Source organism: Uloborus diversus, chromosome 1 (assembly GCF_026930045.1).
Source record: "Uloborus diversus isolate 005 chromosome 1, Udiv.v.3.1, whole genome shotgun sequence".
In the NCBI taxonomy this organism is placed as follows: domain Eukaryota; kingdom Metazoa; phylum Arthropoda; class Arachnida; order Araneae; family Uloboridae; genus Uloborus; species Uloborus diversus.
In genome coordinates, this window is record NC_072731.1 from 96,283,125 (window position 1) to 96,424,607 (window position 141,483).

General features: G+C 31.9%; 2 protein-coding genes across 2 annotated transcripts; one reads left to right on the forward strand and one right to left on the reverse strand.

The window, feature by feature from the left end:
* Window positions 1-4,804: 4,804 nt before the first annotated feature.
* LOC129231148 (uncharacterized) lies at window positions 4,805-98,543 on the reverse strand. The gene is made up of 4 exons (XM_054865399.1): window positions 98,436-98,543; window positions 14,408-15,169; window positions 13,121-13,249; window positions 4,805-6,285 (listed from the first exon to the last, which is right to left on the reverse strand). The coding sequence occupies exons 2-4, from the start codon at window positions 14,579-14,581 to the stop codon at window positions 6,190-6,192; spliced, it is 399 nt and encodes a 132-aa protein (XP_054721374.1). The 5' UTR covers window positions 14,582-15,169; window positions 98,436-98,543; the 3' UTR covers window positions 4,805-6,189.
* LOC129231138 (uncharacterized) lies at window positions 64,051-89,615 on the forward strand. Its single transcript, XM_054865389.1, has 5 exons — window positions 64,051-64,937; window positions 77,756-77,951; window positions 82,960-83,088; window positions 84,988-85,062; window positions 88,633-89,615. The coding sequence occupies exons 1-4, from the start codon at window positions 64,210-64,212 to the stop codon at window positions 85,009-85,011; spliced, it is 1,077 nt and encodes a 358-aa protein (XP_054721364.1). The 5' UTR covers window positions 64,051-64,209; the 3' UTR covers window positions 85,012-85,062; window positions 88,633-89,615.
* Window positions 98,544-141,483: the final 42,940 nt, after the last annotated feature.

Sequence of the window (141,483 nt, forward strand, 5' to 3'; positions counted from 1 at the left end):
GAGTTGCGAATTGCTTAAAAGTGAGCGTTCAATGAGAAAGTTAGGATAAGTACTGCTTGAAAGGATAACTCTACGCTTGGATCAGTGTAACATGGGTTCCACTAACGTACAATTTAAAAATTAGTCATCTGTGAAAATTTCTTTCTTTCTTTTTTTTCTTTTCTTTCCCTTTTTTTGTGCAATAGTTTAACACAGCAACATGCCTTATGTTACATTACTAAACCGCTTTATGTTTATGGTAATGTATGGGTTTTTGAACGCAAAAATATGAAAATCACTTTACACTCATACAACAAAAATATTTATTATTCACATCATAACAAAAATAACACGCATTTTCAAGTACTGGTTGGACATCAACAGCTGACTGCTGATCATCATATTGCAAAGAAATTGAGCAGTCGTAAATATTTTTTGTACATCTATGGATGAAAAGGTATAACAAAATTTTACTTATTGTGCAATTAATTTAGATACAGAGCAAACAATATAGTTTTTCTTACTGCTCTGTACTTTTTTTGAAGAAAATCGAGTTATTCAAGAGTATACATTAATGTAATATAGTGTACAATATTTTTAATACTGTTTTTAGTTTATTATTATTATTACTTATTATTATTATTTATTATTATTATTATTATTATTATTATTTTATTTATTTATTTATTATTTTTTTTGCAGCACACTGGTATGCTGTGCTTGTTGCTTTATAACAGCTTGTTCCCTTTCTCTAACTAGTTTTAGATTTAACATTTCATGTTCCGTAAAAGCATATGTTTTGAAGAAAATCAAGATATTGGAGATTTCGCGAGCAGAAAAGTTCGCGAATTTTATCTGAACATAACCAAGAGTTGAAAAATCCACAGCGAAGAAATATTTTATTACGACAGGTTTGCGAATATCGCGAAAATAAGTGCTTTGACAGTACTAGATTTTTAATGAAAAATCACCTTATATTAATGTTTGTGTGGTATTATTTGCATTGTTTTGTTTTATGTAGGGGAACATGGGGCAAAGCGAACTAGCGGGGCAAAGTGAAATGGTGAAATATTTACTCTGCTTTTAGCTCCACCTATCTGGTATTAGTTTAACTATATAGTACCATATGTAGTCTATTCCAGTTAGGAAAAAAAAATACTGTCGAAAATTAAAGCATTCGGTAATACAAGCAATTTTTAAAAACTGATACTCATATTGTAATATTTTGTTGTAAGTCAAAAATTATTTTTGTTACTATAAAATGATAAACTTCTTATTATTAACATTTTAAATATTAATTGAGACATTCTAATATTCATTGCAGTATTAATTTAGTTAATATTAAGCTTATTTGTATTTCATATTAATTGTACAATTATACAATTAGTCAAGTACATAGGATATATAGGATATAGAGGATGGGGCAAAGTGAAATAGTCTGTTTCATTTACTCACTCAATAATTTAATATAAATCATTTCCAGTTTCATTTATTAATTAATTCATTTACATTCATTTATTTATTAATTCATTATTTATTCCTTCATTCACTTATTTTCTAATTCATTCATTCTTTTACTCGCTCATTTATTTTTCTTTATATATTAATTGTTATATTCATTTAATTGTTCGTTTATTATTTCATTATGTTTTCATTTGTTCTTTAAACCTTTTATTTACTGATATTTTGATCAAAAATATGTTTCATAATCAAATAGAAAATATTTCATTTGAAAAATATTTTGTTTTTCACTTTGCTCCATGAAAAAAAAGTTAAAAATTTCCACTTTTTTTTTTGAAGGCACAAATTTACTGCCAAAAATAAAAAGTACTGTTTCAACACAAGTTTTATTACAAAATACAATGTGCTTTCTTTATGTACTGTAATGTTCAAAACAAATTTCAGATTTGTTAATTTTGAAAAATCTCAATCATCTTAATCACTTTGCCTATTTTTCTTCAAAGCAGGTCTTTTTGCGTACAGAGTTTTAAATTTGAAATGTGCTGATGACTGAATTCCACTTAGTAGCAAGTAGCCATTTTAATAAAACTTGCTTGAGTTTAGATCCCAGCCTTCACAAAAAAAGTAAATAAATAAATAAATAAAAATAAAAATCACATAATATAACCCACTGCTAAAAGTTAAGCGCGAAAGGAAAAATGTTAATTGTCGGAAACGAATCGAAACAGATCATGCTTCGGACCCCTTTGAAGTTTTGTGAATTTTACATTAAAAATAAGTTTTATTTCCCTTCTCTCATATCGGACCCCTTTACGCCCGGCCCCTGATGCTGTACCCCGTAGCCTCTCCCACGTGAAGACATGGGGCTCCAAGAAAAAAAAGAAAAGAATTGCAATGGCCCCTAACCCTCTGAATCTTCTGATGGAGAAGCTGCAATTTGCTGCAGTGGTAGAATGAGCGATATATTATACTTACCGATCCGTGCTTAACTTTTGGAGGTGATGATTATATACATATTTAAATAATATGCATTCTAATGAATCTCAAATGATATGCATTCAATAAGATGAAGTCATTCGGGATAACTCTGATAGACAATTTCTATTTTTAGCTTCTTTACTCATATTTTAAATGCCTTGTAGAATCTAGTGGCATAAAACTGAGAAAAAACTCCTAAAATATTGAATAATTTTTCCAAAATTTCAAAAATAATAATTGTAAAAACAATTTTCAATGAAATACTAACCAGTTCAAAGTTATAAGGTAACTTTGGACCATATGAGTGAATGCTAAAAGATATTTGAATAAAAATAGTGCAACTTTGAGCCGGGAAACTCAAACTTCTCAACTTTCCAAAACTCCCCTTATTTCATATATATATATATATATATATATATATATATATATATATATATATATATATATATATATATATATATATATATATATATATATATATATATATATATATATATATATATATATAAGCATTCAAGAGTACAGAGGTGTGAAAATAATTAGAATGATTGTGATTTTTTTCAGTTTTTCGTGAATAATTTCATGTACACGTGCAATAAATTATGAAGAGTACTCTATTTTCTAGTTCGAATAAATATTTCACTTCTTTAGAGTAGTTTTGAGGACATAGTTTTGTTTAATGTTGGCATTTTAAGAAAGAAAAACATTTGATGCAAAGTAAGGAATTGTATTGCATAAAGAATGTGTTCGATTAAAACCAAATTTTAAAGTCATCTGCTTGCTGTGTTAGTATTTTATTTTCTTTCCTTGAATTGGTATCAGTATCATTTTATCCTTAAAGCAAATCTTTTCGCAGCTTTGATTAGTTTATAATCGGTAGATTTTTTTTTCTTTTGTTAAGGGATTATTGCGTGATCATGAGTGAAGCAGTGATATTTTTCCTAGAAAACTAGCTGCCATAAAATGCTTCATCCGAAGAAATCATAATAACAAGAAATCGCTAAAAGGCCAAAAATTTTACAAGCATTTGTGTGTAGAATAAAAAGATCTTTGGATTTCAAATGTGAAAATATAAATTCTAGAGTATGGAAACTCAGTTGGAAAAAGTAAATTTACTGCAAGGACAGAAGGGATATTAATTTATAATGCTAAAGTCAACAGACAAACAGCTGATCATGTACTAAAAATATCTCTATAAGCGTATAGGGCCAAATGTATAATTTTTGTATCAGTAGAAAGCTCATTTCAGTTGAACTCGGTGTTCGTTGACCTCGAAAAAAGCGCTAACATCACAGTTGCTTTGGCAAAAATACTTGTTTGGGAAAAAATTGTGCATGAACAATTTGTAAGTAATTGGAGCAACGTGAGAAATTCTAATTTTCTTATAACTATTCAGTTGAGTTCAAGTTGCTCATTCCTTTTCCTGAAATCAAATTTATTGCATACTGACTAGATTCAGAACTGTCTAAAAATGCGGCTAAAAGTTTTTTAAGAGAATTTTTCTCAACAAATTACATGCATTAAGGTATTTTTTTACCTTTTAGGTATAGTTTTCTGATGAATAAATGTTTAAAATATCAAAAGAAAGCACTCAGTGTGCCAGGAGAAGTACCAGTAAAGAATTTCCCCCGCATTGCATAGCACAAACGGTTAAACATCCTACCCAAATTCTGTGTTGGAGTGTAATTTCCGCTCAGGGTGCTGGATGTTTATACATTGTAGAAGGCTTTATGGCCTAGCATCAGCATAAAAAAAAAGGATTGAGTAAAGGCTTCACAATAAAAAGATTTGTTTCTAAGTGTATCATATGCATGTATGATGGAGCTCTGTGTCTTGAAGATGTATCTGTGACCAAAGCGATGAATAAAAAAAATATAAAACACTTACACGACGTGGAAAAGGTTCAGATATGATCCCAATACAGAATTTTTGAACTATTTAAAAAATAAAATCAAAGAAATCGAATTTGACAAACAAGAATTGCCTGACAGAAGGATTCATCCAAATTTGGCACCATAACGGGGAAATAAATAAAATTCCAAAAACTTATAAAAAGTATGACAAGGTGTCTTAAATCTGTAACAAAAAAAGTGGAGGATGCACCCTCAGTATTAAATGTATCGATAGTTTTTTAAAAAGTATTATTTCCTAAACATAACAGAATTAACTGTAATTTTCACAATTGTTTTAATAATTTTGACACCTCTATAGATTCCACGCAGGAAGACCATTCTCAGTCAGGATTAGTGGGTTATAAAATGAGCTGCGCACAATGACCCCAAATTACTTTGCAGAATAAAAGGTGGAGACTGATATTACCGGGTGTTTATAAAGTCTTGCATTCAGAAAGAAAATTAATTTGAAAAACTTCGTAAGATTTAACATATTTTTTTTTTACTTAAGCCTTAACTGAGTTTTATTTTTTGAGCAATCACAATTGTTTATTGTTCTCACTTGACAGTTTTGAATTCCTATGATTTTATTTTTCTTCCGCCTCTCTCTGCAGCGCCACCACTGTTGGCCGGCCGCCTCGCGATGCTGCTCCTCTAGCGAAAACTAAACGCAGTCTCCAGGTTGCGTCACTTACTTGCCTACACATACACACACGCATGCATACAGACATCTACACATATACACACAAACACATACACACACCTACACATACACACACAACTACCCACACATACACATACCTCACACAAACACATACACACACCTACACATACACACATCTATCCACACATACACATACCCAACACACTTACACACAACCACCCACACACACACGTGCCTACACACATACACATAACCCCCACACACAAACATACCCCCGCCCCACACCAACACTCGTGATTGCGAAAAACATAATTTAAATTAAAGATGTCAAAGTTCAAATTAGTTTTTTTTTTTTTTTTTTTGCCGCCTTAATACACTTCTACGTGTACACCTTTCGTAGTCATGAGAAGGTTTTCAACTTCGCACCAGTCACTAGCGCAGTCAGAGTTTACCTTCTGTGGGGTCCGTTAACCGTGATAAATGTCCGTTCAAGGATTTAAACTCATGTTAAAATTGGCAATATGTGTTAAAAACAAATATTTTGGATGGATGATCCTCAAAAACCTTCTCGTGGTGCAACTGGAAATTTTTCCTTGCATAGACGCCATTTAAAAATTTTTCATTTTAGCGCCAGCTACATACCCTTTGCTAATATGGTACCAATGGGAAGAAAACTTGTTGAGACAAAAGAATTAAAAAAAGTGTTTTAATTTTAAATAGTTTTTTTTTTTTAAATAAACTTTCTTTATCAGTGCTAGACTTTTTCAGAACCTGTATAGTGTATAACCGTGACAAAAGAGCACAGACTTTCTACGGTTTTTTAAAAATATACTGAGAAATAGAAAACTGTGCAAAGTTAACGCACGTGGTATAAATAAAGTAACTCTAAATGACTGTAGTGTTTTTTCCCATGCACAGTTCTTAACGAGTCGCTTTATATATTGTTTAATAAATGGGTTTATTTTATCGGTTTAAAATGAGCTGGTCTTTACGAAACACAACATTCTTCACTTAGCACAATTGATACCTCGGACAATGCAATATGAAATGAATATTCACAGATAAATAAAAATGCTTGGTTTTCTTGTATGATTCTCATCGTCACGAATTTCAAGAAATTCACATTGTAATGAAAATAGGAATAGGATAAATAAATGGTCGAATGGAATATACATTAGTTCTCGAATGCTTAAATAAATATTCCGTCCATAGACACTAATTTGCAACTGTAACGTCGGAGTTTTCAGAGCTACTTGTGTCCTTGGAATGTCCATTTGATGATAGGGGACCAATCAGTTTGACTCTTTCGTGCTGAAAAACAAAATATACGGTTACTTGGTTTAGCCTTTCAACAATTTCCTTAAAATTCATTTAACTTGACCCATGTTGGGTATAGTTTACACTTCGAAAAGATTATTTGAAGATTTATTATATGACAAAAATTATGTAAACAAAGGTGTTGCAGCCATTATTTGATAGGAAAAAGGAAAATAGTAAATGACACGAAATTTTATGTTGTTACGTAATATTAATAACCAAAATTAAAAAAATCAAAATGTAAAAGTGTATGAACCGAACCTGGTCTGCTCTTTTATTACTAGACAAGAGTCATAATTATTTCTTTTACTTGCTCGGTTTTTTTGTATTTATTTTTCTTAAAATTGTATAAAGCTTGTATAACTTTAAGGATTTTCTTTTGAATTGATAATTCAATGTGAGAGTATGCGATATCAATATTCAAGAGAAATTATAAGATATTCATTGAAAATTATTTAGTTAAATTCATTACGGATGGTATTGACAAATCTTCTCTAACATGTTACAGTGATTAAATTTAGTTTGGGAAATTAGGAAAAAGCTAAATAGCACGGAATATAATAAAGAAACAACCCTTAAAACAACAACCCCCTTGAAACAATAGATATTTTAATTGCCCAAAACATTTTTGCAAGTTAAAAATATACTTCGCAAAACTCGGGTGGGGAGGGAGTAAAATTGAAGAAAAGGAGGACAACAAAAATAAAGAAGAAAAAATTAGAGCAATAAATAAATAAAGAAAAGAAAAGAAAAAGAGCCAAAATAAAAAAAAGGGGAAAAGAAAGACATGGGAAGGGGGAGGGGGAGACTATACTAGTTCGTTACTGATATATTTTTTTAAAAAGTTTTCATTACATCTTTAAAATGTGTCATGCTGTTCAAAAACATTTTCGAAAGTTATTCGTGGAGAACTATGTGAGAAATTTAGGTTAGTTTTTCTTCTTTACATCTCATTTTCCACTTGTAAGATTCCTTGTTGCAAAAGTTCTTTGTTTCTTTTTATGTGTCTTAACAGTTGGCTCAGAGACAACGAAACATTTTCCTTTATTTTAAAAGTTCCTTCAACTCAAAGAATGCTTTTGTGCGTACCCAAAGTATTTGTATTTACTGCAAAAAAAAGAAGTCAGAAACTTTTGGGGTTTTTTTAACCAGTGCAAACACAAAAAGTTTTAAAAGTAGCACATATTTTTTTGTAATTGGAGTTGTATTTTAAAATATTTATTTATGGTTGAAAAATAAATATTGAAATGTCATTTCCCATGTTTCAATAAACGTGACTTGGTGAAATTCATCTTTATCCTATTAGAGATTTTTCTTTCATTTATTCTGCGTATTCTCTTGACAATACCAATTACCATATTTTTAATGAATGTTTGTAGTTTATGCAAAATATTTTCCGAAATGTGTTCACTCTGGAGATTTTACATTTATTCTAAAAGTAAAAGTTGTAATTTAAAGAGAAAGAATATTTCAGCGCTGTAAATACAGTGGTTGGAAAATAAAATAATCAGCGAGAAAACCACCATTATTGTAGCACAAATCAGAATTTTTTTTCCAGATAGGTTTGGTTGGAGGAAGTGGGTCACTGCGGTAAGTGGTTCACCCCCCCCCCTAAAACTGAAATATGGATAAAGTTTTCAAATATTTTTGCACTGATCATGTTAGATTTAATAAATGATTGCTTTTGCACATATTTGGGCTTCGTGGAATTTTTTTCTAGGTCATAGTACTTATAGTCCAGTCATATTAGATATTAAAATCGCAAAACACGATGTAGTTCTTATTTTTCAATATGTTGTTTGGGTCAATTAGGGTAGTGTAAATTTAAGTTTGCAGTTTTTGAAAGCTCGTGCTCGCTGCGTAATTCGCGAAAAACTGCGAAATTTTCGGGCTTCTTTTAGTTTTTCCTGTATAACTCCGAAACTATTCAACTTTTGATACTAAATGGGAAGGAGATATCGTACTTCAAAAATTAGCCATTTTTGGCGATAAGTGAAAAAATTATGCTTCGATCACATTCCACATCAAATATAAACATGAATTCCAACTTTAATTGAAAAAACTGGATATATTGTTACAGTACATTTAATTGACTTTCATTTAACCCAAAAACGAAGTCTGTAGATTCAATAGTTCTTTTACAATCGCAAGACAGACAAGTAATCGGAAAATTCGATTTTTGAAGAAATGAGACAAAACACTTTTCAAGACAATATAGATGATTCTATACTAAAAAGGGGGGAAAAGGTGGAAGCATTTTGGTTAATGTTTCTAGGTGCATCCCTATTTTCCACACTTTCTGTTTGAATGATTTTTCAATAAGTATAAACATCCGACAATATTGCACTTAAGGTGTACAGGGGGTACATTTTTTTCATTCTAGGTTTCCCGCTAAAGCTTTACATTTGATACGATGAACCTGGACAGTTTCATTTGCTTTTGCAAAAAGAATGAGTGCACTTTCATTTTCATTCATTCTTTGTTTCTCTGCTCATCCGTCTTAGGATAATTAAATCTGATTAAAAATTTGTCTGGTACCAAAATTATTCTCCATTCAAAATAAAACTCGGTAGGGAACTTTCCAGTTGAAAAATGAAATACGGTCGAAAATTCAACGATGTTAAAGGCACAGATACGTAGAGGAAGGAATGCTTGCTTTACTTGCATAGAGCTGTCGATTATTGAACTATTTAAGTTTTCTATGACCTCCGTGTTTTGCCAGCACACATACTTATATAAACACGCAATAGACCCTTATTTTATCATTCGTTGCCCCCATTTTTTAGAATAGGATCTTCCATATTGTCTTGAAAAGTGTTTTGTCTTATTTCTTCAAAAATTGAATTTTCCGATTATTTGTTTGTTTTGCGATTGTAAATAAACTATTTATTCTACAGACTTCGTTTTTGGCTTAAATGAAAACCAATTAAATGTACTGTAACAGTAAATCCAGTTTTTTTTTTTTCAATTAGAGTGTGAATTCATGTTCATTTTTGGCATGGAATGTGATCAAAGAATATTTTTTTCATTTTTCGCCAAAAATGGCCAATTTTTGAAGTACGATATCTCCTAAACTATTGGTCATTGAGCTTACATTGTTCAAAATTTAATGTGCTTTTCCCATTTAGTGTCAAAAGTTGAATAGTTTCGGAGTTATAAAGGAAAAACTTAAAGAAGTCCGAAAATTTCGCAGTTTTTCGCAAATTACGCAGTGAACACAGGTTTTTGAAAACTGAAAACTTAAATTTACACTACCCAAATTGACCCAAACAACATATTAAAAAATCAGAACTACATCGTGTTTTGCGATTTTAGCCTTTTTTTTTGTATAATATAAATGAACTATTAGTCAAAAAATAATTTTGAAAAAAATTTTTTTTTTGCAAGTCAAGCAACATTTTTCAAAGAAGTGTTTCCATGTTGGTTTTTATTGTTTTTTTATGATAATTAATTTTTCACGTCACGTAACTTGAAGGTCATACAACAAGATTTTTTGCATAAAATATTAGTAATGAGTGTTTAAGAGGAGGTGTCCCACTTACCCCGTTCATTTTTGATTTTTTGCTATAAGGGGTAAGCGGGTCTCCTCACTATGGAGTAAGTGGGTCTCCTCACTATGGGGTAAGTGGGTCCCCCTATAATAATGGGGATATCAGAATCAAAAGAACTCTGATTAAATATTTGTATTAGTGAAATACAAGACAACTATGATGACTTAGTAGGAATTGATAGGTCAGCTACAAAAACTGCTAAAGCTGTTGATTATGTATTTGTGAAACATACATGAAAGAAAATCATAAAGATTTAAGTATATCTAACGTTGGAAGTTGATGACACAAATTAAAATATAGTGTTGAATTTGCAAGAAAGAACAGAAAAAGTGACCCTTTTTATTGGCACAGTGCAGATTATGTTGGAATAGTTACTGAGGATGAAGCAATAATGGTTTTTCCTTAGCCAACTTAACATAGATGTAGTCATTTAGTGTTTCCAATTTCTTTTTCAACTTTACGTTCATTAAACACACATCTTTATATGTAAAAGTAAAACATATACCTATAGGCTTTCAATAAGTTTCACAAATGAAATTGTTTTGTTTTTCGTTTTAAAATTTTCCGTGATGCAGATTTAAAATACAGTAAATATCTCATAAATGGATGCATTTACAAAAAAATAATTCACACTAAAAATTTACAAACTTTATCATCTAAGACCCCCCTTTCCCCCTTTTTTAGATATGCTTGATTGAAATTGAAATAAAAGGGGGTGACCCACTTACCCCTTACTATAGGGTAAGTGGGACACCAGTCCAATTTTTTAAAACATATAATCGTTAAGAATATTTAAAGCATTATTTTAGAAAATAATGATTAACTTTTGTTTATTAATAATGTCCAAGATAAAATAAGACAATAAGTTTAATTTTTTTTGTTTTTAAACTTTTGTATAAGGTTTTGAAACCGAACTATTCTCAAACGGCTTACCCCAACCAACCCTACATATTTCAAAGTCTCTTGGAAATCCTAAATTCGAAAACACATTTTACACTGTTATTTAGCGATTAGTGCTGGAATAACGTTGGCTTGTTCACTGATACAAAAATTTATTTTTGACCAAAAATAACGCTTTTTAATTTTTGACTCATAGTATCCATTGGATTATTTTCTTCCCTATATGTTACAACTGAAAAAAAGCATGCTTTGACAAAAAAATAATAAAAAATAAAATAAAATAATAGTAAGCGCTTGTCAGCTGATTTTAAAAAATAATAAAATTGGACAAATAGGCGTCCTTTGAATTGAATCGAGCAGAAAAGTATTCCATATGACAAAATTAACTTTGTTATAATTTCGAAAGTAATTGTAGATTTGCTATAACATTAGCATCAATTTAGCAAACGATTTGACCTTTTTCTATAAAGTACTTATGCATTTATCAATCTTTAAATATTTAAAATCTGTTGATAGTTGTGAATAGAATTATCTATCGTTCGTAATCAAGAGAGAGGTATGTGCAACTCAACACGCGAGTTAAGAGGAACTCTGTTAGAAGGGTATTGGAATAGATCTGATTTATTTATTATTATTACAAATACTAGAAAATTGCCCGTCAAGACATGACGGGTGAAAATTGCTTCTACATTTGAACGAAGCCAATGCCTGTTTGGTAATACTTTGATTGACGAAATTTTAACCCAAACTCCAGTGGATTAACCCTAAACTCCAGTAGATAGCGTTCATAGTTGACCGCTTTTTCGTTTCTTCATTCCCCTGAAATGACACAGTCTTACCAGTAAAACAGTTAAGTTATCGGATTCAGTTCAGCTTTGTCACAATAAAGCCTTTCCCTGCATGTTAAACATTACCAAAACATATTATCGAATTAGTATGCTGTATTGCGAGTTTCATTGTTGATGACGTCAGGAACGTTACTCGATCACTGACTATTATATATATGATGATAGAATTTTTCGGATTGATTTTGACCATGAAAGAGTAGGTGTACTTTTTTGTGACTCGAAATCGAATATTCTTTCGACGCCACAAGAACATAGTACAAGTATTACAACGTTTAAATATTTAACTATTTTAATATTTTACGGCTAAATAATGCATTTACTGTAGGATATTTTTTACTTACAGTAAATTCGTAAATTTTGCGATAGCTAACATTTAGCGTGCTAATAACTGAATGGTACTAATGAAAAAGGAATTTAAGAAAATGCTTGCGAACTCATTGAGATCTAAAACGTTGAATGTACTGGGCAACCATTTTTTTTTTCAAATTAATTTTCGTGATTTGTCTTTTGTTGCATTCGCATTAGGGGCTGTCCATAAAGGATGTCACACTTTTTTTCAGCATATTCAAAGCCCTCCTTCTTTTGCCACAAAGTGCCACGCTTCACCTTACCCCATCTCCTTGTCACACGTCAAAAAAATTACATAAATATATTGTTATAAAAATTGTTATACTTCAACCAAAATGTGTGATGTCACACATTTTTTACTCCCTCCTGTCCCCGTGTCACAAACTGTCACAATTTCACGAACCCCCTCCTCTTCATAGGGTTACATCAGTTATGGACAGCCCCTTAGCGTAACAATTACGCAAAAATTTGGAATCAAAATTAACATATAGCAATTTCTCCGAAAAAATTAAATTTTTGAATTCCCCTAGATTTTCTTGTTGGTTAATTCAGCTCTTAGCGTGCAACTTATTTCGTAAAAAAAATATTAAAGTCGTCGTAGAAAAGGTATTACTTACTAAACTGAATTTCAATAAATTTTACGTTGATAAATTTAACTACACATTTCCAAGTGGTAAAAAATATGAGAGAAAAATTAAATAATTAAACAACTGTCTTATAAGTTAAGAGAATACTATTATTGTTAAGCTCTCGTTTAAAATTGAAATAATGTATCTTCCATTTATTTCAATACTTGGTGTTAAAGTCTATCACATACCCATTAGTACTTAGGGGGGAAGCGAAGAATGTTGATTCTTTTATTAAAGTCCTTCTTTGTACGGAAGGATTGTCGATAATGTATATTTATTTTTTTTAAACTATAATTACATGATTTTAAATTTTTCTATTTCAGTTTTAGTTTTATTAAAGAAGAACTTTAAAGAATTCAATGCAAACGTGTAGCATTAAAGATATGATAGATTTTTTAATAATATTCTCTTAAATAACTGGGGTTATGGAATATATGACATCAAAATAAAGTGGATTATCGAATGTAGGACACTAAAATGAAGTAAGTACATGGCACAAAAAGAAGATAGTTAGTAAAATGTAGGACACATAATAGGTTAATTAAGAACTTACTTGAGCTAAAGTCCCAACGCATAAAGGTTCTAAGAGATCTATCGTCTCTGCTTGGTGTCCTGCTGTATAAACCGCAACTGTAGCATCTCGTCCAGCTTGTTCCATAATCACATCAAACCCACCAGGATGCTGTAAAATTCAGAACTCTTAGAAGTTCAAAATTTATTCAACAAAATATATATTAATCGACTGTTAACATTTTTGCTAATTGTCTTATCGACCCCCTAAAAACAAGACTTTTTGTTACTTTATTTAGGTGATTTGTTTTGTTTTTGAAAATCTAATTTAATCATGATATCAATGCAAAGGAGGTGGGTACTTCACAATGCCTGTAAGGTTAGCAATAGTTGTTTCGAAATAAGTTTGTTCTCTACATTCAATTAATTCTCGATTTTGTTAAAATGCAATTAACAAGATTGAAGCCAGACTCAATTATAGGAGCTTGAGGATGTATAAAAAAGGGGAATGCTGCATAACTAAATCTTTGCATAATCTATTTTTATCCTAATTTTTATCATAGTTCAGTTATTAAAAATTTAATTCGCTTATACTGTGGCACTCAAAACTAAAAACATATTCCGACCAAAAATCATATTCATAGCGTTTGCTGTTATAAATTATTGATTGAATGGAATTGGTATTGATAAACCCCTAATCGCCACACTTCCAAGATGAATTATATGATATCAACCCCCCATAGGCTCATACCGACCAATTTAATGATCTTGGCCCAAAGTAAAATGATTCTGCAGCAAAATAAACGAGTGAAAGCATTTCTTTCTATAATTTGAAAATACAACTACACAGTGCGCGGTCAGTAAAAATATCAAATTGTTGGATCTTTTACATTTGAAAAAATAGATAATAATATCGGTTCGTTGGAGGATAGGAAAATATTACAGACATGATGTAACCCATCGTGTCATGCCTACTTACATTTTAATAAACTTTACTTCCGTGATCAGCGCAAAAGTCGTATCTGCAGTCGAGTTCAAAATGAGAAATTGCCATTTAAAATTTTCCCCTTCATGTGATTTAGATGGAACTTCAGAATTTTTTGAAAAGTATTTCCCATTGACAAATGACCACAAGACATTACATTTAGGTGAAATATGTGACAATGAACCAACTGGTGATCATTACTTAGTTTTGATAAAAAGTTAATCTGCTACTTTTATGCTTAGCGAGGCAGTATAAGTGTAGCTAATCAGCAATTTACAAATTTGTTTTTTGAATTTAAACTTCATAAAAATACAGTGATTATAGCTGAATGAAAAATTTCTTTACCTCATGCAAAAATGATGTAACATCGTACACATAATCACAGACCACAATCCAACAATCATTGGGATGACAATGAGCAGATACGTCAGCCAAAGTATATATTTTTTCAGATCGTTGGCGTCTTTGGAACAGTCTTTGAAGGACAGTCGAAAGTACTTCTGGAACCTTGGTATTCATTGATATGCTTAAAGAAGTGAGTCAGTTCAATGGTGATCGTCTATTTACACTTTTGTCGAAGATTACAAACTGATGATTTATCAGAAAAAATCCCAAGTGCAACAATAGCAAGCAGATAGTTCAATAAAGATAAATTGATTGCACTTTACTTGATGATTGCAAATAGTAGACTTGAATGAAAAATTCTATGAGCTGCATCATGAAAAATTCTATGACTGTAATAAACTCTGTCAGGTAGTTTAATAAATAGTCTGATTATACTTTTGTTGTTGATCTCAAAAATGAATCCTTGTGAGAAATATGCAAAAATACGTGGTTCAATTCTTCAACACGTGCAAAATGTCGGTAGGCAGATCAATAGTTATTTTTTGAATGGTTGCGAGATGAAGCTTGCCTGAGTAGATGAAAAATTCTATGATAAACTTCTGAGGTGTAATGAGGTAGCGAATGCACTTTAGTTGTCGCAAACTGAGGACTTGTAAAAAGTATTAAAAAAAGTTGCAGTGAAGATTAATCAACAGTTACTTTAAGATTGTAGATCTGGAGCTACTAGACAAAGTAAATGACTGTGTAATTTGTCAAAAAAACCTAGGGGAAAGAAAATGAGATAGTTAGTAATGTATGTTTACTGACACATTTTATAATGTACAATAAGTACAAAAAACAGACTAGAATAGAATACACTAATTCTTAATGATAGGGGAAAATTTCGCAAAAATACCGCAGTATATAAATATAAATAATAAATATATATATATATATATATATATATATATATATATTAGGGTTTCGACCGATGGCATTTTTTGGCCGATGGGCCGATGCCGATTGTTGGCCGATTGTTCAAAGATGGCCGATGGCCGATTGTTTTTCTCCAAATGGCCGATTGCCGATGGCCGATGCCGTGGGCCGATGGCAAAAAAAAAAAAAAATAACAGAAATAAATTGCTAAGATTGTCAGGGATTTAAAGGATCATTTATACATTTCACTTTACTTCCTTTCTACGAATAGGGGATTGTAATCACAAAAAAAAAAAAAAAAAAAAAAAAATCAGATTTCGACCGAAATTTCTATTTTACGATCACCCAATTTAAACTTCACAAGTTTTTTCGGCACATCTGTACATGTATATGTACCTAAGAACAAATAGATGACCGAAATATCCTCTTATGATATCTTCATGCGCATAAACTTGCGTCTCTCAAAAACGTTGTGAAATAGTAAGTTGAAAACTCATACGTACGTAGTATGATCTAAAAGTTCGAGGACAAGCTGTATAACCTTACCCTGAATAGTTCACATTACCGAAGCACATTTATCTACAAAATAGTCACCTTGAACGACTATGCACTTCTGCCAATGTTCGTATAGCTTTTAGAAGCACTCCTGGCAGCCATTTTTCGTAACCTCCTGTAAGGTCTCTTGCGCTGCTGCTTTTAACTTCATCGTGGGGATGAAGGCGACTTTCATGTTAAGGATGCACGGTTCAATTGGTCAATACTCTGATATGACTAACAAATAACATAACGTTTCGTCAGACTTAGCTCCGTGTGACTTTTACCTGTTCCCAGCAAAAAAAAAAAAAAAAAAAAAAAAACCATTAAAATGGCTTCCAGGAGTGTTTCCAAAAGTTATATGAACATTGGCAGAAGTACATAGTCCCTCAAGGTGACCCTTTGAAGGTGGATGTTTCGGTAATGTGACCTATTCCTGGGCAGGGTTTTATGCATCTTGTCCCCGAACTTTTGGATCGTACTACGTACAATCTTTATAGGGTGTAGTTTTGCTTCTCCTTTTTTGACTGCTGTATGATAAAAGAGAAAAAAAGCAACAGCAAAAAAAAAAAAAAAAGAAAGAAAGATAACCAATTAATTAATTTTTTAAAATTAACTACGATTTCAGTAATAATGTAATAATGGATGGATTTAGGTACACTATACATAGTTAAAAAAAACTAAATTATGTTGTTTAATCATTCAAAATATATATATATATATATATATGAAATCGCAACAAATTACGCAATTAAAGTGGAAAGATTGCACGTAGACATTTTTTAGTCATCAAATTAAACAAAAAGGGTAATAGAGAAATTACAATATTAAATCATAATAGGAATATTTTTATACTTATTTAAAATTTATGAATAGAAAAATTTGTATTTTTCATAAAAGCTGTAACAGTGACATAATTTTTTTGCTGAAAAAAGAAATAGCCATGGAAAAAACGAGGTTCTTAATACGCAGCTACAATAAACAAACTCGATATTTATGCCAAGTTAATAATTGAATACATAATACTACTTGATCTGATGTTTGCACACATAATATTGAATAATTTGATTGTTTAATCTTTTGTGAAGCTCTATAAAAATGTTCTAATTAATTTTTTCAATTTAACAATAATTTTCTGAAGTTTAAAAAAATGCATAATAGAAAATCCTTGAAACTTTTCGATAACATATTATTAAAAATATGATGAAAAAAAAAATTATTTGTTGATTTTATAAAAATACAGAAAAATAGTAACTTACAATAGAAAAAACTCGATCGCTATAAATGATGCAAAAAAAAATAGCGCATTACGAAATATAGGTGAAACAAGTATGAGAAATACAGCGCAAAATGACATTTCTTGAGCAAAATAAATAATCGCTAAATATCTAAGAAATTCTTGAAACGACGAGGGAGGGGGGGGGGGGAATCACCCTCTGATTTTGGAGAGACTCGCAACATTAAATATCGGCCCCCCCACACACAACTTCGGCCATATTTTTTAAGTACAGAACCGCTACCACCAACGCGTCGGAAGGGTTTTTTAACCTACTACAACACCTTCCGAAGAAAAAATTCAGAAGATTCTTTGATTTCCGAATTATGTCACCATTCAAAACGTCTTTAATCAGTTTCTTACATTAATGTTCAAAAATTTTCTTAAGTTTTTAAAAAAAAATTCTAATTTTATGAATGGTCAAAAAAGTTCAATTTCAGAAATAGGAGGAAGAGGAGGGGGGGGGGGGGCACGCAAGTGTTCTCGGAAATACAAAAAATACTCGTAAAAAATTGAGTTCAAAATAATCATAAGTATTGAGCGGAAAAACCCTTTTAAAGCTTGCACCTGAGTTTGTTTTGACGTGCAGTGGCGGCTTTAAAATATAGCAAATGTTGCAATTGCGCGAGAAGCCCCATAACCATAGGGGCACCGTAGGAGTTACAAAAATGCTTATGATAAATGTTTTACAACTTCCGTGATAGAGAAATAGGGCTCCGAAACGTATTTCGACTGGCCCCAAACTTGTAACTCCGCAGAAGCGATACAGAAAAGACTGCATTACTGTGATTCATATTACAAATATCGAAAATTAAACATTACCGTCGGTTCAACGGGAATCTAACAAAATGACACAAAAACGGTTTCGCCATCTCACATTTGTTTCCAAGTTGGTCTCCAATCCAGCAAAAATATATCACCAAATGATCGCAAAGTCTGAGACGCTATATTAGTTTTGCATTGAAATAAATAATTAATAGCCACAAAAAATGAGTAAATAGGCTTTTTAGAACACCCGACCGAAAACAAAAAGGGAAATGCACAACTGGAACGTACGCAGACCCCCCATCCATGCGAAATTTAACCTTCTACAGCTTACCATTTTTGAGTTATGACTTATGAGAGATACATACGTACATCCAGGCGCAAAAAAAAAAAAAAAAAAAAAAAAAAAAAACGCAATAATTAACTTGTTTGGTACCTGAATGCAGAATTAAAAACTCTTTCAGGGGTAACTAAAATAGAAATTCATACTGAAATTTAAGTAAACAATTTTATATAAAAAACAATAACTCCCATTACTTTGTATTAAAAGTAAAACAGCAAAGGTCCTTTTTTTCGAAAACATCGGCCAATTCCATCGGCTTTTCGATGTTTTTAGGGCCGATGGGCCGATGTTTCCTGCAAGTTAGCATCGGCCGCCGATGCCGATGCCGATGGCTAAATTGTTGAACCATCGGCACCGATGCATCGGCCAGACCGATGCATCGGTCGAGTCCTAATATATATATATATATATATATATATATATATATATATATATATATATATATATATATATATATATATATATATATATATATATATATATATATATATATATATATATATACAAACTGCATCTGTGTTGCATTACTGCAAAGTGATTTTTTAGCATATTATTATTGTTATTTTTTTTTCGATAATTTTGTTTATTATTTTCCCTGACCCAAATCCCTACAGTTTATTCCTTAAAGCACATCAAACGATAGATCATGTACTTTTAACGTTCCATTACTGTATTTTACCTTTGTAACTCTTTATTTAGTAAATAATTACTGTTGGTAGTATTTAACATAAATAATAAGTTAAAACGTTTTTAACTTTTTCCTCCTGATCAATTTCTCGTGTAATATATGGATCGTAAACAAAAATGGAAAAAAATGGTTCTTTTTAACTAAGGTAAAACCAACAGTAGTTGACGCTGCACACAATTGGCACCTATAAAGAAGAAAAAACACAAGAGAAAAGCTAGTGTCCAAAATTCTTCCTGCATCGTAAAAACTAAAAATGAGTAGTAAATCTCATAAAATAATTTATTTGTAATGTGTTAGTATTTTACTGGTCTTCTCGGTAATAGCAAAAGTATTCATGAATATGCAAGCAAGTTTTTTTTTCAATCAAAGAAATGTATTCTTTTTTGCGTGTTTTTGACTTACAACTCGCAGAGTTAGCTATGAAATTTCACCCAGATTACTGAGAACATAAAAAAAAGAGAAACTATGAAATAGAAAAAAACAATTACGAAATGGCATGTAATGAATTTAAAGAAATTAGTTTTTTACTGAGCATTGCAGGGGAAATATATAAAATTTTAAAATTCATAATTTTGTGTACATGACACATGGAACCTTTTAAAAACTCTTGTAGAATATCGTGAAAATTTCCAAAGATATTGACAATCAAACGAGTTGCATTCTAGGAATAATTCGAAAGAAGATGGGTCTTTATTGTGGAGAACGCTTTTCAGTTTTTGACAATAAAATACAGTCAAAAACTGAATTGAACATTCAGTTTTTGAAAATTGTTTGAATTTGTTTGAATATTGTTTGAATTGTTGGTTTTGGAAATTGTCCAAATTGAACATTCAGACAATTTCCTAATCGAAATTAATCTATGAGTTTCTGAAATAATTTTATGGTATCTTAATTTTTTTGGGGGGGTGCATTTAGTGGTATCGAAATGAAAATTCAATATGTCAGTGCATTAGTTACTAGGAAAATCAAAATTGCAGCAAGAAATAGTGTGAAATATTAGTATCAGCAAAATCTAAACGTCGCAGAAGGAATTATTTTTCATAAAAAATAAGTGAATTCAATTCTCAATTTAGACATAATTCTAATGTCTTCCATAATAAATATTTTTTGCTTAGAAATATTCTTAGTGGTTATACTTTTCCTTAAAGTTAAACAAGTACAGTGCAAACAATAGCCATTCTGCTAAAAGTTGAAAAAAAATACCAATTCTATATGATTTAGGATAACTTAGTAACTAAATCTGACTGCTAATTAAATACTCATACACTTCGGCAATCGTGGTTTCAAAAAAAAAAAAAAAAATTATTGACGAAATGGATTTTTAGTTGATGAAATAATTGTTGAAGTTGAACTATAAATATGATTAAAACAGTAATTATTTTTTTCTTCAACATTACATGAATTTTATATTTATTTTAGAGATATCTCTCATTTATATAACTTTCAATATAAAAGAGATTGCTTCTCGGCAACAATTTCATTTGATACATTATATTTCTTCGTATACCATATACTATTTGAACAGGCTAGAATGGTAATTGTGTTAAAATTTTTACAATTTGAGTTTTTGCCCATAGAAGCAGCTGATTGGACCAGCAACTAGAGTTCTTTTCTAATTTTTAATTTATACCAGTCCTTGCGTTTGTAGTACTCGACTTTCTTTCAGCAAAACCCAACGTGAATGTATAATGACTGTGGTGTATAATTCATTCAGAGTTTCTTTAAAACAAATTAAAATTAATCTTTGATAAAAATAAATTTATTATAAAAAAGGTACATACAAACTCTGTTCTTAAAGTAAAAATTTTCTCCGTCTTGATTTATCTGTTTTCTCTCTCTCTTTCTTGCAGATATTTTTAAAAACTCTCATTTACTCAAAACTAGTAAAATGACTTACACCACTCTCCTTTTAGCTACGATTATTTGGCAACTAGAATAGAATACACTAGTTCTTAATGTTAGGGGAAATTTTCGCAAAAGAAAAAAAACAAACAAACAAACCGCAGTATATATATATATATATATATATATATATATATATATATATATATATATATATATATATATATATATATATATATATATATATATATATATATACAGTCGACTCCCGCTGCAACGCGATCCGACTTACGCGAAATGGCTATAACGCGAGTTTTTCAGGAGCAACGAATTTTAGAGCCAAAGCGAATTTCTCTCTCTCAACACGAAACTATCTGGAAAGGAATTGTGATGTTAAGTTGCAGTTTTGTTATTGACTACTAAACATTGACTTCGTGAATGTACTTTCATCCTTTCAGTATCACTGACTGCGCAAACTACCACGTACCGCACTATAAAAAAGCATTGTTAGTGTGTATGTATCACCACTCCTCATTTATCATTTATTTATTCTAAATCTAAAAGGTGATGAAATATTGTGGCACCTAGGCACGCTGTTTCATGTAAAGTTTGAAGATGAAAACAAAAAGCGAAAGTTTGCGACAATTTAAGAAAAGGTAAAGGTTCTTGATACTCTTGTACAACTGGAAAGTGGGTCGAAGGTAGCACGACAATTAGGTATGAGTGAATCTTTCATACGTATAATTAAAAGTCAAGAGAAAGGCAATCCGTATAAGTCCAGACCTTAGTTTTAATATGAAGCTCGCAGAGTAGTGTTTAAGCAAAATGCAAACACTATAAAGCTGGAATCTGCTCTTGTATTGTAGATTATTAAGATCCTGAAAGAGGGGTCTTACCATAGATGTAAATGTTATAAAAGTAAATGCGAAGCTGCTGTATTTAAAAATATATTAGAATAACAATCAGATTGCGCAGCATAAATAATCATCTTCAATTTTTAAGTTATAAATGTAACTTATCTTATCCATTGTATAGTACTCATACAATGCAATGCTTTATTATTACTACATACTGTGCGTACCATACTGTTTCATTTTTATGTCTCTGTCTCCCATTGATCAGTGATTTTATGCATCGTAAGAGTATTTTATGTTGAATAATGCAACTTTTTTAAAAATACGATAAAAATTCAGCTCTTTATATCAGAAACGGTAATATAAACAAGTTAAAAAATGGTCAAAAACAGTTTAAAAGGTGTTCAAATGTCTATAATGACTGGGTATGTTAATAAAAAAAATCATATACACAACACTTTTCCACAACGCGAAATTTCGACTTACGCGAGGAGTCTCGGAACGCATCCCTCGCGTAAATCGGGATTCGACTGTATATATATAAACTACATCTGTGTTGCATTACTGCAAAGTGATTTTTTAGCATATTATTATTATTATTATTATTATTATTATTATTATTATTATTATAGCAACATTCGTTTCCAGATGTGATCTTCAGGGGCGTCCCGAACTTAAATTTTTGGGTGGGCGGAGTCTCAATTTGCCAAATGGCTCGGCTCCGAATTTTGCCGAATGAAGGTAATTTTGTCGAATGGAACTCTAAATTTCGCAGATTGAGGATAATTTTGCCGAATGGAACTCCAAATTTTTCCGAATCGTCAGGCAAAATTTGACAAATGAGAAAATTTTCGTTGATCACAGTGACCTCCCGTCGGGGAACCCCTGATGATCTTTCTTTATATACAGATAGAATTTGTACGTTTTTTATACGAGTAGTTCAAAAGCAATGAATACGTTTTCACGGAATGATTCATATTTTCCAACTAGTGCTTATTTAAATAACATTTAGCAGAAATAAGAATGAACTGAAATGTCGAACGGAAACTATTTCGAGATGACCTTCTTTTTAGAGAATATCTATACTAATCAACTGCTAAATGAAACACAAAAAGGAAAATTACCCGTGATTCAGTATTGCCAGAAATATTTTAGATTATCTCTTTATGCAAAGTAGATTGTTCAAGTCATGTTATTTTCAACGAAAACACTAGACACTAGGAAAGGTTATTTCCTGTTTGAAAATATATTTTTCAGAACTAGCCTCTGAATGCCAAATTTATCTACAAAGTAATTAACATATTTAGGGAAACTTTTGTTAAAACTTGAACGAACTAATGCACACTTTTCTGGGAACTTTCAAGTGAATTTTCATCATGAACGTTTTGTACACGAACTTGATTTTTTTAATGTAAGTAACATTGTAATTTCAAGTTAGAACATAAATTTCTCTTCCTAAAACAGTAGGATGAATAAAGAAAAGAATAGGGGAAATTTATATTATGAAAACGATATCTAAATGGATTAGTAGAAAAGAACGAAACCACAATGCACAAGTGAATCAAATTAATCAGAACATTGAAGTACATACATAAATGAGTACATAGAATAAACCCTTTCCACCATTTCCGAACATTGCCTGTTATTCGTATACTCGTTTTGCGTGAATGAAAATTGCAAAAATAGAATTTGAACATCATTAAAAGTTATAAGCTCACACTTACAATTGTTTGTAGTTTTAATTTACTGCGTTGAAAGAGTCCTGTAAAAATTAACATGCAAATGAAAAGGTCATGTGCAATAGATACAGAAAGCAGGATCCGATTTTACACAGCCTATAGTGTTCCAGTTACTGAATTGAAAGAGACTCCAAAATCACTTCCAATAAAGCTATTAAAAGATATTTTTTAGTTTTTTTTTTTTTTTTTTGAAGAATAGCGTAAAAGCAATTTTTAACTAATCTCTGAAAATCTTTATTACTAATAATAAAGCTGAAAGTCTCTCTGTCCGGAGGATGTCTGTAGGATGTCTGTGACGCGCATAGCGCCTAGACCGTTGGGCCGATTTTCATGAAATTTGGCATTAGTTTGTAGCATGGGGGTGTGCACCTCGAAGCGATTTTTCGAAAATTCGATGTGGTTCTTTTTCTATTCCAATTTTAAGAAAAAAACTATGATAAATTACGAAATTATCATGACGTGGAACCGTAACATGGGCACAAGCCAATTGACGAGATACGAAATTATCATAACGTGGAACTGTAACGTGGGTACAAGCCAACTGGCGAGAAAATTCACCATACATTATTTGTAAATATACAAGCGAACCAAAAGACCTTTTAATTTTTCTATTACGGGAAAAGCCGCCGTGCGGGTGCCACTAGTACTAAATAAATAAAGAACGGAAAGTCTAATGAACCGAAACTAGACATTGGTATGTCTGCATTGGTCAAAATGTCCCTGAACAGAGCCCAATAATTTTGATTCAGAGGTCAAAACGTATAGCATTTTATAAGGAAAAATTACGATACTTTGTTTTTTTAGTCAATCAAAGTTCTGACATCAATAGTTACGTTATCAAAATGAAATAAAAAGAGGGAAGCTATATCATTTAGAGTCATAAGAAACTTATTTTTCTTACTCTTTATCTTTTCGTGAAAGATGATTTTTTTTTTTTTTTTTGCGAAAACATCCTCTTAATATTTGCTAATATGATTTGAGTTATATAAATACGGGTGCACAAGCCATATTGTCGAGAAAATGAACAGCACAAATTATTCTTCAGCTCATAAAGCATGGATGAAAGTTGCCTTTGTATAAGTACAACAAAAATGTAAGCTAAATTCTCTTCACACCGTTGGGACGGGACTTGAACACCGTATTCTTTCAAAAAAGTGTTACATCAATTTCAATGTAAATCAGTTCAAAGATGACACTGTCTTTGTAACTATATGGCAGTCCAACTCTTTTTGAATGACGCAAAGCTGTCTGGCATGACGGGGTGATGATGTCCCACTAACTTTTAGACTTCCACGAATTACCAAAAATAGAGGTCACCGCAACCTCGGAGATCAAGTCAGTGGAACAGAAATATAACAACTGCTCTATCGCATTTTGGGACGCGTGCCAGGGCTGCTAAGGAGGCACAATTCAAGTGTCAAGTGGCTTTTTGAGCGAGAAGAACAATGCAGTTCGAGGGAATCGTTCCAGAAATCGGAAAATGCCGCACGGAAATAGAAAGAGCGCAAAAACCTACTATAAAGGTTTAAAGTTAGACGGAAAGGCATTCAGGGCTCCAGATCAGTTTGTTGTTTTCGTGGGAACAAATGGTGAATATCTTGTTTCAGAAGCGGAACAGAATGTTTGGGTGGGTGCAGTTTCAAGGCTCTAATCGGAAACAAAGTGAAATGCTGATGATCCACGATGTAAATACATAACATGCCATGGAAATATAAAGTTTATTCATTTCGGTAGGATATAAAGCTATTTAAAACGTTTCAAAAACTTTAGCGATGGTGTGGTTAGGATTGTAAACATCCGCCTTGCTCGAACTGATATAACCACAGAAACCATTTTAAGAATTATATCTCTATGGATGTAAGTAATGGGTTGTGATCACTACGAAACTTTTCTCACATGTTTTTCATGAAAAAAAAAAATATAGACTACAATATTTAAGGCGACAAATTTTACTTTTGTACAAGTTTTCACAATTGTTCAAAGGAAAATGTCATATTTTTTCTAACTTCACGTCTTTCTTTTATCCTCAAACAATGTTTTTTTTTCCTTCATAACATAAAAGTAAACAATTTTCCAAGTGCAATTAGTAAAAGAATCTTTAAATAAATAGGTCTGACGGCGATAAATGAGCTTTAAGCTGCATTTTTGGTGCACCGCTTTCCGCAGCCAACCTTTGTGCGGCAGTTGAGTGGTTCGAAAAAGTAGCAAAGTTTGAATTGGGGGCAGTTCACCTACTTCTCTGCTCTTATCTGCTAACACACTTCTGAACTCTTTAATCGGAAGGATTATTAATTATTCTTCCCGCTCAAATCGCATACCCTCTCGTCTCGACCGTTTCGTTTGCAGTGTCCATTTCAACAACGATTGTAGATTTGGATAATAATATTAAATTTTCGTCTATAGCCGTGTCTTATTTTTTTTCCTTTTTGAAAGTCAGTTACGAAACTCTTTTCCATTTCCCTAGGTTGATTTTCAGAAAAAAGAACATTTCGAAGTCAAAAAGCTATGTTCGGGGACATCGGGAGACATTGCCCAAAAGCGAGACTGGTTTATGGAAGCTTATTGCGAAGTTTATTAATGCATCAATAGTTAATGTATTCAATGAGTTATCTATTTAAATGCGGGAATGTTTCGTTCGAAACGGCACGTATGTCAGAAATTCACCTATGTCTACGAATTATCAATTAAAGGAAAAAAATTCTGAAATAAGTGTCATGGATGGCAGGAGGAGTAGAAGGAGAAAAAAAAAACTTGAAAAAGTCTTTGTGTTAGATGCTTCTAGGGCGTTCGAGATGGCTTGGAGGTACTTCAAAAAAAAAAAAAAAAAGACTACAGGGGTCATGGCGAAAAAAAATAGAGGGCAACAGTTAATGCTATGGTTATAATTAACGTGATAAAGTTCTAAGAATAACATCCATTTCTCACCAACATTGACAATTCACGCATTTTACTTGGTCAAACACTTAAGAATGGCACAATTAAAGCAAAGTCTTTAGAATAAATAAACAGTGTCAAAATCGCGAACAGGTACGGAGCTTGCTGCAACCATGCTACGTTGTGAATTACGTGACTTTTCTGAATCCTTGAGCAATACTTAACTTGAAAATTGTTGTTGCTTTTGTTGGAGTACAGTCTAATATTTTTATCACAGTTTTTTTACACACAAATACTTTTAATGTTTTAAAAAACGTGTAATGTATTTCGAGTATAAATATCTACCTCACTTTTATGAAATCTCACAGATTTTTACTTAAAAGAAGGCTCCAGGGAAGAAACATGAAGCAATTAATAGTCTTACAGAGAAGTTACATTGTTGGAAAATCTGTATTGTTTTTTTTTTTTTTTTTCGAAAAAAAAAACAGTGGTTGTAGCTCTGAAAAGTGTGAATTGAAACGAAAAAAAATAATAATAAAAAACCTCATGTTTCGGGGATATAGAGAGCTTTTCTTTAATGCAGGCAAATAAAGGTTAACAAAAAAATTGAATGCAAAAACTATTTTCTTATTCAAAATAAGAAATATATACTAATCCTCTAAAATTTGCACAGCTGTAATTACGCATTTAAATGTTTCTTAAGATTTTGAATTATCCGTTTCTAATATTTACTGAAAATATATGTCTTAAACATGGTTCATAACTTAATAAAATATTGGATTTATAAGTTCTCATCAAAATCACGTTTAAGATATGTCACTCAGATAGCTTTAGAATTAAGCAAAAATGTTGAACTAGAAACACTACTACAATCGATTGTTTTTTATATACGGGTCATTCTATGCGAAATGAGCAAATCAGCTGTGGCTGACATGTCTCAGATTTCAATGAAAATTTTTATTTAGGTAAACCATGCATATCTATGAGGGAATGCAAAGTATGGAAGTTTCTTTGTTATTGAAACTAGAAGTTGATGCTTACGCTAAACCTAAATTTTCAGAGTTCATTGTTGCCAGTTTGTGACTCAATAACTCCATAAGTTATAAACGTACGCTTAAAAAATACATATTTCCGCATTATATAAACAAATCTCTATTGGGAAAAAGGAAAATAAAATTTATTCGGATCTTTTTTTGAATCTGAGATATTAACAAAGATTGAAATTTTGCCAATTTACTTCAGCTTTGAAATCACTGTTCTAGCTCTTTTAGTGAAAAAATAACAGTAAAAATGATTCAGATTGAAAAACTATCGAGAACTATCTGCTGTAATTTAGTAATTGTTTATGAATTTCTTGATGACGAAATCGTACTTTAAAAAATCGAAAATTTCATTTTTTCTTCTATTTTAGGCGTTTTTTTTGAAGATGAGGGAATGCTCTAAATTTACTCAATTTATTTTATGTAACAAGTCTAGTGTCTTTTAGATGCTACTAAATTTTAATCATTGGAATGAGCGTATTATTGTTACTAGAGTAACTTGAACTAAGGTAAAATTTCATTAATTACTTCTTTTTATTGTAAGTTTAGCTAAACTTACCATTTCTTTCGTGTTTCATTTTCTCAAAAGCAAGTTCATGATGTACTAGCTGAAATGTAAAGTTTTTAAAAATTGAAATAAATGTTAGATATACTTGCTTTTGCATCATTTAGTCGTTTATCTAGTTCTTTGGATTGTCGTAATTTCATATAAGGGTCAATCTATACAGGTTCCATACAATATAAACTACTCATTCACGTTCAAATATTTCTAAGTTATCAAATTAAAATGATTATTTTGAAAATTACAACATGTTTTTTCAGTATAATGTATTATATAGGGCACAATATACGTAATTTAAGAAGGTGCAATGAAGTTTTCCCTTTTTATTTCTGTTTTAGTGTGTTAATTGACTAGCAAAATTGCTCAATTTCAAAGACCTGTATCTTTTTTACAAACCAAATACAAAAAACAATATGTGTAACATGTATAGTACTTGAATGGAATATTCAATTTGGCAAGACATTTTATTTTTAATTCCATCCCCTTTTGATTTACAGGGATCTAAAAATGTCAGTTTTGTTATTTTTCTGATTTTTAAGGGGCTGTAATCTATAAAGGGTACACAAACACACAGCAACTGTTACATATTCTTTTTAGCCTGGTTCCAGTGATTAGTTTTTGCCGTATTTCATTTTGTGTTTCCGTCCCCTACACGAGTTATCCCCCTTTGAAATGAGTAAAATTTTACATTTGATCTTGAACTTTAACCTGTCGCCATTATTTTAATTATTAACTTACATCTACGTAACTCAGCATGTAAGACTATCAACTTATGCACTTTAACATCAAAGCGTTAAATTAACCATCATAAATGTAATTCAAATAGATTTTGGCCAAAATGCAAAGGTCTAAAAATCCCACTTTTGACTACGAAAATCACTTTTGATGACCTCTAAAAAACCAAAGGTCCAGTTGAGAGAAAAAATAAAAGTGGTTTTAAACATCTTTCATATGCAACTTTTAGGGATATGAATTTCAAAAACATTAAAAATGGTCGAGCGCACCCATCCTTGGAACATGTATGGTGACCAATAAAACACAAAGAAAATGCTAGTTTTCTGAATTTTATTTTACGTTTGGAAATCAAAAACCAATTTCGAGTTTCTTCAAGCAAATAGTAGAAACATAGCTCTATATTCTTGTAAAATTTTAAAGTTGTCTGAATTTTCTCTCATTTGAATTTTTGTGTCTATGTGAAGGGGAAAATCTTCATTTTACAAAATGTCACTAAGTTTAAAACTGATTTTGAAGACAAAGGAGATAAAATACAATTTCAAAAGTACGGTAATTCTTTTATGATACTTAGCACATTATTGGGTATAAATTTCATCAATGCTAATGCACTCCTTAAAGATTGAGATTTAAAAAATAAAATGCTTAATTATGAGAAATTGAAATATTTTCAGTTTTTGAAACTCGGTTAAAAGTTAACTACAATAACTTTGAAAATTTCACTGATATCCGATTGATTACCCTATTCCGAAGATTGCAACAACATATAAGTTTTAAGTTTTCATAAACAGTAAATAAGATACAAGCCGTCAAAAATGCAACATTTAGCATTTATGAGAATGTTGTTCAATTCGACCAATTTTCAATCGCATGTAACCATTCAAATAAAAAGTATTAAGCAAAAATATTTTAGATATTTTTATATAGGCATAAAAGGAACCTGTGTACCAAATTTCATAAAAATCTGTTACTATGCGACCACCACTTTTTTTGCGAATTTTGCTCACTTCGTATGGAATGACTCAAATGACCCGTACAATGAACTAGAGGCTCCTCGCTTCTTCTCTCTAGAACTCATCACCCCTTCGAGGATTTCTTCGCAACCTTACTCGTTTCGCAAAGAGTAAAATCATCTTCCAAGGAGAATTTGGATAAAATACGCATTACGACTAGATTAAATGGAAATTCCTTTCTCCCTCCTCTAAAATAAGGAATTTAATTTATTTAATTAGAACAAAATAAAGTTTCCTCTTCCACTCGAAAAAAAAAAATATATAAATATATATATATATATATATATATATATATATATATATATATATATATATATATATATATATATATATATATATATATATATATATATATATATATATATATATATATATATATATATATATATATATATATATATATATATATATATATATATATATATATATATATATATATATATATATATATATATATATATATATATATATATATATATATATATATATATATTAGGGTGGTCCTTATTTATATGGGAATTTTTTTTTTCGGAATTCAACAAGTGACGCCCCCTAGTTTTGTGACACTATAATAAAAAGTAACGTGTGCAAAATTTGAACTCGATCGGTCAATAATAACTCGTGCCCCTAGGCCGTTGAACGTTAACACTTTTGATAATTTTCGCACAAATCTTCGAGTTTTTACTTCAGACCCAGTACATCGTTTCTCCTAGGTTTGCAAAATATTTTTACAGCGAGGTAGCACTAAAATTAATCTTTTTAATTACTTTATATCATATGTATCTCGATTGTGTGTATTTTTTTCCGACAGTCTTGGTCGGTCTGTAAAATAAATTGCTTTGTGAGTCATATTTGGTAAATTACTTGTGAAATTCTTCGATTAATTAATATTGTGCTCCTCTTTCAGTTGTATCATTCACAATTTTCAGTATTTTAACAATCTCTCTTCCCTATAAATAGCTTCTTTCATTTGCCGTGAATCCTGATCAAAAAGGAAAAAATCTTTTAGTAATTGTAACTTATCAAACAGTTTTGTTGACTCCTAATTCATTCTATAAAGAGGAAGATCTTTACTAAGAAGTGTTCCAAATCATCTACTGTTATCTGAAATTTGTTAAACAGTCATCAGACACGTCTTTCTTATCACAAGCACATTTTGGACTAGTCTTTTCCTATCTTCAAAGGTAATTCCTTTATCCAATACGGACAAAGCTACTAGTTTATCCCCTAAATACTATAAGTGATATATGAATTTTCCAATTACTGCTTCGGCTGCATGTTTGTCGTCATTTTGTACGCTGCTAGTTTTTCAGACATATTATATTATTCAAAGGAGCCTCGATTGGATTGCTGCGAAAAACCATATCTTCATGCAGCATTTAATTGTGAAACAGCTTTGTAAAACAGCATTGAAGGACTTTCTTTTCATGTAAGGTCAATTTAAATTGTTTCCTAAATATAAAAATTTTCAAACAAAAATTCCTTTTGCCACCCATGTGGCTCAGGGATAAGCTCCAAGTTACCAAAAACATATCCCTGTAGGAGGAAATTCACCAGGAAATGTTATTACAAGTTATGAAAATTCTCTGTAATTTTTCTCAATTCCGCTTTTTACGAACAATAATATGTCATCAATTTCGTCTTTTGGAATTTAAATGGTATGTGTACTTGATTGAAATGTTATAAGCTCTGAATGATGGAGATCTTTCCACTAAGTTTTGAAGCGCTTAAAAAATTGAATATCTGATCTAGAACTAAGAAAGGCAAGAACTTCTTTAAGGACACACTCTGCAGTACGATTTCAAGTGCGTGATGATGACAATCCATATGTAATATATAACCGTTCAGTTTTTGCTCTGAAAAATTGCATGCACAAATTATACGGTTGGTATTGCAAGTCGTTGTATCAAACACCACAGCTAGAACAGTTAGCAATAAAGAACTATCATCTAAGATATCATATACAATTGAAGAAATATCTAAGGCATTCCGAGTAGCTGTTCAATATTAGGACCTGAAGCTATCACGGTAATCATGTCGGCGTTCTTTTTCCAGTTATATCTGGATGTAGCTTTGTACCCCAGTGAATAGCTGCAAAATCTAAATTTAAATTCATGAAATTTAATTTTACCTCTCGAAGATTTTCTTTTGCTCTCTTAAGGAATGTCTGATTGATCACTAGGTCGTTTGGATTTAAATTTAGTGCATCTACATAGGCTGTGAATAAATGATCATCCTTATCCCTAAAATGGCATTTGTCTAACAATGTTTGAAAGGCGAGCAGATATCACTAGTTGTCAAGCTTTTTTGCATTGTGGTAGACCAGCTGTAGAAAACAAAAGTTCAACAGGTTAGGATAGATACCCATTTCGGTTTCTAAATCTTGTGAATCGCAAGAATTTGATGATAATAAAGGACTGTGTTCTGAAATAGAAGAAAATTAATTTAAAGAATAGATTTCTACATTGTTCTGATCTGGATATTTTTTCAATTTATAATTTAGCTACGGAAAATACAGTATATTTTTACGTTAGGAGTAATCGAGGATTTTTCGAATCCTCGTATAGTTTATGAGTACATTTTAAAATTTAAAAATTGCATAAGTATTTGGGTATGTTTATAACTAAAGAACAGCGGATTAAAATATAATTGCAATTACTTAAATTTATAGCATTGAAACCTTGCGAGTCTATTTGCCACACCTATTACATACACAGGGAATTTTGTAAATCAACACCCCCAAAGCCTGGAGGAGGCAATTTGTTGTTGTCAAAGGTCGTTCATTAATGGCCTAGAGAATCCCTTGTGCCCATCTTGGGGGAAGAAACGTTCCCCTGTTGCTTGGTTGGAACAAGCGCAGAAGAGCGGTACGCTTGACCCAAGGCCATTGGTGTACATTTTATTCTCTGTAACGTGTTAAATTTTACAGAATGAAAGTGAGAGAATGATCGGTCTGGAAGTAGCAGCAGCTATTGAGGTTCAAAATTATTTTAAACATAAAACGTTAGAATATTTTTACATAGAAATGAGAAAATCCGCAATTTTTTCTTCGAAACTCAAAGAAGGGGGCCCTAGGGGCACGTGTTAATATTCATGGACTGAGTTTAAATTTTGCAAGGATCATTTATTTGTACAATGGAACAAATTGAGGGGGCGTCGCGTAAAATATCTGCAACTTCAATAATAAGGACCACATTAATATATATATATATATATATATATATATATATATATATATATATATATATATATATATATATATATATATATATACACATAAAGATCACCTCTTCTAATAATTGCGAAATTCTGAACAGTCTTCATCTAATGTAGAAGAAATAGCTCTTTCGAATAGTATAAAATGTTTAGGGAGTGTCAGAAATTTTTTCACATTCCTATCAGGTACTTTATATGAAATTTTAGTTAAAAAAAAATTAAGAGCAAAAAAAAAAACTAATTTGAAATTAAGGGAAAAAACTGTTCTGAGGTACACATTCCTAAAGTTTGAACGGATTTTGCACCATATTTCAAAGCGCAATGTGCTACGGGGTTTCCTAGACACACACACATACACATAAACAAACAAAATTTTGGCGTAACCTTTTTTCATGAATAGAGACATAAAATCAGCATATTATTGCTATGTTTATCAAATTAAACTATCTTGCCAGTTCATAACCTGACATAAGCCTTGGTATTCTTTTCGCGACAATTTATTGCGATAACATGTTGCTAACTCTTTTGCTCAGATGAATTGTATTTTTTAATAGGACAGGCATAACCTAATTTTAAATTATGGACTGCGCTTTTATTACTAGTATAAATGCGGGATTTCATTTCAAAATAGCAGCAGAATGAATTGAGATTGTTTCTTGAACCTGGGATGCGTTGATAGGTAAAAATTTTGCAATTTTGCTGAGATTTACATAGTTGGATGGTTTTGAGACGAAAGGAAAGCACAAAAGAAAGTTTATCTCTACTACAATGGCGTTGCAGATGTAAAGCATTTCATTGTGTCAAAATAAATTGGTTAATTATCCAAAACATTAAGTATTTTATGTCCAAAGTCAAAACAAAGTCTGAATTCCGATGGATTTCGGAAAAGAAATCAAGATAGTGAGATTATTTTTGTGTTGATATATTTAAGGAAACAAAAAAACCTCTGTACTTGGCTTGACCAATCACAAATACAATAAAAATCGATACGGCATAAAAAATAAACAGCAGGCTATGATCAGAATGGGATCAAAAAGCAAAGTTCTTGATTGCTCAAAAATAAAAAAATAAATAAAATAAACATCGTTCACTTTTAAAACTTTTGTATGAAATATAATTCGGCACTGTATTTACATATCGATGAATTACATCCTTTCGGTTATGAGATCTCTGGTAACGCCAAAAAAAAAAAATGTAAATTTTGTATCACGTGATATGTATCACGTAAAAGTATATAAACCTTATCGCGACACGGAAACGAGTCATTTGCCATCCTTTTAAGTTTATTTGCTGATTTTTTGTTAAGTGTAATGTGCAATATTTAGAAACTAAATAAAATCAGAAGTCAATTCTATTTTCACTCAGTGTGATTTCCGCTTTATAATTTTAAGCTACTTCAAATACCCGCTACAGATCCTTTCACTCACTTATCAAAAAATTACCAAAATTTTGGTATAAGAATAGTTTGGCGGTATTTTTTGGAGTTTATTAGGCGAAATTTTAAATTTATGTTGTACATTTTCGGTGTAGTTGTGGTATTTCTTGGCGCTGTTAGTACGCAAATGTGTTTTGTAATTACCATTTTGATTGTGTGATATTTTATTTTTCTTATTACTATTGTTGCACATATTGTTTGATAGTCTGAGGTATTGTTTGGTAGGACTAGGCTTTTTCAACGTTTTTAAATAGAAATAAATATTGCAAATGTTCTAATTATCATGCATGTCTCAAAGAAACTTTTTGCGGGCATTAACGTTTAACGTTTTACAAAATTTAACATGTACGTATTTTTTTTTATTACTCGAAATATAAATTTAGAACTCGAAGGATTTTTTAAAGATTTTCAGGACCACCCCTTTATGTGAATTCATATTCATCAGAGTACCACAGTGCCAAATTTGGCAATGATCTAACTTAAATTGTAGATTTGAATGAAAACATACCCATAACACATACAAAAACACGCAAATTGATACATCAGTTGACATTAACACAAATTTATTTAGTAGGTGACACAATTTAAATATTTAGCTTTTTGTTTTATAAATACTTTTTGCTGTTTATTTTATGTAATTTACTGCATATTATGAAATTTGCGGGAAATGAAAATTCAGTAAGATACTTTAAGTATTTAGCTTTTGGTTTCATAGACACTTTTTGCTGTTTATTGTATGCAATTAACTGCGTATTATGAAACTCGCAGGAAATAAATGTACAGAAAGTGCATATGGGAGGAACCGCAATGTGTCCAATTAGTTCAATCTGCTGAGGCTAAAGTAGGAACTGACGAAAACGTAACGCATGAAACAACCACCCGAGAGAAAGAGAGAGAGAGGATTAAAAAAAAAAGGATCTTCAGATTGAGTGTTGCGACAACGCTACAGGTACCTGCTTCTTCTCCTCGACCGCGCCAAGGCCGGAAATCAACTTAAAATAGGATCAAAATGCAGCGTAAGACTTTTCCCTAATGGATTCTGGGGCACTGCGCGCTGGCCCCGAAGTGTAGACGACTCCTTTAGACCGAGGACTGAAGTTGGCTTGCAAAGGTTTATTCAGCCAGGTTCTCATCAACGAACGAACGAATAAACATCTTCAGAAAATTTCCTTAAGTCATCCTAACACCATCAAAAATGGTTGACGTTTCTTGCCGATGGCGTAAACCTCTCCTCTTGATGTACAACGACAACTACAAGTACGGTACGGGGCTTTACGTTCCAGTCGTCAATTCCTTGGATCACAGACGAGATTACCCGATCATCCCCACGCAGTACTTGCCACCCACACCTGCGCCTCTACCTAAAGTGTCCTTGGCACAGCATGATCTCTACGCCCCCATCTCCTTCGGCTACGGCAGGAATCTCCTGAAGCCCAGGACACAAGAGGTACCAACAAGACAACGCATATCCAGCAGGTACTTTCCCATATACCATGGCATGGACATCCCGTTTTAACAATTAGTTGACTTAACTAGAGCTGGTGATGGATTCCATCATCATCGAATGACTTCTTGGAACACAAAAAGGATGGATTGTTATCGATCGAGTGAGAGAGGGCCCTTTTCTGTAAACCGTCCTATAGAATGCAAACTTTAGAATGTTTCTTTTTTTTTTTTCTGTCTTTAGCATGATTCTCTTTTAACTACCCAATCAAACACCAAATCCCAGAAAATGGACAATCTTTCTGTAGAATAGGATAGTTATTAGAAAATCACCAAACCTTAAATCTTTATCGAACAAAATACCATGTTACTTTCCAAACACTGCCTGCTTTGACGATTTGAGGTGCAAACGACTACATAAATCTGAGGGAGTGTTTTCTCTTCCATGTAGTGGGCCCTTTTTGTTGGAAAAGGTTGGATTACTGAACTGCATTCGTTGATAGCATGATCTGTAATTAACTGCCAAGCTCCATTATGAACTCCACATCCTCCCAAATTTTAACAAAAAAGTTTTTTTGTGGATTTAAAACTGTTCTTCATGTCTTGTTGTTTCCTTGAAGCGTAAAAGTGGATATCCTAAAGTGGGCATGATACCCTATTGCCAAAGAATAACTTTCACCTTCCTCAGAACTGTGAATGACTGTTGTGTGTTTGTTAATCATTCTGACATCTTTGATGTGACCTTCACATTTCTGCACCTATAGACTGTGACGTCATCTTGCATCTTTTCATCTTCGTGTATCCTGAGTGACTGCTTTCGTTGAAAGAATCTCAAATAAATTTAATAGTATTTCGGTTATATTATTTTTACTGTTATTTATTATTATTATTATTATTATTATTATTATTATTATTTTTTTGGAAATTTTAAAGATAAATATGTTGAAATTATGAGCAAATGTGGGGGTGGGAAATAACTTATTCTTTTTCATAATTAATAAAAGTATTTTTTAGAATTTTGTCTTTCTTTGCAGTCGTTCATTTTATATATATTTGTAAACTGATGAAATAATTATTAAATATCTCTATGCTAGTTATATTTAAATATTTCAAAGTTATAGAACAATATGCTGCATTTTATAATACTGTATAATATACAAGAGTTTTGAAGAACGAATGGATTTTTGGATTTAAATGCAGGGCAATTTGTTATTTGACTATGAAAATTAATTCTAAGTATTAAGAATCTGAAATAGGAAAAAAAAAATGATTTTCTTAACACTTAATAGGAAATTTTTATTCAAGAAAATTTGTTTTATTGGTCAAAATTTAAAACTTTTGTTTATTTAATAACTAAGTGCTTTCTTTTTTATTTATAGTTATTAAAAATATTTTATGTTTCATAACGCGTTAATTTTTTTTTTTTTTTTTGCTCAGTACATCAATCTAAATATAAAAGAGGAAGCACAAAGTAATATAAAAAATGTCTTTATCGATGAAAACCTTTAATATTACGTCTGATTGATATGAACTTTTAGGCATTTTATTCAATAGCTTTCAAAGTGGAAAAAACTGCAATGTGTGTTTTTACTCTTTCAGTTAAGCTATTCAATGAATTAAAAATCTTTAAATGAATTAAAAATATTATTTAACAATATTTTTGAAAAACTTAAATTAAAATTTATTTACGTAGCTTTTGTTGTGCATAACATACCGTACATATCTTCGAAAGACGAACAATAACGCATAGCATTTAGTGACATGAATTTTGATTTATTATTAAAGAATTTATATGGAGCCGCATTCAAGCAACATTGAAAAGGTTAATTATGTTTTTGACTTATTACCTTCAATTTAAAGACATTTAATATAATAATATTAATTGAGATTTTAAGGAACGTATCATAATTTAATAAACGAACTTTAAAGGAAAAAAATTGCATTTTTATTTTATGCATTTAAAGAATGAAAAAGATGGTTGAAACAAATAAATGTCTGCGATCGTTTTAAAATATTACATCGTGTTTTTGAAGTCCGTATTCAAAGAAACTATTTGAAATAAAGCGAATTTTCGTATGTAAACCTTGGTTTACTCGAAAGATATTCTCTTAGAAAAAATGTGTATTTTGTATATGTATACTTGTTGCTGCATTGGAAGGGAATTGAAGGTAATTAGAGACATGTTTTTCGACGGCACGGTTGGGCGATTCAATTTGAGGACATTAAAAACTTTATATTTCTCCAATAACAATTACATTCCAAATGTATATATATATATATATATATATATATATATATATATATATATATATATATATATATATATCTTTGTTTGACTATTATTTTTAGAAAATGTTTAACCATAAAATATATTTATAATGCTTTTTGAGCAATCACGATTGCTAATTGTTTTCACATGACCGTCATTGACGTTCTGGTTCCTTTTTCAACCCCACCGTTCTCTGCAGGTGAGGCTCCTTCGGTCCTGAGCACTGCCCCACGGAATCCGCTTCTCCTGGTCGGTGGCGTTCATGTCCTACACACACGCACGCTCACACACATACACAGTCACACACGTGCCTTACACACATACACGCCAAAGGTCTACGTACACACACAAGCCTACACATACACATCAATACACACGTAACCGCCCAAGAGGAGGGACAGGCTTGGGGGGACAGGAGCCGTTTCTAGAAACAATATCTCCAATGAATAGGGTCCTGTCGCAGCTCGTGATCAGTGGCGTAGCTAGGGAAGGATGAAGGAGCGGTTCGCCCCGGGCGGCAGATTTTTGGGGGCGGCAATGCAACACTTTTGATGTGAAAAAAAAAAATAATCCAAATAAGGGAGAGCAAAAAAAATTCCGTATTTTTCTCTCCCTTTTACTTAAGCTGCAGACTGAAAGGGCGGCATGGCAGGGATAACTCAAGGAATGAAACTATTTTTAATGAGGAGGTTACCATAGATATCTGAGCTGGGTTGTCCATCAGTGCTATACTAGAGAGGGCGGCAAAATGTGTCCCGATCTCAGACAGCAACTTCCACACCCGTCAAATTAAAGTATGGAGCCAAAGTGGAGATCTATGAGGGGCCAACCCACCTAGAGGTGACCAAAGAAGTCAAATTTTGTGTTTTTTGGGCATTTAATCTCGGAAAACTTCTGTGAAAAAGCCCCCTATACAGGAGATCCAAATCGATGCCTAAACACAAAGGAATAAAATTAATTATTAATGATGTCAACAAATTAATTTCAAGCTGAACTAAAGCAAGGCTTAACTCGATACGCGTATCGAATGGGGTTGTTTCCTTCAGTCAAAAGTACTACTTTTGTCACTGAAATTGATATAATAAGCAAAAAAAAAAACCAATAATAATAATAATTATAATAACATGGAATCAGAGAAAACTTTTATTTTCCCAATAGTTAGTTTTAATTTAATTTCTTTTAATGCTTTATTTTGGGAATGTGAGACGTGGTCTTTATGACGTCACAAGTGATGTACTTTGGCGCACTTCTCCAATGCCGAGGTAAATGTCTACTCATTTTTTTTTAAAGGTTGTCATTAAACAGTAATATTAATAGCAATTATAATGAGGATTTTGAATGAAGGCTTTTTGGAAGCAAACACGAAATTCATTAGTATTAGCGCGCTGTAATATTTTTATCTTTATCTATGCCAAAATATTGTGCTTTGTGCTAATGGCATCAGCGAATGCCATTTCATCACTTGTAATATCATGACCAGAAACTTAAAAAATGAAATTGAATTTGCACACCGATTAAAATATTTTTTTAAAATGCTATACTTTGCCAAATTATTTAAAAAATGGTTAAAACCTATGTTTTTAAGCACACTCAGAAAAAAATGCCTTGTAAAATTTCGCAAACAACCCGATTGTAGATAAATTTTTGAAACTGAAAAAATAATCCAAGTTTTTGACTCTTTCTCTGATTTACGTCATTAATTAAAAATTACTTTTGAAAGCCTCTTTTCACCATACGCTTGTTCTTATAAAATATGAATACAATATACATGTTTTGTATTCATATTTTATAAGAGAATGAAAATAAGAAAGATGTTCATTGTTAAAACCAAATGAAAGCACAGACATTGTGGGTGTAGAAGAAAGGTTTTGCTCAAAAATAATGGAAATCGAGTTTTTTTTCTTTAACTGCTCATTTTTCCCTTTCATTTGCTGATAAATGATAACGACAGGGCAACTTCATTTATCCGGGATAGCTGGGATCAAACGCAGTCTAGATGATCGAAAACCCGAAAAATCGAAAAAGTGTGGATAATTAATCAACAAGACAAATTACTTACACAATTAGATTTACCGTTCCTTGCATTAAAAAATCATGTCTTGTAATAAAATTGCATAGAAACGGTTACAAAACGTTAAAAATTATAGAAATGATTTTTCGTACTTTTTAAAAAGTATTGCTCCACTGTCTTTTTATCCAAACACGTGTGCCGTTTGGATGAAGTATGTTACAGTAAACTTTTTATTATTTTTTGATCATAATAAAAAGCAAATGGTAAGTGTATACTCATTCAATCCGGATCATCCGGAGATGCGGATCAAAGAGAGCCAGATAAATGATGTTCTACTGTATATAAATTACAAACGAAGAAAAAAGAGGTAAACATAACAGATTCGTACTTCAAGTTTCAGGAAATATTTATCAGACATCAAAACTTGTTGTGACTTATTAGACATTAAAATATGGATCCCTTATGTAATTGTGTGCACGTAATAGTCTACTATGCACATATAACTACAAGTAACTGTTTAGTTCATGGATATAAAAACTTACAGTGACTTATTAGACATCAAAATATTGCACTTATTATTATTTTTTTTAAATGTGTATTCATAGTTTATATTACTGATATTGAACTTTTGTAAACATGGTGCGTGACTTTTGTTTTAAGGCAGTTTGTTCTTTACTTTCGACGCCATCTCCGATTTAATAAGGACTTAAATATTGAAAATGAAATCAGTAGTTCCTTTAATATGGTTTTACTACAACACGAGTAATTGGAAATGTTTAGTGTGTAATTAATTTCCTACTTTAGCTAAAGAAGTTGAGCAGGGTTGTAAATTACACATGAACAATTGAGAAATATCTCTAAATTTAAATATCATACTCGTGTTTGAGTGTAATGCATTTGGTTCGGAACCAGAAGATCTTTGGCTCTAATCCCTGTCGCAACATTCAGAAATAAGTTGATATTTGCTACATGTATTCTATCTCTTATCGAACTATCTGACAGGAGTCTAAATTCTAAATCAATGCGGGAAGGTAGAAGACCTTCAAACTTCTTTTCTGCAGTGACAAAGCCCCGAAATAAAGTATATGGTAAAGGAGTGTTTCACGAGTGATTGAACACAAAATAAAGAAATAAAAGATAAAAGCTGTCACTTGTAAAAATATTTTCGTAGGTCCAGATAATTGATAGATTTTTTGACTAGTATATATAAAGCATAGCTAGCATGGAAAATTTAAATGGTTTCAGTTTTGATGAGTAAAAGATAGTTACTTTTCTTACAATTCGGAAGCCAAATTTTCTGGCGATAGTTCTAAATTCATCCCTAGTACAACCACGCACGCATACACATAAGTGATACTACATTAAAATTCTAGATAAATACATTTCAAGACTCATCTCACAATAGCAATTAATTCTACTCCAGCTGAAACAACATTTTATAGCCTTTATATAAAATGAAACGTTCCAACACTTACACTTTTATTAGTTGATCAATAATAAGATTTAAAATAAAAAATAAAACAGAAGCCATTTTATTTAAGTTAAACACTATGTCATAAGAAAATCATAGTATCCTAAAAGTATCTTCTTATGTTTACATCATAATGTTTGCCTGAAGGAATCTTGGCATTTCAACAGAAGGCAAACGTGTTGGATTCTTTATTTAAATATTACAAATGGCTATATTGACTTTTCCTCGTAATGAAACACACATCCCTTTCACAAATACAACAGAATTATTCCTTTCAGGAATTTGTTTTTCAATCTTCTTTAAGAATTACGTTTTGCATACTACATTATCTTAAAGACAAAGTTTGTTTATTTAACCACAACTCGGGGATCCAAACTTAGTCAAAATTCCTTTTCCTGCATAAATTAATTGTTCGTAAACTAACACATTGCCGCTTAAAAACTTTCTTCATTTTCTTTGTTTTACAAACTCGTCATAGGTTGGTATTTCTTTCAATGTTTCAGTTTCTGATCTTCAGTATTCCATTCGCTTAGGGTATTTGATTTAAATTTTTTATACAAGAATGGGGGAGGGAGTATGAACATTGTCCAACCAAAAACAGGCATACCAATAGTTGTGGCTTGACAAAATGAACATTTTTGAAAAATAATAGTTTTGCTATTTTTTTCCCTTCTTCTTCTTTTTTTTTTTTGCATTTTTATTCAACTTGTGAAAACAGTTTTTTATATCTTTGTTATGTTTCGCAAAACATCGTAAACATCACAAAATTTAGGGTTCTTGAACAAGCTGAAGGTTATAACCAATAAAATAAAAACATAACAATTAAAAAATAAAATTACGTTGAATAAAAAAAAATAGGAAAAATGTTCCCAGGGCAAAGCCACAACTATTGATAGGTACCCGTTTTTGGTAAAACGAGGTTCTTTTTTCTTTCGTTCAATCCTAAGTTTCAAATCATTAAGAAAATTTTAAGGTTTTATATTTCGTAGAAAAGTTTTAATGAACAGTATTTTTCTGAAAGTACTTAAAGAGTAATACTTCCTAGCCATAATTCTTTCAATATTCAAAAGAGGATTTATATGTATATGTATATATTTCTTTAAAAATCCTGTGTATAAACTTCAGGAATTGCAGTGTGAAAAACTTCTAAATGTATTTTTCAATTAGCTAAGAGACAATTTGGTACTTAACCCAAAGAAGTTGGATCACTAACCAAAAAATAAAAAATAAATGGATAAAGTTATATGACATCAAAATCATTAAAACGCACTGAGTTGAAAGTCAAACGAAAATATTTAAACGTTTCTTCTGTAAGCTACACTAGAAAAATTTCCTGAAATTTTACGATTGAAGGAACAAGTGTCCATGTTGCAAATATTTTTTACCGTAAAATCTTATTTTACTGAGAAATTTTACAGTAGAAAAAACGAGAACATTGTGGCAAGGTGCTCTGATCAAAAAGCGCGAGACACGCAGGCACAAAGGCAGGTGGCAATTTTTTCTTTTTCAAACATTTTTATTTGATTTTCTTTTGAAATTCAACTTTTGAAGCGAGTACTGAGTAGCCATAACCTGTTGCCGTTACTCATTTAGCGTCACACAGGACGCATGTATATAAATATGATTTTCAAAGAGATGTAGTATCTTCTGCAATTTCTTTCCCCATTGTTTCTCCAACTCTTGCTCATGATTGTTAAACTTATTTCTTATTGCAACAAGAAGCTGACGATGACACGTGTTCTTTTGAGTTAAAAAAGATACGATTACCCTATTTCACAATGTTTTTCACGAATGTAGAAATAGAACCATTTTAAATTAAAAGCGAGAGCTCCAGAAATAATCAGCGGTGCATTTTAAGTTCTATTTAGAAGGAAAATGTAGAAATTTATCAAGAAATATCTCCGTCAATCTGCCAGAAGTAGTTAGTTCTATTTATAATTTTTGCAAATTCTCAATTTGGACCTTCTTGGCTTTCAGTCAAATCTTGTTAAACATGTTAGTATGAAGACAACTGTCACAGTCGAGTTAGAGAAATATTAATATATTTCTGCATTTGTCTGAGATTGTATAAATGAAGATATCAATGATATAGTTGACTAGGAGAGTTGCAGATGATAATCATTATTCCCAGCTGAGTTCTTAGCAAATTATATATAATGTGAGCTCATGTCATATTTTAGAAACTAAATACCTACTGTTAATTCAAATATCAGGAAATTTGCCAGTTTTTTTTTTTTTTTTCGCATCGAGCAGCTTTGGTTAGATGTGAAAGTTAGGATCAAGTTGTAAAATAATGTCGGGTGTCTTTATCGTCAAGCATCAAATTTGGAACAGAGTTACAAAATTCGTTTTCAACTGCGTATTCGTTTTACAAACAGAATCTTAAGAATGTAATCTTTCGTTCCATGACATTATCAAAATTGTTTACCATCCAACTCTCCCTTAAAAGTTTTTTAAAAAGTGCATAATAAAAGACCTAATGTAACATAAAATACCTCTAAAACAAAATTAAAAAAATAAAGAAATATAAAAGAATTTTGCATAGAACTTGCTTAACATGTGATCAAACTTTCTCCTAAAATTTAAATTCTGCGCTAAACAAATTTTTCACAAAAGGGATGCTTACATTTTTTAATCGAGAACTAACTCAGGTTAATATAACATAAGGTTTTCTTACTCATAAGTTGAACTTAATTTGCACATTTGATAGTTATTTCATAGCTTATTTGTCTTACTGAAATGTTTGTACCGATAAAATGTGACCCTGAACTGCTTGAGAAACAGCATTCGTAGTTTAAGCCATTCCCAGCATCACATTGAAAACTTCACAAAGCGTACAATTTCTATTCACTTTGTAAATTCTAGAAAACAAATTTTCGATAAATAGTTTTCTAATCAAGGTAGTTCGGAAAAACAGAAATTGCCTTCACTATCAGTCTGTAACAAGTTTTTCAACGAATACGTTTTCTTATTAAGTAAGTTACCGCCCTACAGTCAGAGCTAAGGTAGAAATACATGAAATACACCGCCAGCTCAGTTAATTCCAGCCGAGGACTGCAGCTTCGTGCTTATTAGCACTCATCAGCCCGGTATAGGAGTGACTGAGCTGGAGGTGGAAAACCCTTAAGGAAGCCCAGAGTGCCAAACAAACTGGTAGCTAATACATAATTGCACTGACCAGACGAGTGACCGAAACAATGGTTCGGTTCAACTCGAACGTTTTCTTGCTAATAATGATACAGTTAGATATAATATAAGTTTTATACTCATTCAAAGAAAATGAAGAACGGAGCGGTGTAATCAGTGTTTAAATAATGTAGTTGATGTCAAAAGATGTCTAAGTATGGAGAAATTAATAATGAATACTAATTGAAAAATAGTAATTTTGAAAACAAAAATCTCAATCCGTACTTGAAGGTTTCTATTCTGACCAAAACAAGTTTAAATGAAAAAAATAATTGAAACCGAAAGGTCATTCAACTTATCAAGAGCTCCGATTTACCTTGAGTTCTAATTGAACTCTTTAATGGAGGTCGTTCGTGGTGGACAAAAATGACTTAAATGTAGCTTACTGGAACTAAGTATGCAATTAATGGTGAATGGGGACATTACCTTTTTTGGCTGTTTGCCACATTTGTTGACAAATAAAGATCCTTTTATAGAAAAGGCTAGAGAAGAGCAAAGACTCTTTCTCTCTCTTGCAATAATCTTTTAAGTTCACATTTTATAAATTTCTTATCGAATATAGTTTTGGCTTATTCGTATTTTTCATTATAATTAGACAACGAAATGCTGAAATTATGCCAATACTGTGAAGTATCCCTCCCCCTTTTTGTGTTTTAAAGTTTGGAAATTTTATAACAATAACAGCATCAGTAATTATGACACTGATGATAATAATGATGACGATCATTTTTATTACGATTAGTATTAGTGTTAGTATCCTTTATACTGCCGTGCTCACAAAAGTCGTATCTGCACTTTTTACCAAAATTGAGTTACGGTCACCAAGTAATTTTTCGTCACATATTTTAACTATAAATGCAATCTTTTATGGTCATTTGTGAATGTTAAATAGTTTTGAAACAATTCTGAAAAAGTTGCATCTGTATCAAATAAATGAAAGAACACAACTTTAAATGGTAATTTCTCATTTTGAACTCAGATGCAGATACGACTTTTGCGCTTAGCTCGACAGAATAAGGCAATTAATTTGAAAAGCTCCTGAGAATGGAAAATCATTTCTTTTTTGGTTTAATGCTTGAAAATAACTTGTTAATAAATTGAAAAAAAAATCGCCCACTTTGGAAATTAATTTCAAACAAACATTATGACATTCAGGTGAACTAACAGGCTCCAATAAAAGTTAAAAGCTTTTTCAAAACCTGGTAGCAAAAGCAGCGTAACACTGCGACGTATACGCCGCAGATTCTTGAGAAAATCTGTATACTATTTCTTAGTTTTATTGTGAAAAAGACCTTAAAAATTTTAAAGAAATAAAACTTTCAATTTCAGTGAGCGAAGGTTTTTACCATATTTTCTGGAACATGATCCACAGGTAGCAAGTACTTGTAGTTTTTTAGTCCAGCATCTAATTTTTAAGCATTTCTCAATGGTGATTTGAATTTTACAATCAATCTAATGTCGATATCGTTTATCTTGCCAACTTATTTGGGTTTTCTTAAATTTGAGTCGCAGATTGCTGAAAAAAAATTACGCTGCAGTGTTTTAAAAAAAAAACCTTCATTGTGTTAGTTCTACTTAAATTGTATTCATATTATTATATAAATAAAATTATTTATTTTTTAAATTAAGGATTCATCGGTGTTACAGATATTGCTTCTTTCTTCTATTTCGTACAGTAAAAATGTGTCTTGACTTTCCATGCAGATACTCGTAGGGAAACTATGTTTTGTTGTATCGGTTTTCTTACGAGTATTTCTAAGGATATCGTATTGCCGTTGAAAACTAAATAGAAGGAAAAAAAACTTATTAATCCACTAAGGCCATGCAGCCATATCGAAAACCACATCCTTTTTTTTTTTTTTTTTTTTTTTTTTTTTTTTTTGTGGAATGAACTACTTCACGCTGAAAAGCAAACTGATTCTGGTCTCAAAGTCTCAAATTTTGATAGATTTTTATTTGAGTTCGATCTGACTGACTGGTACTCTTATTTTTCTGATAGACTGAAATGCTGCTAGGGATCAGACGGTGAATGAAATTACATATTTTAGTTTCGAGCATGATATTCTGCATGTGGGAATAAGCTTATCAAAACTTACTTTCAATGACCGTGTTCATGACTTCGTAGAATCTCATTATTATACACTTGAATTTAAGTTTGAAGCTTTTATATTAACGGTTCGATAATCAATAGTTTAAAAGAAATTACATCAAAAATTATCATCCATACAATCAAGACTAACTTTCAGTGACTATTGCAAAGGGGTGATCTATGTTTTGCATTCTTCATGTGATGCATGGTTGCATTATTTCCTTCCTTCAAAGCATGCTTATCAGCCAGTCATATCTTACTTAATTCTTAGACGTCGTCGTAGAAAAGACCAAACTCATGAATGGAACGAATTAATTCAGTATTTTAAAGTAAAAAGAACACGTAGTGTATGTCATTTTTTTTTCACGTCTTCTATTTTGTGATATAGTATAATTGCAGTGGCATCACTACGGGGGTGGGGGGGGGGGGTGGAGAGCGGTTTGTTCCGGGTGTCAACCGTCTGGGGATGGCACCCCAAGTGGTAACGCAAGTTTTTGAAAAAGTGGAAGCTAAAATTAATTTTTAAGACTACAAATTTGAAAATTTTCCAGGGGGTTAACCCCCACCCCCACATTTATTTGTTTTTTTACATTAGCCCACTTAAAATGTCTTTTTAACAAATATGTAGTTGTTTCTGAAAATTTCATGTCTTTTCATGTATGTTTACATAAAAAGATTTTTTTTCCTCTTTGCTTCTGAAGGGGGTGGGGGATGACACCACAAACTATCGCCCCGGATGTCACCCATGCTAGGTACGCCATTGGTAAACGTAAATACGTTATTGATACAAATATATGACACCTACGCAGTTTAATTTAATATAAATCCTGTATTTCTGTTCCATATACAAGACCCACATGTATATCCCAGATAACACGCAAAATACTTTTAAATACACCATGCAAAAAATGACACAAAAAAATATCCGAAAAGGAAAGTTGATAAGATCAAATGGCAGTTTTAAAACTATCAAACTGAAATAAGTATGGAGCATAATTATCAACTTTAGAAAATTACCCTCTCTTACCCTCTCTCACCATATTCTGTATTGACAATAATGCATTGGATGCCCTTTATCAATGAATGAAAACATCTTCGATCGTTCCATGCTCTGTTGCTTTAACTTCATTTGATTAATTTATACCTAATATCTCAGAGTAGGAGTCTATCGTTTGCAACCTCCTGCGCTCACTTTTAGTATTATGACAAAAAATGTGGGAGAATTTTCCTGTTCTAGCAGCAGAACATCCCGGCAAGAAAAGCGGCGCAACTCAAAATTCCGTTGAAATTTTAATTTAATGCTCTTTTTTGCCACAAAAACTCGTACAAAAGTTAGCTAACATAATTGAAGCGTGGTGGCATAAAAACGATACAATCAATAGTGACACATCATTAAAATTTCAATTTGAAAAAAATTCGAACTTTAAGTACAAATTATTAATTAAGACAACAAAAACTAAGCAGTAATCCCCACATTAAAGCTTTTCCGCGCGTATTGTAGTATTTGAGACTAAATCACTTACAACTACTTTTGTTACATTTTCCCCAATGCTGTTTCTTTTGAGTTGTTGCACATTCCTTGTCGGAGTGCAATTTAATCTTGTTAGCGACGTCAATAGCAGAAATGCAATGATAAAAAAAAATATTAGCATAAATGTTTGAAAATACATAGGTGATGACTTGCAGAACAACCTTAAATAAACTCCCTATTTCTGACTTACATAACTTACCAATGTATTTAGGTAATTCAAAGTGTCATTGAAAATGGCAAAACATTGCCAAAAAATTGGGAGTGGTTTTACCTATATAAAGTTAAAAATTCAGCAGTTTTCTATAAGAACCTTAAAAATACCCTTCTAGTGATTGATTAATATTTAATAAAATAATAATGTCCATGCTTGGTATATTGTAGTACTGCTTTATATTATAGATTACTCATAACTCTTTTATTGTTCAACTAAATCATGTTTCTAAATGCAGTAGAGTTTTCAAAACATGAACACACTCTGGCAGGGCGAAAAAAATCCAGAGCAAAAATCCTGTCGCTGGCACATTCCGGTTAACCCAGCGTTTTAAAATTTGGTCACTTTTCAGCCCACATTAAGCCGAGTTTTCGGAGCTCTACTGTATTAATAGAATTATTGGAAAACGTTTAATGTGCATGCAATACTTCAAAACCTAATGCTTCTAGTTTAACAAATAGATTTTATGCTTATAGATCTGACTTCATGATACTATAAAGTAGCATTGACAAACCTTCACTAAATAGTCATGCAAGTTCAATTAAGTAGCAACTGAAGTTACATATGAAGAATTTTATTGAGCACATGAACTCTCTTCAAGAGGCATATATTTATGGATTCAACAGAAGTTATCCGAATGGTCGGTATTACTAGACTTCAGTAGTACTGTTTAATAGTAGTCTACAGTACTGCTAAAAAATATCCAGAAGACTTAGAGAAATGAGATTTTATAAAACTTTGAAATATCAATGGATTTATGCAGGCGAGTGTTCAATTCTTAGTACCTCTCCCTAAAGTCAAAAAATGACACCGAGTGAGGCCAGAAACTGCCTCTGATAGGAAGATTTCCTCATGACAATGGGCCATGCCACGCTTGCTTCGTAGTAACAGTATAGAGTACCTGGCAAAAATAGCACTACAACAATTCCTCTTCCTCTCTAGAGCCTCGAAGTTGCCCCTACTGACTTTCCATCCTTCAGCAAAGCAACACTTAGCCCTAACTACCATAGTTCATACTGTCATAGTGACACATACCATACTGTCAAAGTGACTTGCACAATGCACACATGTTCAGAAGGATGTTTCATTTGCTGACTTTTAGTTAGCGTACGAAGAGTGGAAAACTCGCCTGCAAACGTGTTTTGATATTCAGGAAGCATACTTCGAAGACTACTAAAGTTTTATAGCGATAAATGTAAAACATTTTGGTTTGTGGATGTATTCTCATAACTAGCGGTACCCGCACGGCTTTGCCCGTTGTAGAAAATTATAAGGTCATTTGGTTCGCCTGTATATTTACATTTGACGTCTACTACGCGTTATTTATTTAATTTCTTCTTAGATCTCTTAATATTTTTGGCAGATTAAAAATTTTAGCATGTAGCTTACAAGAAACCAGCTTTAGAAATATTTTAAAAGGGGAAAGGAAGTTTCCCTTCCTTGTGTAAAACGCAAAATAAAACTTTTTTCCAAAATTAAGCGCTATAGAAAGAGCGTTGTAATGGTAATATTTCAATATTTTACTGAACATAATTACCTAAAAACTAAGAAAATAAAAGTAGACGATTTTTTCTTAGCAGTCAAAATATTTTAATATAAATCCTTTTCAATAAAAGAGAAAGATTTGGATTGAAAAAATGAGTATGTTTCTGAAAATGTTAAAATAAATAAATAAATAAATAAAATAAAAAAAAATCAAAGTGAATAAAAGACGTGATCATGGTAACAAACAAAAGTAAAATAGAATTTACTTTCAAATTAGAAATTATCTTTAATATTTTATTTTATTCTCGAGCTTAATCATTTAGAATGGTTTGGTTTGCTTATGGTAAGTCTTGGAGTTTCATTTTCTTAAACGATTCCTGTCACTCTCCGAATGCTCGTAGAAACTTCGAGCAAACTGATGCATCTGATGCAAAAATTTCAAGCTTTCGAATGACTAAAAAGTTAAACATGTGAATTAAATATTTTTCCCTCATTCAAATTAATGTGAAAATTGACTTAAAATTGGAATAAAATAAGAACAAAATCGTATATTCGAAAAATCTGTTCGAGGTGCACATCCCCATGCTGCCAACTAATTTTGTACCAAACTTCATGAAAATCGGCCGAACGGTCTAGGCGCTATGCGCGCCACACAGATCCAGACATCCAGACAGAGATCCAGACTTTCAGCTTTAATAATAATAATAAAGATAAAGATTTAAAATACAGAATCTGAATATTGTCATACTAGGATTGAGAGCATCATGCAATGCCGAGGATTCTGAAGGGATTGACTCTTTCAGTACTAGTTACCGTTAGTAAAAGTTATCAGTTAACAGATAATAGTAATAAAAAATTCGTCTAAATGTTAAAATACTAAAATGAACATTTTTCTATTTTCTTGCAGCATGGAATCCAGCGAATAAAGACATAAACTTGCCGAAGTTTTAAGAAGGAGATGGAGCCTGTTTGTAACGTTTCAAAGAAAGTATTTCATGTACAGAATAAGAGATGGAAGTTTTAATGTCGTGAAGTCTACCATCCAAGCAATAAATTCATTTCTTCACCTACAAACTAATGTGTCTCTGATTGTACTTTCTTTTATTATGCTCTTGCAGCAAATAGGGAAAAAAGGAGGAGATATTGTACAAACTAAATTGTATTCCCATTCCAAATTCTTATATGTTTTTAGACGTGAAATAAATATTTACTCCGGTACCTCCAGTTCAAACCGGAATTAAATCTTATATGTATTTAAATTATTTTTATTATCGGTTCATTCTTCGAGAAATCTGATCCATTCTCAATTCACATCACAGCAGAAAATGTTTATATTGACATCTCAGTATTTTCTTGCAATTGTCATGAAAAGTGTTGCAACTTCAAAGCATGCACGTCATTTTTAAAAACTCGTAAACAAATAAGCAAAGAAAAGAGAGAGAGAAAAAAAAAAGAAACACGCATTTGATTCAAGCGTATAAAAATGAAACTAAAACTTCGAAAATAGAATGATTCATGTTGTAGTGCTGAGGACCCGAGAAAACGGAGAATTCTAACGATTGGTATGCGCTTATTTATCGAAAACTTTAACGTAACGCTAAAATGGGGAACAACATTGTATGAATTTGTACTTGGTATAAAGAAATAGTTTTTCACTTTATTTAACAATAGGAGGAAAATATTGTGTTGTCTTGATATCTGTATCCCGAAAAATGCGGAAGTCTTTCATACCGATTTCCCCAATTTCGTTATGTAGCGAAATGTGGGGCAAAGTGAAATAGCAGGGCAAAGTAAAATAATAAAATATTTTCAGTTTTGGCATCGCAACCTATTTAGCAATATTTTGACTGTGCTCTTTAACATACAGCTGATTACAGTGAAAGACTAAATTTTTCTAAAGTTGAAGGAAAATATTATGCAGATTATTTTCAAAATTTGATACACATATTGTAATATTTCGTGGTTTGTGAAAAACATTTTGTTTTTATAAAGTGATTAAGTTTTTGTAATTAACATTTTAAGTATTAGATCTACTTATGTCCAGTGCAATACTTATTTACCTAATATTTGACATGTTTTGACTTTAAATGTCCAATGCAGTTAGTCAAGCACACGCGGGGCACAAAGGATGGGGCGAAATGAAATAGCTCATATTGTTTACTTAATTAATCTTTTATAAAATCACTCACGTATTTCTTCATTTATTAACTTATTTACATTCCTGCATTTATTAATTTACTTATTTATTCATTAGTTCGTTCATTTCTACATTCCTTTGATGATAAAAGTTCTTAATAATAAAATAGAAAATATTTCATTAGAAAAAATATTTCATTTTCTCTTTTCCCCTGTGTTTTTTTAAAGTGAGAATTTTCCATTTTTTTAAGGTACAAAAATTACTGTCAAAAATGAAAAATTATTACTGCAATTTTTAGATCTAATTTCCGATTTATTCATTTTGAAAAAGGTAAGCTATTTTAACTATTTCACTTTGCCCCACATTCCTCTACAACATATTCGAGACATATTCGTTCTATTTTAAAGCTAGAAACACATGTTTCAAAACCTCTGGAAGTGCAGTCATTTAGGTTTAACTTATGATTTAGAACCATGTGGTCACCACTTCTTATATTTTAGCATATTTTACTTCAAATGAATCTGTAAAAAGCACAAACGCAACAGTCTAGGTGCAACGCTTTTAGAGCAGTTTCTACTTTCTATTTTACAAAGAAAGTTGACTTTTCTGTTCACAGATAACTATATAATCCAATATTTCTGTAGTTACTGCTTAGAAACAACTCTTGAATTCTGAAGTTGTAGAAATGCCTCGTCCCGCAATGTAATATTCTGTAGTGGTTCCCAAACTGTGAGCCGCAGCACCCTGGTATGCTGCATGAAGAAGCGAGGGGTGCCGCGAAGTGTCCAAGGTATCAATATACATTAAATTCTTTTTAATACGGACTAATAGGGGACCCAGGTAATCCAAATTAATTAAAGTATGGAATAAACAAAATATCATAAATTGAGCCGAGGTACATAAGCAAACTACTCTACACAGTAAAAAATGTATTTTGAGTTCAAGATTAAAAAATATTAAACAGCACTAGAGAAAACTTAAAAAATGCAAACTACGGTCTTCAAAAATACACTTTTGTTCTAACTCGCGTTTTATTTATAAAGTACATCTAAATGGCTGTCCGGATTAAGTGAAGTCCGGTTCAATAGGATACGGACTAATGAGGGTTTACTCTATATGTAGTAAGTACAATGTGGTTGGACTAGGGTCTAATAAGGAAATTCTAATCCTCCAAAGGATTCCGCGAATAGGGAAAATCTGGGAACACCTGTTCTATACAAAATAATGAGTTTTAGAAACCTTGTAATGCTAAGGTAAACGCACCTGTAGTGGTCACACTTCAAGGTTTATATTTGAAAAACAAGGATTGCATATTTCCCAATGGATTCAAAAGTGAATCAAACGTGCAGGAGGTATTACCAGTATTACCTCTGCATTTTAAAATCCATTGGGAAACCTGGACTCCAATTTTTTCAAATACAAACCTTAAAGTGCCCACTTCTGAAGCAATACTAAGCACTGGCCACTGCTGGTGTGTTTACTTTAGTTTCTAAAAGTTTAGAAATTTTGTTTTATGGTTCAAAGTTCCATTACACTTATTAAAACAATTTTCTTACATCACATTTCACACACTGCTCGAAAAAACCCAAAGTGGCAGAATAACTTTTGATCAGGCAAAGTAAATAATTAATGATTTTTAAGAATTACTATTTCTTAATTATGGATAATTATAGAATAATTCATGAGTTTTTCTTAAGTTTTGTGCCGAAGCATTTCTATAACACTATAAAAATATGAGTGGAGTTGTTACAAATAGAGAAATTTGAGAGCAGACTGAGCCGGAGTATGATTATCAATTTTAGGTATTTGGTCTTTGAATTGGTGTATTTGATTTCGGAACGTATGAGATTTTTCATTGATATATACATCGTATTGTGCTTAAAAATATACCGAGAAGCATTATATCAAGCAAGATTTACCCAATATTCACTTCACACTATGAGAAAATTGCATACTTTTGTTAGCCTTACCATGACAATGATGCGTAAGTAATGCCTGAAATTATTTCATAAAAAACTCATATTTGGATCTTCTTTCAATGCAAACGTTATTTTTAAGTGTGGTTTATTTATTCATTTTAGTTTTTTAAGTAATTTAAGAAAAGAATTTGGTACAGTTCGGTACAGAAGCGAATGTACGGTACAATTTTCAACGAAAACTATTTATCTTACTTAATCAATCAATTAATTTATTTATTTAGTTTTTGTATGTCTTGTTTAAACACAGACTACTATTTTTAACTGAAATAAAACCGTCCAATTTATGCATAAATTGAAGTAATCTCATTTGAAAAGAGCTACTAAAACAAAATAATATACGATGAATAATGAAAACTGAAATCTTAAACGTAGCTCCACAATCATTTGTAAAACAAAATGAACACTGTTTAATTCGAATTTATTTCCAAAAAGTGTCACAAAAGATTGTCCTGTTCAAAGCGAATATTTTCTTTAAATATTGCAACGGCGGCTATGTATTTTCATGATTTAAATCAATCTTTAAAATAGATAACTTTAAAGTTGTAATATTTTTTCTGACTCGAGGCTAACTATGGTATTCTAAAAAGAAATTGAAAGTGTTCAAAGTATCGCTCCTAAGTGTAACAGCACTTGCTGAAAATGCCAATTTTTTTAACATTAATGTTCAGTTTTGATAAACGGCAAAATGATCAAAATATTAAATATTTGTAAATTCCTCTAGTTTTTCTAGGATAAAACTTAGGTTTATTTATCACTACTTGAAAAATAAAACCTTGACATCCTTCGTAGAAGTTTAGCAAATTTTATCATTTATAAAAATGTCATCTTGAATTGTTCAGTAAGTACAGAAAAGGTAGTAATACTTGTCATTCTTACAGAAGAAGTCATTTTCATGTTTTCATGATAATTTCCTATTGTGTTATGGCTTATATATATTTTAGTGTCTTAACTAAGTTTCAGTATAAACTTTAACAAGTATTAATGGTAAAATTTCAATGTTTAATTTTCTTACCTATTTTGTGTAACTGTAAAATACTAATGTGTCATGCCCTTACTTGTTCTCACTGTTACTTCCAAATAAGCAAAAAGTGTTTCTAAGCGAATAAAAAATCAATTCTCACATTTATTTCGTTCATGTCAGTATAATGAAATAATAATAATAATAATAATAAAAAACTTCTTAAAAATAATTTTATGCAATTATTTTAAAGTTAACTCCCAGTGTTTTGTGGCATTCCTTCACAACAGACACCTCAATGAAATGTTTAGAAAAAAGTTTAGTATTTTACATCTCTCAACACATAAGAAAGTTGCAGGATGTTTTCGGCTTGCAGTAGTTATTTCCTACACGTTCCAATGGAAGAACAGAAAATCCTCAAGGAACCAAAACTAAAAAATGGCCTTTTTTGGAAAATGTTTCATCCGTAGACTTTAATAGCAATATAATTAAATTCCAATTTAATTTTATTGCAAATTAATTGTGGTCCAATTCTATGCTGCATGTGTTTGCTAAACTACGGAGCGCTCATACCGCATTTCAGTTTACTATATAGCTCATTGAGTATTATATAATGTGGGCGTATTCAATGAGTAAAATGCACTAAACGATACAATTTGGTGCCAATGATGGACAAGATATTAATATAACTGAGAGGTTGCCTCGGTTATAAGTACGGAATACCTAGATTTGAAAATGGCACGTTGGCGGGAAGAATGAGATAACTACCCTTGTGATGAAATAAAATGTGAAAGTACATTTATAGCTTGACTTGCAGATACAGTCGTTTTAGACTCTTGCTCTATTCTTGTCTGCTACATCTAAAATACTGGACCTATCTCTAATGAACAAGCTGTAAATATTTTTTTACAGTTTTTTACCATATTTCATTTCGGAAAAATGCAGCTGTCCCATCCTTCCCAACTCTTCTGTATTTTGTGAAAGAAAAAGGACCTCAAAATTTTAAGCAATATGGTAGAAAAATTTATGGTCAGTGCAATAAAATGCGAGTGTACATTCTAGGTTTAAAACTGGATTATATCATTTTCCGTAAAGGTTATTCTTTTAAAAATGACGCTTTTGTGTTGCATAAATATCGAGATTTTGAAACAGGATAAAAAATGATTCAAATTAGAAAAATTCTGTGTATTTATTTTTGCAGTCAATTTATGTTGCTTTAGTTTTACTTCAATTTATCATAGTTTGATCACTATATACATGTATAAAGAAACGACAAAATTTAAGAAAACACATAAGAAAGATTTGCTAAGCGCAAGGAAAAAATGTTCAATTTGAAAACACACGGTTTCTTCGAATGCGTCTAGTCTTACAGAATCAAAATATCCAAGAAACTTTAAATACAACCAAGAACTTAAGAACAGGCAAAGCGGCATTACTTAATCATTAGGAATATTGCATCAGTATCTTTGGGGACAACATCATTTATTTTGTCTGGAAATACTTTTATAGCGCAAGCTTCTTGGGATGGATCTACATTTCTTACATTAAAAATAACTATTTCACAGAAAAATATAAAACTACTACATACCATTTTGGAGATTTCCTTACGCATTTAATCCGTCATAATGTTAAAAATTTCCAAAAATGTGCTAGCAAACTATCAAATCGAGGTAAATGACATTACATGACTACACAATTTTTGGTAATTTTATTCATAGAAATAATTGTCGTTAGCGAATACATGATCAAACATGGAGAGAATGGATGAGAAATGGTACATTTAAGACTTTTTTAAAACTCTGAACTTCGAACTTAACAAGACAGATTACAGTAAAAATATAATCAGTGTGTCCATAGCAACAGAACGACTTTTTAATGAAAGTTATTGGAATCGATTTGACTGGAAATAAACGTCGACAAACGACTGATATTTCTACGTCGAATTTGCACAGTTGCGAAAAAAGTTAGCCCCAGTTTTTAAACACCAACTTTATAGTTTTACAATTAGAGTGTTTTTCAGACCTATTGCAGTACGTGCTTTAGCGGAAATGATAACGAATACAATTTGGAATTTAAAACATATTTTTAAATGTCTGTTTGCCAAGTATAATGATCGAAATGAATTTAAAGCCATCAGATTTTAAAAAAATTAACACTTGCAACAGTGTTTATCAGATTTTTTCTTCTGAGAAACTTCGCAAAAAAAAAGATATATATCTTATTATAAAAATCTTCTGTGCGGACGTTTGTCACCATAAGGCTTTTAAACGGCAAGACCGATTTTGATCAATTTTTTTGTGTGTAATTAAATTGTGGCAAGCATGGTTTCGAAGCGCGATAGATCGAATGGAAAACATTTTTTGAAATTTATTAATTAATTAAAACATTGGATGGTTATATTTCCCAATTGATTAATATTTATTTTAACCTATTGTTGAGCGAGAACTGATATAAATATTTAACCCGTTGCCAAAGGACAATAAGAAAGCCAGCTCTACTTTTTGTAATGAAATTTCCTACCGTGATACATGTTAATTGAGAATAGATGAAACGTAGAGAGAGAGAGAAAGAAAAGCCTTCATTTCTCTTGAAAGCAACGATTTTAGATCCCGTAATATATTTTAAATTAAGTACTAGAACAAATCGGGTAAACGTGTCTTATTTCGTCGTAGTTGAATCACGTGGCCGGATCGGTGCTTTAGGTTTTCCTAACCAAATGATCAAAAAGTATCGTACCTACTACTATCGTACTACATTTATTTCGCGGCTCAAATCCATCTGAGTTTCAGCACCAATGGTAAGAACACTTTTAGGATTATCAAACTAATCAGTACATTATGAAAGGAAAAGATAGTGGGATTTAAAGACGAAGCAAATTTTATTTTAGTCCAACAGGTAGCTCTGTACACAAAAGATCAGTGCAGTGGAAGATTTTTATCTTTGGTGGAAAGAACAAATTAAGCAATATGTGAAGATCATCCAAGTACGCAAGGAAAGGTAGCAAGTCAGACAAATGCTCGGCGAGAGAGCGGGATTTAAAAGTTTTCGTTCAAAAGATCGGACCGCTAATCGGTCGGAGTTCGCTTCGCTTTATGATCGACTGGATGACAGTAACGTGGTGGCTTGGCGACTTTTGCCATAGACAAGAGAGTTACGTGAATATTTTTTTACATTTAAAAGCTACTGTTAATGTAATTTATTGTATTTTTTGTTTATTTGGCGAAATATTTTAAATTGTAAAGAATTGTTTTTGGTTTTTATAGAGTGTTTAGTCTTTTAGTTGAAGAATGTGTTTACTTTACATCGGGAGGGGAAGGGGGGTGATTTTCGCTGATTCAGGAACTGTTTTTACTTTTATCATTTTAAAAAACGATATCCTTTCGATTGTTTTATTCTTTTTCATATGGGGGATGTTGCAACGGGATTTCAAGTTTGTTCTAGATGGGTAGTTAGTTTCTTACACTTAATATCTGAGGGCGATTTTTATCCTTTGAGTATGACTGAAGGGACAAACCATACACTCTATGAAGATTTTTCAAGGCCGCGAGAAAAAACAGATATATATATATATATATATATATATATATATATATATATATATATATATATATATATATATATATATATATGTGTGTGTGTGTGTGTGTGTGTGTGTGTGTGTGTGTGTATCTAATTTGAATTCCGACACTTTGAATTCGAATTATGTTTTTCGCAATCACGAGTTGCGACAGGACCCTACTCATTGGAGGCTATTGTTTCTAGAAACGGCTCATGTCCTACCAAGCCTGCCCCTCCTCCTGGGCGGTTACGTGTGTGTATGTGTGTAAGGACTTGTTTGTGTGCAGACGTGTGTGTATGTAGGAGTGCGTGTATGCAGGACATGGACGCCACCGCCTAGGAGGAGGGGATTCCGGTGAAGAGTGCTGCTAGTGGAGGCTAGGACCAGAGGAGCAGCTCCGTCCTCCGGTGGAGGCGGTGCTGCAGAGGCCCCTGGTCCATTCTGAAAAAGGAACCGGACATCAAGGACGGTCAAATAAAAGCAATAAGCAATCGTGATTGCTGAAAAAAAAAGAAGAAGAGACGAAAAAAAAAGAAGAGAAAAAGCAAAATGAGCTAGTAATTAAAATTCATATCAATTAAGTCATGCATTTTAAAGTTAGTTTGAACAGAAGATTATTTAATAATGTTAAGAGTCACTGGAATATTATTTAAACAGTCAATTAAAACACATTCCTTGAGACAGAAATACAAAGAAACCCCAAAAACCACATACCGAACATTAAAAAAATTCTTCTTGTAAATATGAGCATAAATTTAAAAAGCAGTAATCCTTAATAAATCTAATAAGAGGAAAATTAACATCCAAGCTGTTAAAAACCAAAGCGCTCTTTCATTACGGTATTTTATCCATTAATGTTACGGAAAAGAAGTTTTGTGTTAAAAGATGCAAATAATTCCAAAATGAGTTCCAAAATGGTTTTAAAATCCCCCTCTGCATAAACTTCATATTATACTTGGCTAACAACCAAACTGTGAATAAAATTTTACACTCGGAGTACTTTTGGATTGAATAGCTTCAATCTGTTGTTTTAGAAGTTGTTTTAGGTTTCTATTATGTTATTCAAAGAGAAACAAACAGAAGCTTTAAAATATTTTTTTTAATCTTTGAAATTTTTTGAAAGAATTAAAGAAGTGGCGATTATCCATAATAAATACTATAACTAGTAGAGAACAAAATTTATGATTGAATTATCGCTGACTTACACGAACTACAAGCCAAGCTGGGTATGTGACATGGTGGAAGACCCAACGCTTGACATACCGTTGAGTTGACCATGTAGCTAGACAAAACTAAAATAAGGAAGCCTTTTCTAACTTGGACTTCAAACCACCCAGAAAGCGTCTGCAGATTGGATAGCCTGACAAAATAAGGATTTTTTTCAAGAGTTAGTTCGAACCTCAAAGCAATTCAATAATCTGAATATGAACACAGTTATTTGTTATTATCACGGAATATTTTGAACTAATCCAAGAAAACTAGCACCGTAGTCGAAAGAAAGATGTCTTTAGCCCAGATGTTAAATTTATTTCCAGTCTTAAAATGTGAAGTAAAAATTTTTTGTTGGTAACAGCGTTTTCATTTTAAAATAATTACCTTAGTCGAAACCATGTGCCTAAATAATTTTCACATCATGATTTTTTTTTATCTTCCTTTCTTTCAAGTATACTTTTCTCCGATTCAGTAATTTTATATTCATTGACCTAGTTAAAGATACTTTGTCACAGCTTAACCGTAAAAGCTTAAAACAAAACCAAAAAATTAATCTAATCTTCTGTTACAGAAGTAACGTAAGTCACAAAGAATATCTTTTTTATTACAACTAAGGTAAAAATCATCCATGTTATGTGAAATTCCATAATTTTGTTTTTTCATCTTACTCCTTTTTATCGTAATGTTTTTTTTTTAGAAAAAGGTGGTTCGACGAATCCCGTTCATCATGTCGCCCAGGCGACTAAGGTTGATAATACCTTGGTGACCACAGTTGGGGCAAACTTAACCTGGCTCATTTCTAATACTGTGATCAGGATCTACGTAGCTTCACAATGCTGCCAGGTTAGGTTTGCCCCAACTATAGCTCTTTCAGAAGCAAGGTTACACTGAATTTTCCTATAAACTCTGAGAAATCATTCGTCTGATGCCTATTTTTTTCTCTGGCTCCTAAGAGTTTACATTTTTGTCGATAATTTTACTGTGAAAGACGGAAATCTGGTAAATGTGGACATTAGCCGAGTAATTCACATACCAAAGGCATCGACGAAAGAACGAAAATTTCCGATGAATCACCGGTAAAGGTCGATATCCACCAACTTCGGTCTTTTACTGCAATAGTATATATATTCAGGGTGTTTCAAAAATAACGGCCATTACCATGAAAACACTAATGTGCTGATTTCATTCAAAAGTGCTTGAATGAATGCTCTACTTAGAAAAAAGACAAATTATGTAAAGATTGGGATGTTTTCTGGTTCCATTTAAATAACAGGTAAAGTAACGACAGGGTGACCAATTATTAACGCGCTGATGTTAAAAAATAATTTCTTAAAAACTTCTGATTCGAAAAATTTTATTTTAATTTTAAAACAAAGTACAATACATGGGAACGTGTTCGTTGCATGTTCGAAGTGTCTTTAATCTCCAGCCATAATATGGCGCAAACGAATAGAGAAATTCTGCATCACTCACTGAAGGGTCGAAGTTTCAATGCTTTCAATAACAGTCTGAATTGCAGCTTTCAGATCTTCAATGCTCTTGGGGTTTCTGGCGTAAACTTTGTTTTTGATATCCTCAACAAAAATGAATATCAGGGGTCCAAGTCAGGAGAATAGGGTGCCCAATTAATTCCCATATTTTTCTATTTTGGATACCCTAAAGCAAAAATAAACTCATTAAAGTCTTGGTCTTAGAGAAAAAATCAACGGATCAGTTTTATAGAGAATTTTGAGACCTACAACTTTGGTCTGAGGTACTTTTCGATAAAACTTTCCGTTTTCGAGAAAAATCCAAAAAACTTAAAATTTTGACCTTGGACCCCGAATACCTTTTTTTAGCTCACATGGGATCGATGGGGACTTTTGGCACTTTATTTGTGATGGTAAAGTCAACGTGTCTACAAAAATTTGTCTCTGTTGGAATTTTTGCCATTTGATCACTATTTTTATGTCTAAATTAACCGGACTAATAGTTAAATTTGAGCTAAACATTGAAGATTTAGTTCATTCTGAGTGAATTGTGAACCACACAACTTATTTTAAAAACAGTACTAGTCCAAGACTTTAAAATCTAAAATAGTGTTCTATTCTCATATATATATATAATAGTGAATTCACTGATTGAGTAGCGCTCCTGGCGTCATCAACAATGAAACTCGCTCCACATCATAAGAATTTGGTAGTATTTTTTGGTAATGTTTGCCATTCAGGGAAATGCTTTATTTTGACAACGCTGAACTGGATCCGGTAACTTAACTGTTGTATAGGTAAGACTAATTTTAGGAGAATGAAAAAACCAAAAAGTAGTTAACAATGAACGCTATCTAACTGGTGTTGAAGTTTAATCCACTGGAGTCAGGGTTAAAATTTCAACTTTCAAAATATCACCAAACATTCATTTGCTTCGTTCAAATGTAGAAGCAATTTTCACCCGTCATACCATAACGGGCGATTTTCTAGTTTCCTTTTACAATTTTAAAATAAAACTACACAGTGCACTAGTTTATTTTAACGGTTTTTCTAGTTTATTCTAAAAAGCAAATAAAAATTAATTCGAAAAAAAGTAACTTCAAAACAGCATTAAAGAGCAGAATTAAACTACTATTCTTTTAACCTTAAATTGCACTAAAAAAGGGAAAAAAAGAGATTATTCTGTGAACAATATCGATCAATTGCAAGTTGAAAAAGTGTTTGCTGATCAAGAGATTATGAACTCATGCATTAGAGTTTCAAAACACCTGAAAATACACCAGTGCATTCACGCAAAACACTTGCAATTTCAACCATATCCATGATTTTCCAAGATTCCAGTTTTGACAAAAAAGAAAAGCAGACTGTAAAACCATTGTTGCTACACGTGAAATGTTGATTTGATCATAAAAACTAACGTGTTCATTGCATCCCTATTCGTTATGATGAAATAGAAAGAAGTTATTTTCAATAAAAAGGTTCCTGATAAAGAAAAAGTGATGAAAATAATTTGTCTTTGTTCATTTTTTGTTGTCATTATTTTTCAACTAGAAAGTCGCCTGTCAAGGTATGACGGGTGAAAATGTGAAAATTGCTATTAAATTGGAAAGAAGCCACTGCCTGTTTGGTGATATTTTGATAGTTGAAATAGTAATCCTAACTCCAGTTGATTAACCTTAAACTCCAGTACGTAGCGCTCATTGTTGACCATTTTTTCGTTTCTTCATTCCCCTGAAATGACACAGTCTTACCAGTAAAACAGTTAAGTTACCGGACCGAGTTCAGCCTTGTCACAATAAAGTCTTTACCTGCATTTTAAACATTACCAAAACAAATTATTAAATTGTCATGCCGTGGTGCGAGTTTCATTGTTGAAACACTCGCGTTACTCGATCATCAGCTTTTATATATATATAAGCATCCAGTTTCGTTGCCGAAAAAAACAATAAATAAATAAATAAATAAATAATTATAAAATCTTTCTACATTTGTAAAATTCTATGCCCTTTCAAAAGTGACATTCCGAGAATTTTCTTGAAAAGTTTCTATGAGACAATATGTTCGTTAGTGTAAAGTTTAAGTTTGAGTTCATATTCTGGTAGTTTAAAAACTCTTTGCCTTAATATAATAACGTATCTCATAGAAATCAAGATTTTTATTTCGAAAACAGTATCGTCGACTCAGAGCAACAGTAAGACATCGAATCCCAGAAATAACTGTAATATATACTGCTATTGTTCTGAGGCGACTATATCATGTTTAGAAAAACAAAAGAAAATTTACTTTCAAATGTATGAAAGTAACCCATATTATTAGTGAGCTTGGAGTTCAATAAACGAGTTGAAATGCTGTTGATTTTTATCTCGAGTGTCATGAGAAGTGTTTTTATGAATCGTTTCATCAGAAATTTTTAACAGGTAACGTATCTCGAAAGTAATCGTAGGAGTTGACTCATTAATCAAAATTCTCAGCGCAGCGCATTTCACACCACATTTACAGCCGCCACATCTAAAAACAGCAACATTCACTTACTCATTGAGCGAAGAAGACAATAAGAATGTCATTATAAACCTCAGCGAAGCCGGCGGGCAGACCTTGAGCGAGATATGGTTGAGGGGGAATCGGTATTCGGTTTAATCCGATTTTAGGAGCTGACGAACGGTTAGCAGCTGGAGAAGCAACGCTGTCTCTCGAGAATTCGGCAATTCTCCAAGAAATGCAACGAAAGGAGGGGAAAAAAATCAAGATCTCAAGGGCATTACCTCTCTGAAAATAAACTACCACAAAACGGGGGTTTTGATGCGTGGGAAGATCCGATTGGAAGACACCACAGAGCAGTTTTATCTCATTTGTGTCAGATCCACCCTGTTCTCTAGCCGCCTGAGTCGAAGGTAGCACCTCCTAGTGACCTCTAACGAATTTAGCCTGAACAATAAATTCAGCTAGATAACGAACGTCAACAGTATGGTCCTTCACAGACCTATTACCGCAATGTACGCCGATAATCAACGATACGGTTCATCTCTGATGCACGCGCCTGGTGATATTGAGAGGAATTATCGCAATACTCTTGCCAAAACCAATCTCAGGTCCGATAGAAGAGATTTGGGACTTCACACTTTTACCGGTTCTCACTTACACGGCGGCACGCCCCCAGCTGACCGAGGCTCAATGCCAAAAACCACCGGACCAAGATCCACGACCCAGAACCTGTACGAGCCAGTTGTTACAGGATATGGTCCAGGATACTATGATCACTTGAGGGCAACATCCCCCGAACCCAGGAAGCGAGTTCCCAAGACATTGCCTGGGGACTACGTTGATGACATTGGTCTCCCGTCGTCCAAGTTGAGAGATTTAGATTTCGAATACAAAACCTTACCAACAAAGATCTACAGTGATATCGACAACGGAGCGAAGACAACGACTAAGAAGACAACCATAACAGAACACTGGGTGCCTCTTACCACGCACATATATAGCACACCTTACCACACTTATTACTACAAGTCCAGTCCATTTTCCAGCTATACGTACAGAACCGCCGATGATTTGTATAGCTACGATTATCTCGATGACTACAAAAGATATTCGAAAACGACGACTACGACGAAGACCAGGAACGTCGATGCCTTAGATCTTAGTACAACTACGAAGAGCAACTTCGACTACAAGCATTATTCTGAAAAATGGTGAGTATACGTACATTTTTCATAACAGAAACAGAAGATTAATATCTAATAATTTAATTACGTCTTATAAAGCTTCAAAATTTTATGTACTTCAAGTACCTTTACTTGTGAGAATTTAACGTAATATATATAAGTTAATACATTTCAGAGATAATAATTAAAGAATAAAACTTGAATAAAAAACTGAAATAATTGAAATTTTTCTGACATACAATATATAATTTTTAACACGAAGATGTACAGCTATGCATTTATATTGTTCAGCTTCATTCGTCACTAATATGAGATGTAATGCTAGGGCGTAAAAAATATTTGAAAACAAATAGAGAAGATCTTAATTTGAGACTAAATTTGCTCCTAAAGAGTTTTTGAGATGGTTTTTTTTTTTAAAGAGTCCATTTCATACGCTTCTCATGCATCATACGTTTAACGGATAAGTTAAATGTATTTATAAATAATGATATTATGATTTTGTAAAGAAAAAAAGTTGCAAACAGCTTCTATTTTTGTTCAATGACATTCTAAAAAGAAGAGAGCACTTTTCCCTTTGAATGGCGTTTTTTGTGTCAAAGTTACAAAACGTTTCACGCATTTTTAGCTATATCTCAAGTCATTAAAATTTGAGGCACGAATAAGACAAATGTGTGTTATAAAGTGTTACAACAAAAATGGCTTAATTTCTTTGATACGTGGACTCATAATTTCTTCATGTACATCCTTCTCCTATTTCAGTAGGATTTTGGTTAACTGTCCCCCAAATTAATGTTCGTGATCTTGTATTCGTTCCGTCTTGATCTTCGTTTTTCCCTAAATTTAAAACGAAAATATTACTTTCTCAGTAACTTAGCTTAAAACTCCATTTTTATTCTTCTCAGAACCCCCCCCCTTTTTTTTTTCTATTTCGATTTTTCACCGTCTTCTAAATTTAAACAGTAAACTGGCACTCCGTAGTCTGCTATAGCTCTTGCGTCAGTAAATATCATCGACCGAGCCAGTCCTTCAAATTCGGCTAGTATAAATCACACCATTCTTCTACTGAATTCGTTGTTACTACTTAGTTCTAGTTTTGCAAGCTTTGATTTTTTAAAGAAAATTTATTCAATGTTTTGGCTGATACAAATATAAAGGGTTCAAGTACCCTAAATTAATAATGTAGAAAGTTTTTTTTTATAATTGAGGTAGTGAGAAGCAAAGGGATGCAAGTGGCAAGACTAAAAACTTGGAGACAACCGGTACACATGGTAGAAGAACCTCTCCTCTGTCTCGGGGCAGTAGATTGTGCTTATAGCAATGATAGGTGATGCTGTTTAGCATGATTTAGAAAAAGAATTCAATAAAAGTCTACTCAGGAGCTGATCCTTAAACGCGTTTTACTCGAAACTTAAAATAGTCCACTTGCATCCCTTCGCTTCTCTTTTCCTCAATTATGCTTTATACAATTAGTGGAAACTTCTAGCTTAACTAGACAAATTGATGCAGGAGAAAAACAATGGGTAGAGTATGCTGCTCGTGTTAGAAAGAATGGCATTCTTTAAAACTGTTTTTAGATAATTTAATAATTTTTTTAACAACACCTATCAAGCATAAAGTACATTCGGGCACTATTTTTAAGTTGCCCTCTTTAAAAAACCCCTAAAATCAGTAATTTCACAATGTGCATTGCATCCGAGATGCAATGCCTATCTTAATACCTGGAGAACTAATTTAAGGAAGAAAAGGAAAACGGGAAAATTTATTTTAGGCAAACAAATAAATAAAAAAATAAAATAAATAAGAAATTAAATGTATAAAACGAACTAAAGCAAAACAAAAGTATATTTGGTGGTGAAAATAGTAAAATCACATACATTTGCTTCGCTTGTGTCCTACCCTATATGAAATGCAGAGGATTTCCCATTATTCAGGGAACAGGGACGTATAGCACTTTAAAGTAGGGTATGTACATACAAGTTGGGCGTATACATAAAATATGTTATATAAACATGTAAGACCGACTGAAGGTAAATATGATAAGCGAAAAGTTTCTAAATCATACCTTGTAATATCGACATTATTCTGAAAGTATTAAGCAGTGTTTCACTTCTTGAAACATAAAGCGCAAACTGTATCAAGCTCTTAGTACGAATTTCATTATTAAAGCTGCGCATAGAAAAGATTCTTAAAAACTTCAAAATTGCTAGCAGATTTTTTTTCTTTGAACTTCAGTTTAATAATGTGCAAAATAATTCCTCTTTCTTGTTCGCTCAAAACTCTAGAATGACAACTATAATAACCATTCAAGCATCAATGAAACATAAGCAGTCACATTTTGGCAAATAAAAAAAAATCAATGGTTTATTATAGCGAAATTTATAATTTCCCCTAGCAACGTAACTCTTCTGCACTTGATCGCACGAAAATCCTTGCTACATTTTTTTTGATGTGTTTATTAGTTTATTAAGTATTCAAAACCCGTTTAATTTCCAAGGAAAGGCTAAATTAAAATGTACTTTGCGTAGCCTGTACGCTTTTCTTTCAGACACTTAATACTTGTTTGGAGACGTTATTTTTGACTTCAGATAATTAAAAGCTTGCTAAGAGAGGCTATTTTTAACTCCTCGTGACTTCTATGTATGACTTAACGTACTGAGCATTCCTTTAGTGATCGTTACAGCTAAATATAGCATGCGAAAAATTGTCAAAGACAAGATATTTTTTAATTTTTGTATTCGGAATTTGAAAAACAAAGAAGCTATGTAGATTGATGTAAAAAATTTCACTCAAAAATTGGCCATAATTTCCATTTTGCCAACCCCCGAATGAATGTTGAGTTTTTTTTTTCGGCCCGACCAAACGTGGATATATGCCTAGCAACGTACACCCGAAATATCCATTTTGACGATCCCCTAGTTAATTACAACGCGTTTTCTAGTCACGTCTGTATGTACGTATGTATGTCGCATAAATCAAGAACGGTATGTCCTAGAAAGTTGAAATTTGGTACGTAGACTCCTAGTGGGGTCTAGTTGTGCACCTCCCCGTTTGGTTGAATCTAAAGGGGTCTTTTGCACCATTTTGGGGGGAAATCATTGTTGATATCGATGCTAACTCAAGTGCTGTTATAATTTGACGGACACTTGGCGATATATCGCTAATCTTTCGGGCGCAAAGTTTTGTTGCCAACTTGGCGAAAAATTTCACGATTCTTTTTTTTTTTCCTCTGGTTTCAATTTGGCCACTGTTGGTGATATTTAAAAAGTTAACTATTGAATCACAATAAAATTGCAATAATGGGGAAATAACAATAAATTGGTGTAAAACGAAGTCATGTGATGCACACATCAGCTCTTTTTTTTTTAACTTGATTTGGACTCTGTATTTACAGTTTAAAAATCTAGTACTTAATCATAACACAAACAGGAAGTTAAAATTACAAAAGTTAGAAAATTATTGGTTTCCTTATTAAACGAGAATATGTCTGAGGAAAATACGATCTTAACTTACGTGTTGGGTTAAAATACAATAAGAGAAATCAAAGATAGTCTTTTAGGTTTAAAGATTTGAAAAAGGACAATTTTTTGAAAAAAACCATGAAAGTTAAAAAACATACATAGTGAAAACCACTAAGAAATTTACCCTTCTAAGTTATTCATCGGTTAATATTTCTGTAGTATCAAAGTATTTAGTTTTTCAGTTTTGTAGTTTTTTCTTGTTTAAAAAGTTTTCTTCATGACTGAAACTAAATTACTTAATGCTTATTTTCTATTTTCTGATTTAATACGATTTACATGGAAACCGTGAAATCCGAAATCTGGTCACATACCAAAGATCTCAACTGTCCGATTTCCAAGATCATGTGAATTTTTCGTTTTCCTTAAGTTTTTTGGAATAATATTCTGGAAACTTTTTGTTTTACCGGGTTTCTTTTCGGTTACAACACAGCATTTTATCCTTTCAAGATTCTGGATTCGACCAGTTCCGAAGACTAACAGGTAGTACAAAATTCGTCTTGAAACTTTTGTTCTCCTCTGTTTTTATTAAATTTTTATTTTTGGAACTCGTGTTCCTTATTTCATGAAATTTTCTTTTCCTTTTCTGTGATACGTGGAAGGATTTACAAACGTTTTCTTTTTCTTCTTAGACCATTGTACCGTCTACAAACGTACAATGATTTCTTCCACTTTTCTTTAATTAGGAGATGTGTGTAACTGACCATGTTTCTTTTGCTTCTTTTGCGTGGGTTTTGGTTTCGTGAACGTAAAAGCAGCTCGTTTGGTTTTAAATATTGATAAACTCAGTATTTTTTCTGTAGAATTCATAGGAGGCATGACTTGATTATGACTTTAATTTTCATTTCGGAAAAATTCTGTCTTTATCTATTTTCAACGGACATTTCAGCTAAAAGAACTGTTTTTTTCGTCTTCGATCTGTGCAGTAGTTTCCTATTTTTACTTTCTTCTATATCTAATATATAGAAGAAAGTATTGGATTCGTGCAAATTTTCGAATTTCGAATTTTGACGGATTCGAACGTTTTGAGGTGTGCTGAGTCCATTTCGACCATTTTTGGAAACTGTCTGTCTGTCTGTGTGTGTGTGTGTGTGTGTGTGTATGTATGTGTGTGTGTATGCATGTGTGTCACGTCTGTGTGTGACCAGTTTTTTGTGGCCGCTCTACAACAAAAACTACCGCATGAAATCGAACGAAATTTAGTACACATATGTGCCCCTATGTGAACTTGTGCCCATTAGTTTTTGGCGCGAATTCCTCCAAGGGGGGTGGAGCAATGGGACGTTTTTCGAGTTACGCGTGCTTGCTATTCCTCAGGAAGTTACTGGCGGAATCAAACAAAATTTGGTCCATATGTTGCCATTAACAGAAACAGGTGCTGATTCAATTTTGGTGTCAATAACTCAAACGGGGGGTGAGCTATAGAACGTTTTTTGTCTTCAATTGTGACTGCTGTATCTCAAGAAATAATGAACGGAATGAAAGAAAAATTTATCGGCAAGTAGCCCTTAGTGGGTATAAGAACTGATTTTATTTTTGTGTCAACAGCTAAAAAGGGGGTAGCGCAATCACCCGTTCTTTTTTTTCCATTTTGAGTGCCCTATCTCAAGAAGTAATGCTACGTTCTGGTTGAAATTTGGAACATATGTGAATCCATATGTAAACATGCTTTGGTTCGATTTTGGCGCCAATCGCGCCAAGAGGTGCTGATTTATTTTTATTATGATTATTTTTTAGCGAATAAAAATAGCTTTGTTAATGCAACAATAAGAAAGATAAATCGTAATAGATTATCGTCTGCTTATTCCTCGTGATTTTAATTGTATGGAAATGATCGGAAATATTATCTCAATGATTTAAAGATTTTTTAACTGTTGCCATCTTATGTTTGTTAACAAATAAAATATTTGTAATTAATTCAAGCAAGGCTTTTAAAATAACTTTCAATTTTCGCTCTTTGCTTTGCTTTTGCAATAATTCAGACATTGGGATGGTCGTCAAGTTTTTGCATGTGTAATTTTGTTTTTGTTGGGAATATTGCTTCCTCGTCAAGCATGGGGAGGGATCAGAAAAAAAAAGAAAAATATAGAAGAAAGTTTCGTGATGGCCACAACATACTAGTTTCTTTAGAGCTCGGTCGAAAAACTGAAAAAACCAAATGGTTTTGTTAATTTTATTTTGTTTTTGTCCTAAATTAATTGCTCTGTTTTTATGTACTACACTCATTTACATAATCATTTATGTTTCCAATGACAATATTTTGCATTTATAAGTAACAGAGCTTCTACAATAATGACTTTTTCTTTAATGAGTAGTTTTTATCGATATTGATGTTCTATCAATCTTTTGAGAAAGGGACTTTTATACGCTTGTCTGTCATTGTCAATATATTTGACTCCGACGTCAACATTTCCAAATACGGCTTACTCATAGCAATACCTTTGATAGTTTCAAAAAGCTTTTCCTTTTTTGATTTTACATTCTCATATTTTGCGCGTTTTGAATCATTACTAGACAAAAAACCACATCCAACATCACTTAAATATTTGGGTGGGACATCAGCTAAAATAAAACTTTCAGAATTTGAAATTGCAACTTGGTACGTTTTTGTCTCTTTGCACGAATTCAATTTAGGTTTTGAATTTTTTTAGCTTCGTCTCTTATTCGTAGCATTCAAACTTTTTCTCAAGCCTCAATTCATTCCAACGTACTCTTTATTTCCACTCATGTTCCAATAATACTTTTTCCCGTTGTTTTTCTCATTCTTTCTAAATGAGTTTATCCTCTATGCTTCAGTTTCTTGAACAAAGCATTCCGATTAATATTAGAAAATCTTTCTGTTGCTGATATCTCAAATTTGCTTAGCATACTTTGATACAGTTTACAATGTTGCTTCTTCAATTCTGGTGCTGTTTTTGTCATTGGATGCTCACGTTTTTTTTTTTTTTTTTTCAACGCTCTACTTCCTTTGCTCCAGTTTTTGGACACATTTCTTAAGAGCAACGCGTATTTTATTGTATTTTTCAGTCGTATTTGTCAAAGAATTATTCAATAAATTAAAATCATTGCTTACACCGACAATGCTGAATATGCTATATCTGTTGTGAACTTGAAGAAGAGTGCTTAAATTTTTCTCGATTGCTTAAGAACCACTAATATTTGAGTTGCCAAAATGCTTTAGTTACTTTCTTTTCCTTAGTAACCAGGGCCGCCGAGAGCCATGGTGAGCTTCTTGTCATTTTGATCGTCAAGCCCCCCTCCCCCCGCGAAACTTGTCAATCTCATACTACTCGGATTCCTAGCCGTGCCAGAGCGATGATGGCCGGCCGCTTTTAAGGGACAGGTTTCGACGATCCTAGTTTCAGACTAGGCCGACATAACCTCTCGTCGGCCCTGTTGGTAACTCTTTAATTCTTATAGTTAAATTCATTCCTTTGAAATACATTTTTTTCCCTTTCGAATATGCTGATTCATGCTACAATGCATGTTTTGATCGTTTTCCCATGAAAGCTGATTCTAAATTCGTTTCTGTTGCAGATGAATGCATCAATTCATGGGGCTGTTAGCATGTTAGAAGTAGAAGGTTCATCCGATTCAGTACTAATATTAGTGATTTCACTAAGTGAAGAGAAATTAGCAGCATTAACATATAAATGCTTGTTCGAAGCTGAGCATAAAGTTTTGAAAGAATAATCTGAAGTTTGTACATCCATACTTCCTTCTGATGTGCTTTTTGTTTCATCCAGGCTTTGCAGCTCATTAGTAATAATGCTAGTGGTTTCAACATTTGACATTATTTATTCAGCACTAACATTATGCTACTGTTTACGACGTTCTGTGCTAATAGCCAAGCTGGATTGAAGTCATAAGTCATGTGCTGCTTTTCTTTGAAAATAACCTTAACGTTCTGAATATCCTTGGTATTTAGATACGTTTGGAGGATATGTTTAGTGCTTGAAACAGATGGATTTCTGCTTATCTAGTGAAGTCGGATGCTCAAGTGCATAATTTGAATCTTGTTACTTCGTTATTAATCAATATTGGTAGTACTCGTAATATTTTCATTTTCTTTCGAAATCATAGCTTTTGTAGATGTACTCTGCAAAATAAAGGTTTTATTCAACACGGTATCGGATTTTCTTTGCTGTTTTATTTCAAATCACTCGAAGTTAATCCCTATTTTTGCGTTAGTGCGAAATTTATAATTCTGGATAAAGTAATAGTTTCTTTATCGGAAAAAAATCTTTAAAAGTGTTCGATAGAAATCTTTTTGTAAGCTTACGAAGTAATTATTATTTGAAAAAAGGTAAATATTTTCTTTAAAAGTATATAAACTTATCAACCTATAGGCGTAAGATATAATGATATTTAAAATCAAAACAAAAGTTAAAACTTAAGACATAGCAGTAGTTCTGTTACAATACTAGACACTACACCCAAAACTTTTAACTTATATTAACAAAAAATAGAGTAAGAAAAATAAATAGCGATAAAATGCCGCTGGAGGTAAGGAGATGATTTTGAAGAAACAATTAATGGGATTGGTTAGGAATTGGACAAGGGTATGGCAATCTGATCGCTTCGTGAGATTAGAAATAAATATTTGAGCTGGCCGATTAGTTTAAATTTGAACTCACGTTTAATGAAATTTAATGGCATTTAAACATTTATTTGGTGGATGATATCAACTTTCAATTTATTTTGCAGTCTGTTTTTCGTAGTCTAATTCATTCATTTGGCCTATTTTTTTTTTTCATTTTAGTGGAACTTTGTAATAACTCTCTCCACAACCACGTTACCGTGCGCAAAGCTGGAAGTTTCTTTCTTTTACTTTAATTCTGCTTAATCTAAAGTCTCTGAAAATGCGTCATAATTGTTAATAAAGTGCTGTTTTTTTCTTCAAATGTAAGACGGAATATATAACGCAGAATCCTTGTCAATTCAACAAGGGCTGTAGCATGATGGTCACGGATTTTTATGAATTTAACATATGTTAAAATTCATAAAAAACTAAGAAATACGGTTTTTTTTTTTTTGTTTTGCCCAAAAAACTTCCTGGGCCAAGATACATACCGCCAAAGATGGCGGTCCTGTCATGATTTCTCACTTGGGATTTTCGTCAAAATCTTTAAAGTACATTATCTCTGGAACGATAGAACATATTTTGTTGCGGTTTGTTTTAATCAAAAGGATATTTTATCTTGTTTAAAAACATATGCAATATTTTGAAACATGTGCTTCAATTTTTTGCCACAGTCTTTTGAAAAAAAAAAAGATTAAAATAATATTTTTGATGTTTCTCAAATATGTCAATTTCAAAATTTTTCATTTTTTTGCAGTTTATTAGTACTACTGAGCGTTACTTTCCCCCAAAAGGAGAGTTTCCACTACTTCGTGTAACAGATTTTATAGGCATTTGAAAAAAAAATGAGGGTTTTTAAGAAACTCTTTACGGAATTGCAGACCTGAAAGCTCAAAAAAAAAAAAAAAAAAAAAAAAAAAAAAAAAAAAAAAAAAAAACCCAACAAGTGACCAAAAAACACTCTTAATTCAGTCATATAGCGAAACTTTCATTTTGAGTTGCCATTTTATTCCGGATATAAAATTTAGTGAGAGCAAGATGGCATTGCGCTTAACGATTCTTTCGGTGCTACGCTGAAAGGTTGCGTGGAGAAATCAGCGAATCGGCTGGAGACCGCGTTCTAGTTTTCATAAAAAATAAAAGTCCTGGATAAAGTAGAGAGTCAGAATGAAATGTTCGCTATATAACTTAATTAAAAGTGTTTTCTGGCCACTTGCTGCGAAACGTTTTTTTTTTAATTTTCAGGTCTGCAATTACATAAAGAGTTCCTTAAAAACCCTCGCTTTTTCAAATGCCTCTAAAATCTGTTAAACGAAAAAGTGGAAGCTCTCCTTTTCAGGGAACGTAGTGCTCAGTGGTACTAATAACCTGTAAAAAAATAAAAAAATTTGAAATTGACATATTTGTGAAAAATCAAAAACATTTTTTTAAACTTTTTTTTTCAAAAGACTGTGGAATAAAAACTAAAGCACGTATTTCAAAGTGTTGCATATGTTTTTAAACAAGAAAAAATATCCTTTCAAATAAAACAAACCGCAACAAAGTATGTTCTACCGTTCCTGGAATAACGTACTTTTAAGATTTTGACGAAAATCCGAAGTGAGAAATCATGACAGGACCGCCTGTATCTCTGGCCAAGAATTTTTTTAGCGGAGTGAAAAACGTATTTCTTAACTTTTTATGAATTTTAACATGTGTTAAATTCAAAAAAAAAAAATCCGAGACCATCATGTTACAGCCCTTGTTGAATTGACATGGATTCTACCATAACGTTATTTTGCTATTATAATTACTATAATCGTTTTTAACGGAGCAGGGCAATTTTTTTACTCTCTTCATCGGTGAAAACAGAAAAGTGTCAGTCATGCCACCGCATGTTTGCTTCTCATGATCAAACTTTACATTTTTATAGAACTTTTATTACTTTTTAGAGAGATACACGTATTTATATTCTTTCGTCAGATAGTTTACTTTAATAAGAGGTTTTAAAATTTTATTCAATTGGGCGTCAGGAATGATTTAATAGAGCTTTTCATGTTCTCTTGCTTCTTTATCTGACGGATTGTTTGCATTTTTATGGATTAATTTAATTATTTGAAGAATTACATTTCACAAATATAAATACAAAAGTGACGACCAGGCTCTGGCCCCAGCTAGCCTGGCGCCAATCAATTTCTAAATTCCGAATGAAGATCAGGTAGTCTCTTAAAACTCTTCATCCACTGAAAGTAACAGCTGCTTTTGGTAAATTGTTCCAAATGCCAACAACCCTGTTTTAGTAGTAATTTTGCATGATTTCAAACTATCTTGAGATTAGAAAAGCTTAAAACAATGACCTCTGGATTTGTCATCTGTACTGAAATTTTGCCCATAAACGTCCATCATTTTAATCAACTTAAAAACTGAGCCACATCACCTCTTACTATCCATTACTCAAGACATCACATATCAAGCATGCAAAGTATGAAATCATAATCTAAATTAGATAGTCAACTAATTTACCTCGTAGCCCTCCTTTGAACACTTTCCAATTAATGGATATCAATTTTAAGGCACGGAGATCAGAACTGAACAGTACTCTTCAAATGAGATCTTACCAAACTTCCAAAGAAAGGTAGACCTTCATTACAATTTTACGAAATAGGATTAATAATGAAGCCTAACATTCAGTTAGCTTTGCTACTTGCTACAATGTACTGCTGGCTAAACTTAAAGTCCTGGTCGATTAAGAGATGCCCAGATTAACAACAATTTCTTCTCTGCTTAAGGTAGATCAGTGTAAATAATAATTTGAATGCTTTTTTTATGACAAAAACTAAGCACTTGTCATTTTAAAACGTTGAACGACATACCCCATTTAACTGCCCACTTATAAATTTCATCTAAATCCTCTTGTAGCTTTTTGACTTGATCTTCTCTGTAAACAACCTCTATAACTTTGACATCATCGGCACAAATATTAATGCTTCCAGCAATCCTTTCACTAGTATCATTAATGAATATAATAAACAATGATAAAAAATCTTAACCTTGTGTATTCCATTCCCACTTAAAACCTCAGTCCATTGAGAAAAATTACATCAAACAACTTCTCTTAGCTTTCTCCCAATAAGCCAGTTTTGAAGTATTCCCTTTTGTACTAGCCAGTTTGTTTAGCATAGCAAACATGTAGTACTTTTTGAAATCAATGTAAACAACATCTATGCACTTTTTTTCAAATATGACTTTTATTTTAACCTTGAAAATTTGGAGCGTCCAAAATACAAAGCTCAAAACTTAAAGTCGAAAAACAAAGTCTACAATTAAGTTTAAATGAGGGAGGAGAATGTCGGGTAAAGTGAAATAGTTAAGATAACTTACTTTTTACAAAATGAACAAATTGGAAAGTTGTAAAAGGGAGTCGAAAAACTTCACTAAGAAATTAATAAAATAAGACTACGTGTATGACTGTACAAATAAAAGCATTAAAAAGAGTTAATAATTCACTTGAACGTTAGTTCGGACTTAGTGAGCAATTCTTTATTTTCATGCACTAATTAAGACCCTTGTTTTTGATAGCCTCGAAACAGCTGTTTATTGAGTTTTTAGCTCTTTTTTATGATTTTATGTGTAATGTTATACACTTTGTCTTACTTTACTCAAATTGGAAAATTGCTTTGAAAACTAGATTACGCAAAGAACAACGCATTTATAACAAAATTTGCATTTAAATAGTATTTTTTCTTTCAGGCAATAAATTTGTACCATCAAAAAATAAAAAGTTAAATATTTTCTATTTGCCCTATGGAAGAGCATATTCGAAATGGTAATATTTTGATTACTACTCAGCAAGAATTTCACGTTTGATTTCAATTTGACATAATCTTGTTTCAGATAAGAAAAAAAATGATGTTTGGGTATTAAACTTTAAAGTCACCGGCACTACACTGAAAAAAAAAAAAAAAGCACTTGGCAGACTTGAGGCATTTACAACGCCATAAAATGTGCACTCATGAGGGCGGCTATCCAGGAATCTTCAGCGTGTTAGCTCTTTTACATACAGTGATTTTTCAAATCCAGATTCCGATAACCAGTGATTTTCCGAAGGAATAAAAGAAAATCAGATATCTTCACAACGTGAATAGTTTTCTAGTCGAATAGGATCTTCCCGGCTAATTGGCAATCGAATGCGAAATTCTTGCTGAGTAATAATCAAAAACCACCATTTCAAACATGCTCTTCCACAACACATGACGATAATTACTAAATATTTTCAATGATTTTTTGGTTTCAGTTTGTATGCCAAAGAATTTAGTTTCTTCATTTACAATACTGGCCATTTCAAACTAAGCTTCCACTTGAAAGAACCATATATCAGGGTTATCTAACCAAAAAGGAGGTTTTTTATGCTAACTACTGCCTCTTCATCCAATTTCACGCTCTGATTCAATGCAGCTCCACTTGACTCAACGTTTTCGTTCATCTCAGCTGCACATTCTTTCGAAGTCATTTTTTATTTAAATAATAAGTTTATAAGTCAGGGGTCACCAGTTATTGGCCGCATATTTGAGAACTGCGGTAAAAAATTGAAGAAAGCCAAAGAAAAAATTTCTTTTGAATCTTTCAAAAAATCCATTCTTCAACCGTCTCCTACTGCAACATGTTAGCGAGAGGACTTAGAGTTAAGCACATGGCACACTTTTACGAATATTACAGACATGAGTTTTTACACTCTTTACCTTATATTAATTTTCTTTACATTAATTTAGCCATGAGATTCAGAGTCAGTTGGACCAAGTGAATAAATGGGTCTCTGATGCGGAATCCAAGATAAAGAACGAAGTAGTGACTTCGAGGAACAAGATGCAGGTTGATCTTGCTGAGGTTGCGCTGATTGTCGAAGATACTGCCAAATACAACGATGAGCTTTACAGAGCAATCAAGAAGCAATCCAAGCAAATATCAGTAAGTATCGTGCAGCATGTAATCATATACATTTTTTTTATAAAAATTCCAGTAGCGAAGGGTTTGGCTTAGATTATACCAGTAACAACAGCGAAATAAAATTTACGAAGAAGTTCTCCGAACGTCGTTGGTTGTACATAATTTCGTTAACGTTTCGTATCGTCAACTGCTTACTCGTTGGCATTGTACTGTCAACTATACTGGGAAATATTTTACAGCTTAATCGTTGGAATTATACTGACAAGTTATTGTCAACCAGGGGATCATGATTTCCTGACTGAGGAACAAATAAATTCCTGCTGTTAGATTCAAATATTGTCAACCAGGGGATCATGATTTGTTGACTGAGGAACAAATTAATTCCTGCTGTTAGATTCAAATAGTGATTGCTGAACCCAATAGTTAAAAGAGTCGAATGTTAGCAGTAAAACAATACTGTTTCGAGAGCCATATTTACACAAATTTCGTTTTAGTTAGAAGTCGACTAAAATTCTATTATAGATATAAAAGTCGTAGTAAACTTCATACATAAACTTCACTATGACAAACTTTAAAATGAGTAACGTTTGAAAAGATGGTTTCTGCTGATGCCCTTGTGCTGCCTATTCTCGCAAGAGTTGCATTACAGATTCTCACACGGATATCGGGCATCAATTACACAAAACGTTCTGCAGTAAGTGTTTTTTTTTTTTTTTTAAATATTTCACATAAGCTTTGAATACAAAATTTGTGAGACAGGAAGCGTAAGTTTCATGAAATCTATTTTTTTTTAAATTACGCATTATTGATGTTGATAGACCAAAAAGTACCTAACGAACAAACTATATGAAATTAATTTTTGACTTTATACACCGATAAAGGAAAGAACCAATCATAACGTTAATCTTGTTCAGTGATGAAAGATTTTTTTTATTTTAAAAGTATTTTATGGCATACGCTTATCGTACTCAATGGCCTTGCATTTCCTAGGAAAGTTTCAGCAAAGGCTTGTATGTAGTCGTTCTTAATTTCATGCAGGATAACAGGCACTACCCAAAAGACAGCTTGATAATTTACGATTGATGAGATTTAGTATTAAGAAAGGCTATTTGTACAACTATGTAGAAGCGAATAGAGAAAAAAGCAGCAAATGCAAGTTTTCTTCTGCGTCTTATCCAATCATGTATGGGTTAGGACTACTATTCCATGCGTCGAAAATTATCATGTCGTCCTTCTTCCTGCCTCTCAAGGTAGACCACCTGTGCCGTAAAATAAGATCCCATTTTACTTTCTCAATATTTCCATATGAGTTTAGAGCTCCATAGTTTTTTGATTCTGAACATCTTAAACATCGTTAGATTATAATTATAAAGTTGGTAGTTTGAAAGATTTAAATGTCGATTATTGAAGTGATTTTTCGCGATGATTCAACTGGATTTATAAAGGAGTAAAGATAGCCCTTTTTATTTCTGTATTTAATCAACCTGTTTATTCAGAGTAACTACCGTAATATTAGCGTAAAAAATTAAATGGAGTTTTTCCCAGAACTAAACGAGCCTTCTTTTCCATATACCAACATCGACTTTCTAGTATTTAGACAATACTCTCTTAATTATCTAACCCTGCAAAGTATGTTAAGCGTAACTTTCTAACACTTAGAGATGATTTCTAGAAACAAAATATGCCAGTCTCATGTGGTGAAATAGATAGATAGGTTCTTAAAAATGAATAAAAGAACAAATAAAGTGGCAGCACCTTTTAAACAATCTAGCAAATATATTTTGTCCGCATAAAATTCTTTAACTTCATTCAAAAATAAATAAATAAGTAAAAATAAAAAGCACATCAAAATAAGTACACTTACTCAAAAAATTCGCTCCAATCTCCGTTTTTTTCTGTTAAGCAATAAAGCACTCATTTCCCGTCGCCAAAAATTGAAATAAATAAACGTACTTTAGAAAATAAATTAATCAATAATAAAAAGTCATCTTAAGTAAATAATTTTCATCAATAATAAAATCGTCTGCACACTTTCTTTCTGTTAAAAAATAAAGTATTTCAAATATTTTAATATTGCCGATTCAAGAAAAGGAAATAAATAAATAAAAGTTTAGAATGAAAATAAAAACAAAGCATATCAGCATTCATTTTTTCAGAGTAAAAACCAGGGATGAGGATTCGGAGTCTGACTAATTTTCGGGTTAATGAGTCGGAGTCGTTAATCGAAGGCTTAAAAATTCCAGGACACGGATTCGGACATCACCTTTGCGATTTGAATGTATTTCATTTTGATAGAGTCATATTTATATCTAACTTGTGTCAATTTTAAATCTACGGGATACAATACTTCGATTTTCATTAATATTTTTTTTATTTCTTGAAATCAAAAACTAAGAATATATCGAAAATCTACATTTTTTCGGTGTTAAAATAATTTTCCGTGTTGTCGTTAATGTTAAATTTTTCTGAATTTTCAAAAAGTACCCTTAAAATGACTGAATAAAAAACAAAATCCTTTCTATAAATGTTTCGTAATCAAAAGCTTTCTCCAGCAACATTTGTTTGAAGCAAATTATCTACGTACAGGATCTATATTGGCCTTTAGTTTCGTAGGCACTTATGTTAAGTTTTTTTTAAACTGTTCAAAATTGAATGAAAAATTGTTCAAATCAAAAAGTAAAATATGGGAATGAGGTGTCCTCACCACAGTGAGTTTTTTACTGTGCTATTTCGTTGAAGACAAAGAGGGAGAGTTCCGAAGACTTCCCTTTGTCCTGAAGCCCTCGAAAAATAAAAGCAACACTTGGAAGCAACCAATTGATAAAGTACTTGAAACATCATCAAAGTATACTTTATCAGGAATTAAGCATGCTGTAGTACCGCATAGATATTTGTCATGTGACAAGAGGACCACGCGTAGAAACTCTATCAAAACACAGATAACTAGCTTTAAGTTTCATATATTAAAATAAAGCAATTACAATTGTGATTTCCTTTTCTAAATTCAAAACGAAAAACTCTGAATTTTGGTTAAGCTGTTAATGAGGCAGAGACAATTTTTGGTATTTCATCCAAAGATATTGCTATCAAATAGAAAGACCGACTGTTACAAAAAAAAAATAATTTCTGTTAATTAGTGAAAAAACATACTCGGAAACCGGGTGCTGAAGCGTTGAACTATTTTGAAAAATGAAACACTGTAAAAAAATGAAAATAAAAAATGGAAGGTTAATATCTGAATTTTTTTTTAAATATTTTCATTTTGATTGTTTAGATGGGAAAATGAGTTTATAATTCAAATGCAATGTCAACTGCCATAAGCAAATAATCTGCATTAAACGGATGATTACAACTGCTGTTTGAAAAAGAGCATCTGAGATAGCAGTTAAGATTTAAAGCATCAACACATCCTAATCAATTCCGATAAACTCTTTTATAACAAGTGGAGAAAACCTTGATCTCCATTCACTGATAGTTTGTTCAGCTCTTAGAAAAATACATAAATCACTTTCACTTCTGACGCAACAAGTAGTCAGACACTTACTTCATGCAACGTAACAAATATCGGATATTTATTTCGAGTAATAAATGTTTTCCGCTAAAACGATTTGCACAATCTATCTCTTTTCAAAGAATTGATCTAATTTTTTGGTTCCAAGTTATTTCATAGAAGTACTAATATGTGTCTTTTTTAACACAATTGATTAAGAACTTAAGAGCTAGAAAAACATTGTAATGTTAATTTTCAGCAATCTGCTTTAAATGTTAAAAAGGCATATTTGATATAATTTGCAATCTTAACTAATTAAGAGAATATCGAAAGCCAATGTTAGTATACGGGAGAGTAGGCTCGTTCGATTCTGGACAAAACTTTGTATTTATTGCTTAATAAATATTTTTTACTATATCTTTCCCCTATTTTATTGACTGGGATTTCATTCCTTTTTTAAAAACGAGAGAGAGAGAGAGAACAGATGAGTGAGATTATATCAAGGTTTGGGTAAGAGGAAATCCTACATTACCAGTAAAACTTCGAAGTTTAAAATACTGAGACTGACTAAAGGAGATTCAAAGTTTCTTTCAGTAGCTAAAACCGTTCTTGAATTATTTTTAAAAACTCGAGTTTTTCTTTCTGCCTATAATCATCGAATCAAACTTGATCATGTACCCCTAAAAAAGTAAATCGCTATTCCTTTCGAACAAATCGTTGCATAGCATAGGCTTGTACTCTGAATTGCATCTCAAATTTCAATTATTACTCTGTATGCAAAGTGAATTATCTTAAATAACTTAAAATGTTTAGTGTAAGCAATCATTCATAAATTGATAAAAACAAGAAGTTTGCAAAAGAAGTTTTTTTTCTTGCAAACCATTGGTTAAAATGCTTTTCATCTTAGATTTCATACATTTACATATCAAATATTAGTGACATCCTTTTAAAGTTAAAATTTTTAGCATTATTATTTTACATGTAAATGATTATAACACAATAAATTACATTTATGCAAAGAAATTTATAGTGGAGCGAAAAATACAGTAGACAAAACTTAATAATTCGTGCTCCAGATATGAAGGAATTTCTAATTGCACATTCAAATAAAAGTAACATGTGTGCATTGTTATGACGAACGTTGTTGAGATATTTTTTATCATACATTTGGTAGCTGTTTTCTTAACGTTCGATTTTTATCCGTCAACACTGTTAAAAATTCTGGTAATAGTTACTGTAAAATGGCGGACTTTCAGCATCGCTGATTTTTACGGTAATTTATACTAGAGAAATAAGCGATCCCAGCTTTAATTGGTTGCTGTGGCCAACCGAGGAAACGGCAAAATTTTACAGTAACATTTGATTTTTACGGTAATAGTTACTGGCAACATGGATGCCAGTAACAATTACCGTAAATTTTCCGGAACGTTTTAACAGTGAAATAGGAATACAATTTTCCCAATCGACCTATTTAAAATGATTAACCTAAGACTGACTCCTAAACAAAAATGTCTTTTCTAAATGATTTTTTTTTTACAGGATCTGAATTCGCAGTATGACCATCTTAATCGAAACATATCCGATGTCGTGGATATGCTGGAGAAGTCGAGACAGCGGTGCCAGACTTTACAGTCGGATATTTCTTCCGTAAAATCCGTCATGGAACAAGTACGTTAAAACTGTTGCATATAATTTAAGTAGTAAATTTCTTCACTTTTATACTTTAACTGCATTTTCTTTACTAATAATAAAGCTGAAAGTCTCTCTGTCCGGATCTCTGTCTGTCAGGATCTCTCTCTGTCCGGATCTCTGTCTGTCAGGATCTCTCTCTGTCTGGATCTCTGTTTGTCAGGATCTCTGTGACACGCATAGCACCTAGACCGTTCGAACAATTTTCATGAAATTTGGCACAAAGTTAGTTTGTAGCATGGGGATGTGCACCTCGAAGCGATTTTTCGAAAATTCGATGTGGCTCTTTTTCTATTCCAATTTTAAGAACAAAGTTATCATAACATGGACGAGTAAATTACGAAATTATCATGACATGGAACCGTAGCATGGGCACAAGCTAATTGGCGAGAAAATTCACCATACATTATTTGTAAATATACCGGCGAACCAAAAGACCTATTAATTTTCTATTACGGGCAAAGCCGTGCGGGTACCACTATTTATCATATTTGATTGTCTTCTGAAGCTAACTTAGTAAGCATAATCTATGTTTCATGTACACAGTAAGGAAATTGCGACTAATAGATAGTACAAATTTGCCAGTTGCATTATAAAGAAGTGAATTAAAAGATCACGTTCATGCTCTTGTCCCTATAAATTGGGTCGAAAACTCGAATATGGAGAAACCAATTGTTCCAACATTTAAAGTATAGCCAGCTTAAATTTTGCCGATCTTTTCAAAGTATGTCCAAATTAGCTGCCATCCAATGGCGTATGCAGAAGAGCCTCACTCCATGGGTTCAGTGTTTAAATTTGTCAATTCAAAAACAATTTGGGGCACATTGTGCGAAAAAAATTGTTCCGATTTGCTAGTTAAAAAATCATAATTTTACTATGTTTTGGAGTTTACTAGCATATATTGCACCAACCTACTGTCAAAAGTTTTACTTGCCAGATCACCGCATGTTAAGTTTTTGGAAATTTTCATTGGTTCTACTAATTTTCTGTATGTATTGCACTATGCTCGCACACAGAAAATTGAAATATTATTAAGACTTATGAGGTCTAAAGGATTTCCATAGGTTCTGCAGATAATTTTTAATTTCCGTAGATAATTTCCATACAGGCTTTAAACACTACGCTGAAAGAAGCTAGAAACTCAAACAAATAATACTTAACATCAAGAGGAACAAAAATGGCCGTATTTTTGCCATTCCATAGATTTTTATTTTTAATCAATGGCGAAAATGCTTACGTGAAACCATTGCCTCAATGGTTTGTTTTTTTCTTATTTCTTTTCCTTTTTTCTTTCTTTCTTTCTTTCTTTTTTTTTTTTTTGAACATTTATGAGCTTACTTTGTAAAATCGACATACTTCTTGTGGGCTTCAGAAAAAAAAAAATATGAAGTCTGCATACATTTTTAAATACTGAACTCATAGACTTCAGATGTTTATGTTTAACAGATTATACGCATGCTATTCTTTTTGACTGATCCAGAAAATTTCAGAGGGAAAGCGAAACCCATATTTCTCTAGAGAGATACCGTTTAGAAGCCTCGTCTCATCCTCAGCAAACGAAATCGGAAGAATTATTGTAGCTGTCTAAGTTCCTAAGAAACGGGTGATTTGGAAGGTTGACTTTGTGTTTTCTATTAATAAGCAATAAAAGAAATCAAAATAAGAAAGATACTATTTTACATCTACAGTTCAGCAAAGTTAAAAAAATAATAATAATAACAATTTCTAGTGATGAATACGGGTTTAAGCTGATACCGAGTAAACTATTAGGAAAATTAAAACATAATTTTATTCAGAAACGATGAAGTGTTTTTGATGTTTAATTTTATTTTTAATGTATCTATTTCTTTCCTAATTATCTTTATCTTCCCTCTTTAGACATATAAGTATTACCGAATGTGAATTATCTAAAAGGGAGGAAATGGTTTCTACGGAGTCTACAAATTTCTTAAAGTAAGTAATAATGCGAATTAAATATTCATGAGCCTTGATTAACAAAAAGCGTTCATGCATTTAAATTTTTAAAATTTAAATCCAAAAATACTGCACTCGAAATAAACTTATGGAAAAAATGGATTTGTATCAGAAAATTCACACATTTCAGTCTTTTCATTAACAACCATGCTTATATTATTTTAGAAGCCATAATTTTTTTCACCGAATATAGAAAAAAAAAAACATTCCACTTTTCCACTTAAAATAAAATAAAGAACTAAGTAGAAAAATAATATCAATAGAACTTATATTTTTTAAGCAATTTTCCTTTAAATCTATTTAGAAAAATTATGTGCATACGATATCTACACCTTGTAATGTTAAATTCAAATTCCTATGAAACACCTAGAAACAAAGAGACGTCAGTTCCAAAATTAAGATTTTGCACATAACTAGTACAAATGGTAGACGAAACTCTCCTTTGGTCTTAGGACAAGAGATGGTACTAGTGGCCCTGACCGGTGCAGCATAATTTAGAAAAGCATTTTAATGGAAACCTACCTCGGTCTTGAACTTTACACGCTTTTTATTCAAAACTTAAAAAAGTCCACTTTGCTTCTCATTGCATCATATGTATTTTGATGTTGTATTCTCAGTAGGAAAAAGTATAAGGAAACACTTAATTTAATTCTATATTTAAGAGGGAAAAAACAAATGAAACTTTAAGAAAAATGATTTTTCCGAATCTCTTATGAAATATTGGAAGTAAATATTTTGAAACGTGGGATTCTTTTTACTCTTTTTTAATCCGAATTAAATTATACTTTCCTTAAATGACATACTTAGCTTTCTGAAAACAAAACGGAACAAATATAGTCTATCCACTACATGAAGTATGTTTCAATGATGTATGTTGTATGCGTTAAATTTATATCATGACAACATAATTGAAAGTGAAAATATAATAATATTCATTCCATTAAACCAACATAATATTATTTTGGCTTTCGTTCATTAAAAATGTTTCTCAAAAACTGATTTTAGTTTATTATAACATTTTATTTTATTTTATTTTGATTTAACATAAAAGTTAAACTCCATTTTGAAACGGGAGATAAGAAATAAAAATACATTAGGTACTGTAAAAATGGCAAAGGGTTAAATAATTTAATCCGCCCCATTTCTACAAATGCCACATAACGTGTGTAATAATGAGGATGGAAATCATTTAAGAAAGAAAAACGAGAAAAAAGTCAAAAAAAAAAAAAAAAAAAAAAAAGAAAAGAAAAAAAAATCAAATAACGAGCAATTGTCTTTTTATTTACTTACAGCAAAGACTCAAATCTTTTGACCTTTAAATGTAATGGAAATCAACCAATGTTCTTTGTACCAGTAAAAATGGATCTCACTATTATTACTACTAACAAACTTTAAAAGATACTTAGTTAATATTGTAATCTTTCTCGATTTTTACTAAAAATTAGGGTTAATATCAATGAAAGAGTATTTTTGGAACACCAATGCACAACTCTTTAAAGGATGAATTCAAATTTTGCCACATAATCAAGTGTAAACTTTCACAAAAATTAATAGTTAAATAAATAAATAACAAACAATCACTTCATTTGAATTCTTTAAATTAAAATACGCAACAAAAGTAGTCAGTTTAATTGAAAATAAAATAGAAAATCATTTAGAGTCATCTCTAGGTTTAACTTTTATTTTTAATCTTTATGTGAATTCCAAATATAGTTTTTAACATATTTTTATTTTTAACGCACTGAGATTGATTTTTTGCGTGAAGTATAACTTAAAATTAATTAATTTTTTTATTCTGTAAATACCGCTTCATGTAAAATTGGGTTTTATTAGGGTGCATCTCAACGAATTGGTGATGTAATCAATTTGAAAACAGTGGCAAAAAAATTTCAATTCTTGTATAGCCCATCTTTAAGCCCGACAATCATTGTTATTTGCCCTAGATTCAGAAATAAAATATCTCATATTTGAGATTTGACTTATATCAAACCATAGCTCATTGTTTAATTTTTGTTAAAACATTTGTTTAACCATCTTGTATGTCTTCATAATTACGTAATTCACGTTATCGCAATCCTTTTATCTCTTAATACAGTTTTGCAACTTTTCTTCAATGAAATCATTAGCTGAAAATTTATTGCATAAGAGACACCAATATAATAATATAGAAAAATAGCCATTTTTTCAGTTTGGTAATTTTAAAGGACATAACAGTAGTAGCATTATTACGATGCTGATGGAAAAGTTGATGCTGAGCAGTTGTGCAATCGTTTAAATTATGAAAACTACATAACTTAAAGTGTAGAGCAAATATTAAGAGCGTGGTGTGAAAGAAACATCACGGGTGAAGTAACAGTTCAGAATGTTTAAAAATAATAGTAATAAGATAAAAGTTTTACTTCTATCGTGTGTCTTTACGACACACAAATCCTGTTTTTTTTTTTTTTTTCTTTTTTTCCCAAAGTACAAACATTTTTGTAAGAAGGTTGATAGTTCATATTAATTCGAATGTCTCACAAATAAAAGTCAAAGTTCAGGACTACTGGAATAAAATGAAAATTTATGCGTAAAAATGTCACACCCGTGCAAATAGATTAAATATCTTTATCTTTATCTTTACTAATAATAAAGCTCAAAGTCTCTCTGTCTGGATGTTTGTAGGATACCTGGATCTCTGTGACGCGCATAGCGCCTAGACCGTTCGGCCGATTTTCATAAAATTTGGCACAAAGTTAGTTTGTAGCATGGGGGTGAGCAACTCGAAGCGATTTTTCGAAAATTCGATTTTGTTCTTCTTCTATTTCAATTTTAAGAACATTTTCCGGAGCAAAACTATCATTAGATGGACGAGTAAATTACGAAATTAACATGACGTGGAATGGGAGAGCGAATGAACATAGCCAATTGGCGAGAAATTGGTCATCCATTATTTGTAAATATACAGGCGAACCGAATGACCTTTTAATTTTCAACTACGGGCAAAGCCGTGCGGTACCACTAGTTATAAATAAGTATTATAAAATCGCCCGTCAGAGTATGACGGGTGATAATTGCTTCTAAATTTGAACAATGCAAGTGCCTGTTTGATATTATTTTGATGGTTGAAATTTTAACCCCAACTCCAGTAGATTAACCCTAAACTCCAGTAGATAGCTTTAATTGTTCATCTCCTTAATCATCTCCCTCATTCTCCTTAAATTACAGTTTCACCAGTAAAACAGTTAAGTTACCGGATCCAATTCAGCCTTGTCAAAGTAAAGCATTTCCCTGCATGTCAATCATTACCTAAACCTATCATCAAGTTATCATGCTATGGCTCGAGTTTCATTGTTCAGGACGTCAGAAGCGTTACCTGATCTGTGAATTGGCTACTATATATATGAGGATAATTTTAGTCCATATTAAAATTTTCGTTTCACTTTAAAAAATCTACTTAAACAATTTGTTAAAATATGAACGGCAGTATTAACAGTTTGGGAAACGTTTTTAGGGGTATTGAAACTTATACACTTTGATACTATGACATTTTGTTTTTTTTTTTTTTTTCAGGTGGATATGAAGACAAATATGTGATAATCGCTTTTCCCCTGATTTTGAGTCGAAGAATGTAAAAAAGCATCTAATTACTAATGTGCATGTAATTTGTACTTTAAAAGTTGGTTGAAAGTTTAGTGAAATGTTATAAATTGCATAATTTGAAAATTTAATCTAGGTTTTCGAATCTGCATTTTAGATTGACGAAGAGGAGTTTGTCATCTAAGCTAAAATCACTTATATTACGAGCAATTATGCATAAATTTAAAAAACAGTTGATTTTTGCTTTCTTTTTCTATATTTGGCTTTTGAGGTATCATTAACGCAAAAAGTTTTGAATACAAATTACTAGTTTTCAAAGAAGTGTGCTGAACACAAAATTATTATCGATCTACGACTGACAAAAATATCAAGCAGTACTGTAAATTTTATCACTATCGTCTGTGAGCATACGAGTTTATTAAAAAAGGACAAAGCAATGTGAAAATTCATTCAAATAATAGCATTATTAATAATGAAAATAACTATGTTCGACAGATTTAATTGCAGATAGTTAAAGTAAATCAAATGCCAAGATTGTGTGTAAATGCTACTAAAAAAAAGTGTTCTAATATTGTTATAAATATAACTATATGGATTTGAACTATAAAAAAAAATATTGATTGATTTAACATAGGTAAAAAATCAATAGGGCAAAGATGAATGGATATTTCTTACAATTACTGTACCGTTTTCGTCAAAAATATTTTTATTTCCAGAGAGAGACAGAAATGCTTATCTTTCAACAAATGCGCTTTTGAAGTATAAATGAAGATGCATTTGCTTTCAACAAAATCATTATTGTTTAAAATCAATTCTCATTGTTGCTGCTTTCTGTAAGCATAATTTCTGCGGCATATACACTTAATATTTTATTTCTTTATTCTTGTTTGTAATTTTTGTTCTCTTTTTCTGTCTTGTATATAAATTTAACCTTTATGAATAAAATATTTCTCGAATCTTGTGATTTAAATTATGTAAATACCGGTTGCTTTTCCCTAGTTTATTAAATTCTCCATTTGTTCCGAAAGAGTCGCACACAATAAATTTTTAATTTATTATTGAATCTCAAACTACCTTATATGAAAGAAAGAATAGTGCTGCATGTGTGTTATTTACTAGATTGGATCTGAAGTCCAAACTGTTAAGATAAACGTAAGCAAACACTCTAATTTTTGTACAAACCGCTCACATTATCACAAATCAAGTCTTAAGCCATTAAACAACCACTGCTACAAGAGCACATTTTCAGCAATCTTTGAAAAACAATCCCCTATCCCCCCTCCCCCTAAGTAAAGAGACATATTAGGATCTTTCTCACGAGTAACTGGTATGTTTTGAAACAAAAATTAGTTTGGGAAACCTTTAATATTTAAATGGTTTTAATTAAATTAGCAAACAAATAAATCCTAGAGAGGAACAAGGATTAATTTTTAGTGCCAACTGCTTAAAATTTTAGACTCGTGTATAGATTTTTTTTCCTTTTAGTACGGAGCATTTATATGAAAATATAAAGTGTCGTGATGGTAACATTATTCTATTTCTGAAATGCATTTACACTAAAAAGAATAAAATAACAAAATCTTAAAAAAAAAAAAAAAATACTAAGCACTTTTTACAATGCACACAAAAGGACAAAATAGCTTTTCTGGGTCAGCAAGGACTATTTAAGTTTTCCTTTAGTTTTCAAAAATTCCAACAAAATGACACCGCAAACGAAGAAAAGTGCGGTTAGTCATATCAAACCAAACTTTCCCAAGAAAAATATGCATGTTTCAACACTTAAAATTATGATTGAAGGTTATATAATGATAAGTAATTCTCTTCATGACTTGAGCCGCACTTTTCTTCGTGTGAGGTGTCATTTTCTTGGAATTTTTGAAAACTAAAGGAAAACTTAAATAGTACTTGCTGTTATTAAATGATTTATTACTTTCAGGATTGATAAAATATGATTTTGATAAAGTAAATTCTTTATATGTAACAAAATACAATCATAAATGTATGAGAAATGATAGGTATTTGCAATGAAAATTTATTTAGATTAACTGTCTGTTTGCGGCGCCATATCGTCGGCTTCAAAGTCCTCCCCCCCCCCCTCTAATGAGAATCGCTTTTAATGGTGAAAATCGCATGTCTGAAATAGGTAATTCATTAATCAGTTATTTTTTAACACAAAGCAACAATATGCAGTTAAATTTAAAAGCCAGATAAGAAATCCAAACGTAAGGAGTATGGATTTGTAAATTAGTTCATACTATTTCTTGACAAAGATTTAAAAGTCTACGAAGTCTTAAAGTTATTCTTCTGAATTTTGGGGAGTCTTTTTTTTTTTTTTTTTTGAATCAATGATATTCATCTCTTGCTGACCATTATTGATATGTAAATTTTTAGTTTGATCTGACTTCCTTCAGAAGTAAAGGAACATGCAAAATGACAGATAACATAAGCTAATTAAATAAACTTGCTCATAAATGAAAACTTATTTGACTGTGATACTTGAATGTAGCGCAGATCAAAGATTAAATGCGTCGGTTAAATTTATTATAAATTGACAGCAAAATAAACGTCTATGAACGAATCCCAATTCAAAAAGTCATAAATGTTATGCGCAGCAGAATAACATAATTCTAAAAACGGAAAACATATTGTCTTAAAACGTCATAACCAAGGACAAAAGGGTTTAGCAAAGATTTTCACTAATTTTTATCAGATGTACTGCGACAACTGAAGAAAAACATACTTCAGATATGAAACTGGACGACTGAAAATCATATTGCAATGAAAAACAAATTTGTCGCATTTGTGGAAAGTAAACGAAAACAACTGAAAAAACGCATATCAGTTTCAAGGGCAGTTATGCCGAAATATGAACTTCCTGGTTCAGTTTCCAAATGAAGGGAATTTTTAGACCAAAATCGATTTAAATGCACTCGTTTATCTCCATAGAATCCAGACTGAGTTAAGAACCTGGTTTTTCAAGGTTATGTGTTAACGGTATTAAACTAAAACGGTTAACTAACCCAGCGCTGAATGAATGAAGCAGCTTCAAAAATATCACACCCCGGAATTAAAAGTGACACAACTTAAAATTTTGGAAAAAATGTACTAATTATTGATTTGAAATCTGAAATGAATGAATGAAGCAGCTTCAATGAATGCAGCTGAAATGCAGCTGAAATGAATGAATGATGAAGCTGAATGAATGAAGCAGCTTCAAAAATATCACACCTCGGAACTGAAAGTGACACAACTTAAAATTTTGGAAAAAATGTACTAATTATTGATTTGAAATCTAAATTCAATGCTCTTTCTTGCCACAAAAGGCTCACAAGGTACATCACTAATGCGATGTGGCGTAAAAACGATATAATCGATCATCATCAAAATTTCATAATAATTTTCAAACTTTAAGTAAGGGTTTTAACTAAGCAACAAAAACTAAACATTAAACATCACATCATAATGATTTTGAGCGTACTATTATATTTGCGAAATCACTTGAAATTACTATTGCGTAAAACTTTTTTTTTTTCTTGAGTTGCGTCACTTTCCTTGTCGGCATGAGATTAGGGTTTCCAATGCCATGCCAATCTTAGACCCATGGGATTTCGGGATTGTAAGGAGCCAATCCCGTTCTACCGTAAATCTACCGTTCATCATATAAGATATAAAGTTGTTTTTGTTTTTTTGCTCTTCTTGCAAATGGACAGGAAGGTGATTAAAACTTCAGATGATACTAGTAAAAATATTCATTTTATGGACGGCAAAAATTGTAAAACGTTTACATGCAAAATCTTTGCAATATCGAAAGTTCCTCGGGATTTTGCTCAAAATCCCACTAAATATCATGCGAGATCCCGCGGGATCGGAATTTCGGGATTGGAAACCCTGGATGCGATATGCTCTCATTTGAAATTCATGTAACAATTAGCGAGTTACAAGAATTTAACTCGCTAGAACATTAGCATCAAAAAATACGATACTGTATGGTGTCTAAGTGAACTTAAAAGTCAACAGTAAGTATTTTAAAAAATTAAAATGCCCGTTCTTAAGGGGTTTTTTTTTCAGAAAAACACAGAAATAATTAAAATTAAGTTGCCTGCAAACTCCTTGTAATCAATTGTTGTTTCGAGCGACTTGTGAGTGTGGAGACAGAAGCAACCCGTGTGGATCAAAAGTAAACAGCACCATGTAGAAGAGGGGCTTGTGGAAGCGTGAAAGTAAAATTGTCTTGCTTGCCATCTATAAGGTAAACTCTTTACCTGTAAAATCAGGAATATTATTTCTCATGGAGGTTTTTTTTTTTTTCTTGGTGGGAATGTCACAACTTCCTTAATGTTTCATCAAACTTCATTAGTCAAGCATCATCTTTGAGATTTTTTCGCAGCAAAATAAACAAACAGTTCCCATTGTTTTTTTACAGAATTCAATTTGTTTTGTTTTTTTATTAAGTATTGCTTTTTATAAAGAATTCCGGGACGGGAGCTTTAGCTCAGTCGTTTAGAGCGTCGCGTCATGCAAGTAGTTCGAAGTTCTTTATTTCTATTCGGGTCAACCATGAACTAGAAAAAGTCCTTTTTCAATAACGTTTTTTCCTCTGGTGAACACTGATCCAAATTTTCAAGAATATTTAACTCATTGCAGACTTCTTAACTACATTTATGTTACATTAAAATCAAAAAAGGAAACTTTTTTCAACATGGTACATTGCAGTATCCCTAATATTTTTTGAGGGCGGTTTTTTTTCCCCTTTTTCTTTTTGGGGGAGCTTCCTTAATAGTTCATAAAAGTACAAAAATATGGCATCATTTTATAGGGGTTTTTTTACACCGTGATCGGTTATAAATAAACGAACAATTTCCATTTTGGATGTTTTTCGGAAAATTACATTTAAAAAAATCGATTTTTTGGGTTAATGCTCTTAAGCGTGAATGTTTCTCCCGGGTCAGCTAGCACATTTAATATTATTCGTCCTTTTTTTTTATACAAAGCTTTTGGCATTTTTAATCTATTGTTATTTAAGCTATCCAGCCCTACAAGAAGACACAATTAAATACCCTATTTTTCAGAAAGCGGCCTTGTTAGGGTTTCTAAACTTGTTTCCTCGAGATAACGTAATTTGGAGGAATCCTTAATTAGTATTATTTGGACTGAATACTGTTCTAATTCTAATCTATTTTATTTAATTTATGTTAAAAGAATTTTATTCGTAGTCTCATGCTGTCAGATATTAAATTCATGTTGATAATTGACGACCTTTGTAATTTGAATTGCTTTAAACAGGCTTTAAACAGGTTAAATGAGATCACGAATATCATAAATAAACAAACTAGAATTTAATTTAAACTTTATTTAGGTTAGGAAGTTCAAAAGTTGTTTTCTTTACATCAACTTTAAAGCTCTCTCGAGCACTAACTAAACGTAGTAACTAAGTGTCTTAACTACTTGAAAAACATGTTTTCGTAATGCAATACGTGTGAATAATTTAAATATTTAAATTTCGAAAAGCATGCTCTTTTCTTCTGCAAATAAGAAATTACTAGTTTTAGGTTTGAATTCTACATGGTCAAATATTCCAATTTACGTCGTTTCTATAAAATATATGTATAAAGTAAAAATTGCATTTTTTGGCAATATATGTAAAACTTTAATCATCAAATATGCTCAATGTACAGACGAAAAAAAAACTTTGCTTTTGTTTAAGAAGCTTTGCATTTTTTATTTACTCTTGTTATTCTTGTTTTCTTTTATTATTTTGGAGATTAGACAATTTCAGAAAATATTTACTTCTTAAGCGCAATTAAATCCTATTCGACGAGGCAGTACTCCAAACAAACAGGAAAATGTATTTACATAAATGTAATTCATTTTCAAGTTGTGAAAAACTGCTGGAAACTATTAAACAAAACAAAGGTTTATTTAAACTCACACTTTTGAAATTAAAAATTCCTGGTTAATGTGTCATTTAGTAAATTCAATTCAGCTTGTTCCCTTACAGAATATAGGGTTCATGTATGAAGAGGGAAAAAGATGCATAATTAAATATAACTTACAAAGCTGTTGATTACACATAGGTCTTGGGGTTGAACTTAAAGTTTGAATAGTAAATCTTGTAATTTTCAAAAAAAAAATGGTTTTGCTAAGCAAATATTTTATTCCCGTTAGTCATGTGGTGCTGAAAATGTATGTTGAGACACATAAATAAGTTTGTGTTTTTATATTTATGTAACATTCCACATGTATGTGTACTTCTTAAGGGAAGAATTGAATTTTTTTTTTTCACACAGAAAAAAACTTTATGCTAGCGCAGAAAAACTAAAATGTAATGAGAAACGTAGATAAAATTATAAAATAATCAATATATATATATATATATATATATATATATATATATATATATATATATATATATATATATATATATATATATATATATATATATATATATATATATATATATATATATATATATATATATATATATATATATATATATATATATATATATATATATATATATATATATATATATATATATATATCGATATCTTCCGGTTGCATTCTGGCGTCAAATTGTGAAAAAATTTCAGAAAAATGCGCCAAATTTGTAGCTTAACTGAGTTTTTAAAATTCCGATATTTTCCTTGACTAGCGCAGAAACGTTCGAAAAGCACACGAGAAATAAAAGTGCATAGTTTAAAATTCATCAGAAATACCTTAATTTAATTTATTTAGCTTATTCATTTTTATTATTTTTAATGTTTTATTATTATAATTTATTTATTAATTTATTTATTTGCGTATTTTAATTTTTGAAATTGTTTTTCTTGAGTTTCAGCGCAAATGTTGAAGTATTGGTATGAGACATTTGTGCCCAAAAACTTAAGTTAAGTAGTTGATATGTTTCGGTTTCACTTTCAAAAGGTGAAACAGTACTCAACTTGCAACACAAACAATATAACTTACTCCCAACTTCGTTCCAACTTACCGTTTGGATGATCTTTTAAGTTGGTTTGACTTTCTCTTCTACTAACACCCGGCTTAAAAGTGAAGAAATCATTTTACTGTTGAAAAAAAAAATCATTTTTTTTCTAAGGATAAGGAAACTTGAAGTATACCTAAAAATTATATAGATATTCCTACTAAAAATTTTTTTTATTATCACTTGTATCCTCATAAAGATCACGTCTTGTTTCCAAAATCAGGCATTTAAAAAATAATAAAAAATAACTGTTGGAAAAATAAAAGTACTTTCTCGCACCAAGTTTTTTTTTTTTTTTATTCTATCAATTTCAGAAACTAAAAGTAGTACTTTTGACTGAAAGAAACAACCCCACTGAGAAATTGGTGTGGTCGTCAAATTCTTGACTTGAAAAATTTTATTTTGGATACCATGTTGCTTTGTGCTAACTCTATGCAAATAAATGTTTCCCTGCTCTTTGTTTGCGTATGTAAAGGAAGAACATTTTTCGCGCTGACAATGGAAACAAAAACTTTGCCACCAATGGATAAAAATCGCCAATTATACAATTTTCGAAATCTTCCCGTATGAAAATGAAGTATCAAAAGTCAGTTTATACGTAAAACTACTGTGTGAACAATATTACTTATAAAACGCATACTTTTATTAAGTTAGTTGCTTCTTCGTCATTAGAAATATAAATTTCCAAGTATCAAATGAACGAACTCTTCTCGATGCAACATATAACTGTCAATTCGAAGACACTGGACGTCGCGACAATAGTACAACTGAAAAAAAAAAAAAAAACGTCGTCTTTGTGATTTGTCTATGGTTAAGGGCGGTGCATAACTGAGTTCACACCTTTCAACATTTTAGACCCTCAGCCCCCTATGTTACAAAGTTTCGCACTTCACCATACCCCCTCTTCCCTTTGCCACATGTCCCTCTGTTTTCATAAACGTTCTTATCAAAAAAGACGATGTCACATACTCAACATTGTATGTCCCTCTTATGATTTATTTCTTCCGCCTTGTCACGAACGGTTACAATTTAATGAATTTTGCATTTTACGGGTAGAAAAAGCGGTTTAAAAAATGAATTAAAACGTAATGTTTCACGCTTCTAACAATGAATTTCAACAATGGAAAAGAGATAAAATTAAAACATTTTTGAGTTTCACTAACTAAAAAAGGTTTATAACATTTTTCCTAGTGGATTTAGGTTATTGGACCTTGGGCGCTCTGACAATTTCTTCACTAGGAGTATTTCCCAACCATATAAAATTTGAAAAAATTGGACCATCCGTTCGCGTAGAAAGAGCCATTTAGGACGAAAATGCGTTTTTAATTAATATCTCCGTTAATCAGTGTTGAATTTCAAAAAATTTTATTGATGACACTAAAACTCGGCAATAGCTACTGAACAAAAAAAGAATGAAGGAAATTGGTTCACTACCAGAGGAGGAATCGGTACCGAAAGAAAACGACATGCCTATTCTTTATTCTTTACTAATAATAAAGCTGAAAATCTCTCTGTCCGGAGGAGGTCTGGATGTCTGCAGGATGTCTGTGACGCGCATAGCGCCTAGACCGTTCGGCCGATTTTCAGGAAATTTGGCACGAAGTTAGTATGTAGCATGGGGGTGTGCACTTCGAAGCGATGTTTCGAAAATTCGATTTTGTTCTTTTTCTATTCCAATTTTAAGAAACTTTTTCCGAGCAAATGATCACAACGTGGAATAGTAAATTACGAAATCATCATAACGTGGAACCGTTATGAGTCATGGGCGAGCCATTTAACATAACCAGTTGGCAAGAAATTCATCCTACATTATTTGTTAATATACAGGCGAACCAATGACCTTTTAATTTTCTACTACGGGCAAAGCCGTGCGGGTGCCACTAGTAATATGTAAAGATACTAATTCTACTAGAAGTTGCACTTCGATCCAAACTGACAGACACTTTTCCCCATCAGAATCAGAATACCGTACTTTTAACGATTTTATTTTTAAACATTTATTTAATTATTTTATTTGGTTTTGTCCAGTCTTTTTTTTAATGCCTCGTTTAAATTAGCTTTTTTCTTCTTCCTTTTTTTCGAAATTTTAACGGGAAAGTAAGCTAAAAATAATGTCGATTCAATAGAGGGTGAGACTTAGGAAGCACGGCAACGAGGCGCCTTTACTTCGTGGTTCCCGCTGCTAAAACAATTATTATTATTGCCGCCCCCCCCCCCCCCCCCATTACGGCCCTGTATCAAAAAAGTTTGTAATTAAGGGCCCAGATTTCATTGAAAATTACTTGTCAATACACATAATTTTTATTTAATGTACATTATTTAAATTTTTATATATGTTTTTATAATTAATGAATATATATATATATATATATATATATATATATATATATATTAATTTGCATTTGTTGAAGTTAAAATAAGTCAATTTGAAAGATATTTCACTCTCACTAAAGTTGTGTTCCAGTGCTTCATATTGTTTTTACACTATTTTCATACTTTGTCATAATCAATAAAAAATAGTATTTCATCAAAATGTATCTTATTTTGCATGTATGATTTACATGACATTAAATGCTGAAATATTTGGTTTTAAAATTGTAAAATATTTCCTGCTTCTAAAGTGACATTTTAAACTACCATTAGGAAAGACAAGCGTAAAAAATGTAAAATATTTTCAATATTTGAAACACAAGAGTCAATCACTTTTTCTTCTGAATTCATAAATAAGATACAATTCAAAACAATGCATTTAATTCCTGAACAATTAATTATTTTATAATAAATAAAAACATACCAGCTTAAAAGAACTCCAAAATTTTCAAAATTAGCAAAAGTCACTTGTATGTTCATTTCCCACCTATAAGAGCACTTTGTTTTCACATGGAAACTGTAGCTATACTGCTTAGGGAAGGCCGATCTATGTCTAAATAAACAGCAGCTTTCGTAAGTTCAGGGTAACGAAAAAACAAGAATCAACTCTCCCCTTACACAAGACATCGTTCGTCATCGCGCGTGTTTATATGTTGCCGAGACAGAAACCGGAAGACCTTGAAAATTGAGATTCGCTCGCGTTTCTGCAGATCAATTGCTATCCACCTTAGAATGTCGGGGAGGGGGGAGATATCTCAAATTCTTTAATAAAAAAATCCCTTAAACCTATTTTAATCTAATTAGCCATCGAAAGGGATGCCCCGACGGGAGGTCACGGGAACTCACTGTGACCTCCCAAAACTGTCCTTATTCGGAAAAATTTGCCTCATGATTCGACAAAATTATCATCTTTCGGTAAAATTTGAAGTTCTGTTCTTCAAAACTCATCATTCGGTCAAATTTGGAGTTCTATTCGGAAAAACTCATCAGTCGGCGAAATTTTGAGTTCAATTCGACAAAATTATTTCGGCGAAATTTGGAGCTCCATTCGGCAAAATTATCACCGTTTGGCGAAATTTGGAGCTCTATTCGGCAAATTGAGAGTTTCCGCCCTCCCCAAAATTTAAGTTTAGGGCACCATTGGCCATAGTTACATTAAATTCAATCTTCGAATTATGGTACTTCTATCCAAAGTATTTTACGTATCAAGTAATAATTCGAATTTCAGAAAACGAACTACGTAACTGATTATATGTTTTCTTATTCTATTTAAATGGACGAGGAATTATGAAACATGAAAAAGGCACATGATTGTTTAGTGTTAATATGTCGATATAAAAACGAAAGAAATGCTGATTAACAACTTTTTTATCAACTTTCATTGATTTCTGCTTTTACCAGTTTACTTCCTTCCAATATGCAAACATAAAGGACAAATCTTACTAAACTTCAGCATAGTAGGGTCGACCGAGGCACATTTACGAGGATTTTTTTCAATGAATTTTCTAATTTTTATGTTTCAACCTAAGAAATTTTAGACTGTGGATTCATGGAGCAGTTAATGAAGTCAAAATTGATATATTCAGTTGTGGCTCAGTTTGTGTTTTTAACCGTAAAAAAAAATTTTTTTTGCGTCCAAGTTGGTTGCGTTAACTTGCTCCGAACACGGGGCAAGTTTACGCATCGAGTGTGGCACGTTCACGCATATTAAAAATGATAGCAAATAGTAAGTGAAATAGATATTTAACCAAATTTAAATATTTTATTTATCTTAAAGCACTTTAAAAATAAGAAAATCACAAATAATTAATTAAATATCCTTTTATAGGCTAAACTAAAATCATAGGACTTATTGCTAATCAAAAACAGAAACTATTTAGTCATCTTCTTCATCACTTTTCGATTTTCCTAACAAAAATAAAGTATTTCTTTTCGCATACTTGTCATGGGACTGCGTTTTGACATCTAAGACGTTGAACTCTGTCTTGTCCTTTTTTCGATTGGTTGTGTGCTTTCAAACAATAGATACTAGCGCAATTCTCTATACTTTGCAAACAGAATCGTTCCTTAATTTCCTTTTTACAGAGTGCACCAACTTTCCCTGCCGCAGGTTTCAGTTTAATACTTTTTGCATTGACATCTTCTATTTCTGCTTCAATAGAAACCCGTAAATTTTAAAGTAATTTCTCCTTTTTGTTTTGTTCTGCCCATTTCGTTTCTTTTCTTTGAAGCTTCTAACTGCTCTTGTCGGAGGGCTTCTTTAATCAGACCATCAGTAAGGATTGTGAGCATCCTCTTTTTTTTCCCTTTCCTGGTTCCTAAGCTTTGGTCCTACCTTTTTAAATGGTCTCAGATAGGGTAGTCCATATGTGATAATGTGGAAGGCTTACAAGGAAAGATACTTGGATTATTGATAAGCCTTTTCATTATTTCGACATCTAACATGGTTCTGTTTGAACGTAATGTCTTACCATCTTTAAAATAAAGAAAATGTATCAGAGGCTGAATAGTTTATAAAGTTAAAGCTGAACAAGCATAAAGACATCACTCTATGATTGTAAGCTATAAGATACGAATCTTTTACTTAATTTAAAATGAATGATTATTTTTAAAATTAGTAACTTAAAAATACTAAGGTTTTAAGCAGTACAAAACGAAAAAAGGTCCCGAGACCCGTTTTAAAAATAAGACAGATTAGTAAGACACAGTAAGAACGTGCTTAAATGTGCCCCGATGAAAATGCCTAAACGTGCCCCGTCGGCAAGTTTGGATTTATTTTTAACGTGCAAAAAAAATTAATAAACATTTTTTTTTCATACAAATACAATTCTAGAAAAAGGATAAAATTCCGCTATTTTTTCATATATTTATTTGTTCTAAACAAAATATTAAAAAACACCCATAAAGGTTTCTTTTACGATAGTTTCTTTTTATGTATCGTTGACATAGTTACTTAAGAAGAAGCTGTATTGCTAGTAGAAACATTTATGGACGCTCAGCCTCGCAGACATTTCTAGTATTACCTTGAATACGGGGTACTTTGGCGTACATTTTTAAACTTTTTTCCGTCTTTTCCCGATAATTTTGTTACTATTCCTTTTATATAACCTTTTTTACACATCTAGAGTACTTATTACCCTTTTCAGTTTTTTATTTGAGTCAATGTTACTCTTGCGTTTGGGTGCTTTGACAAAAGATAGTCTTCTCAATTTCAAATAATTGTGTAATTAACTAGAGCCGATGAAAGACTTGTGTTCATGAGAAAATCTACTTATTTGAAAGATAAATACATTTTATATGAAGATTGAGTCACGCATGTTTGTTGAAAGGAAAGTTTTAAAAACTTCAATGTGTTTGTAGGCCAAGTTATTGTCTCACAAATTGCCTGTGTAGAACATTCATATTTGTATTAGTCTTGGATATTGAATAGTTTTATTAATAGAACACTTTTGGTAGAGGAAAGGATCCTTAATTATCGACCATTGCCACAACTTGTTGATGTATTCTATACACTCTACACACAACAGCTCCTTCTTCACTCACGTTAACAGCTATCTCGGAAAAACTGAACGCTTTCCATTCTACAACAACAACATCCCTAAACTTTCCAACAAATCTCCCAGAATTCGCAAGAAGTGTCTGTAACTGTATATCGACTTTTTCGGACCCCCCATCACCACCTTCCAGCTCCTCTTCCCCTATCAGAGTCAAAACCACGTCACTGTGGCCTTACGAACTGATACTGTACTCACTCTCTTCATGTGTTGGTGAGAGTCCCGAGTTTTTCTTGTGTTTTACCTGTTTTCAAAAAATCTTTTCAGAAATGTTTATTCATATTAAGATCACTTATCAGCCATCGTCATTTCGAGGTATAGTATCAATTTCAAAAATTACTTTTATTCTATCATGTGTGGGACATGAATTTGCGATAACTTATTTTTGACACAAAACTTGATACTGCATTAAAATCCTAAAACTAATGCATAAAATTAATAGGATACTTTTCTTTTTAAAAGCTCTAACAACAGAAATATCTGACTCAATATGAAATCAAAGTAAGCTTACTTTGAAATGAACATATTTTAACTGTACGGATTTTAGCTGATGACAGCCCTTTTTAAAGTCTTTGTTGCCACTCAAAAAAAAAAAAAAACAAGATTCTGGAAAAGTATTCTTAGATACATATTATTTGAGCTTTAGCAATCAAGCTCTGCTGCTTATATCATTCAAAAAAATACATGATGTTAATTGTCCTGTTTTCCGTGGAATGCCTCAAAAATGTTTTATGTCTAAAATTCTGAAAAATGCCTGCAGCGCAACCTATTGGTTTTGTCGTTAGACGTGTCTGATACATCTCAAAAGAAAAGCAAAGATTATCAAAAATTTGTATACAGAGGAACTCTGATGAGAAATTCTGTTGATTAGGTTTTCGCATCTATTTCCCTAGTGAGAGAGATTGCAATCTAATGTTTTTTGAGTCCGGCATAGCTGCTTTGTCTTTAAAAGTTATGAAAGGAATGAAAAAAAACCCTCATCATTAGGTGTTCGTATTGATGAGAAGGTTCTTTAAACTTTTATTTTGAAAGAAGGAAGCATAAGGAGAGCAATTTTGGAGAACGTTCCAATGCGAAGGGAAAACGGAAAAAGCGTTTTGTTTTCCATAGAAAAGAAGTTAGTAAAATTTAGAGTTGGTAGAATTTAGAAGATATATCGCAGACGTGATCCGACTGTAAGTATACTATAAAAGCTAAAAATAGAAAAAAAAACACTTAAAATCTTGCTTAATGACCAAATAATGGTAAAACATTGCCATTTTATGATGAGATGCAACTTAGTTTCTGAAAAACTTATTGCTTGATATTTTTATTCGTATAATTTTGGGAGCTTGGAAAGTCATTGCCGAAACTTTACGCTGTGGGAAACTCGAGCTGCAGAAAATCCTGGAAGATTGATATGAGGGAAAAAACGGGATTTGGGGAGAAAAACAGAAATTGTACGAAAGTTGGATATTTTAAAAGGAAAAAAATTGAAACACGATTGTTACTTTATCTCAGAAAGAAAAAAACAGACTTTCCAGCTGGAAGACTGAGTTTCAAACTCAAAAGTAGATACAGAAGAAATTTCTACACTGCATAGTCTGATTTTGCATGAAGATACTAAATATTTATCCACAATTACTGAAGTAATAACACTAGTCAACAAAAAAGAACTTTTTATCTTTATCCTGGTTTTAAATAGTCAATTCCTACTTACTTTGGGTCGAGAAAAACGAATATGGTAGTGGATTTTTTTTCATTAGCTCTTGTTTTCAAGATACATTGAAGCCCAAAGGAAAAAGATACACAGCGACCACACATTGATTTAAAGGTAGGGTAGACTAGGGCACGTTTACGCAGTACTCTTTTTTCAAAACGAATTATAACAGGAGAGCCAATAGTGATAACATGTAGAGGCTGCTCCTTAGCAAATAACCTCAAATTTTTGAGCATCAGTCGACCTTCGGTCTAGCATACAGAAAGAATGATCTGTTTTCTATCGAGTCGAGTAAATTTTCAGTTGAACATTTTGAAGCTTATTGTGAACAATTAATACTTAGTTAAGAAAGAACAAATATATAACAATTAGCAGAATTTTAACCTTTGTTGAGATTTGTATTTGTATGAACTGAAATGTTATTAAATGTTTTTGCACGTTAAAAATAAATAATAACTTGGCGACGGAGGAAGTTTACGCGTTGACGTCTGAGCCCCTTTACGCACGTTCTTACTGTATCCTACTTTCAAACGTGCCCTGACGCTCCGATTTGTCTCAAAACTTTTTAGAATTTTCAGTTTTGAAAACCACCGTTTAATTTTTAATTGAGTTACAAATTCGAATCTATAGCTTGCAGTCATGTAGTGCTGTCTTCATGCACGTTCAGCTTTTACTTTATGCACTATTCAGTCTGTAATAAATTTACTTTATTTTTACGATGATAAGACATTATGTTCAAAACACTAACAGAACCACGCTAGGTGTCAAAATAAATATACTTAACGTGCCCCGTGTCCGGGGCAAGTTTACGCAACCGACTTGGATTCAAATTTTTTTTTTTTTTTTGTTAACGGTTAAAAACACAAACTGAACAACAACTGAGTATTTCAATCTTGACTCCATTAACTGCTTCATAAAACCGCAATGTTTAAAATTTCCTAAGTTAAAACATAAAGTTTAGAAAATTCATTGATAAAAAAAAACTCGTAAATGTGCCCCGGTCTACCCTAATATTAAAAAAGAAAAAAAAAACCTGTGCAATAAATGTTATTAAATAGGTCCTGTTTTATTAAACAATGCTTATTTTTCTTAAAGCAGTAGTAGCATAAAAGCCCAATGATCTGCGTTCCATTGTAAAGATATCTTGGTGAAACCTTTCCTCATTCCCACTGTTCATAACTTTAGTTTTTAAGCAAAATATCCTGAAAGATGGGAACAAAATAGTGTTTCCGAAACACATCATTCATAAATATTCACAGAACTCCCGTAAGGATTGTTTGACCAACTATTTTTAGTTCTCTTCTTCTCCACTGCTTAAAAATATTTGTAACATACACCCTTAAAGGTTGCCTGGGTATTTTTTTTTCTTCCCTTGCAACTTTTTTTTTTTTTTTTTTCAGAAACTGATTTTTATGATTGCGCATATTTAAAGGACCTTTAAACATTCTCTTCCAGCTTCAATATATCATGGAAATTTCCCTGTAAGGTATTAGAAAACCGTCTATGTTGACAACTTTCACGAAGTTCTTCACTTTTCTCAGCAGAATGAACATGGTTGGAAGCAGAAATCGGTGGATCTACTAGATTCTGATTTTGGGCATTTCTCTTCCTAGAATTTAAATTTCTTGAAATTTACTTCGGTTTTATGTAATGAGAATTTCTATCCTAACCAGAGTTTGGAAGAAAGTCAGTCCCATGGAGAGTGTTTCTATCAGCCAGGAAAATGAAGCATTGGTGAGAATTCACTACCCTAATTGGTTCTGTATCTTGAAAACTAGACCTTATCTGAACTTTTTATGGTGATTTTCGTGTTTACCGAGGCAAAATACTTTGGAAATAGTTATTTTTTAGCCGGATGCATTTTGAATGTTGACTAGTGTAATTTATGTGAGCTTTATGTGTTTGAGTGTATCTTGAGTGTGTTGTTACATACATAATATGTATGTAACAAGTATATTTAACTAAGATTTAAAGTCAAGTTAATTTAGATAATCCATAATTCAGAAAATCACATCAGAAGGCTATTTCATTCTTTATTATCAAAGCAAAAAAAGTCAAAACATTTGGAACATTAACTTTAAAAGAAAGTTTTAAATATTTTGCATCAATGAGCAATTCTTTCACCGATACGAAAAGAACAAGGGCAACTGCGGAATCTTCAAAGCAAATTGTAAAAAATATAACATTAAAAATATATATATCAGAAAAAAAACCTTCGCCATAGAGCAACAATAACACATTTCAGCCTCAGAACAAGAATAAGGTATTTTACTGTTGCTCTGAATCGCGACTACAAAAAAAAAAAAAAAAAAAAAAAAAATGAAAGTTTCCAAAGAATTCCCGATTTTAATTGTTATTCCCAGAGGAAAAACGGGGAATGTTTAGAGCTTTGCTTCTCTACACGTGATTTCGAATTTTCCTTGAGAGGGGGCAAGGGTGAATACTAAAAACAAATTATCGGAGAACAAAAACCATTTACTCACAAACACATAAAAACGTTCATTTTTCCAAGCCAGGGGGGAATTTACCTCCCTTAACCCCCTAAATGATTGTAATGCTTCTGCTTTTATAACAAAATCATCCAAAACTTATCATTGACAAATACATTAATTCGCCAATTTACAACTAGTCAGTTTTCAAAGGAAATTTTCTTCCAACCGCTTTCTCGCTCGCAGTCTTTTTAATTTTACAATAATAAGGATTGGCTTGCTTCTCCCCTTGGATATCTTCATAAAGTGAAGCGACTCCCCCCCCCCCTTCAGTATCACGAGATATCCAAGTAATTTCTATTAATCTTCACATATTTCTATAATTTCAAATCCAGTAACCTCCCATTCACTGAAAATGTAGGGTATTAGTTTTGGCATTTTGTTGTTTCCCATCATAATGTCAATCATTGGACGAACTTCAAATTTTTGTTTACTCAATACTGAGTCTTAAGAAGATTATAACCTTCGAAATATGAGCTCAGCATTGTACTTAGAAATACAACTTGCTAAAGTATTGAAATAAATAATGAATTTCTTTGTCTCAATTTGTAATATTCATTTTTTGAGCAATCACGATGTTTATTGTTCTCATTTGACTGTTTTTGGCGTCTTTTGATTTTATCCCCCCCCCCCCGCCTTTCTCTGCAGCACCACCGTCGACCGGCCCCTCCCGATGCTGCTCCTCTAACGAAAACCGTCTCTAGGTTATTTTCTTTACGATAATTCAGACATCTCGTTAAAAAGGAGAAAAAAAAAAATAAACACAATAAAGGGGAAAAAAAACAAAGAACAATAAAATACAAGATAATTTTTTCTAAAGTAAATAATAAAATAATCTTTACATATAATTCGAAAGTTTACATGCAGTTTTTAAAGTCATTTAATAATGCATTATTTTCACTTTTTAAAAAAATTTACTGTCCTTACATATGAGATTTTCGAAGAGAGAGAGAAAAAAAAAAGATGCAGGAGAGAAAGAACAGAAAAAATTTCTGAACTTATTATCCAATCATTTACAAGTACTATCATCAACATTTAAACTCATCGTAATTTTGATATTACATAATGTTTTGCATATCTTTATTTTTATCTATGGATCATTTCATGTCAAATCGCCTGATGCCAAATGCCGTCATGTCTCCGATTTTGTCCATTATTTTTTGATAAATAGATATCTATAAGAAAAGCCCAAATTATTTTTTAAAATATATTTTTGGAATGAAAATTATGCTTTGAAGAATTTTTTTAAAAATTTGATTTTTGATCATTTTTCGTAGTTACCGTTTTGGCATGAATTTAGAAAATCTCTCTAATTTCTTTATTTTTCAACCAATTTAGCTGGATTTTGTATCCATTTCAATCTAATACTTTTCTCTTTCATTAGTGAACGACAGAAAGTATTTTTGAATAGCTGAGTGTTTCCACTCTTTATCTAAAGTTAGTTTTTTATGCTTTTGCAATTGGGAGATTAAATAAGTCATATCTCCGGAGTACCTACTATGATATGCATCAAGCTTTTTTTTGTAGCATATTTAAATCATTCTCTTGTTATGTAGAAAAAAAAGTAGAATGGTGTTTTTTTTTTTCTTTTTTTTTTTTTAAAAAAATATAGTTTGTTTTGAAGAAAATACAAGTTTTCTGTTTCTTTAAATTCTTTTTAAGTTTAAAAAAGGCCAAAAACTTTTCAGAACAATTAATACTGGACTATCAAAGGATAAAAATTGTTTTGTATCAATAGTTAATCACTAAAAAGGGGTTCACTTTGGAAAAGAATTGTGCAAAAACTTCCGTTTTCAGACTTCACAAAAAAAAAAAAGAGAGAGAGAGAAAGGAAAAACCTTTTTTTTAATTGACAGTGTACTAAATATTAAGAATAATAATTTGAAGAATAGTGTAAGAAAATATTTCTAATGGCAGTTTTTTTCGACGGTAAAAAATTTAAATTAAAAAAAAAATCACTATTGAAAGTTTTCATAGCCTAAACTTGTTTGGATGTCTTCTGCATTTCAAATGAGGAAAGTGTCAACACTGCCTTTCGTGACAGTTGAGAATATTCATCTTTTAAAAAGCACCAGCATTTAATACTGCCCTATTTAAATTTATATTTTTATTTCGGGCCAATAAAAGGTTCGGATTTTTTGTACTGACAGTCGAAAGTCGTACAATGACAATAAGTAAATTTTTAATCCAGAATCCATTTTGATATTTCCTGTACTGTTAATTCGGAAAATACTGGTTGAAAGCTTCAGTCAAAACTTATATCAATCGACTTTTTAAGTGACTAACTTCAATCAAAAGAAAGAATAAAAGTTTCGCGGAATCCTTGATTGATATCTACGGAACCCTGGGGTTCCACGGAACACAATTTAGAAAACGCAGGTAGAGACGAAACACAGGTGTCGCAGCAAGAATATCCTTGTTGCTACCGGCTTCATCCACAGTGCATGCTCTATCCCTCCTTTATACCGACGATCATTAAGTGCATTTTTAATTAGATGTCTGCATCTCCTTCCTCTATGGGAAGTTTCAACTCTTTAAATTCACAAAACGTATCAATCGTCGACCATGACTCCCGTCCAACTGACATCAGAGGCACGTTCTCTATAGCTCCAAAGGAAACCGGGTTTTATGACATAGGAACTAATTCCCTTACGAATCTTACATATGTGTTCCAGAGAAAGTTGTAGCCGTTTATTTCTAATTTCGTATAATGCCACTGCCAAAATATGGTCTTTTTTCAAGCCCATCATTTGGGCAATCACAGAAAGGGGATCAGTTGCTCCTCCTTTGCTTCAGAAGCTTAATGTATTTATGCATTTGTGCATGTATTGTGCTGTTTGTTTTCTTTTCAATGTGTTGATACCCTTTCTTTCCCCTGGAAAACTTTGAAATCATGGACCTGTCCTTTCTTTTTATTGGTACCAGAATTTTTATAACGCAATCAAAAAATTGAGAGAGCTGCTGAAATGCATTCTAAATCATTACAAAACAGTACGCTAAAATCATTAAAAAAAAATTGAATTTTTAAATGATAACTATGCCTTTTTTTTCTTTTTAATATTTTGCACGCGTTATTAAGTATATTAACATTGAGGTAGTCAAAGGCTTTTCAATTTAATTTTGGTAGTAAGTTAGGTACGAGTTATGAATGCTTAATTCAAATTCATGGCGTTGCTCAACTTATAGCCCCTGAGTACAAAATAAATGCATTATGAACAAAAAAAACTTCATGCGACTGCAACATAATCGCCTCTTTTTAGAACCAGCGTATGCAATATTATCTTCACCAAGAAAATTAAATGAATGAACTGAATATTTTCAAACATAATAGCTTTGGTAAAACCACTATGTAAAACACATAAAAAGTTAACAGCAACTGCAGCTACATTAAATAAAAACTGTGTCTAAAGTTTTTTCTTATTGAACAAAAAGGCCTGTCATAAATAAGTCAATTAAATAACTATTAAGTGAGCAGTTTATTATGGATCATTCTTCAAAAGGGTAATTTTTCTGTCACGCGCCTTTTACAGAAATTTTTTAAAGGAACAATTCATTTAACAATGATTTTTAATGTCATCAAAAATATATCTATTTAAAACTGCCTGCAGTTTTTTAATAATAATTTTTTTTAGTATATTTTTGGTTCACAACATGTGAATTCTCACTTCCGTGGCATGTCACACACCTTGTGTGCTTTATAACAAGTTAAATTAAAAGTATATACTTATTTATTTACTGTTCTTTTCACAAGTGTCTCAAATGCTAATTGTTTAAGTATATTTAATTTTTTAATGTTGTGTTTTAGTTTGTTTTAGAAGGACAAGGAGTCATGTCACACAATAAATTCTCACCTCCGTTACCTAAACACAAAATGCCATTCCTCATTAACACGTGGCAGTAATGACATCAATTTTTTTTTTCCATGATACAAGGGAGCCCCCTTGTTTATTTTCAGCCGTAGTTGAAGTTGTAAGATTTTTGTCTAAAAACAAGAAGATAGATTTTGCTTTAAAAATTTAGTGTGGTTATTCTAACTTCTCACCTCCGTGAACTTGAATTTCAGGGATGTAAATTAATGTAAAAAAGGAAGTGAGCATGTTTTCATATGCTTAACATGTGCAGATTGTAGCAACGAAGGAAAAAAAAATTCCATGAAAAATGTATCGATCCTCACCTCCGTGACAGACCTTATCGATGTCATTATTTCTGAGGTGAAAATAAATGATGGAGGGGAAATACATCAATGATGGGCATTCTACCAATATTATAAATTGCCAGTATATCCTCAAATTTACTAAATATGTACTATTTTTAACATACATTTGAAACAACTAATTAAACCGTACTTTAATTAAGAGAGCTTGATATTATATTCCCACTAAGCGTTAAAATAGCTGATTTTTTTGCACAATTAATAAAATTACTACTTTGATATTAAACTGGATTCGATTTTTAAACATTAAAAGTTTTTTTCTTTTTTTTATTTCCATGAACTAGGCATTTTTTTATTTTTTTTAATTTATGAGTACTATAATTGGAACTTAGCTGGGCCATTGTTTATGGTTACTTCTAGTGGGTAACACTTTCGTGTGAGAATGAAAAAAAAAAAAAAGAAAGGGTTCGTTCAAAAGTTACATTTTCTGGAGAATGACCCTTATATAAAAACATCTGGATACTACACTGTTCATCTACATGTTATTTGAATAAATTTCTTGACAAATATAGAATATTTGAACTGAATCTTTCATTCGTCGAGGAGTTATGAAGAATATGTATGACTTAATAATATTTTTAACTGTTCAAAATTTAATTAAAGATTGTTCTCACCTCCAAACAAGACATTCTCGGTTGCTGTCAATGCAAAATGTTGGCAGCAAGAAACATTTTCAGGTATCTCATACAAAATAAATTAGTCTTTACAACCAGGCAGGTTGACCATTTGACATTTTCACCAATTTCAATTGGCAATTTTAAAAAGTTCCACTTTAACTTTAAAGTCGGTTTAGATTTAATTTTGCTTTATATCTGTATTCAAGCATATTATGCCTGAAATATAATTTTAAAAAACAATTATTTACTATTTTGGAAGAGTGATCTGCGAACGTACGATGAATTTACGGCATGAGAGCAAATGTTACTACATTTGTTACTTTAACTTGTTCTTTTTTCCATGAGACTTCATTAACCTTTTAGGTATTGGGCACTATCTCATGTCATGGTCTTAACCTGCTTTATGAAACGTCTCCATCATGGTAATAATCAGCGCAATTATTATTCTATCCACTCCCTGTTCATTCTTTAATCTCCGTCAAAAAATCTTTTTTTCTGTCAATTTAATGGTAAGTGCGATTTACTTTCGCGTCTAGGCCAAGGACGAATTCACTTCAAATTTCCATTTATATTTTTATTGCTAATGAGATAAAAAGATTCAAAATAGAAATGTAGTTTTATTTTTAGATACGAAATAACTAAACTAAACTCTTAAAACAGTAATTTAAATGCGAGGGGCAATAAGATTTCTAAAACTACCTTTCGCTTATTAAAATTAAATTTCCATTATTTGTTTGCATTTCTGTAAGGATGGTTTTTATTTTTGCGTAGTCAAGATGGCTTATTAGTTTCACTTTGCCTTGGCCTGTTTTTCTTAATTTACTGTCGTGGTGATTCGTAAATAGCGAATCACGTGAAATAAGCAAACGTATGTGTGTTTGTATGTTATTTTTTGAAGAGAAACCAGGTGGTGCGGGTTAAGGAAGGCCTCAAAAAGCTCAAAATTTACCAATGACCTCACTTAGTCCTGTTTCGTCTCCATAACACTGAGATATTAATTAAAAAGATTATCAACATTATTTTGCAAACCTGATATTGAAACCATACTTGTCAATCAAGACTTAAATTAGATGATTCATTTAATATTACAATTTTTGTTTTAATGTTATCATTTTTAGGGCTGCTTATACATTCATTCCGCTTGGGTAGAAGTGTAAAATTGATGAAACATTAATGTAAATTGTAAACAAATAGTTCTTTCATAACGTTAATTTTATTCACGTTGAATATTTTTTGACGTTGATGAAAGCTCTTGCAAACGATTAAAGAAAAGGGGGAGTTGAGAGGCTAAACTTTTGGCTTAGTTTTGTTAGAAACATTAATTCCAAGTTAACTGCCATACGAACACGATTTATCCGGTGCACTTTTGCATGTTTTGTTCTAAAATTGCAACTATAGTTAAACAAGTGCAATTTTATAGTTTTAAAATTCGGGCTGGAATGCTTTAGGAGCTTTTATTATTTTTTTTCCAGACATTTTAATAAGTAACAACAAAACATTACAAAATGAAACTAAATTTTCAGCTATTCAAGTTCTTCTAGGATAAATATGGTGAAAATCTGATGCATACTGTGAATGTGTTTACGGGACATACACACAAGCACACACACATACGTATACATACATTTTATTCAGATAAGATGATGCAGCAAAATTTAACATACTCATGTCGAGACGTTTAGTTTTGAAATTGAAAACATAAAGGTCAAGACAATTCCAGGATTCATTACAAAACTTATGTATGTAAACAAATTTATTGATTGTATCATTTGTTGAGTTATATTTCAGTTGAATTGAGCATTTCGTTATCAACATATCTAATGCATTGAGACATAAAAATCATTCGATACGGTTTTTTCACAAAATCTTTCATCTTATCAATAAAACATCATATCATACCTTTCTCAAGTTTTTGGAAAAAGTTGACGAGATCATCACTTATAAGATGAAGAAATTTCTAGAGATATCCTTCGATGATATAAAGATTAAAAATTGGGAAAATTTGAGTGAGAAATGCTTTTTAATCTTAAGTTATCAGATTTTTCAATAAAGATTTCGTTATCTGCCAGGAAAAAAAATGATTTTTAATGTTATATAACTAATGAAAATGTAAGCGTATGTCGAAAAATTTCACTAAATATATATTTTTTTAATTGTATGTAGAGGGAAAAAGGGGTGAACAGTTTCTTTTTTTTCATTTCTTTATAAAAAAAAATGTTATCAATTTCTCAGCTCAAAAATGCCCCCATGATTAAAAAGTCTTTTCTTTCTGTCGTGAATTTTCTTAGATTTTTTTAAAAATATTTTCTTTACTTTATGGTGTTTTTTAAAAATGCCGTCAATGGGGTGATTTCCTTCAGTCAAAAGTACTACTTTTAGTCATTCAAATGGACAGACTGATCAAAAAAAAAAAAAAAAAAAAACGTGGACCCAGAAAATACTTTTATTTTCCCAACAGTTTTTTTAATTAATTTTTTTAAATGTCCGATTTTTCAAACGAGGCGTGGTCTTTATGACGTCACAAATGATGCACTTTGCCGCATCCTTCTACTATGTTTCCACGTTGTGATGATCAAGCAGCGAATTAAAATTGCGCTCTACGCTTGCTATCAACCATATCGTTGCCAATACACGTGAGTAAAGGTGCGAATTAAATATTTTGTACTGTAAATGGCAACATTGAATGGTATTTCATCATTTGTGATGTCATCAGCAAGAAATGTAAACAATGAAAAATCACCGATTTAAGTAATTTTATAAAATATTAAACTTAAACAAATTATTTAAAAAATGGTCAGATCCTATGTTTTTAATCATGCTCTTTCAGAAAAAAGTACTTTTAAAATTTTGAAAACGACCACATTGTCCAAATGTGGCCGTATAGAGGGGCACATGCGCATGGGCGCCGATATGCACAATTTTAAGGCGGGGCTCAGATATTTTCCGCATGGAAACTGATCTCAGTGCAGATTAGAGTTATTAAGATTTGACTTTTTTTAAGAGCTTATTCTTTAATAGCTGGAGAAGAAATGTTTTTACATTTTTGCAAAGAAAAAATACTAAAAGCAAGGAAGTAGTAATTACTGGGCTGAGCCCCCCCTCCCCCCCCCCCTCCCCATATGGGCGCCTATGCTCATGCGAGCAATTCTGGGGAACATATGAACACGATTTAAAATGCAGGACAAGCATCATGTTTCCAAGAAAAACTCTTTAATATGAAAACTAAACGCTACCAATTACATTGAATCGTTTGTAACGTAGCATACAGTGCCAGTTTAAATTGCATGGAAATGGTAATATAGAGAAAATATTTTTCCCAAGTATATAACTCTGCTTATAATCCTATTTTAAAGTCTTATGTTCAGTTCTGATCACTGGATAGTCACGAAAAATATTTATGAGACTACATAGTACAAATAGGCGTGCCCCCTCACTTAAATTTTTGGGACGGCAGAAATTCTCATTTAAACTCCATTTTTTTCTCAATGATAAAATACTGGTTTACACAAAAAAGTATGAACATAAAAAGAAAAGGAGCATTCTGGCATTTAAAAATTGCGATATTGCAATTATAACTCCAAATTTTCCAAATCGTCTGAAAAATTAACCGAATGAGGATTTTTTCGGAAGCTCACAGGGGCCTCCCATCCCCCTGGGTGCAAACAATATTTTATTATGTAAAAATTATAATTATTATACATTGCTTTTAAGCTTCATGCACAGTGTGATAATGTATTTTAAAATGATTTTAATTAAATGAAAATATTTTGTGTCTTTTTATTTCCTGCTAGTATTATCTAACACTAAATCAGTGACCAACTATATAGTCACAAACATTTTTTTTATATAAAATAAGAATAATAAAAATAAATAAATATATAGAAATAATAATAATAATAAGTTACCATAAATTTTCAAACTGATTATATTAAAACAACAATTATAAATGTTTACACATTAGGTTAACACTTTTACAATCCTACACCATACTAATATTGCAGAATGATTCTTGGAAAAATGTCCCATGCGTAGCGCTAAGTTTTTCATTTTTTCCAGCAAACCAAAGCCTTCAAAAAAAAAAAAAAAAAAAAAATGCTGTTGGACAATAATACATGTTTTAATATATTATCAAAGCATAACAGTTAATCTCATATTTAATTAACAGTTACTTGAATAAAATTAAAATCTTAGCGTTACGCACGGGACATTTTTTCGAGAATCGCCCTGCAGAGAGAATATGGGAGCTGTTCTCATGTGTCCCTAGATGTTGTGTTTACAAGTGCCCCATCATCTTCTTTAGAGCTAACTTTCAAGAATAGATGATTCTAAATTTCATAAAAAAATTTAAGCATCGTCTAAAATTTGCTTGAATGCTCAGATAATGGTTCGTAATAATAACAGTTAAGTTAAGCTTATCAGTTAGCTTAAAATATGTTTTCACGTGAAGAATACAGACAAAATTATAAACAACATCTGTTAAAACAGAGAAGTTGGGACAACCGAAACATAAAATGGTTGATTGCTCTAAAAGTGAATGAGAAAGAAGAAACAGACGAATCTAAAAGACGTGATTATGGCAACGCCCAATAAAACATCAATAATTTGAATGGAGATGAGGTTTTTCAAACTTAAATAAAACGGCTCGTAACTTTTTTCCTTTGGAGATAGAAGCTTAGTTTTTCGACCATAGGTTGAGTTAGATCTAGAGTAAAAAACGCCACTCTTTCCAGTGGTGTGAAAAATATAACTGTAAGACAATTCCTTCACTTTTAACTGATAGATTTAATGAAGAAAGTAAGTGACTAAGTTGCTGCTAAGTAAGCTGCTTAAGCCTTAAGTGCTGTTGAGTAGTGCCTAAATTTTAGCTAAGCCTAAAAAATTTCGAGCTAAAACACATATAACTCCCGCCGTATTTAAGTTAGAGCACTGAAACAAATTGCGTAGAACGCGGAAAATTCCACCCTTTCTAAAGGTATATAATATTAATAAAAGCAAGTATTTTTTCACCCCTTTAATAGACAATAATAGACAATTTTCGAAAAATTTGAGCTTCAAAAATTAATTACAAAAAAAACTAATAAGAATTTTAAAAAACAAAACCCCAAGTGTAAACCATCGGGACTCGGAGTAATTTTATGACTCCGGCAAAATTTAAGGCCGTAGGTGCTATAGGGTCTCCTCTACGCAGGCCGGCCAGACTTTCTTCCAGAATTTCTTTGAAACCTTATTTTTATTTAATATAAAGAGATAATTTTTTTACTATTTCATGAAACTAAAAATTAAGAACATTTTCAGAATCAGCACAAGTTTTTCAATGTTTTGGTACCTTCTCTCGTAGGCGTTAAATGTTTAAAAAACATTTAATTGTTCAAAAATACCCATTAAATAATTAAATAAATAAATCTTGTCTACACGTCTTTTTCATCAAGTGCTTTTTTTTTAGTTCTGTTTGCAGAAAATCCGTCTCTATACTCGGGATCTATGTTAGCCTTATTTTCCCCCGTTTACACTAATGTTAAGTTTTTTTGAACTGTTCAAAATTGAACGAAAAATTGTTAAAATCAAAAAGTGAAATAGGAGAATGAGGTGTCCTCGCCAAGATCCTTTGAACAGGAAAAAAGTTTGTCCGTATCGGACCTGTCACTCATAAGTTATTGGAGTATGGTCTGGCAGACAGATAGACACACATTTTACTTCTCTCAAAATCCTACTTTCTAATTTTTAATTTTTTAATATTGAGTTAAAATTTTAATTATTTTTGACTCTTTAATTTTCGTTTTGAGGTTTTTTTTTGTGGGGGGGGGGAATGCAAAAGGCTTTTTCTTATGTTTTTTTTCCTCTTTGTTTTTTGGGGGGAAGTACGTTAAAACGAATTTAAGAGGAGGAGGAACATAAAATTACATAGAATTGGAATGAAAACTTTAAAGCTTACTTTAGACTACAAGTAAAAATATTATGTAAATAAGTGGGAAAATTGCAGAAGTGACACATAATAAATACTTTGCCTTGGCAGGATAACAAATTGATTATGAGAACAAATGAAGATAAATTTCAAGTAACCAAAGAGATTAAAGAAATTTAACCAAATTTCTAAGATTAAATTAATCTCAATAAAATAACTGAAATTTCAGCTTTAAATCAGTTTGGAAAATTTAAAAAAAAAAAAGGAAAGAAAGAAAGAATAAACGTGAGACATTTGGTATTATTAACCGAGAATTAAATAACAAAAAGAAGACAGAAAGATTCCAATTTTTTTTTCTCAATTTTTATGGTAGAATTTGCAGCGAATTATCAATTTTTAACCAAAAATTGCTTTAGTTATGACAGACAGTTAAAGCGCAATACATGGTATCGGAAAAAATCAGTTCAAAATAAGATAACTCGATGTACATATTCTTTTTCTTTTCTTTTTCCTCTTTTCATTTTTTAAAAATATTTTTTATTTTCCCTGAAAAAGCATGATTCGATTACATAGGGAAAGATAAAAATTTTTTTATTTATTTATGGACTTTCTTTTTTCCTTTAGAAATAATCTTAAACTACTCACAGCTGCTGTCTCATTTTTGCCGCTTACAACACTAGTGACGATCGCTCTTTCTTAGTTGCCACGGAGTGTCTTACGATAAAGCTGTTCTTCTGCATATGGGTTTTCCAACCTTAGCAACTGATTGGCTTATTAAACGTAGAAAAAAAAATCATAAACATTGCAAATCTTGATAAAGCAATTATTTTTAAATATCCAGAAATTGCTTATTTTATTACGATTGTCGGATATGTTCGCTATAGGATGTATATTTTTCACATTCTAAAACTTACCGCAGAAACATCGTCGGTTCCGCTGTGTTTGGACAAATAGTTTAGCGCTTTCACATAAGTACATTAGTAATAATATTGGCATTGAAGCAATTTTGGAACACCCTTTTATTTTCTTATAAGATTATCTGTTTATATTAAAGAAGGAAATAGCGCAAATAACATCGGTATTTTTCCGTTATGGGTTGGGTACGACACGGCGTATTTTTATTTCCTTTTACAAAAAAAAAAAAAGAAGTGTTGTATTCGCGAAAAAAATTTTATTCGAAAATCGGTCTTAATTTCCATTTTGCTCGCCCCCGAATGAATATTGATTTTTTTCAACACGACCTCACCTGGATCCATGCCTAAAAACGCATAGCCACCTGAAGAATCCATTTTGACTATCCCCGTGTTAATTACAACGAGTTTTCTGGTGACGTCCGTATGTACGTATGTATGTGCGTATGTGCGTATGTGTGTATGTGTGTATGTATCTCGCATAACTTAAGAATGGTACGTCCTAGAAAGTTGAAATTTGGCACATAGACTCCAAGTGGGGTCGAGTTGTGCATCTTCTCTTTTGGTTGCATTCGGATGTTCCAAAGGGGGTCTTTACACCTTTTTGGGGTAAAATCATTGTTAATTTCAATGTAAACTCAAGTGGTGCTACCAATTTGGCAAACACTTGGCAATATATCACCAAGCTTTTGGTCGGCAAATTTTGTCGCCAACTCAGCGACGAATTTGGCGGATTTTTTTTTTTTTTTTTTTAAATTTTTATACCGTTTTATCTGTATAAAACTTTTTTTTTTTGCTTCGGTTCGCAACAGACTTGGAATGAAAGTATTTAAAGTGTTTTAATTGTTCACCTTCCGAGGCACTATTATCTCTAAATTGGAGTAAAAGGAAGTCATGTGATGCACACATCAGTTCGTTTTTCTTGGCGATTACTTTTCATTTTATTAATGTCTGCATGTTTGCTCAAAGCTATATACAAAGCAATTCCGTATGTTTTTTGTCTTTTTAAAGGACTTTTAAATAAAACAAGCCTTGAAAAAAGACTTAAAGTTCCATTGAAAGTAAAAATGAATAGCTAAAAAATAATTAAATTATGACATTATTACCCTAAATAAAAAACAAGCTATTAAATAACGTAAAAACTCCCATTAAAATAATTCGTCGATTCAACTTTAAGTGCTTCATTAACATATAAAATAATCAGCTCAATAAATATAGGGAGGAATAAACGGATAAAGGAATAAATAAACGTTAAAAAATTCCATGAAAATATAAAACTAGAAAAAGAAGATCAAACAAAGCAATATTTTAAACGTAATTTTGAAATTTTTGCCAATTTTCAACAAGATGGCATGACATATAAAGTACAAAAAGCGTAGGAGTGTCCATTATTTACTTTTAGTTATTATGCAACTGCGATTAAAAATCCTCATATATATAATAGCCAATGCGATTAAGATTTTAATCAAAATATAGCACCAAACAGGCAATTGATTTGTTAAAATGTAGAGAAGAAGAGAAGTCATTTTCACCAGTCATACCTTGACGGGTGACTATCTAGTTTTAGAAATAATAGATTTTTTTTCAACAGAAGAAATGCGTCGTTTAGATCGACCAAATACTATTTTCCTCCACGAGGCGAAAAAGTGCTTATCCTTATCATTTGTGATGTCACAAGAGGTTCCGCCCCGTTTTCAATGAAGCGCTTTTTCAAACCTCTCTCATTTAAAAAATATTAAAATTAAAAAAAAAATCTTTCGAAGATATTGTTTTTTATGTTCTTACTACAGACTCTATTGAGTTTTTTAATCGAGTTTATGGATGAAGGAAAGACCCTCATTTGTTTAAAAAAAGTTTACGAATGAGACAGATTAAGTTCAATGTGCAATCCAAATTATTCTGACACTAAAGTAGATGAAAATGCATACACTTTATCAAAGGAAACATTCCTACATAATATTTCTCCAAGTATCGCTCCAAGAATCCTTATATATTATTTCTGTAGCCTGTTTTTGGTTTCTACGCCAAATTTCCCTCAATTCTTGATCGATTTCTTTGATTTAAGGCTAATTTTATAGCTTATGGTGCTGGCTACTGACGAAAAATAGACCCGCGGTCTAAAAATTGTTTCTTTTAGCCGAAAAACCTGTTTTAAAAGAACCAGAATAAGGTTTTCGGTCAAACTTATAACTTTAATTTGCGCTATGACCGACAGAGCTGAGTAGCTTGATCGGCAGAGCGTTCTCTTCGTAACCAGGAGATTACGTGTTCGGGCCCACGTCTGGACAATCTGCAACAAAAAAATTAAAGAAATATCGCGCATTACATGAACACTGAATTAAGTGAACAACAACTATGAGGGAATAGAATAAATAAGAAGGAAATGCTCGTTGCTGATATGAAATCATTCAGTAGTTTTGTGCTAAATTACTCCGAAATTGCACGTGTTTTTTTTTTGTTTGTTTTTTCTTTTTTTGAAGCTTTGGCTCTGGAAAGAAAATTAAAGCATAATGTAAGCGAAAATATAAGTAACAGGTTTAAGATTCAGACTACAATAGAATTGTTTTTTGTTCAGAAAAAAAAATAATAAATCGTATATTGAAATATATATTCTTCTAATGAGTTTTTGACCTCTTTGTACAAATAAATAAAATACTACCTCAATTTGAAGGGTAAAATATATATTTTTTCTTCTTTTTGCTAAAAAAACAAATAGCTTATCACATTTTTACTACATTCGAAATGCTACGCTTAAAAAAAGAGCATAGTTCAATTTATTTTGTATTTTAACCGTGCTGTTAAATGATGAACACGTAGTGCCATATAAGTTTATAACGGTTTAAGCAGCCTGCGATAACAAATTGTAAAAATTTTCAAAAATAAAAACATTTTTCTTCAATATCTTATCTTATATATTAATCCCCTCTCATTTTAAAACTTATCAGGCTGGCCAATGACGAAAAAAAGACTTACGGTCGAAAATTCAAGTTTTCGAAATCGCCTCTTGCTGTTTCAAAACCTTGATGCTGCCTGTAGTTCTTATGCATTTTTTAAAGCAAAGTTCTAATGCAGTTTTCCATTTTTTACGTCGCTTTCGGCAAAAAAAAAAAAAAAGCCTGTGTGTGTGTTCATATTTTAATAAAGCTTAACAGCACTGGACTTAGTTGTTCGTTTTAATTGATAAGTTTTTTTTCGGTAGAGCGCTCGGCTATAAACTATCTGAACTTCGGGCAAGCTTGGGCTGTCCGACATAATATCAAATTTATATTAGTATTACGCATTACATGTGCTCATAACATACACACCTAATAAAATAAATGCAGTGGGAATGCTACATGGTGTTTCGACTCCTTTATGCAGGCTACAGTTATCATTCGGATAAGTTGATTGTTAATCGAACTGTGTTTTTTGACTACATCCAGACCACTCAACATAATGCAAGCATAAAAAAGTATTAAATTTACCTAAAGAAATCCTTTTTGTGCAGAAAAACATTTTTATTGTATGCTGAAATGTAGATGTTTCTAATAGCAGTGTTCGACCTTTTGTGCAAATGAAAAAATACTACGCCCGATTAAAACTACGAGTTTCCCTCAGTAAACCTTTAATTTTTTATTCGCGCGAATACGATATAAAGCATTAAAAGTATTATCAACTTCATTAGCAAGAAATTATTTTCTACTCCTCTGTTTTCTGCTGAAAAAAAAAATACATTTTGTCTACGTTCGAAAAATTACACTTAAGAACGGACTCAGTTCAACTGGTTTTGGTTTTGAATTTTAAGTGTTTGATTAAAAGAGAAACATGTGTAGGCATTTAAGCCGTAACGGTTAAAGCAACCTTCTATGTGAAATAGTTCAATATTCAAAGATAAAAACACTTATTTTCAATCAAATTTATTACTTCTCTAGAATGTTTGTTTCAATCGCTACGTGAGATCTTCGTCATTCTTTTATCAAATTCCATGCTTTGCAAATAATTTTAAATCGTATCATGCTGGTTAATGACCAAACTCAGATGCATGATCTTATTATTATTATTATTATTTTTTGGCAAAAAACTTTTTTTGCTGTTTTTTTACTTCGCATTCCTTCAATGAATAGCTTTCGAAAAGGAAGGCGCAATTGCTAGGTTTGTTGGGGTGTCAGGCTGTTAGTTAGAATGGCGCCAATTCGAATACATGCCAATAAATATCTCTTTAATGTTTCTTTTTTTCCCGTCAGATGCTGACATGTGCAGGACTGTATTTTGCCACAACCTGTTTTTTCACATGCACAATTATTGCTTTTTTCGCGAGTCACCACTCAGTCACACTTTTAATGACATTTATGTTTGCATTGAAAATATGTACGTATTAAAAGGGGAGCTATGATCAAATTATCACAACGTTGTATTTAACGAGGTTTTGTTACTGATGTCTTTAAATTACATGCCTTCTCTTCAGCGCTTACTTTTTTTTCGGTTCTTCTTCATAATGTTCTTCCTTTGAAATTCTTAAAGAGCGAAATGCCTTATGAAACGATTTGAAGCACAGTGCGGAGTTCCGCACCGGGGTCGACTAGTGAACTCTTTATTACAAATAACTAAACAAAAAATTAAGGAAAACAAAAAATGAAAGAAATCTAGATATTACGATACATACAAGAATAGACGGCTTCCCAACAAAAAAAAAGATTTTCCGTGGATAAAAATAGGAGCTAATAAATCGTCTCGAGTTCGCATTAGTTATGTTACCAGAGGTTTGAATTATAAATTAAAGTTGGAAAATCCCCAATGGTGAGTTCAGTAATAGCCCAGGCTTTGCTTAATCCTACAAGTTTATGATAATTTCAGTGAAAAAAGTAAAAAGTTTTAGAATTTCTAGTGAAAAAGTTGAGATCCTTGGAGACACTTATCTCATAAATACTTTCCGTAAAACGGACGTGCTCTGGATGACAGTTAGTGTTATCAAAGCTGGATGCTCTTTCTGAATTCTTCGTAGCTTCTTTGCTTTGTCTTTCGTTCATATTCGTGCAAGGTTTTTAATTTCCTTGCCTTTGTTGTAAGCCATTTTATTATTTAGATGATAAGGGTTCCATATTTTCTGTCCTAGAATTCTTTCCGAGTATTCGGAAGTCTCATTATGTACAGTCTGCCCATGGTTGCTATGGAACTGGCAAACGTCCAGTTAGGACGAGTCTATCTCAATGGGAAAAGTAAAAATTTGATGCGCGTGGTTCGCTCATTTTTATGAGACTCTGCTTCATTTTGAGACTAACAAATACCTGCAAAAGCTGGCATCCCTTAAAACTAATAAATGCTTCCATTTCCGCCTGTAAACCGGATGTTAACCTTTTCATCTCATCAGTGATCAAATTGTAATCTGCGATATATACTGTAGTCTTGCCTTTAGGTGACAGGGGTGAAGATCTTCAAATATCATTTAAAGCGCGAATTAAGCTCAACTTAATTGACTTTAAAAGAGTTAATAATTGCAATTTTAAAGTTTGAGGAAATCCTATCCACTTTCATTTTTATACACGGCATGTAAAACAGTTTTCAGATTAGACTCCTGGAGTGCTTTATTCACTTAAATTCACTTCACTCCGTGTGTTTCAGTGCGGCGAACTGCTTCGTTGGCTAAAATCTTTTATCGATTATGGAAAAAGAACAAACTCATTTCCCGGCCCTATTTAGTTAAAAGAGTTTAGTTTAGGATAAAAGACACTTTAAACAAACCATTTGGTGAAAGGGACAAAACTCGTACTTAGGACGTTTACAGCATCGTAAAAAATGTGTTTTTTAAAAGCAAAATATTCTACCAGATACAGTGCTGTAGTTGAAAAAGTATAATTTTTGGGAACTCAACTTTTTATACGGTAGTGGCAATGCTACTACAGAACTACAGGTGTACTTTCCCTAATATAGATCCCCTTCAACACTCTACCCAGTAAGATATTTCGTTTTGTAAACGTTGAAAAATGATTGTCAACGTTGTAACAAGCAATGTGTGACACGTTTAAAAACTTTGTCTGCTACCTGGGTATGCTTGCTCAATCGGGATAATTTAAAAAGGTTGATAGTTTGAACAGTAGATTTATGCACTCCTAATAAGCGAGTTTTTAAGCGAACAGAACATTTTTACCAATGAAGTGAAAGCTTGATATACAAATTTTTCACTATTTCTGATATTTCAATTGTCAATCTAAGATGTTTCCAGCATCTAGAAATGTTTGTTTAATTTTTTTTTTCATTAAATGCTTTATTCTTATAATTTTAATTGAAAAATACCTTTGTGCCTTATAATATTTAAGTTTTATTTAAACTAGTATTGCTTTAGTCGAAATTCGATCAATTGTATTTGGAAAGTAAATATGTTTATCTTGTTTTTATGTAATTATTTGCGATTTATTCGTATTTTAATTCTTTAATTTAAGTGCTGACTTGGGTGATTTTCAAATGCATTGACACATTTAGTTCGGCACAATTTGAAAAATTTTGTTGCTATAAACATTAAAAATTTCTTATGTGTACATTCCTTACAATTTACAGCTTTTTAACTAAGTGATTATTTGTGAGTTAATTTGCTTAGATTTTAGTAACTCCAAAAAGCTTCTTGGCAAATCATCGTTTTTCTCATGAGTGCTACCTTTATAAAACATTCTGTAATTTATTTTCAAAAATAAATAATCTAACAAATCTTGATTAAACTATCTTAAATATTCAGTAATATGTCAAAATGGGGGCAAATATTTATTAATTTAATAAATTTTAAGCATTTGTAAAACTGTTTTTCTCAGGAGTGTTACTTTGTTTTCTAAATAAAGGGTAAATTTTAAGATAAAAACGTATTAAAGTGAACATTAAATGTTTTCATTGCAGTTACCATGAATAGCTAAATAAATTCACTATTAAAGCCAATTTTTAAAGATTAAAGAAAAAGTTTATTAATACCAATGCTATAGTAACACTCATGATTGACGGTAACACTCATGAGAGATGGACTCATTAAATTATAATTGTTTTTTATTAGCACTTTTGTTTGAAATTTACGATAAACTTGACTACATTTGCTCTGGTTAGTGTTATTTGTCCATTTTCGCTTTCTTTTCAAAATTCTTTACAATTATAGTTATGTAAAAATCTGAAAAAATGTTTCAATTGATCATTTTTTACCTCTATGTAAATTTTCAAGGTACTGTATATTTTCTAAATATTATCTTGGCAAGAATAAAGTCAAATAGCGACACAGGACAACAAACCAATACTGATGACAACAAATTACCATTTGTTATGCTAATAAAAAAAGTTTGTTTTTTTTCTTCAAAATTTAGTACAGATGAGACAAATAATAATAATAATAAAAACAGAACTCATAAAGTATTTCTGCAATTGATGGTTAGAATAAACTGTTCATTGCACAAATGCAATCAAAATTACACTCGAAATTAACTTTTACAAAAGGGAAAACCTTAAATGATCAGGGAAATAGAAAAATAAAATCGCGGTTCACAAAAGCGCACAAAAATGTGATTCATCTCACCATCTAGTAATGACAATATTATTTGGCAATCTTTCCGCTACTTTTTTAAAATGATATCCTATTAGTTCGTGCTTTTGAAGCCAAATTTTTACATCAATAGATAAATTTTTGGTTCTGTATCTTCGGAAAAGAAACGTACAGTTAAAATAAAAGTAGATATTTAATAAGTTAAATTGAAAGTTCTTTCATTAAAACTATTTATTATTTTTAAGTAATACCGAAAATACCGGTATTTTGCCTCAGCAAATACCGGTATTACGAAATTGAAAACTTGCTCAAAATACCGTATTCGGTATACCAGTATACCGGTATTGCAATCACTAGTCCAGGTACAACAGACTCCCATGCGTATTTTACTCTGCACTTATAGCGTAATTACAAGAAAATTCTTTAGCAATCAAACGATTAATGTGAGCAGTATATCCTGCGCACATTAATCGCATATATTTCAAAGTAGATTGAAGCCCAACACTGAATAATCACTGTGTTTATATTTTTGGGGAATTTGTTTTGTATTATGTTTTTGCGATCATTTTAGTGCGTAGCATATTTGTAATTCCATATTTTGCAATCATGTTTTCGTTCTTGTTATCAAGTATGGAGCAGCATCAAACGAAAAACAAATCTCCCAAATTTTATTGTCTATGTATATGTGTGTGTTTGTGTGTGCACTTTTTCTTTTTTTTTTGCTTGGCTCTTATTACCTAGTACCCAAGGGTTTCGCCAACTTTCTTCGGAATTTGGAAGGGATTCGCAAGAGGGAAAAGGTTGGGAATCACTGGAATAATATAACAAATAAATGGAGACAAATAATTGCTTTATTTGAAAACAAAAATAGGGAGTTTTACCATTTAAAAGCTTCGAGAAAAAAAACTTTTGTTATTAATATTTAATTACATAAAACTTTCAATAACATTGGTCACTATGCTCAGAAACATGAATTGTCAAACCATCGAAAGATCGAACTCTTGGTGCAAAAAACTATTAGCCCAGTCAATGAAGGTAAAAAACTAGGCTTTGTCGCAACTAATTTAGGGAAAGCTGAATTTTTTCAGGGTGTTAGCATACCAAGTATACACTAAAAAAACACAAGGTCCCGACCCCCACTCCTCTTGTTTTCCTCCACACCCCCTACGAAACATTGCAAGAGCAGGGCTATGATTATAATATTTTCGTGTCGCAAATAATAAGGGGAAAGCTGTTTTTTTGCAGGATGTTAACGCTTAAAGTATACACTAAAAAAAACACTAAGTCCCGACTTCCCCTCTTGCTTCCCCCCCCCCCATCCATCCGAAACATTGCAAGAGCAGTACTATGATTATACGCTTACAGCTCAAAAGTTAATGATGTTACAGGGGAGTTCCTTTTTTTATTTCATTCCTAACAATATTATAAACCAGTGGTGCCCAACGTACGGTACGCGGGACACATCCAGCCCGCGAAACTGATCCGTGTGGCCTGTTGTTTTAAAATGTTACAACTCGAAGAGAGCGATTCACGACAATGTTTCAAATTAGGAGCCAAATATTTAGAATTAAGTTTCTGAAACACAGTTTCATTTCACAAAATAAGCAACAAGTAATGATAACAACAATTATTGACTTGGAATTTTCTTTACTTTTCCGTATTTTTCCATTTCATTTAGAAAAGAGTAAAACATTTTGAAATTTTATATGTGCTCTAGCCCGCGAGAACGATTTTAGTATGATCTGGCCCTCGGGAAGAATACGTTGGGGACCACTCTTATAAACAAATTATATTACATACACTTTTTATGTAGATAGCTCAGTTTCACCATTTAGTAACTTCAACGAATTAGTACTTTTTATCTATACGTCTTGGGAAGAAATGTTTGGACAAAATTTATAGGTAATAATATAATGATAGTCATTTAGTTGAAAGGAGCAACAATATAATGACGTTCACTTTACGTTTTACTACCATAATGGAATTTTTTGTCATAAAAGTTTATAGTTCGTTTGTGTCGCCGATAGTAGTCTACAAAAAATGTCAGTGTTTGGCTAACTATTTCAGTCTTGCCTTAAATAAATCAGGAATAGTTTATTTCAACCGCTTATTTCCTCGCAGCGGTTATTATTAATGTTTAATATTACTTTTGGTTATTATTTTTTAGTCTTTTATAAGGGGTCTTCCTCTAATATTTCGTTGGTTTGGTCCGAAAATATTGTTACAGTGCATTCCACTACAGTGTCCACACATTGACGTGCGATCAAACCAAGGTTTACGACAGATGCAGTTTGTAACTCATAATGTATTACAATTGCAAGATATTAGTTGCAGAAGTTAACTTAGAGCAGAGGTAATTGCCATGAGCTTAGGAATCAGTCTGTTGCTTGAAGTATATTGGCAATTTGACTCTTCTGAGGGAAGTTTAAAACCTAACCAAGTTTGAATCTGGTGGTAAACCCTAAAAAGGTGTTGACGAGCGGCGTCTGAAGTTGGTGAAAGTTTTGCTAAATCAAAATTTGACTTTAGAGACATTTTTGCTATTACTCGCTTATACACAAATTTTTATTCAAACTTGGTTAGGTTTTAAACTTCCAGCAGAAGCATGGGGTTGGCAATATACTTCAAGCAACTGACTGATACCTAAGTCCATAGCAATTACCCCTGCTCCAAATGAACTTATCCTACTAATAATCTTGCAATTATAAAACATTGTGTGTTACAAACTGTAACTTTTGTAAAAATGGGTTCGATTGCGCGTCTATTTGTGGACACTGTAGGGGAATGAATGCACTGTAAGAATATTTTTGGACCAAACATTATTCCGTAGACTATCAGCGACACAAACGAACTATAAACTTCTGTAACAAAGTATTGCATTTTCGTTGTAAAACATTAAATTGAACGTAATTACATTGAGGCTCCATTTCAACTAAATGACTATTGCAGATCATCATTGTATTATTATCTATAAGTTTTGTTCAAAATTTTCTTCTCAAGACGTAATCATAAAAAGCTGTTGTTTGTTGATTTTATTTTTTGTAGTGAGTTTTCTGTATGTAATTAAATTAGTAAAACGGTGAAACTGAGTTAGTTATCTACATAAAAAGTGTATGTAACATAATTTATTTAGAGCAGTGGTCCCCAATCTTTTTCTTATTATAAGAGCTGCAGATCATACTAAAATCGTTCTCGCGGGCTGGAGCACATATAAAATTTCAAAATGTTTTACTCTTTTCTAAATGATATGGGAAAATACCAAAAAAGGAAGGAAAATTGCTAACAAATTCTTCTTAATACTTGATGCTTCATTTGTTAATTGCAACTTGTTTTTCATAAACTAATTTCTAAATGTTTGGCTCCAAATTTGGAACATTGTCATTAATCGTTCTCTTCAAGTTGTAACATTTCACAAAACAGCGGGCCACGTGGATCAGCTTCGTGGGCCGGATGTGTCCTGCGTACTATAGGTGTGGCACCACTGGTTTATAATATTGTTAGGAATGAAATAAAAAAAGGAACTCCCCGGTAACATTATTAATTTTTGAGCTGTAGGCGTATAATCATAGTACTGCTCTTGTAATGTTTCGGAGGGGGTGGGGAGAAAAGCAAGAGAGGTGGGGGTCGAGACTTTGTATTTTTTTGGTGTATACTTTACGTGCTAATATCCTGCAAAAATTCAGCTTTCCCTAAATTAGTTGCGACACGAAACCTTTATTGACGGAGCTATATTTATGCTTTAGAACTGGTTACATTAAAAAAGTTCTAATGTTTTAGAATATTTTTCCTTCCGATTTATTAATTGCAGAAATAACTCTTCCTTTAAAATTCAAACGGCGAAATAGTACAATAAAAAGTTATATTTATTAGTAAGCATAATCAAAATTTGCTTTATTCCTGGTATTTTTTTTAATAGCTGCAACTTCTCTTAGCGTGAGTCAATGCACAAAACGGTATTGCAACCATGGATATTTTGCATCAAACTGAGAAACTTATTTTTATTTATTTTATTTATTTATTTATTTATTTACTTATTTATTTATTTAATTATTTATTTATTAGCGTCAAAGATGGAGGAAAACATTTTAAAACTTAATTACAGTCATTTTTCTTAAGATCTCGACAAGGCAACTGCCGTAGCAGGCCGCTGCCTAAATCTTCTTTTATTTTTTTAAACTAGCTGCATTGCCCGGCTTTGCATGGTCTGCCTCGAAACTAAACGTTTTGTCAAGTAACGCATGTTAACAATCAGGCTTCAATTAGAGAAAAAAAAAACTACAAAATTTCCCTTCAAAATAATCATTCTCAAAGAAAGAAAACGGCAAATCAAAAGTTCCCGAAAAAATTAAACGCAACTTCCCATAATACTAAAAAGAAAAAAGATAAATCCCCAAATAATGATCAAAAGGGAAAAATTTTACCTCAAAACAAAAGCAAAATTTTTATGTAGTCACAATCGAGGGGAAAAAAAAGTGACAACCTTATGAACGCTAATTTAAAATGAGATTGTGCAAACGATAATTTTCCGATTTAAAATTTCTGTTCCATTAGGCTTAGAAGTGCTTTTTAACTTTTTTCCGGTGATTTTACAGCCTTTTTTTTAATTCGAAGGCATAGAATGAACCTTTTGGGTGTTTTTTGCGAGCTTTCGAATGACGCCAAAATCGAACTGATCGGATAATTATTTAGAGTAGAAAGAGCCATTTAATGCCGTTTTCGGGCATTAAAATTAAAATTCGAACGGTTCGGACTTTTTTGGCGTTTGAAAACTCCCCTACGTTTCTTTTCGACGGCCCAAGTAAGTACCTCTCTGCCAAATTTGGTGGAGATCCTTTGTCAACTGTGGATTTGTATAGGGAACATACACACACACACACACACACACACGTATAAATATATTCTTTGTTTTATTTATATGTATAGATTTCAATATTCTTTTCGATACTCTCATACGGTAGGCAAAACTTGATCATTCAAGGACTTCAAGGAAAAAACGCAGACGATAGATATTTTTAATGATTCAAAAACCTGTGTTGCATGCAAATGCTTATTTAGCTTACACAATTTTGTTGAGTAGAATATCCGTAATGTGCTACGAGCTGTCATGGGAACTAATTGAGTTATGTAACAAAATTTCTTATGTTATGCAACAATATTGAAAATAATACAAAAAAAGAAAAAGAAAAATTAATTTGAATTTTGACCTCTTGAATTCACATTATGTTTTTCGCAATCACGTGTGTGTGTGTGTGTGTAGGCGTGTCTGTTTATGCGTTTGTGTGTGGGTATGTGTGTGTTGGCATATGTGTTTGTGTCTGTGCGTAGGCATGAGTGTGTGGGTAGTTGTGTGTAGGTGTGTGTGTGTAGGTTTCTGTATGTATGCGTGTGTGTTTGTGTTTGTGCATGTGTGTGTAGGTGTATGTATGTGTGTGTATGTGTTTGTGTGTGTACACGTGCGTGCATGTATGCGTATAAGTGTAGGATATGGATGCAACCTGGAGATGGTTTCCACTAGAGGAGCAGCATCATTGTGAGGAGCCGATCGACGGTGATGCTGCAGAGGGTGCTGGCGGGAAAATAAAATCATAGGACATCAAAACAGTCAAATGAAAGCAATAAGCAATCGTGATTGCTCAAAAAAAAAAAAAAAAACTGATATGGACCCCACACTACTTTTTACGTCACTGAATAATCGATGTTGTTCAGTATCTCCAAAAAATGGGTGCATGTACTTATCTACGAGTATTAAAAGCAGTTACTTCTTTAATGAATAGCTTTTTAGACATTTTACTACTCATGATAAACATAGATTTTACTTTTAAATGTGAAAAAGGCTGATGTTTTTATTAGATTTCTGTGATCTAAAACAGCACAAAAAAACTGTATAGAACATGGCTAAAGAACGAAAATACAATATAATAGTCCCTTAAAATGAGAATGAAAACACTTCGAATAATCTCGGTCGTAGTCAAATATTGATGTTATTTAGTTTGCATTGAAACACCGATTTGACCTTTTAAAAAGAAATTGTAAAAGACCTTTTTTGGAGCATAACAGGGCCTACAAAAAGGTTGAGACACACGACCGAACCCCACTCAGAAATTACATACAAAATTTCGAACTGCTGCGGCGGATCGTTTTTGAGTAATACGTAATACATACGTAGGGTAGAACGGGGCACGTTTACGCGGATTATTTTCCATGATTTTTCTAAATTTTATTAAATTTTAAAAACGTGGTTCTGTTAGTGTTTTAAAAATGTCTTACCATCGTTAAAATAAAGCGAATTTATTACAGACAGAATAGTGTACAAAGTAAAAGCTGAAGGAGCATGAAGATAGCAAAACATGATTGTAAACTATAAGATACTAGAGGATCCGACAGACGTTGTTCTGTTCAAACTTTGTAAATTGAAAAGTCAAAAAATTTCAATAAACTATCAAGTGTTTGAACCGTTTTGTTGAAAAAAAAAGTAAAAAAAAATGTTTTAAGCTGCTTGGTGTCAGAATGCGTATATTTATTACAAATTGCTTTATCAAATGCCCACTGAGCAGTTGTTTTAATAACTATTTTTTCTTCCGTCCTCGATGGCTGGCTCCTTCAGCCATACTCAAAGGATAAAAAGCGTCCTCAGATATTAAGTGTAAAAAACTAACTACCCATCTAGAACAAACGGAAATTCCCGCTACAACCTCTCCCATATGAAAAAGAATAAAACAATCGAAAGGATATCGTTTTAAAAAATGATAAATGTAAAAACAGTTCTCTGAATAAGCAAATATCACTCATCCCTCCCCCCCCCTCCCGATGTAAAATAAACACATTCTTCAACTAAAGTGACAAAATCTCTTTAAAAGCGAAAAACAATTCTGTGCAATTTGAAATATTTCGCCAAATAAACAAAAATACAATAAATTACATTAACGAAGATTTTAAAATGTAAACAAATGATCACACAACTCTATTATTTATAAGTCGCCAAGTCACCACGTTACTGCAATCCAGTTGATCAGTGAGAGAAGTCAACTCCGACCGTTTAGCAGTCCGATCATTTGAAAGTAAAGTTTATAAACTTCATATATTGCTTAGTTTGTTCTTTCCACCAAAGATAAAGATCTTCCACTGCACTGATCTTTTGTGTACATAACTACCCTGTTGTAGTTTATCTGTACGAAAATAAAATTTGTGTCGTCTTTAAATTCCATCATCTTTTCCTTTAATAATGTACTGGTTAGTTAGATAATCCTTAAAGTATTCTTGACATTGGTGCCAAAACTCAAATGGATTTCAGCCGAGAAACAAATGTTACTTTCTGACTTCACTCTCTCTCTCTCTCTCTCTCTATGTTTTATCTATTCTCAATTGACATATCACTGTAGGAAATTCATTATAAAAAGCAGAGCTGGCTTTCCTATCGTCCTTTGGCAACGGGTTAAATATTTATTTCCTTGCTCGCTCAACAATAGGTAAAAATAAATATTAATCATTTGGGAGATGTAACCATCCAATGTTTAAATTAATTAATTAATTAACAAAAACGTTTCCGATTCGATCCATCACGCTTCGAAACCATGCTTGCCACAACTTAATTACACACAAAAAATTTGATCAAAATCGGTCTAGCAGTTTAAAAGCCTTATGGTGACAAACGTCCGCATAGAAGATTTTTATATATTAAGATGAATTTCTAATTCAATTGAAAATCAAAAGGTGATTTTCAAAACTAAATAGCCTGAAAATACTAAACAATTTTGAGACAGTTCTTAGCGAAAAAAGCGCCTCAGCACGTTTAGAAGTATGACACATTAAGAACGTACGTAAAGATGCTCTGACGTCAACGCGTAAACTTGCTCCGTCGCCAAGTTTGGATTTATTTTTAACGTGCAAAAAAATTTAATAACATTTCATTTCATACGAATACATTTCTCAAACAAGAAGTTCCGTCTAGAATTAAACGAACCTACTTTCCTGTATACCCATATCTGCATTCTAGTATCTGATCAATATTCTCAAAAATAGCTAAAATCGCAAATTGTTTCAAACATAATTTTCTAATCTTTTAAGCTGATTTTTAGGAATAAAATATGCCTCACTAATCTAAAAAATTAGATGCATAAGAAAAAAATAAATAAACAAACAAATAAAATAGCAGCACCTTTTAAACAAAGCAGCTAATATTTTTCCCTTAAAAAAAATCTTTAACCGCTTTCAAAACGGAAAAAAAATAATTAAAATTAATAAGCTTATTAAAATAAATATACATCATATCAAAAAACAAAAAAAAATTAATTTGAATTCTGAAATTTTGAATTTAAATTATGTTTTTCGCAATCACGAACTGAGACAGGACCCTACTCATTGGAGTTATTGTTTCTAGAAACAACTCCTGTCCCCCCCCCCCCCCAAGCCTGCCTCTCTTCCTGGGCGGTTATGTGTGCATAGTTGTGAGTAAGTGTGTGCGTAGACCTGTGTGTATGCACGTAGGCGTGTGTGTGTATGTGTGTGAGAGCGTGCGTGTGTGTAGGACATGGACTCTTCCGACCAGGGGAAGCGGATAGCTCAGGACCAGAGCAGCCGTGCCGCCTACAGAGGACGGTGGGCGGTGGTGCTGCAAAGGCTTCTGGTCCAAGCTGAAATAGGCACGGACCTCAAAAACGGTCAAATGAGAACAATAAGCAATCGTGATTGCTTAAAAAATCATTTCTGTTAAAAATTGAACGGTAAATTGTTCAAATCAAAAAGATATTTTACATACATGTTTTTCATCAAAAGCTTTTTCCTCCAAGTTTGTTTGAAGCAAATTCTCCTCTAAGTTCGGAATTGCCGTGAATTTCCCCGTAGGCACGAATGATAAGTTTTTTGAGCTGTTACAAATTGAACGAAAAATAGTTCAAATCAAAAAGTGAAATATAGGAATGAGGTGTCCTCGCCGAGATCTTTCGAACGAAAAAAAAAATCGAATTGGATTATTAGGGGGGACAGACAGACAGACTGGCAGACATTTTCCCCCATCTCAATACTCTACTTTGCAATTTTTAATTTTTCAATAATTATTTAATTATATTTTTTTTTATTTTTGACTTTTCTTTGTTTTTCGCGATATTTTCAAAATGCATTTAGCCTTTTTTCATGCTTTTTTCTTCTTTCTCTGACTTTTACTAAGAGAGTAGGCTAAAAAGGATAAAACTCTGCTAATTTTTATCTATTTGTTCTTTCTTAACTAAGTATTATTTATTCAGAATAAGTTTCTAAACGTTCAACTCAAAATTTAGTCGACTTGGTAGAAAACAAGTTGTTCCTACTGCATTCTATAGACGGAAGCTCGACTGATGCTCAAAAACGTGAGAGGATACTTTCTAGGATCACTATGCTATGACTGTTGACTATCCAGTTATAATTCGTTTTCAAACAAGAAGTTCCGTCTAAAACTAAACAAACCTACTTTCCCGTATACCCATACTACTTTCTAGTATTTGATCAATATACTGAAAAATTGCGAAAATCGCAAGTTGTTTCAAACATATTTTTTTAATATTTTAAGCTGATTTCTAGGAATAAAATATGCCTTACTCATCTAAAAAATTAGATGCGTAAGAAAAAAATAAATAAATAAATAAACGAATAAATAAAATAGCAGCACCTTTTAAACAAAGCAGCTAATACACTTTTTTTCATTAAAAAAAATCTTTAACCGCCTTCAAAACGAAAAAATAATAATTAACATTAATCAGCTCATTAAAATAAATACATCATATCAAAAAAAAAAAAATCATTTCTTTTTCCCCTGTTACCAAAAATAATTTTTAAATGAATTCGCAACTCCAGCGCTCGAATACGCTACCTTGCGGATATTTACAAAACTGCCGGAAAAACTAAAACTTTGCTACGTTGCGTTCCATGTGTGTCTGTTGACGTAAACACAGGCAGTTTGTTCTGAGTATTTAGTAACGCAATCGATGTGTCTTAGCTCGATTTCTGTAGTTTTCAGCTACAGAAATTGTTTCGTCTCTTAGTAGTATTCTCGAGCTTCTCAGAATAATGTTAGTTTTCCTTATTTTTTTCTAAAATGTGAGTTGATTGAGAAATGGTTGAAGCGAGAACTCTGGATTATCAAACTTGGATAACGTTATACAAGGTAAAAAATTTTATTGTTTTGTATGAATTTGTAAGAATATGGGTTTTTTTAAAATCTTAAATTAATTTAACTAACCATATTTTACAGCAGCATTCAATTGGAATGGACAGTATGCAAAATATTTTCTTGAATATATTATCGTAGAACAAAATGAAAAATGTTTAACTGAGAAAGAATTTACTTTATTGCTTTTATTCTCAGCTGAAAGGTTTCGCCAAATTTGTTTAGGATTATAGTTTTAGTATTGTGCGAGCAAAGTAACCTTGGCGAGATTTCGCGTTTTTAGTTAAACCATTTTTAATTTTTATCATGAGTGGAATAAAATGGTAGTAGGATTACAGAATTCAATAAGTTAAAAGAAATAATGGTCATTCAACTGAAAAGAAAACTACTACCATATTTTCGTGAGAATTTTATTGATGATTTGCATAACATGACATAATTAAATCGTAACTTAGAAATTAGAAACATCAAAACAGAAAAATTTTAAATTAACCGATTCAGGAATTTGAGAGAAATAACTCAGCTACAAATGCAAAACAATAAGCGCTGGCCAAGCAAGGCAAAGAAGTATCACCTTCTTTTGATAATAATTTGTAATGTCATATTAAATTTTCTAGCATTAATTGTTATTCTTGTCAGGCCGCAATTATTATTTAGTTTTATCAAGAATTGATAAATATCGAATTCAACATCGTGGAAATGGCTGCTTAGAACTACGAACTACATAGTTTGCATTAATGTTAACTAGTAATGCTTCTTGAATTCTAATCTCTTTCTACGTGGGCCAAAATATCCTCAGGACTTAAAATATTGATTTACAAAGGATAAAACAAAAAACGTGCACTGCGTAAACGTGCCCCGGTCTACCCAACATATATCCGCACCCACATCCTGACGTTAAGAGAAAACTAATGATAATTAATAGGGCTCGACCGATGGCATTTTTTGGCCGATGGGCCGATGCCGATTGTTGGCCGATTGTTCAAAGATGGCCGATGGCCGATTGTTTTCCTCCAAATGGCCGATTGCCGATGGCCGATGGCAAAAAAAAAACAAAAAAAAAACATAGAAATAAATTGATAACAATGTCAGGGATTTAAAGGATCATTGATTTATTTCACTTTACTTCCTTTCTACGAATAAGGAATTGTAATCACAAAAAAAAAATAAGATTTCGATCTAAATTTCTATTTCACGACCACCCAATTGAAACTTCACAAGTTTTTTCGGCACATTTGTACATGCATATGTACTTAAGAACATATAGATGATCGAAATATCCATTTTGAACGCCTCCTTAGTTAATTATCGTAAATTCTCTTGTGATGTCTTCATGCGCGTAAACTTGCGTCACTCAAAAACGTTATGAAATCGTAAGTTGAAAAGTCATACGAGGGCAAGTTGCATAAAACCTTACCCTGAATAGTTCACATTACCGAAGTACATCTATCTACAAAATAGTCACCTTGAACGACTATGCACTTCTGCCAACGTTCGTATAGCTTTTAGAAGGACTCCTGGAAGACATTTATCGCAACCTCTTGCGCTGCTGCTTTAACTTCATCGTGGGGAAGAAGGCGACTTTCATGTTGAGGATGCACAGTTCGATTGGTCAATTCTCTGATATGACAAACAAATAACATAACGTTTTATCGGACTTAGCTCCGTGCGACTTTTACCTGTTCCCAGCAAAAAAAAAACATTTGCATGGACGCCGCTTTCTTCCGTCAGGAGAAGGTAAAGCAGCATCACAGAACGTAGCGAAAAATGGCTTCCAGGAGTGTTTCCAAAAGTTATATGAACACTGGCAGAAGTACATAGTAGTTCAAGGGTAACCTTTTGAAGGTGGATGTGCTTCGGTAATGTGAACTATTCTGGGTAAGGTTTTATACAGCTTGTCCCCAAATTTTTGGATCGTACTACGTACAATCTGTATAGGGTGTAGTTATACTTCTCCTTTTTTGACTGCTGTATGATGGAAGACAAAGAACAACAGCTATAAAATTTAAAAAAATAAAAAGAAAATAAAAAGAAAAAGAAGAAAAACAAAGAGGCTGTTTAATAACCAACTGATTTGTTTTTTTTAAATTGAACATATAACTAAGATTTCAGTAATATTATAATAATGTATGGATTTAGGTACACTGAACATAGTTAAAAAACATTAAATTATATTGTTTAATTATTCGAAAAGTGAATAAATAAATAAGAATAAAACTATGAAACCGCCAGCAAATTACGCAATTAAAGTGGAAAGATTGCACGTAGACATTTTTTAGTCATCAAATTAAACAAAAAAGGTAACAGACAAATTACAATATTAAATCATAATAGTTATATTTTTATACTTATTTAAAATTTATGAACTGAAAAGTTTGCATTTTTTATAAAAGCTATAAACAGTGACATAAATTTTGCGAAAAAAAGAAATAGCCATGAAAAGAGCGAAGTTCTTAAAACGCAGCCTCAATAAACAAACTCAGTATTTAGACCAAGTTAATAACTGAATACATATACTACTCGATCTGATGTTTGCACACGTAATACTGAACAATTTCATTGTTTAATCTCTTATGAAGCACTACAAACAAGTTCAAATTAATTTTTTCAATTTAACAATAATTTTCTGAAATTCAAAAATTTGCACAATAGAAAATCCTTCAAACTTTTCTATAACATATTATTAGAAATATGATGAAAACGAAAATAACTTATTCATTGATTTTATATAAATACATAAAAATAGTTACTTACAACAGAAAAAAAAAATCGATCGCTATTAATGATGCCAAAAAGATAGCGCATTACGAAATATAGGTGAAACAAATATAAGAAATACGCAAAATGATATTTCTTGATCAAAATAAATAATTGCTAAATATTCAAGAAATGCTTGAAACGACGAGTGTGGGTTAGGGGGGGGCACCCTCTGATTTTGGAGTAACTCACAACATTAAACTTCGGCCTCGTTTTTTTTAGTACAGAACCGCTACTACCAACGCTTAGAAGAGTTTCTGAAGCTACTCCAGCACTTCCGAAGAAAAAAATTCAAAAGTCCCTTTGATTTCCGAGTTATGCTACCACTGAAAACGTCTTTAATCAATTTCTTACATTAATGCTCTGAATTCTTCCTAAACAATAGATAAACCTTGAAAAGAAACTCTAATTTTATGGATGGTGTTAGTTTTAAGCAACTCAGAAGAACAACTAGAGTTTAGTTTCAGAAACTGGGATTTGGAGGAGGTGCTCGCAAGTTTTCTCGGAAATACAAAAAATAGTCGTAAAAAATAGAGTTTAAAATAATCATAAACATTGAGTAGAAATACCCTTTTAAAACTTGCACCCGAGTTTGTTTTGACGTGCAGTGGCGGATTTAAAATATAGCAAATGTTGCAATGGACCTTATTCACGGTTTGGCAACGGTCCCATCAGCTGTCCGTCTGCGGGTATTTTGACCAATTACGTAGTGTCAGTAGTGCTAAAAAAACTCGTTTTATTTAAGGATTACTGAACTTCATGGGCATAATGAACATGTTAAACGCTTAAAAAGACTTACGAATGCATGGAAAATGCTGAGAAACAGGGATAACAAAAAGAGAATTCGAGTTTTCACCATGTTTCTGATAAGGAACCAAAGAGGCTTAAACCCGTGAAAATACGATAATAAAGAGAGTATTTCGTATCAAATGAATCGTTCATCATTCTTTTACAACGTTTCCTAGTTAAAAACGTAAAAAACCCCCCATTTTTAAATAGAAAGAAGAGTTTATAAGCCACACAAAAGCAAGTGTTATTATACGCTGTAGTGCCGGATTTTCGTCTGCTACAGTTCCCACAATGCACTGCAGTGAGGGTTTTTACCCGCAGTGACGTCAGGTGAATACTGTCCATTGCGCGTGAGGCCCCATAACCATACTGGAACCGTAGGAGTTACAACAATGCTTATGATAAATGTTTTACAACTTCTGTGATAGAGAAATAGGGCCCCAAAATGCATTTCGACGGGCCCCAAACTTGTAGCTCCGCCGAAGCGATACAGAAAAGACTGCATTACTGTGATTCATAATACAAATATAGAAAAATTAAAAATTACCTTCCGTTCAACGGGAATCTAACAAAATGAAACAAAACCGGTTTCGCCATCTCATATTTGTTTCCATGGTCTCCAATTCGGCAATATATCACCAAATGATCGTCAGTCTGATTCGCTATATGAGTTTTGCATTGAAATAAGTAATTAATAGCCACAAAAAATGAGTAATTAGGATTTTTAGAACATCCAATCAAAATCAAAAAGGGAAGTGCACAACTGGAACGTACGCACATCCCACATGCGAAAATTTAGCCTTCTAACAGCTTACCATTTTTGATGACTTATAAGAGATACATACGTACATTCATCCGCAAGAAACAACGCAACAATTAACTTGTTTGGTACCTGAATGCAGTATTAAAAACTCTTCCAGTTGTGACTAAAATAGAAATTCATACTGAAATTTAGGTAAACAATTTATATAAAAATAATAACTCCCTTTACTTTGTATTAAAAAGTAAAACAACAAAGGTCCTTTTTTTTTTTTCAAAAACATCGGCCAATTCCATCGGCTTTTCGATGTTTTTTAAGGGTGATGGGCCGATGTTTCCTGCAAGTTAGCATCGGCCGCCGATGCCGATGCCGATGGCTAAATTGTTGAACCATCGGCGCCGATGCATCGGCCAGGCCGATGCATCGGTCGAGTCCTAATAATTAACTTAGGGAAGTTCGAAATGGATATCAGGGCTGTCCGTTCTTTATAAATTCACATACATGTGTTGTCGGGCCGGAGAAGCTACTAAGCATTCATTCGGAAGTGAGTAAAATGGAAATTTATGCAGCAATTTGAGTGAAAAATCTTTAACGATCACAATCCGTGACTTTACATTTTTCAATGGATGTTAAGCGATTTCAAGTCGAACGTTTTCCACAAAATATAAGTTTTACCTATTATAAGTGGTTAAAGTAAATCCTAGTAAGTTCAAACTAGTATTGCGCATATTTTATGTTCTTATAAAACATCACCACAAGATTGCATATTTAGCACCACTTATTCTTTGCTGAAGTAACAAAAAAAAAGTGATTCGGTACCTTCATAACTGCTAAAAAGCAGCGTTTAATAACATTCAAATAAGCTACGGTATGGACACAACGTTGTCTCATTGATGATTTAATTTCTACTAGCATGCTCTGCTCAAAAAGCGTCCGACCACATTCTTTGGATGCACAGGCTGTAACATTCCAAAAAATGAAAGAGAGAGAGAGAAAGTGATTGAGGAGCAAGTAGTATCATTTATTGAATTTCGAAGTTACTTTGTAAGGTGTCCTCAATCCGTGGCACGAGGACCACCACTAGCCCACCGAAGATATTTTAGTGGCTCGGGAATCATTTTCAATTAGAGAAAGAAAACTTTCCAAAAAAAAGTTCGATTTTTCCCCCACAAAAAATGGTATCTCCCAGGCTGGAAGTAGTTGTAATGTAGGATACAACTTTAAGTGAAATTATGGTGCTGTACAGGAAGAAATATTCTGCACCGAAAGACCATTTTCGAAGTGATAAAGTCAATGAGTCCGAACCAAAGTTGAACTGTCGACAGTCGTTTTTTTTTCTGATGTGACAAATAAAGGCAGTCTGATTCCGAGCTGCCCCCCCCCTTCCCTCAGGGGCAGGCCCTTAGTTTCCAACCGGGTTCTGGCAAAACAAGAACACGCTTAACAGATCAAATTTTGCAGAATACATTGCGAATTGAAACAACACACACCCTTGGATGTCGAATCGAAACTTTGGTAAAGCAAAAGCAATGTCCAAGAGATTTAAATCCCTCTAATAGTGTAAGTTTTTAAAAATATATTCTTGTTTTTGGTGGGTTTTGTAGCATAGTTGTGCACCGTACGTCATATCATTCTGTTTTATCATTTAAAAAAATATATACAAAGTAATATTGATTCAAATTCCACTGAACTTTTTTTTTTTTTTTTGAGATGAAAGTATTAGATATTTAAAAATTATTATCGCCCACCCTTTCTTCCATTGAAACTTATAAAAAAAATACTGTTATATCCCTCTCCACTTTCAAATCTTTGCCTACGTTACTTATTCAACAGATGTGTGGTGAACAATCTCTATTAATTTTTGGATGTGGTTCTCGGTGGTAAAAAAAATGAAGATCCCTAATTTAGAACATTCCCAACCGGTGGTTTGGAAACTCCTAGGGGTTCATGCAGGACATGAAGTTTGAGCTTCCCTTCAAAATTATCAGAAAATCTTAAAATGGCCGAAATTAGTAATTGAAAACTTGTATTTTTTGCTTTTAATTTGCATTTTGTAAAAGAATGCAACCATAAAGAATGGTTCAATAATAATAATAATGATAATAATAATAATAATAATGATAATAATAATAATAATAATAATAATAATGATAA

What these genes read in the sequence shown, in the direction of transcription:
- LOC129231148 (XM_054865399.1), bottom strand. Translation starts at nt 14,581, where the DNA reads ATGAATACCAAGGTTCCAGAAGTACTTTCGACTGTCCTTCAAAGACTG. An exon ending in TTACATCATTTTTGCATGAG is followed by an intron (nt 13,250 to 14,407) that starts GTAAAGAAATTT and finishes TGAATTTTACAG; the next exon opens with CATCCTGGTGGGTTTGATGT. An exon ending in GCGTTGGGACTTTAGCTCAA is followed by an intron (nt 6,286 to 13,120) that starts GTAAGTTCTTAA and finishes TTTGTTTTTCAG; the next exon opens with CACGAAAGAGTCAAACTGAT.
- LOC129231138 (XM_054865389.1), top strand. Translation starts at nt 64,210, where the DNA reads ATGGTCCTTCACAGACCTATTACCGCAATGTACGCCGATAATCAACGA. An exon ending in AGCAATCCAAGCAAATATCA is followed by an intron (nt 77,952 to 82,959) that starts GTAAGTATCGTG and finishes TTTTTTTTACAG; the next exon opens with GATCTGAATTCGCAGTATGA. An exon ending in TAAAATCCGTCATGGAACAA is followed by an intron (nt 83,089 to 84,987) that starts GTACGTTAAAAC and finishes TTCCCTCTTTAG; the next exon opens with ACATATAAGTATTACCGAAT.